General features: G+C 39.1%; 2 protein-coding genes across 2 annotated transcripts; both read left to right on the forward strand.

Annotated features, from left to right (window-relative positions):
* Positions 1–33804: 33804 nt before the first annotated feature.
* Positions 33805–88151, forward strand: DEFB125 (defensin beta 125; the record flags this gene model as incomplete). Its single annotated transcript, XM_082670724.1, has 4 exons — positions 33805–33862; positions 40910–41032; positions 87950–88003; positions 88120–88151. 4 exons carry the CDS (start codon positions 33805–33807, stop codon positions 88149–88151), a joined length of 267 nt encoding a protein of 88 aa, XP_082526850.1.
* Positions 88152–88275: 124 nt separating this feature from the next.
* Positions 88276–105979, forward strand: LOC309832748 (beta-defensin 36-like; the record flags this gene model as incomplete). Its single annotated transcript, XM_082670725.1, has 2 exons — positions 88276–88333; positions 105834–105979. The coding sequence occupies 2 exons, from the start codon at positions 88276–88278 to the stop codon at positions 105977–105979; spliced, it is 204 nt and encodes a 67-aa protein (XP_082526851.1).
* Between the last annotated feature and the right edge of the window lie 6702 nt (positions 105980–112681).

Here is a 112681-nt window from a genome sequence, read left to right on the forward strand (position 1 = left end):
TAAAAAAATTTATGAAGCTCTTCCTTCCTTCCTTCCTCCATCCTTCCTTCCTTCCTTCTTTCATTCCTTCCTTCCTCCTCCCTCCCTCTTCCTTCCTTCCTTCCTCTTTCTTTCTTTTCCTTCTTTCTTATTGAAGTATAATTGACTTACAATATTATATTAGTTTCAGGTGTACAACATAGTGATTTGATATTTTTGTACATTACAAAATGATCACTGTGATAAGTTTAGTTACTATTTGACACCAAAGTTATTACCATATTATTCTCTAGTCTGTACATTACATCCCTGTGACTTACTTATTTTATAATTGGAAGTTTGTACCTCTTTTTGTGTGTGTGTGGTACACGGGCCTCTCACTGCTGTGGCCTCTCCCGCTGCGGAGCACAGGCTCCGGACGTGCAGGCTCAGCGGCCATGGCTCACGGGCCCAGCCGCTCCGTGGCATGTGGGATCTTCCTGGACTGGGGCACGAATCTGCGTCCCCTGCATCGGCAGGCAGACTCTCAACCACTGCGCCACCAGGGAAGCCCGGAAGTTTGTACCTCTTAATCTCCCTCACCGATTTCACTAATCACCTCAACTCTCTCCCCCTCTGGCAACCAATAGTTTGTTCTTTGTATCTGAGTTTGTTTCTGTTTTGTTAGGTTTGTTCATTTGTTTTGTTTTTTAGATTCCACATATGAGCAAAATCATAGGTATTTGTCTTTCTCTGTCTGATTTATTTCACTTAGCATAATACCCTCTAGGCCCATCTGGCTTGTCGCAAATGGTAAGATTTCATTCCTTATTATGGCTGAGTAATATTCCTTTGTATAGATATAACACTTCTTCTTTATCCATCGATTTATTAATAAACACTTAAGTTGCTTCTATATCTTGGCTATTGTAAATAATTTTGCAAATAATGCTGTAAATAATGAAAATAGGGGTGCATATATCTTTTTGAATTAGTGTTTTTTTTCCTTTTAAAAATGCCCAGAAGTGGAATTGCTGGATTGTATGGTAGTTCTATTTTTAATTTTTGAGGAATCTCCATACTGTTTTCCATAGTGGCTACACAAATTTATATTCCCACCAATAGGAAACAAGGGTTCCCTGTACTCCATATCTTAGCCAACACTCATTATTATCTATTTGATAATACCCTTTCTGACATCTGGTGTCTTATTGTGGTTTCAGTTTGCATTTCCCTGATGATAGCATTGTTGAGCATCTTTTCCTGTGTCTGTTGGCCATCTGTATGTTTTCTTTGGGAAAGTGTCTATTCAGGTCCTCTGCTCAATTTTTAATCAGTTTTTTTTTTTTTTTTGGTTGAGTTGTATGAGTTCTTTATATATTTTGAAAGTTAATCCCTTATTGGATACATGATTTGTAAATATCTTATCCAATCGGTAGGTTGTCCTTTTGTTTTGTTGATAGTTTCCTTTGCAGTGCAGGAGATTTTTAGTTTGATGTAGTCCCATTTGTTTATTTTTACTTTTGTTTCCCTTGCCTGAGGAGACATATCCAGAAATTATTACTAAGACCAATGCCAAAGAGAGTACCGCCTATGTTTCTTCTATGAGTTTCATAGTTTCAGGTTTACATTCAAGCCTTCATTTTGAGTACATTTTTAAAATATGGTGTGAGATAGCGTTTCTATAGTTTCATTCTTTTATGACTGTCCAGTTTTTCAAACACCATTTATGAAGAGACTATTCTTGCTCCATGGTATGTTCTGTGCTCCTTTGTCATAAATAAATTGTCCATATATTTGTGGATTTATTTATGGGATAACAACTCAGTTCCATTGATCTAGGCATCTATATTTCTCTCTGCCAATACCATGCTGTTTTTTTTGTTTTTTTTTTTTTGCGGTACGCGGGCCTCTCACTGTTGTGGTCTCTCCTGTTGCAGAGCACAGGCTCCAGATGCGCAGGCTCAGTGGCCATGGCCCACGGGCCCAGCCACTCCGCGGCATGTAGGATCTTCCCAGACCAGGGCACAAACCCGCGTCCCCTGCATCAGCAGGCAGACTCTCAACCACTGCGCCACCAGGGAAGCTCTACCATGCTGTTTTGATTACTATAACTTTGTAATATAGGAGTTTTAAATCGGGAAGTGGAATACCTTCAGCTTTGTTCTTTTTTCTCAGGATTGCTTTGGCTTTGGGGGACTACTGTGGTTCCATATACATTCTAGAATTTTTTGTTCTATTTCTGTGAAAAAAGTCCTTGGGATTTTGATAGGGATTTCATTGAATCTGTAGATTGCTTTAGGTAATATGGACATTTTTATCCTGTTAACTCTTCCCATCCATGAGCATGGAATACATTTTCATTTATTTTTGCCCTCTTAATTTCTTTCAACAATATCTTTTCATTTATTTTTGTCCTCTTAATTTCTTTCAACAATATCTTTTTGTTTTAGGTTCCAATTTTGTTTTTATTTTTATTTTTTAAACATCTTTATTGGAATATAATTGGTTTACAATGGTGTGTTAGTTTCTACTGTATAACAAAGTGAATCAGCTATACATATACATATATTCCAATTTCTCCTCCCTCTTGCATCTCCCTCCCACCCTCCCTATCACACCCATCTAGGTGGACAAAAAGCACTGAGCTGATCTCCCTGTGCTATGCAGCTACTTCCCACTAGCTATCTATTTTACATTTGGTAGTGTATATATGTCCATGCCACTCTCTCACTTCGTCCCAGCTAACCCTTACCCCTCCCTGTGTCCTCAAGCCCATTCTTACATGTGCGTCTTTATTCCTGTCCTGCCCCTAGGTTCTTCATAAGCTTTTTATTTATTTTTTTAGATTCCATATATATATGTGTTAGCATATGGTATTTGTTTTTCTCTTTCTGACTTACTTCACTCTGTATGACAGACTCTAGGTCCATCCACCTCACTACAAATAATTCAATTTCATGTCTTTTAATGGCTGAGTAATATTCCATTGCATATATGTGCCACATCTTCTTTATCCATTCATCTGTTGATGGACACTTAGGTTGCTTCCATATCCTGGCTATTGTAAATAGAGCTGCAATGAATATTGTGGTACATGATTCTTTTTGAATTATGGTGTTCTCAGGGTATATGTCCAGTAGTGGGATTGCTGGATCATATGGTAATTCTATTTTTAGGTTTTTAAGGAACTTCCATACTGTTCTCCATAGTGGCTGTATAAATTGGCATTCCCACCAACAGTGCAAGAGCGTTCCCTTTTCTCCACACCCTCTCCAGCATTTATTGTTTGTAGATTTTAAAATTTATTTATTTTTGGCTGCATTGGGTCTTTGCTGCTGTATGCAGGCTCCCTCCAGTTGCAGCGAGCAGGGGCAGTGCAACAGGCTTCTCATTGCAGTGGCCTCTCCCACCGTAGAGCGTGGGCTCTAGGCATGCAGGCTCAGCAGTCATGGCCCACGGGCTCAGTAGTTGTGGCTCGCGGGCTCCAGAGTGCAGGCTCAGTAGCTGTGGTGCACGGGCCCAGCTGCTCTGCGGCCTGTGGGATCCTCCCGGACCAGGGCTTGAACCCATGTCCCCTGCACTGGCCAGGTGGATTCTTAACCACTGCGCCACCAGGGAAGCCCTGTAGATTTTTTGATGATGGCCATTCTGACTGGTGTGAGATGATATCTCATTGTAGTTTTGACTTGCTTTTCTATAATGATTAATGATGTTGAGCATTCTTTCATGTGTTTATTGGCAATCTGTATATCTTCTTTGGAGAAATGTCTATTTAGGTCTTCTGCCCATTTGTGGATTGGGTTGTTTGTTTTTTTGATATTGAGCTGTATGAGGTGCTTGTAAATTTTGGAGATTAATCCTTTGTCAGTTGCTTCATCTGCAAATATTTTCTCCCTTTCTGAGGATTGTCTTTTCGTCTTGTTTATGGCTTCCTTTCCTGTGCAAAAGCTTTTAAGTTTCATTAGGTCCCATTTGTTTATTTTTGTTTTTATTTCCATTTCTCTAGGAGGTGGGTCAAAAAGGATCTTGCTGTGATTTATGTCATAGAGTGTTCTGCCTATATTTTCCTCTAAGAGTTTTATAGTGTCTGACCTTACATTTAGGTTTTTAATCCATTTTGAATTTATTTTTGTGTACGGTGTTAGGGAGTATTCTAATTTCATTCTTTTACATGTAGCTGTCCAGTTTTCCCAGCACCACTTTTTGAAGAGGCTGTCTTTTTTCCATTGTATATGGTTGCTTCCTTTATGAAAAATAAGGTGACCGTATGTGCATGGGTTTATCTCTGGGCTTTCTAACCTGTTCCATTGATCTATATTTCTGTTTTTGTGCCAGTACCACACTGTCTTGATTACTGTAGCTTTGTAGTATTGTCTGAAGTCCAGGAGCCTGATTCCTCCAGATACATTTTTCTTTCTCAAGATTGCTTTGGCTATTCAGGGTCTTTTGTGTTTCCATACAAATTGTAAAATTTTTTTGTTCTAATTCTGTGAAAAATACAATTGGTAATTTGATAGGGATTGCATTGAATCTGTAGAATGCTTTGAATAGTATAGTCATTTTCACAATGTTGAATCCCCCAATCCAAGAACACTTTATATCTCTCCATCTGTTTGTATCATCTTTAATTTCTTTCATCAGTGTCTTATAGTTTTCTGAGTGCAGGTCTTTTACCTCCTTCGGTAGGTTTATTCCTAGGTATTTTATTCTTTTTGTTGCAATGGTAAATGGGAGTGTTTCCATAATTTCTCTTTCAGGCTTTTCATCATTAATGTATAGGAATGCAAAAGTTTTCTGTGCACTAATTTTGTATCCTCCTACTTTACCAAAGTAAAGTGTATGATCTTTTTTTTTTTTTTTTTTTTTTGTAGTACGTGGGCCTCTCACTGTTGTGGCCTCTTCCGTTGCAGAGCACAGGCTCGGGACGCTCAGGCTCAGTGGCCATGGCTCACAGGCCCAGCCGCTCTGCGGTATGTGTGATCTTCCCAGACCAGAGCACGAACCTGTGTCCCCTGCATCAGCAGGTGGACTCTCAACCAGTGCACCACCAGGGAAGCCCAGTGTGTGATCTTTTTAACATGTTGTTGGATTTGTTTTGCTAGTATTTTGTTGAAGATTTTTGCTTCTATTTTCATTAGTGATATTGGTCTGTAATTTTCTTTTTTTGTAGTGTCTTTGTCTGGTTTTGGTATCTGGGTGATGGTAGCCTCATAGAATGCACTTGGGAGTGTTCCTTCCTCTGCAATTTTTTGGAATAGTTTCAGAAGGATAGGTGTTAACTTTTTAAATGTTTGATAGAATTTGCCTGTGAAGCCATCTGTTCCTGGACTTTTGTTTGTTGGAAGTTTCTTAATTACAGTTTTAATTTCAGATCTTGTGATTGGTCTGTTCATATTTTCTATTTCTTCCCGGTTCAGTCTTGGAAGATTGTACCTTTCTAAGGATTTGTCCGTTTTCTAGGTGGTCCATTTTATTAGTGAATATTTGCTTGCAATAGTCTCTTATGGTCCATTGAATTTCTGTTTTGTCAGTTGTAACTTCTCCTTTTTCTTTTCTAATTTTATTGAATTGAGTTCTCTTCCTTTTTTTTCTTGATGAGTCTGGCTAAAGGTTTATCAATTTTGTTTATCTTCTCAAAGAACCAACTTTTAATTTCATTGTTTTTTGCTAATGCTTTCTTCATCTCTATTTCATTTATTTCTGCTCTGATCTTTATGATTTCTTTCCTTCTAATAACTTTGGGTTTTGTTTGTTTTTGTTTCTCTCATTGCTTTAGGTATAAGGTTAGGTTGTTTATTTGAAATTTTTCTTGTTTCCTGAGGCAAGATTTTATAGCTATAAACTTCCCTCTTAGAACTGCTTTTGTTGCATCCCATAGATTTTGGATCATTGTGTTCTCATTTTCGTTTGTCTCTATGTATTTTTTGATTTCTTCTGTGTTCCATTGGTTGTTTAGTAACATATTTTGTAGCCTCCATGTGTTTGTTTTTTCACATAGTTTTTTTCCTGTAATTGTTTTTTAATGTCATATCATTGTTGTTGGAAAAGATGTTTGATAGTATTTAAGTTTTCTTAAATTTACAAAGACTTGATTAGTGGCCCAAGATGTGATCTATTTTGGAGAATGTTCCATGCACACTTGAGAAGAATGTGTATTCTGCTGCTTTCAGAGGGAATGTCCTATAAATATCAATTAAGTCTATCTGGCTAATGTGTCATTTAAAACTTGTGTTTCCTTATTGCTTTTCTGTCTGGATGATCTGTCCATTGGTGTAACTGGGGGGGTTAAGGTCCCCCACTATTATTGTGTTACTGTCAATTTTCCCTTTATAGCAGTTAGCATCTAGTGTGTCAAAATTTAGTAAAATATCAAGTAATCGTACTTCACTTGTCTGTACATGTATTATACTTCAAAAAAGAATTAAAAGTGAGTGTGAATTCATGAATTTTTATATCAACAAAAAATGAGAGAATTCATTACCTGTGACCCTGCATAAAAAGAAATATTTAAGGGAATTCTTTAGGTAGTAAGAAACAGAGAACAAAGAGACATAGAAATGCAGGAAAGAATAAGAATACTGTGTTAATAAATATAGTATGTACAAGAATACTAGTGTTTAAGTATATTAAACTTACAATATAGAGTAACAATAAGACTACAATTAAGGTGTCCTAATGTTGTATTATATGGGAAGGTGTAAAGGTATTTTATCAGTTGCTTATAAGTCATGCATACATGTTATACTCACAGGGTAAATATTTAAAGAATACTAAAAGGTTATATAACTAATTAGTTAATACAAGGGAAAATGGAAAAATGTCTTAAAAGAGTAATCTAAAAGAAGTAAGAAGATAAGAGGAATAAAAACAAGTAAGTCAAATAGAAAAAACCAGTAGTATAGTAGTTATAAATCAACTGTATCAATTCTTACATCAAAGGTAAGTAGAATAAATATTCCTATAAAGAGGCTATGTCTATAAGGTTGAATAAAGACAAAACTCTATACTGCTTAAGAGACATACTTTAAAGAAAACTTTGAAAGTAAAACAAAAGAAAACAATACTCTGGTGTATCTATGTTAATGCCAGAACAAAGTACACTTTAAGCCACAAAACATTATTTGTGATAAAAAGAGGAAAAAAGCATTAATATAAATGGGGAAAATAAACTAGACTCTATCACAATTTAAAGTCCATATGTATCTAACAATATGGCTGTAAAATATCTATAGAAAACCCCACAAGAACCAAAAGGAGAAGTAGAAAATTCAAAATTATAATGAGTTTTTAGTACATCTCTCTACAGTTGATAGAATAATTAAGGTAGAAAAGCACAGTAGATCTGAACAATGTGATTAAGAAATTTTACCTAACCGGCATATAAAACACTCAGTAATGATACAATTAATCTTTTATTGAAGGACATATGGTACATTATCAAGTGACCATATGCTTGGCCATACATTAAGCCAATCTCAACAATTTCCAGTGATTAAAATTAAATAAAAAGCGGGCTTCCCTGGTGGCACAGTGGTTGAGAGTCCGCCTACCGATGCAGGGGACACCGGTTCGTGCCCCGGTCCGGGAAGATCCCACATGCTGTGGAGCGGCTAGGCTCGTGAGCCATGGCCACTGAGCCTGCACGTCTGGAGCCTGTGCTCCACAATGGGAGAGGCCACAACAGTGAGAGGCCCGTGTACCGCAAAAAAAAAAAAAAATTAAATAAAAAGCTAAGTGATTTAAAGGATGTACATCATCTGTGTATTCTCTGATCAAAATGGAATGATGTTTGAAATAAAAAATAAGAAAATAACTAGAAAATACCCAATTACCTGGAAATGAAAAATTTATTTCTACATAATTCATGTGCTAAAGAAGTTACAATTGATAAAAGAAACATTTTGTACTGAATACTAATGAATCCACAACACATAAAAACTTGCAGAACACAGCTAAAAGAGTACCTTAGAGGGAAATTAAAAGTTTTTATTAAATGCAAATCCTGGGGAAAAGGTGGAAAAATCAATAATCTGAGTTTCCTTTTCAAGGGGCCAGAAAAAAAAAAAAAAAAAAAAAACAACTGCAGCAAATTAAATTCACGAAATGTGGGGGGAAATAAAAGATAAAATTAGAAATGAAGAAATAGCAGAAACACAACTGAGAATAATCAATAAAGTCAAGTTTTTAAACAAAGAATAAAATTGATAGTTCCTTAGTAAGACTGATTATAAAACAGGGATAAAATTTCAAATAAGTATAATGAAAATTAGGGTCTCAGTAAAGATACTTCAAACATTTGAAGATTTAAAACAAATTTAAGAAAAATTTTACATTAAGAAACTGACAATTTAGATGAAATAGGTAATTTCTTCAAAAAAACAATTTAAGAAAACTGTGAGAAGGAAAATGTAAAATCTTAATACTCCAATGTATTTTAAATAAATTAAATGCATTATCGAGACCTTTTCCAAAGAGATAACCTAATCCAAGATGACCAGTTAATTTTTTATTTATTTTTATTATTTATTTATTTATTTATTTTTTGTGGTACGCGGGCCTCTCACTGTTGTGGCCTCTTCCGTTGCAGAGCACAGGCTCCGGACGCACAGGCTCAGCAGCCATGGCTCACGGGTCCAGCCACTCCGCGGCATGTGGGATCCTCCCGGACTGGGTCACGAACCCGTGTCCCCTGCATCGGCAGGCAGACTCTCAACCACTGTGCCACCAGGGAAGCCCGGCCAGTTAATTTTTTAAAACTCTTTAAGGAAGCAATATTGCTAATCTCACACAAAGAGTTTCACAGACTATGAAAAGAGGAAGTATTCTCTAACTTCTTTATGAGGACAGCATAATATTAATACTAAAACCTGTCAATAATATTATAAGAATAGGCCATTTAAAACTCATTTTTTATCAATCTAGGACCAAAGGTTGTAAACAAAATATTGACAAATCAAAACAACCTGTATATAAAAAGAATAATACATCATCATTAAAAAGGGCTTATTCCTTGAGTATATCACTTAATATTTAAAAATTAATTAATGCAATTCAATACTTTAAATTAAAAAAGAGAAAAATGTTGTGATTATCTCAAAAGATGTAGTTCAAGCATTAAAAAATTTCAATAGCAATTCATGATGAAATATCTCTTAAAGTAAGAATGGAAGGGGAACTTTTTAGTCTGGTAAGGAGTAGCTTAAAATAATGTAAGGCATAATACTTCATGGTTAACTACTCAAAGTTTTTCCTTGATATCAAGATCATTCAAGAATTATATTGGGGATACTATGTTATGTAATAATACAATAAAAATAATTTAAAAGCATATGTTTGGAAAGATAGAGACAAATCTTTCATAGTTTCTTTAACAACATGGTTATATATATAGAAAATACAAAAGAATTTGAAATTATTAGAACTTAAAAGTGAATTTTGTAAGGTTGCTAGATATAATATCATTATAAAATAATCAACCTGTTTTACGTATCAGCAACAAAAAATAGAAAATGAATTTTTTATAAAAACACAATTTATGACGGCTTCAAAACCATGAAATTCCCAAGAACAAATCTAACAAGATGTGTTCTAAATTTATATACTGAAAACAACAATTATTTTGAGAGGAATATAAAAAGACACCCCCAAATGGGGTATATAATTTGTTCATGAATTAAAGCATTCAGTATTGCAAAGATAAGTTATTCAAATGGACTTGTCTAATCGTGTGTGTGTATTTGTGTGTGTGTGTGCGTCCCTGTGTGTGTGTGTGTGTGTGTGTGAAAGACATTGCGGGGGGAGAGAGAGAGACAGAGGGAAAATGGTTGTTCAGGAATAAAGAGAAATAGAAAAATAAAAACCAAAACCCAATATTACACAAAAACAAATAGTAAGTGGTGACCATAATTTCAGTAATATTAATATTTACATTACATTTTAGTGGATTAAGCACTCCACCTGAAAAATAAATATTTGAATTTCATAAAAAGGCATGATCCTATTATGTACTGTCTAAAAGAACATAGATATATCTTATCAAGATAGAGAACAATTGGAGAGAAACAGTTTTGCATGGAAAAAGCTATACTATGCAAAGAGTAAGAATTAGAAAGCTGGAGTGGCTATATTAATATCAGACATAATCGACTCTAAGACAACGAGTGTTTACTAAAGATAATGAAAACCATTTACTAATGATGAAATCCATCAGACAGACATGAAGTAGCTGATAACAGATCCGAAAAATATATGAAGTAAAAATTGACAAAACTAAATTGAAAATAGACAAATCCAAGTTTATGGTTGGAAATTTTATCATTCACTGACAATTACTGATAGAATAATTAGACAAAAATTCAATAAGAACATAACAAATCTGAATAATACTATTAGCCACCTCAACTTAATTAATATTTATTGAACTTTACATCAAACAGCTGCAGAATACACATTCTTTTCACGTACACATGGAATCTTCACGGAGACAGACAGACGGTGATCCTTAAACTAAGTTCTTTAAGTGTAAAAATATTGAAATATTGCAATGTATTGCAGTAGAAATAAGTTAAAAATGTTATCCAGAAAAAATTTCATAATTAAGTTGGAAATCAATAAAAATAAGGTAAGAAAAACACAAAATATTTTGAAACAAAACAGCATACTTCTGGGCTTCCCTGGTGGCACAGTGGTTACGAATCCACCTGCCAATGCAGGGGACATGGGTTCGAGCCCTGGTCCGGGAAGATCCCACATGCTGCGAAGCAGCTAAGCCCGTGTGCCACAACTACTGAGCCTGTGCTGTAGAGCCCGCGTGCCACAGCTACTGAAGCCCGTGTGCCTAGAGCCCGTGCTCTGCAACAAGAGAAGTCATCGCAATGAGAAGCCCGTGCACTGCAACGAAGAGTAGCCTCCGCTCACTGCAACTAGAGAAAGCCCGTGCACAGCAACAAAAGACCCAACGCAGCCAAGATAAATAAACAAATAAATAATAAAAAACAAAACAAAACAAAAAAAACAAAATACTTCTAAGTAAGCCATGTGTTAAATATATCATAATAAATATAATATAAATATATTTTATAAATATATAAATATATAAATATAATATAAATTATCATAAGGGTAATTTATGTATGTTTTGAACTAAATGATAATGAAATATCAAACATAAACAACTTATTAAAATGTGTAGAATATAGCTATTACTGTGCTTAGAGGGAAATTTATAACTGTAGATGCATGTATCATCAAAGAACGGTTTAAAAACAAAGATCTAATTTTTCTACCTAAAGAATGAAGAAAAAAGACAACTAAATTACATTCAAGGTAAGTTGAAGGAAGGAACTAATAAATACATGGCCATAAATCAATGAAATAGAAAACAGAAAAATAAGAAAATTAGCAAAAGAGAAATTAAGAAAATTAAGCTTAATTTGCTCTGAGCAAATTAAGAAAATTAACATTGCCCTAGCAAGACTGATCAAGAAAAATTTCTTGTTTCAGGAATTAAAGAAGGGTTATTATTATAGATCATATCAACATTAAAAGGATACTGAAAGTATTATTAATCACTTTATGTCAATACATTTGACATGAGATGAAATGTCAAGTTGTTTGAAAGACAAATATGACCAGAAAAAAGATTAAATAGAAAATCAGAACAGTTCATATCTGTTTAAGAATATGAGTAAATTATCCAAAATCTCAAAAATAAAACTCTAGCCCCAGATAATTCAACTAGTGATTCATATCAAACATTTAAGGAAGACTTTCTCACGAAATTTTAAAGAAAAGATAAGAAGAGGAAACACTTCTTAACTTGTTTCATGTAGTCATCATAACATATACCAAAATTTGACAAAGACAACATGAAAACTACCGATAAATATCCCTTATAATCATAGACAGTCATCTTAAACTGGTATTAGTAAATAAATTCAAGCAATATGGAAATAATACAATGCACCAATGCTTAGTAGGTTTTTTGCTGGGAAGGAAAGGATATAGAATTGTTTATAGCATTTCCTTCTCATTTTCCTCTCTGCAGTTTCTACAGTGCTATCTCTTGTTCCATTCCTCATATTGAAAATTTGTGTTGAAATTGCTAGAAGTTTGCCGATTGCATTGATCTTTTCAAAAAAGCAGCTTTTTGTTCCATTGATTTTCTTTACAGTTTTTCTGTTTTCAATTTCATTGATTTCTACTCCTGTCTTTATTACACCCTTTATTCTCCTTGCTCTAGGTTTAATTTGCTCTACTTTTCCTAATCTCTTCAGATGAGAGAGTAGATGAATGATTTGACACGTTTCCTCTTTTGTAATATAAGCATTTCATACTCTAAATTTCCCCCTGAGCACCTATTTAGAACAAATTCTGAACAAGTTGAATTTTCATTTTTGTTCACTTAAGTGTGTATTTTATTTCCCTTGAGATTTTCTCTTTTCCTAGAAGTGTGTTGTGTAGTTTCTAAGTGTTTGGAGATTTTCCTGTTTTGTTTCTGTTATTGATTTCTAGTCAGATTCCATTATGGTCAATCATACACGGAATAAACTCTGTATGATTTTCAATTCTTTTGCTTGTTTTATAGCCTAGGATATAGTCTATCTTGATATAAGGTTCATGGGAACTTGAAAGAAATTCTTATTCTGCTGTAGTTGGGTAGAGTGCCCTATAAAGGCACTTGTAACTTTGTTGTTTGGAGCACACACATTAGGATTGCTCTGTCTTCTTGGTGTATTTGCCCTTTTATCATTAAATAATGACGTCTATAATCCTGATAATTTTCTTTGCTCTGAAGTCTACTTTATCTGATATTAATACAGGCACTCCTGCTATCTTTTTTTTTTTTTTCACTCCTGCTATCTTTTGATTAATGTCTGCATGGTATATTTTCCCCATTCTTTTACTTACAACCTACTTATATCATTATATTTAATGTGAGTATCTTGCAGACAACTTATATTTGGTGTTATTTTTAAATACTCTCTGACAATCTCCATTTCTGCGTATTTAGATCATTTAAATTTAAATATAATAATTTAAATGTAATTACTTATATGTTGAGGATTAAATATTTTTGTATTATTTTGTTTCCCTTTTTTCCTCTGTCTTCTTTTTCCTGTGGGTTACTTGGACATTATTTATAATATCATTTTGATATATCTAAAGTATTTTTTAGTGTACATCTTAACATAGGTTTTATAGGGTTTGCTCTCAGTATTACGTTTATATCCACAGTTTATCAGCCTACTGGTGCATCATTTTACCAGTTCAGGTGAATTTTAAAACATTATATCCCTTATGTCTCTTTGATCTTCCCCATTTAAAACAATCGACAAATACTTCTCTACATACATTGAGAACTACAATAGAGTATTAGAATTTTTGCTTCAACTCTCAAACATAATTAGGAAAATTGCAAAGTAGAAGGAAAGTCTATGGTATTTACCAATATTTTTGTTCTTTCTGTTCTATCTTCCTCACTGATATACCAAGATTTCCTTTTTTTACTTCCTTTCTGGGTGGAGAACTTCCTCTAGTCATTCTTTTAGGTTGGTCTACTTGTGATCATTTTTTTCTTCAACTGAGAATGTATTTATTTGCTCTTTATTCTTGAATGATATTTTCTTAGATATAGATATCTGGGTTGACAATGTTCTTTCAGCACTTTAAAAATGTTGCGTCACTTCCTTCTGGCCTCCGTAGTTTCATGTGAGAAATCTTCTGTCCTTTGAATTGCTTTTCTTCTTTCGGTATGAGTGTTTTCTCTCCAGCAGTTTTAAAGACTTTTTTCTTTGTTTTCAGTTTCAGAAAAGTTAATTTGATAAGTCTTGAGGTGCATATTTTTAAGATAACTAATTTAGTCATCTTCTTGAATCTGTAGGTTTATCTTTTTTCAAACTGGAAGACTTTTGACCATTTCCTTGAATCATTTTATAGCCCCACACTTTTCCACTTTTTTTTTTCTGGAATTTCCATGACACAAATGTTATATCTCTTGTTATAATCTCATAGGCTACTGAGGCTTAGTTCATTTATTTTTCAGTCTATTTTCTCTCTTTCTTCTGTTCTATCCTCAAGTTTATTGAGTTTTTCCTCTGTTCCCTTCATTCTGCTATTGAAACTGTCTATTGAGTTATTTATTTTGAATACATATTATTTTTTTCAGTTCTAAAATTTCCATTTGATTCTTTATACAGGCACACATAAAAGATATTCTGGGTTTGGATCCAGAACACTGCAATAAAATGAATATTGCAATAAAGTGAATCATACAATTTTTTTTGTTTCCCAGTATACATAAAAGTTATGTTTATACTATACTATAGTCTACTAAATGTTCAGTAGCATTACATTTAAAAAACAACATATGTACCTTAATTAAAAAATACTTTATTGCTAAAAAATGTTAACCCTCATCTGAGGCTTCAGCAAATCATGATCTTTTTGCTGGTTGAGAGTCTTGCCTCAGTGTTTATGGCTGCTGACTGAACAGGGTGGTGGTTGCTGAAGGTTGGGGTGGCTGTGGCGATTTTTAAAAATAAGACAACAATAAAGTTTGCGGCATTGATTGACACTTCTTTTCATTAGAACACTTAGAGTCCATTGTAAGGTGATCTGTTGGCCTAATTTCCATATTGTTGTGTCTCAGGGAGTAGGGAGGCCCAAGGAGAAGGAGAGAGATGGGGGAATGACCAATTAGTGAAGCAGTCAGAACATACACATAACATTTACTGATTAAATTTGCTGTCTTATATGGGCATGATTTTTAGTGCCCCCAAATAATGACAACAGTAACATCAATGATCACTGATCACAGATCACCATAACAAATATAATAATTATTAAAAGTTTGAAATATTATGAGAATTACCAAAATGTGATACAGAGATACAAAATGAACAAATGCTGTTGGAAAAAAATGGTGCCAATAGTCTTGTTTGATGCAGGGTTGATACAAACTTTTAAATTATAAAAAAAATTCAGTGTCTGGGCTTCCCTGGTGGCGCAGTGGTTGTGAGTCTGCCTGCCGATGCAGGGGACGTGGGTTCATGCCCCGGTGCAGGAAGATCCCACATGCCGCGGAGTGGCTAGGCCCGTGAGCCATGGCCGCTGAGCCTGTGCGTCCAGAGCCTGTGCTCCGCAATGGGAGAGACCACAACAGTGAGAGGCCCACATACCGGAAAAAAAAAAAAAAAAAAAAATTCAGTGTCTGTAAAATGCAATAAAGTGAACTGCAATAAAAAGTGGATTGCCTATATTTTCTATTTCTTTGCTGAAGCTTTCTATTTATTTACAGTCTTTCTTTCCTTTTAATGTGTTAATAATTGTATGTTGAAGCATTTTTATGATGGCTACTTTAAAATTCTTGTCAAATAATTCAAACATCTGTTCATCTCTGTGTTGGTATTCATTGATTCTATTTTCATTCAAGTTGAGATCTGCCTGATTATTAGTACTCTGAATAATTTTTTAGTTTGAAACTTGGACAATTTGGGTATTATATCATGAGGTCCTGGATCTTAATTATATCTTTTTTTCATATCAGGCCTCCTCTGGTACAACTGCATTGGCATAGTCTCATTTCTACCTGGTGGGGGTGGAAGTCCAGGTTCTTCACTTGGTCTCTGTCAACATGAAGGACAGGAGGAACTCCTCATTACTGTTGGGAAACAGAGGGATTTCAGGCTTCCCACAAAGCTTCCACTGATACAACTCTGGCTAAGAGGGGGACAAATATCTCATTACTTATTCAAACATGGCCTGATTTAACTGACTTTGACTCTGTGTGTGTGTTTGTCTGTGTGTGTTCATCTCATTACCCCTGAGTAGTGGTGAAAGTAATGACTAAAATTTTTTGACAGCAGTGGGTAGGAAGGGTGCCTCCTTACTGTCAGATAAGGGTGAAAGTTCAGGCTCTTAACATTGTCTACTGATACCATGGTGTGAGTGGTTTCATTATCACTGAGAGGTAGTGAAAGTCCTGATTTCCAATAGCCTTACTTTGTCACAAATCTCAGTATTTTACTGAGATAATTTCCTTCTATTTCTATTTTGCGGAGTGATTTTAATCATGAAAGTTTGTTGTATTTTGTTAGATGAATTTTATGCATCTAGAGATAGAATCATGCGATTTTTTTTTTTTTTTTTTTTTTTTGCCGTACGCGGGCCTCTCACCACCGTGGGCTCTCCCGCTGCGGAGCACAGGCTCTGGACGCGCAGGCTCAGCAGCCATGGCTCACGGGCCCAGCCGCTCTGCGGCACATGGGATCCTTCTGGACTGGGGCACAAACCCGTGTCCCCTGCATCGGCAGGCGGACTCTCAACCACTGTGCCACCAGGGAAGCCCCATGAATCATGTGATTTTATCTTTTATTTGTTAATGTGGTGTATCCCATTGATTGATTTTTGTATGTTGGGCCATCCTTGCATCTCAGTGATAAATTCCACTTTGTCATGTTGCACAACTCTTTATTGTGCTGTTGAACTTAGTTTGGCAGTATTGTTGAAGATCTCTGCATCCATGTTTGTTAGGGATATTGGCCTGTACTTTTTCTTTTACTGGCTTTGGTATCAAGGTAATGCTGGCCTTGTAAAATGAGTTTGGAATGGTTTCCTTTTCTTCAATTTTTTTGGAAGAGTTTGAGAATGATTAGTATTTATTCTTCTTGAAAATTTGGTAGACTTCACCAGTGAAGCCAGTTGGTCCTGAGCTTTTCTTTGTTAAGAGTTTTTCAGTTACTGAGTCAATCTCTACACAAGTTATAGGTCCACTCAGACTTTTTATTTTTTCATGATTCAATTTGTAGGTTTATGTTTCTAGGAATATTATCCATTTCCTCCAGGTTATTCGTTTACTGACATATGATTGTTCATAGTAGTCTCTTCTGATCACTTTTATTTCTCTGGCATCAGATGTAATCCCTTTTCTTTCATTTTAAAAAATATGAGTCTTTTCAAAAATCATCTCTTAATTTCATTGATTTTTAAATTGGTTTTTTTTTTCTGTTTTCTTGTTCATTTATTTCTGCTTGATCTTTGTTATTTCTTTCCTTCTGCTAAATTTGGGCTTAGTGTGTGCTTATTTTCTAGTTTCTTGAGGTGTAAAGTTAAGTGTTTATTTGAGACTTTTCTTCTTTTTAAATGTAAGTGTCTATTGTTCTAAACTCCTCTCTTAGTATGGCTTTAGCTATGTCTCATAAGTTTTGGTGTGTTGTGTTTTTGTTTTCATTTGCCTCAATATATTTTCTAATTTTTCTTTTGATTTCCTCTTTGACCCCTTGTTCAAGAGTGTGTTGTTTAATTTTCACAAATTCATGACTTTAACAATTTGCTTTCTGCCATTAATTTCTTTTTTTAACATCTTTATTGGAGTATAATTGCTTTACAATGGTGTGTCAGTTTCTGCTTTATAACAAAGTGAATCAGTTATACATATACATATGTATGTATGTATTGTACTGAAAGTAACAGAGACAGAAACAAATGAAAGAAGACCTTTGGACTCCCAAAATTCTATGGGCAGAGAACAAGGTGATAAAATTACTCAGCAGTAAATATATGCTATCACTCATGAAAAAGGAAAGATGGGTCTTATCGTGAAAATAATGGAGTGGGTAGTTCCAAGTGCCCATCCCTACATCGACACATTGAAAAATCAAGCAAAAAGTGTCAGAATTAACTTTGTCAGAACTCCGGAACATAGTCAAAGGTTAACAGCAACCAAGTGAACACTGAATCAAGAAAAAGGAAATGTTAACATATTAGGAAAACTTTGCAGCATTTTTACTTGTCTTTCCAGTAACTCCTTACTCAGCAGTGGTCTGAAAGATGGCAGCCTGGATTTGTAGTGTGTGAGCCAGTGTCTCGTTCCAGAGAGAGCAGGGCAGACCTCATTCTCAAAGCATTATGTTTATTTGTTCTAACCTATCAGGGGTATACCTCGACTGGCACAATGTATTCACCATTATTTTACTTAACTCAGAACCCACTCAAGGCAGAAACTGCCGGCACTCACTGAAAACTTTGAAAGGAAAATGAACAATTTGCTGCCTCCTGGTGGCAGAAGTTACAGTTGAGGCTACCTTTATTTAGGTGTTGAAAGCCTAGCAGGAAAAGTTGCTTTGACAAATTAAGGAGTTCAAAAATCCATGTGTATACTGGGAATTCAGGAAGCTACACACATGCAGAGGGAAGGACACATGCCCAGAAAAGTTCCTTTTCTTATTTTAATGTTGGAGTGACAACCTCCAAGCTCCTTTCATGTTAAGGCTGAAATAGGAAATCTGGCTTGGCATATAATAATTGGGTGCAACACTTCCTCACAGAAGTCTGTGTATTCTCCTATATTTTAGCTATAAGGTGTGAGATGTTGGTCTAATTACTTTTTTCCTTTGTTAATAATTTGTTTTTTCTAATTAGAGGCTTGGACGTTCTTCTCTTACCCTAGACTTCAGGAATTTTACCTGGATTTGCTTAGGAAAGTGACATATCATCAACCTATCCTGGATCCAATGACATTTAAATCTGCAGACTTAAGTCTTATTTTTAAATTTCGGAATTATTTTGTTAAAATTTTTTTCTCAATTTAATTTTTTATCCTTTATGCATTCTTCTGAAACTGTTGACGTTTTTTGGATGACTCCTCCAGGTTCTCATCTACTCCCTCATTATTTCCATCCTTTGGGTTTTGTTGATGCTTTAAGGCATTTTTAGCACTTTCTTATCCAGGTTACTAAATTGGGTCTGAGTAGTGGTCGTACATTTTTGCCTTGAATATTTCATTTGGGAAATCATGGTTTTAAAATTAAGTTAATCTTTTCTCTGCATGTGAATTTGAAGCAGCCCTTCTATTCCATTTGGCAATGTATGAGTAAAGTGTCTGCCCGTTTTTTGTGGATTTTTTTTTGTTGTGAGAAACCTTTACAGCTTACCTGAACCTATGCATTCTCAAGCTAAAATCAGGGAGAGGTCGGTATACTCATTCAACTCCTTTTTTAATTTCTTTGGTGGACATAAGCCTCATACACTCATGTGGGACCAAAGTTGACTCTCCACAGCCTTCACAGGTCTCTGAAAACTGGGAAATTCTTAAGGACTGCCAGGAATTTCTCTACCTCAGTCAAGGGAAAAAACCACACAGCATTTCTCTTTGCCTGTAGCCCAGTAGAGCTAAGTCTTTACCTGTGCACCTGCCCAGAAGTATTAACAGCTCCTTGACACAGGAGAATTAGATACATTGAAATTCAGAGTAGAGGAGCAAGGAATGAAAGTCAGGTCACCAACTTCCAAGAATCCCTTGAGACACGTCTTCTAACATTACAACAGAAATGACAGCCCTGACCATGTAAGCATAATGAATAATTGACAAAGTAGGTAGAGATGTTGGGTTGAGGAGATGAGGTGTATTTAACATCATGAGGAATCCAAAGTGACGTCTAAAGTTAATAGATGGTAATAAAATATTTGCATATCTAATTTCATATTATAAAGCTAACTAATAGGAGAACTAAAGAATAATATTACTAACAAAAAGTGGGGCTAAGTTAAAACCTCCTACATAAGTGAAAACAAGGAGCTCTAGGTACAATTTTAACTTCATAAGTAAAGAAAAGGTTTTATACTATTCAGACATGAAGAGAACCATTAGAATATCAAACTTTGGAAATCTTCCTTTTGAGGAATGTTTCAGCGGATTTTTACTTCATATTTTATTTCATTCAATAATATTTGAAAATGTTTCATCACGTACATCTATGGCTTAGAATTAATAACTCTTTGTGAAATAGTTACATCATGAAATGTAATGAGATAAAGTATTTTGCCAACACAGGCTCAGTTAAGACTAGATTGGATTTTGTTTACTTTTGATTACCGGTCTGTTTTTCTTTGAATGTGACACTGTAGCAAGACAGAGTGACATAAGGGATATTATATAACTTATAGTTTAGTTGAATAAAGACCATATATATATTCATGTATTTTTGTATACTTGTCCTGCTTTTCTATTAGCCATTGTGAATTAACTTGTGTATTGACCATTTTTTTGTCTCTGTAATTTCTGTTTGCTTAGATATTCTATTCTCGTCTCATCTCTTTCTTTTTAAAACTTTATCATTATTATTATTATTTTGGCTGTGTTGGGTCTTCATTGCTGCACTTGGGCTTTCTCTAGTTGCGGCAAGTGAGGGCTACTTTTCGTTGTAGTGCGTGGGCTTCTCATTGCGGTGGCTTCTCTGGTTGTGGAGCACAGGTTCTAGGTGCAAGGGCTTCAGTAGTTGCAACACGCAGCCTCAGTAGTTGCAGCACGCAGGCTCTAGGGCACGCGGGCTTCAGGAGTTGTGTAGCGTGGGCTCAGTAGTTGTGACACACAGGCTTAGTTGCTCTGTGGCATGTGGGATCTTCCCCGAACAGGGATCAAACCCATGTCCCCTGCATTGGCAGGCAGATTCTTAACCACTGCACCACGAGGGAAGTCCCTCATCTCTTTCTTAATAAAAAATTTGCTTTATTGAAAATTTGTGTTGTATTTTGATTTCTTCTCTTTATTTTTACTATTTATTTTATTTGCTGTATTTAAGTTTGATGTGCCAAATTTTCTCTACTCTTTCAATATGAATCTCTAAAAATTTATTTTAAACTTATGTCCTTGTCTAATATATGGATTGAATGGTATAAATTTTCCTCTAAGAACTCTAGCTGAGGGACTTCCCTGGTTGCGCAGTGGTTAAGAATCCACCTGCCAATGCAGCGGACACAGGTTCAAGCCCTGGTCTGGGAAGATCTCATGTGCCGTGGAGCAACTAAGCCACAACTACTGAGCCAGTGTGCCACAACTAGTAAAGACTGTATGCCACAACTAGTGAAGCCTGCACACCTAGAGCCTGTGCTCTGCAACAAGAGAAGCCACTGCAATGAGAAGCCCTCACATCGCAACAAAGAGTAGCCCCCGATTGCTGCAACTAGAGAAAGCCCACACACAGCAGCAAAAGACCCAACGCAGCCAAAAATTAATTAATTAATTAAAAAAGAACTCTAGTTGATATGTTATATCTCTAATATAATTTAGTTCAGAAGATTTTATCTTATCAGCTTTGTTGGGTATGATTGATAAATAAAAATTGCTCTTATTAAGGTATAAAACATGATGTTTTGATACATATATACACTGTGCAGTGATTACCAAAATCAAATTAATTAACAAACCCATCACTACACATACTTACCATCTGTGTGTGTGTGTCTGATGAGAACACTTGAGATCTACTCTATTAACAAGTTTCAAGTATAAAATGTACTATTATTAACTATAGTTATCATGCCATACATTAGGCCTCCAGAACTTATTAATCTTATAACAGAAGATTTGTACCCTTTGATTATTTTCCTTTCCCCCCACACCCAGCCTCTAGCAACCACTATTCTATTCTACAGCATTCAACTTCTTTTTTTTTTTTTAAGATTCCACATATAAGTGAGATCATGTGATATTTGCCTTTCTGTGTCTGGCTTATTTCACTTATCATAATGTCCTCCAGTTTCATTCAGATTGTTGTAAATGGCAGAATTTCCTTCTTTTTAAAGGTTGAATATTAGGTTCTTACTACTGCCCTTTTTGTTCATTGTTTTCTGGGTGTTTTGAAGATCTTTTGTTCCTTTTTTCCTCTTTCGTGATTTGATGATTTTCTCTAGTGGTATCCTTTGATTCCTTTCTCTTTATATTTTGTGTATTTTCTACTATAGGTTTTTGCTTTGTGGTTGTCATGAGGCTTGGAGTCAAACTTTTAAATATCATATTAGGATCAAATACCAATGAACACTGAAATTGAATTCTCATTTAATTTATTTAAGGCAAAAACTTATTCAAAGGCACTAGAGCCTGCATGCACACAGATATGAATGCCCATTTGCAGAGCTCATTCTTTTCTTCCTTTTTCCAAGTTTATTGCGATATAATTGACATATAACATTGTGTAAGTTTAAGTTGTACAATGTGATAATTTGATATATGCATATATTGCAAAAGAATTACCACAATAATGTTACTTACCACATCCATCACCTCACAGCTCCTTTTCTTTGTGGTGAGAACTTTTAATATTTACTTTCTTAGCAACTTTCAAGTGTACAGTACAGTATTCTTAACTAAAGTCACCATGCTGTACATTACATCCCCAGAACTTGTCCATCTTATAACTGGAAGTTTGTACCCTTCACCAACATTTCCCTATTCGACTCCTGCCCCCCCTCCCCATCCTCCCACCCTGGGTAACTGTCCTCTACTCTCTGTTTGCAGAGCTTATTCTTGAGGACTGTATGGCTATGCAAGATGAAAAGCTAACAGCTAGAAGTCAGCTTTGAAGATATCTTCAGGATTAGCATGAGATGAATTAGAGATATGTGGTCTTGGAGCAGGCAGAACCACTTCCCAAATGTGGTTGTCCCTTCTTGTTCAAAATCCTTTCCTCCACGAACTCAGATTTTAGATATTTTGAATGGTAATAACCTATACCTCACATACCTTTTTATTTTATTTTTTAGTTTTGACTGCGTTGGATCTTCGTTGCTGCGCACAGGCTTTCTCTAGTTGCGGAGAGCGGGGGCTACTCTTCATTGCGGTGTGTGAGCTTCTCGTTGCGGTGGCTTCTCCTGTTGTGGAGCACAGGCTCTAGGCGCTGGGCTTCAGTAGTTGTGGTTCATGGGCTTAGTTGCTCTGTGGCATGTGGGACCTTCCTGGCCCAGGGCTCGAACCCGTGTCCCCTGCATTGGCAGGTGGATTCTTAACTACTGCACCACCAAGGAAGTCCCTCACATACCTTTTTAAAGCCTACATTTCTTAGCGTTTCACAGGTGCCAGAGACTGTGCTCAGTGTTCAATGTGCCTTATTTTATTTAATTGTTAGAATCATTCTAGGAGGTATGTGTGTGATTATACCTTTTTCACCATTGAAGAAATTGCAGTAGAGACCACATCATAAGTAAAAGTAGTAGAGAGAGAACCTAGATATGTTTTGCCCAGTTTTGTCAGACTTAATCATGTGATCATAATTATTATATAAGGCTTTTGTATAAAGAGATTGTGCGTCAATTTGCTTGGCACATTGTGGGTTCTAATACAATGTAGTTTCCTTTTCTCCCCCAAACTGTAAATCAGGGAAACATTATTCCCACCTAAGTTCAAGGATGAGATGAAGAAGAATGGTACAAGACAAGAAGACAGGAGAGTAAAGATATAGCTCTAAGATTATATTCTTCTTCTATAATCTCAGTGATCATAGCTCTATGATGATTTCAAGGTAGTGATCAAGGTGATTACTGAGGAGAAAGCACAGTGAGTTCTACCAGGAACCTTTAAAACACCATCTGGCTGTTAGAGATCCTATGAGCCGAACCTCTGTCACACTCTTCTCTGCATAGTAATGAACTTTCCCACAGGTGAAAAATGGCTTATAATCACCCATAACCATGCAGAGCAAAGATGGGCAGGGCCCTCAGGAAACTTGCCTTTTTGCTTTTCATCCAGGAATCATCAACTTGTTACAGCCAAAATCCCTATAATGTGAGTAAATTTGAATATACTACCTTAGTATCTCAAAGTACCCTGAGTGGGAGTAAATGTTTTCTCTATTCTTCAAGTTCATAAACTTAGGCTCAAAGATGAGAAATCAATTGTCCATAGTTCAAGACTGAATACATGGTGAGACCATGAATAACCTCATATATGTCTGACCAAAAAGCTCATGGTTTTTTCTACTACCCTCCTTTGCTGAAATGACCTGCCTCTGTCCTCCCACCTTCCTGTGTGAGTTCAGGAGTTCTACCTACAGTGATAGACATGAGTATAAAAGACCATGATGTCCTACTAGTTGAGATAATCCATTCCTCAAATCTCTTCTACTAGATAATGATATATCATAGATGTATCTCTTGAAGGAGATGCATCAGAAACATCTGTAGGGCTTGTTTCCTGGTGAAGATAGAATAAATGAAGGTGATATTTCATTCTGATTACCTTCTCTGACTTATGTGGGGAGAGTTCTTACGAGAAAAGTCCTATGGTTTTTAAGTCACAGTACAGAACTCTTGATCTCCCTTCTATCCTCTTTAAGTTTGCAATTTATATGAATGTAGATTTCCAGGGAGGAAAGAGAATTGCATACTATCAAAGTGCTCTTAATCGTCAATTAAGTCTGTCTCAGTTCTAATAGCTAAAAATCAATATTTCTCTCCTCTGAAGTTGAGGTCCCAATATCTACATCGTAAGTTTGTTGTAGGAAATCCAATAAGAGAATGGATATGAAGGCACTCTGTAGAAATGCTTTTGTATTACTAGCCACTTCAAAAGTATGTAGCGAATGCCTTCAATCTGTAGGAGGAGACCTTCAATCATTCTATATTACAGATCAGTGGTTCTCAAAGTGTGGTCCTTTGACCAGCAACATCAGCATCACCTGGGAGCTAGTGAGTAATGCTAATTCTCAGGCTCCACCATGGAATCAGAAACTGGAAATGAAGACCAGAAATCTTTTTTTTACATTTATTTTAAAGCAGGCCCTGCAGATGTTTCTGATGCATTTTAAAGTTTGGTAATACTGCTAAGGCAGGTTGGGAGCCTATGGGCTGGGAACTGTTTTCAAGGTTGACACCATTTCTGTCCATTAGTCTTAATGAGTGTTTCGGATTAACCTTCACTTGTGCCTGGCCTCTATTTTATTTTCATCCCTACCCTGGAACTGCTGGTGCTGTGGAAATATGATGCTCTTCCAAACATTGTTGAATGGAGAGACAATGGGAAAGAGGTTATAGAGAGAAGACTGACCCCAGATTAAGTTCCTTTGCTTTAATGAACCAGGCATCCTAGGTATAAGCACTGATCATCGTTACTTTGGTTCATTTCCTAGTTGATAATTGATTCTAACAGTGGGGTAGATGTTTTATTACTGGAAGCTGAGGGTTTCAAGTTGTGGTTGATAGCCAGAACAGAGCTCACCTTCTGCTTGCCACATTTCCCTTTAAAATGATCTTTCTGAAACTCTCCACTTTTGCATTTCTTCTTGCAATATCTGATTTTGTTTTCACACTTTCTCAAAAGTAAATTCTCTGCATGAAGGAATTATATAAATCATTAAGCCAAAGATATTTCTCAAAATAAATTTAAAACAGCAAGCTTTTTTTTTTTTTGCGGTCCGCGGGCCTCTCACTGTTGTGGCCTTTCCCGTTGCGAAGCATAGGCTCCGCGGCCGTGGCTCACGGGCCTCTCCGCGGTATGTGGGATCTTCCCGGACCGGGGCACGAACCCGCGTCCCCTGCATCGGCAGGCGGACCCTCAACCACTGCACCACCAGGGAAGCCCAACAAGCTTTTCTGAGCATTGACTATTCAAGTCTTTACCAGTTGCTTTCTTATATTTATTCTAATAGTGAAAACCTCCTCTGAGGAATAAATGAGATTTCACCCACACATAAATATGTAGATATATGTATGGACTTACCACTCCTGAAATCAGAATTCTGCATGCCAGCTTTCACCAGAATCCTATTTCTCTCTCTTTTTTTTTTTTAACCACATGGGAAAAATATAACACATCATTACACATCAACACAAAATCCCCAACCAATTTCCTAAACTGTAACCAAAACACACTTATACATCTAGATAGAACTCACAAGCTATCATCTTAAAATATAAAATGTTTAAATTATTGTTGTAATGATTCTTAGCATTATCCAAAACACACATGGCTTATTTTGACACTTGGTGGGAGTTTCAAAAGGTCTTTACATGTTTGTGAGGTCTTACAAATTACATTTGGAATGTAACTCTATGCTTGCCTTATATATTATATTAAAATGTATTGAATGATAGACAAGTACATATAAACTTTTTATGTATAACCATGGATTATATATAATATTGAGATATATGCACATTTTTGGTAATTTTAGGAATAAAATATACAAGAGGCATTTTACTAGGAATATATTAATCAGAGAGACACTCTTCAGGGTGTGCCTGTAAATATATATATATACTATATACATATATAAAATCTCCCGTCACTTGGCTTGACATATAGAAGGGCTTCAAGAGATGTTGGAGCTCTTCTTGCCTTTCTCTATGTTGAGTCCATTTATTATTTTATTCAATATATATATATGAAATCAATCCCTACTGAGCAGGACAGACAAGGCCAGGCACTTACATTAGAAAGGAGGAGAAAGAAAATAAACGAGAAAATAAATAACTACAGATTGATATAAATATAATTATGGAAAGAAATAATGTGATGTAACACAGAGTAACTGAGTAGAGCTACTACTGACAGGGTGATATAGGAAATTATCCCTGAGGGAGTGACATTCAAGGTTAGACTTGAGAGATGAAAACGATCCAGCTATGTGAAGAGTTAGAAGAAAATTGTTAAAAACAAAGGGCTTTTGTATTTGCAAGGCCATGAGCTGGTGAAAAGCTTGATGTATCTGTTGAACTGTTGTTTTAATGACTCTTCTTCTTCCTCTTCATATTCTTCTGCACGCTTCAAGGCTCCCCACAGTGGTCCTTGGACTTAAAAGTTCCTTTCCAGCTGCTCCATCTATTATCCACTTTTTCCTCACTGTCACAAACATCTCTATGAATGTGACACTCAAATGTCTTTCCTCAGCTGGGAAATCTGGATGGAGATCTAAGATCAAGTCTATATTTTCTGTCTTTCCACTCCTAATGTTCCACATTTTTTTGGGTTTTGTTGAGTTTTTCTCTCCCATATATCCTTCCTAAGCATTCCATTTATTTTTCTTAAAAGGCTCATTTATTTATTTTAATATTTATTTATTTAGCTGTGCTGGGTCTTCTTTGCCGCATGCGGGAATCTTTGTTGTGGCATGTAGGATCTTTAGTTGTGGCAGGTGGGATCTTTTAGTTGCTGTATGTGGGATCTAGTTCCCTGACCAGGGATGAAACCCACACCCCTTGCATTGGGAGTGTTGAGTCTTAGCCACAGGACCACCAGGGAAGTCCCAGCATTCCATTTCTAACGCTACCAGATCTTGGATGGATTGGTTAATCTCAGAGAATAATTGTGAATTGCTTGTATTTGTCTAGTAAGGGAACCTGAGTGTTCTCAGGGCCTTCAGTTTAGAAGTAGAACACCCTGTGTGTATGTGATGTATGTCATCAATGTCCCAGAGGCAGAGAGAGAAATCATGTAATCTAAACTTATAGAATTTCAAAGATACTGTAGACCAGAAGCATATTCTGAGGCAACTTTCATACTATTATTAATTTTCTCTTATCCATCAATCTGAACAGTCTTCTATTATAAGAGAACAAAATCAATCTCTAGATGCAGGCTGTAGGTTATTGAACAGCTCTCTTTCTGTTAGGAAGGTCTTTCTCAAAATCTAGTTTGTCACTTTGTGCCAGGTATTTTTTATTTTAACATCTTTAATGGAGTATAATTGCTTTAAAATGTTGTTTTAGTTTCTACTGCATAACGAAGTGAACCAACTATATGTATACATCTATCTCCATATCCCCTCCCACTTGCGTCTCCCTCTCACCCTCCTATCCGACCCATCTAGGTGGTCACAAAGCACTGAGGTGATCTCCCTGTGCTATGCAGCTTCTTCCCACTAGCTACCTATTTTACATTTGGTAATATATATATGTCAATTCTACTCTCTCACTTCGTCCCAGTTTACCCTTCCCCCTCCTCGTGTCCTCAAGTCCATTCTCTATGTCTGTGTCTTTATTCCTGTCCTACCCCAAGATTCATCAGAACATTTTTTTTTGATTCCATATATATATGTTAGCATACGGTATTAGTTTTTCTCTTTATGACTTACTTATGACAGACTCTAAGTCCATCTAGCTCCCTATAAATAACTCAATTTCGTTTCTTTTTATGACTGATTAATATCCCATTGTATATATGTGCCACATCTTCTTTATCCATTCATCTCTCGATGGACACTTAGGTTGCTTCCATGTCCTGGCTACTGTAAATAGTGCTGCAGTGAACATTGTGATACATGTCTCTTTTTGAATTATGCTTTTCTCAGGGTATATGCCCCGTAGTGGGATTGCTGGTTCATATCGTAGTTCTATTTTTAGATTTTTAAGGGACCTCCATACTGTTCTCCATAGTTGCTGTATCAATTTACATTCCCACCAACAGTGCAGGAGGTTTCCCTTTTATCCACAACCTCTCCAGCATTTATTGTTTGCAGATTTTTTATGATGGCCATTCTCACCCGTGTGAGGTGATATCTCGTAGTTTTGATTTGCATTTCTCTTATGATTAGTGATGTTAAGCATCCTTTTATGTGTTTGTTGGCAATCTGTATATCTTCTATGGAGAGAAGTGTCTATTTAGCTCTTCTGCCGATTTTTTTTTTTTTTTTTTTTTTTTTTTTTGCGGTACGCGGGCCTCTCACTGTTGTGGCCTCTCCCGTTGCGGAGCACAGGCTCCGGACGCGCAGGCTCAGCGGCCATGGCTCACGGGCCTAGCCGCTCCGCGGCATGTGGGATCTTCCCGGAGCGGGGCATGAACCTGTGTCCCCTGCATTGGCAGGCGGACTCTCAACCACTGCGCCACCAGGAAAGCCCAATCTATATATATATAGATATAAAGATATATAAAGGAAGACAGCAACCAAATCAATAAACAAATCTACCAATGATAATAAGTTCTAAACATTAAACTAAGATAAACATAAAACCAGAAACAAATTAGATGCAGAAGGGATACCCCAAGTCTATAGTTGCTCCCAAAGCCCATCGCCTCAATTTTGGGATGATTCGTTGTCTATTCAGGCATTCCACAGTTGCAGGGCACATCAAGTTTATTGTGGAGATTTAATCCGCTGCTCCTGAAGCTCCGCAGAGAAATTTCCCTTTCTCTTCTTTGTTCGCACAGCTCCTGGGGCTCTGGTTTAGATTTGGCCCTGCCTCTGCGTGTAGGTCGCTTGATGGCATCTGTTCCCCGCCCAGACAGGACAGAGTCAAAGCAGCAGCTGATTAGGGGGTTCTGGCTGACTCAGGCTGGGGGAAGGGAGGGGTATGGAATGAATGGCGGTCACGCAGTGGCAGAGGCCGGCATGATAGTGCAACAGCCTAAGGTGCGCCATGTGTCCTTCTGGGGAAGTTGTCCCTGAATCACGGGACCCTGGCAGTGGCAGGCTGCACAGGCTCCTGGGAGGGGAGGTGTGGATAGTGACTTGCGCTTGTACACAGGCTTCTTGTTAGCTGCAGTACCAGCCTTAGTGTCTCATGCCCATCTCTGTTGTCCACACTGATAGCCGCTGCTAACGCCCATCTCTGGAGCTAGTTTAGGTGGTGCTCTGAATCCCCTCTCCTCGTGCACCCCAAAACAATGGTCTCTTGCCTCTTAGGCAGTTCCAGACTTTTTCATGGACTCCCTCCAAGCTATCTGTGATGCACTAGCTCCCTTTAGGCTGTGTTCACACAGTCGTCTCCCTGGGATCTGACCTCCAAAGACCGAGCTTCAGTTCACAGCCCCCACCCACCCCAGTGGGTGAGCAGACAAGCCTCTCAGGCTGGTGATTGCTGGTCGGCACTGATCGTCTTTGTGGGAATCTCTCCACTTTGCCCTCTGCATCTCTGTTGCTGTGCTCTCCTCCATGGTGCTGAAGCTTCCCCCCCCCCCACCCGACCCCCATCTCCACCAGTGAAGGGGCTTCTTAGTGTGTGGAAACTTTTCCTCCTTCACAGCTCCCTCCCTGAGGTGCAGGTCCCATCCTTATCCTTTTGTCTCTGTTTATTCTTTATTTAGTTTTTGCTCTACCTGGGTACGTGGGGAGTCTCTTGCCTTTGGGGAAGTCTGGGGTCTTCTGCCCGTGTTCAGTAGGTGTTCTGTAGGAGTTGTTCCGCATGTAGATGTCTTTCTGATGTATTTGTGGGAAGGAAGGTGATCTCCACGTGTTACTCCTCTGCCATCTTGAAGGTCCCCTCACCACCCCAGACTCTGGTGAGGCATGGTTGTTATATTAAGTCCAGAGGTTTTGGATGAAAGAGGGAGGAATGGGATACTCCAGCTTGGTTGAATTGGAAGTCAATATTATTTATTTATTTTTGTTTCACTTTTTCCTATCACACTCTTTGTGGTCACCTTCAATTACAGAACTCATTTCTCTGTATATATCTTTAAATTTCTCTCTCTCTCTGTTTTTTATTTTGTCCACTGATTTAGAACAATATACTGGCACTGGTCACCTGTCAACTGAGCTCTTCTATTTGCCCCATCTCTAGCCTGCTCCTTTCATAGGTTGTGGTCTGCACATGCAGTTCCTCCCCTGACCCTCTGTGATGTTCCACAAAACTCGTGGTATGCCTGCAAGCTATCAGCTCAATTAGATCTTGATGTTCGAAGAAAGGGATCATTAGTTTGGCCCTGCAGGTTGTGCCAACATTCTTGGAGAACTGAGTGTGCTACCTGAGATCTGATGAGGACTGAGTGTTCTCTGGGCATTTCCATTTATTTGCTCCTTATTACATCATATTGTGTCTGAATCATAGCTCAGTGCAACAATATGGCCACGTAAACTTCTTTTCCAACCTTTGCAAACACACGGCAGTGGAATGTGATGTGATTATGGCCAATGATATTAAGCAGAATATTTTTGGTGGAGTATCTGGTAAGATACTTTAAATGAGAGGGGGCAAAGATTCAAGTCATGTGTACCCATTAGCTTTTTAAAAATAGTTAATTAATTAATTGATTTTTAACATCCTTATTGAAGTATAATTACTTTACAAAGGTTTGTTAGTTTGTGCTTTATAACAAAGAGATTCAGCCATACATATACATACATCCCCATATATCGTCCCTCTTGACTCTCCCTCCCACCCTCCGTTTCCCAGCCCTCTAGGTGGTCACAAAGCACCAAGCTGATCTCCCTGTGCTATGTGGCTGCTTCCCACTAGCTATCTATTTTACATTTGGTAGTGTATATATGTCCACGCCACTCTCTCACTTCATCTCAGCTTTCCCTTCCACATCCCCGTGTCCTCAAGTACATTCTCTATGTCTGTGCCTTTATTCCTGTCCTGCCCCTAGGTTCTTCAGAACCGTTTTTTGTTTTTTTTTTAGATTCCATATGGTATTTGTTTTTCGCTATCTGACTTACTTCACTCTATATGACAGACTCTATGTCCATCCATCTCACTACAAATAATTCAATTTTGTTTCTCTTTATGGCTGAGTAATATTCCATTGTATAAATGTGCCTTTCTTCTTTATCCATTCATCTGTTGATGTACACTTGAGTTGCTTCCATGTCCTGGCTATTGTAAATAGTGCTGCAATGAACATTTGGGTACATGACACTTTTTGAATTATGGTTTTCTCAGGATATATGCCCAGTAGTGGGATTGTTGGGTCCTTTGGTAGTTCTGTTTTTAGCTTTTTAAGGAAGCTCCATACTGTTCTCCACAGTAGCTGTATCAATTTACATTCCCACCAACAGTGCAAGAGTGTTCCTTTTCTCCACACCCTCTCCAGCATTTATTGTTTCTAGATTTTTTGATGATGGTCATTCTCACCGGTGTGAGGTGATATCTCATTGTAGTTTTGACTTGCGTTTCTCTAATGATTACTCATGTTGTGCATCCTTTCATGTGTTTGTTGGCAATCTGAATATCTTCTTTGGAGAAACGTCTCTTTAGGTCTTCCACCCATTTTTGAATTAGGTTGTTTGTCTTTCTGATATTGAGCTGCATGTGCTGCTTGTAAATTTTGGAGACTAATGCTTTGTCAGTTGCTTCCTTTGCAAATATTTTCTACCATTCTGAGGCTTGTATTTTTATATTGTTTATGATTTCCTTTGCTGTGCAATACTTTTAAGTTTCATTAAGTCCCATGTGTTTATTTTTATTTCCACTTCTCTAAGAGGTGGGTCAAAAAGGATCTTGCTGTGATTTATGTCATAGAGTGCTCTGCCAATGTTTTCCTCTAAGAGTTTTATAGTTTCTGGTCTTACATCTAGCTCTTTAATCCATTTTGTTTTTATTTTTGTATATGTGTTAGTAAGTGTTCTAATTACATTCTGTTACATATAGCTGTCCAATTTTCCCAGGACCACTTATTGAAGAGGCTGTCTTTTCTCCACTGAATAGTCTTGCCTCCTTCATCAAAGATAAAGTGACCATATATGCATGAGTTTATCTCTGGGCTATCCATCCTGTTCCATTGATCTATATTTCTATTTTTGTGCCAGTAACATACTGTATTGATTATTGTAGCTTTGTAGTATAGTCTGAAGTCAGGGAGCCTGATTTCTCCAGCTCTTTTTTTCTTTCATGGACGCAACCTAAGTGTCCATTGAGAGATGAATGGATAAAGAAGATGTTGCACATATATACAGTGGAGTATTACTCAGCCATAAAAAAATGAAATTGAGTTATTTGTAGGGAGGTGGATGGACATAGACCCTGTCATACAGAGTGAAGTAAATCAGAAACAGAAAAAATAAATACTGTAGGCTAACACATATATATGGAATCTAAAAAAAAAAAAAAGTTCTGATGAACCCAGGGGCAGGATAGGAATAAAGATTCAGATGTAGAGAATGGACTTGAGGACCCAGGGAGGGGGAAGGGAAAGCTGAGATGAAGTGAGAGAGTGGCATGGACATATATACACTACCAAATGTAAAATAGATAGCTAGTGGAAAGCAGCTACATAGCACAGGGAGATGAGCTCGGTGCTTTGGGACCACCTAAAAGGGTGGGATAAGGAGAGTGGGAGGGGCCCGTGAGAGGGAAGGGATATGGGGATATATGTATATGTATAGCTCACTCACTTTGTTATACAGCAGAAACTAACACAACATTGTAAAGCAATTATACTCCATTAAAGATGTTAAAAAAAGAAAAAATACTTAAATGAAGTGACAGGGGCACACATGTCCATGGATAGGAAGACTCAACATAGTAAAGAAGTCATTTTTCTTCAAACTACAACACAGCTGTAACTCAATTGCTTTCATATTCCCAACAAGATCTTTTATAGATATACTCAAAACTATTCTAAAATTTTTATTGAAAGGCAGAGGAACTGGGGGAGTTACAACAATTTTCAGAAAGCAGAATAAAGCAGGAGGTATCCCTACACTATCTCAAGACATGTTATACAGCTACAGTAATCAAGAATGTGTTGTACTGGCAGAGTACATCCATGCAATAGAATAGAGCACCAAGTATGGCCAACTAATTTTTGACAAACCTGCCAAAGCAATTCAATGGAGGAAGGATAGTACTTCCAACAAATGGTTACTGCAAAAATTGGATATCCATAGCAAAAAAAAAAAAAAAAAAAAAAAAAAATCCATTCAAAGCAAACTTCACAACTTATAAAAAAATTAATACACAATGGATTGGGGCATCACTCAGATGGAGAAGGGGATAATCTACGGGGTATCATAAGCTTACTGGTCCGAAACAAATTGGATCATGATATAGCATTCTGCTATCATGGCTATATACACAGTGTTGCATACAGACAGAGGAGACGTAACTGGCTCCATGCAAGGTTAAGGAGGACTTTATTGGGGAGTTGTTTCTTTCCATCAGACCCTACACATCCTTAGGATTATACTTCATTTCATAAGGCCTCAGTTTCCTATAACAGTTTCTAGAACAGAGCATTATTTTGTCATGCACACTCAATGGTGCAAGTTAATCATCTGGTGTTCTGGGTGGCATAGCGTTCTCCTCCTCTCTGGTTCATCACCCATGATAGGCCAGTAAAGGTGACCACTCAGAGTCCTAACTGTGCAAAGTGTTCTTCATTCCTCAGGACACAGGGCTCCCTCTCTCCCAGAAGCCATGAATCTCCTGATGCTGACCTTCATGATATGTGGGTTACTAAATCTGGTGACCAAAGGTAATGGAACCCTACAATGGAGAGATGATGGAACTAGGATGAATTGTTGACCCTGGGCTCCCAGGTGTCTTGAGGGGGAAAGAGGTCCACAGGAAGAGCCTTGGGCCAATAAAGAGCAGCACAAATGCTCTTATGATGGCATGCTGGCAGCTCCATGTTCCTGCTCTCTAAGACTCTGTTAGAGGCACCTATGAAACTGGGGTGTCTTCTGAAACATTTCTCCAAAGGAAGAATTTCCTCAGTCTTCTGAGCAACTCTCTCTGTCTCTCTCTATAACTAACCACTGTTAACTCAGCCTGACTTTGCTTCTATTTTAACAATTTCATTGTTGCACCTGTTTTATTGTTGTGTCTCATTAGTCCAACTCTCACTACCATCTTGAATTCTCTTTTGTCGTGAAAGTGCTTTCAAAGGAGGTGTTCGTTTGTTTATGTTCTGAGGTATGGTGAACAAGTTCATCACACTTTTTGTAGGATCTGCAGAGCTGTCATCAGAAAGATAACACAAATTTAAGTTAGAAGTGGGGATAAGTTAAGACAGAGTAAAAAGGTAAGTGACCAATAGGGACCTTCTGCTAATAGATCAATAATGAATGAGCTTATTCCCTCTTTTTAATAATGTTACTTTGGAAACTTACCTACTTTTATTGGAAAGTAATACTTGCAATTGATTAAAAAGTATCAAGCAATCAATAGGTTTATATGAGTTTAAGGAAAAGGACTCTCCTACCCTGGAATAACAGTACTTCAGTCTTCTCTTTCAGAATCTCTGAATCATTCAATGAAGTAATCTTACCAATTAGTTGTATATCCGAGTAGATTCAAATATCTATATACCTTAGAATTTTAAAAACCCAATGTAAAGAGATATGGGAACATATGTATATGTATAACTGATTCACTTTGTTATAAAGCAGAAACTAACACACCATTGTAAAGCAATTATACTCCAATAAAGATGTTAAAAAAAAAAACCAATGTAAATTAATCATACAGATTCTTCTAAATGTAGTAGCACAATATCTCGGAGACTTCTTATCAGTGCCTGAACCTACTTCATTATTTTTAATGTATACGTAGAATATATGGGGGTGAGGTTGTGAATTTCCTTTCTTATTTTAATTGGTCTGCTAAGCAGGAAACTTTTAATTATCAGAAAAAATTCAGCTAGGAAAATTAGTAAACAAATGTATATCTTTCCCCTTATGCCCACACACACACACACACACACACACACACACACACACACACGCAAGATTGGCAAACAACTGACCGAATGGACTACAGTATGCGCACTCTTATCACTTGTGTGTGATAGTGTCAACTTCCCACACACTGATCACTCCATTTTTTTATCACATTCTTTCGTGTATTACATTTCAATGTGTGAAAATGTTGCCTCATCTTTGTTTGAATTCATCACGCTTCAATTATAAATGAGTTTGAACATCTATTCCATTGTATTTCTGAACTCTTTCTTATTGATTTTTAAGAGTTCTTTATGTACTAAGAAAATGGGCTCCAAACTTGGAGACGTTGTATCTTGCTTAGAAAGGTAATCACTACCGTGAGATGGACATACATGTGCCTATGTATCTATATCTTGATTCACATGGACACATGTAAGTGACGTAAAGAATTATCACCTACACTCAATTCTGATTATGAACTATTCACCGAAATTTTGGAAAGTTTTGAAATAATAAAGAAGTAACAATACGGTTTTGCTCTTTTGCTCTCCCTGAGATTCCTGGATAACATGTGGGGAAAAAATGTATATCCTCCTTTAAAATTTTCTAAAACATGATGAGTATTCTCCCACATATTAAATATTCTCCAAAAACTGAACTTTTAATTATTGCATAGAATTTCATGCAATGGGTGCTCTGTACCTTTTTAAAAATCAATTAATTTTAATTAATTTAATGGCTACGTTGAATCTTCATTCCTGCACGCGGGGTTTCTCTAGTTGCTCCGAGCGGGGGGCTACTCTTCGTTGCAGCGCGCGGGCTTCTCATTGTGGTGGCTTCTCTTGTTGTGGAGCATGGGCTCTGGGCGTGTGAGCTTCAGTAGTTGTGGTGTGCAGGCTCAGTAGTTCTGGCTCGCGGGCTCTAGAGTACAGGCTTGGTGGTGTGGCACACAGGCTTAGTTGCTCCATGGCATGTGGGATCTTTCCAGACCAGGGCTCGAAACCGTGTCCCCTGCACTGACAGGCGGATTCTTAACCACTGCACCACTAGGGAAGTCCCTCTGTACCTTTTTTATACAATTTCATATTTGGACATTTATGTGCTTATCATTTTTGCTAAGAAGTGTATTTATGTTTCATATACAAGTATATTCTATACAACCATTCATAGACATAAACCATTCAACATAAAATTCCTAGACATGCACCTTATTCCTGTCTGCTTAGTGCATTGTCAAATTCTGAATATTGCAAATGTTTAAAATGAAGGAACATACCTAAGTTTATAATATTTTCTATTTCTTTGACTATGGAGAAGTCAAACTTCAAATATATATTTATCATGTGTTTTGATTTTTCTATAAAGTGTGTGGTTCTGCTTATTTTCCTCTTTTATTGTGAGGGCGGTAGATTTGTTTCCTGCTGATTTATAAATTTTTGCTTATAGGTTCTATTTTGCAACTTAACTATTTAATGTTTTGAGTGTATTTTTCTGTTTTAAATTGAGATGGCACCTGAGGGTTTTGTAAAGAAACATTTTACCAAGCCAAACTGTCCATCAGTGGAGTGCTGTTAACAGCTGTATTTAAGTTGATGCTATCTGATTCCACATCTGTTTTCTTTCTTTTTCTTTTTTTTTTTCAGAGAGAATTCACACAAGGGTTAATATTTTGGCTAGATGGCTTATGTGCCTGAATTAATACCACTGTAATTCATATTTTTTAGATTTATGATTTTGAAATATTGGTGATGGAGGTCACAAGTCCTAATGACATAATAATTCCAGACTGAGGAGCTTTGAAATAAGTGATGGCTGTCATTCTAAAAACAAAAAATACATTAAGTTATAGATTATTCCCAGTCACCATCCTTGTATTGCTTAAGCCATATTCTTGGAACTATCTTTGATATTCTATGCTGTGATATCCATATCTACCAGGAAATCTCTTACATCTACCTGCAAATTATGTCTAGAACCAACTGATCTCACCGCCTCCATCCACTGCTACTGCTCTGATTCAAGTCACTATCATCTCTCACCTGTTACTGCTTCTTATAGCTTCCGCACAGGTCTCTGTCCTTCTACTCTTGCCTCCTGCTGTCTTCTGTCAAGATAGCATAGAGTGTGATCTGCTCACACTGGAAGTCAGACCATGTACCTCTTTTGCTCAAATCTTGGCAGTGGCCCCCTCTTCACTCAGAACAATAACCAGGGTCCTTACAGTGACCCACCAGGCCCTCCATGATCTGGTGCCTATGACCTCTCTCACCTCGTCTCCCACTACTCTAGTCCTCTAGTCCTTGCTCACTTTGCCAGAGCCACACTGGTAAAGTGTGGCTTTCCACAGTGCCCTTCCTCAAACATGCCAGGCTTGCTCAACCCACAAAGTTCTGTTTTTTCCTCTGCTTAGAATGCACTTGCCCTACATACTGGTGTGACTAATTCCTTCACCACCTTCAAGTCATCGTTTAATCGTCACCTTCTCTCAAGACCTCTGCTAACTGCTGTTTAAGAAACAGTCATCTGTCCCCATGACACACCAAAGAGATTCCACTTAAATCTATTCTCTCTTATTTCTGAAAACTACTTATCATCCTCTCACATACAGGATAATTCACTGGTTTTCTTTACTGTCTGTTTTCCCCTGCTAGAAAGTAAGCTCTATGCGATTTTGTCTGCTTAGTTCACAAATGTACCCCGAGCACCTAGAACAGAGTCTGTACCATAGTTAGGGGCTCAAACCTCTGTTGAGTGATGGGCTGTACCCGAAATTTTAACTCTGGCGGGAATAGTTGAAAAGGAGTAGTGAGGAATGCAAGTGAGAGGCAAGTTTAAAGAAGAATTGACAGAACAAGATGATTTAACGTGTTTGGGAATGGAAGAGAAATGCTGACAGGACTCAGATTTCGAGGATGGGTACCCTGGAGGAAAAAAAAAATACATAGAGAGGTAATCTTTGTAGAAGTTAGGAATGAGGAAGCAATGTTAGACTTTGTCCAGGATGAAAGATGTGGTACGGCTACCCTCAAAACTTACAGAAAATTCTACCAAGGGCAATAGAATTGGAGCCAGTAAAATAATAAGAGAACAATGAATCATTGGAGAAGTTAGGATAAAGCCAACATCCCCAGGGGAGGAAATAGGAGCCAAGTTTTCGTTGTGCTCTCTCTCTATCTCAACCCACGGAAGGTACTTTTCATACTTTATCAAGTTAAATGCAAAAAGGGTTGTTTTGAGAATTACTTGACCTTCTTCATACATCCTTGGCTTCCTCCAACATAGAGCCTTTGCACTAGCTGTTTCCTAGAATACACCAACCTTGGTACTTCTCGGGTGGTTTGCTGAGAAAGATGGTCATATAGTTGCTTGATAAATGATCATACAATGGAACAGACTAGTTTCACGGTAGATGCCTATCCTCCCTCCTCCAATGAATTAACACGCTGCTTCGTAATCCTACTGTATTTCTTGTGTGAGCTCATCTTTCCTCTTTCCTAGGCCACCTTTTTGCACTGACCTTTCTTTCTTTTCAATTCTCCTGCTCCACTCCTGTCTGTGATGTTCCCTCCCAGCTTAGGACTTTACCCCACATCTCAAGATTTCAAAAATTCAAATGGCACTTTTTACCGCTGCCAACACTCATACCAGTATGGCTTTTCACCCATCTTCTCTTTCCCTCTTGACATAGCTGAGGAAGTGTGCTTCTCCATATCACATACAGTCAGATGCTGTATGTGTTCTTAATCCTTGTCACCTAATCAAGGACTATGCCCTTCTTTTGCCTCATTTCCCTCTTCTACGTTAATCTCTCCCTTTCTACTTGTTCCTTCTTAATATTTGCAAACATGCTCTCTTATTTCGGAGCCTTCAAAACAAACCTGAAAAACCTTCCCTTGACTCCATATTGTCCTCCGAGCACTTCTCTATTTCTCTGCTCTTCCTCACAGCTAAACTTCCTAAGAGTTTTGTCTCCAGGTGCTATTTCCACTTCTCATTCACATGTCAACCACTTCACTTCTGTTTCTCCTCTTCTTACCACTCTGAAGATTACCAGTGACACTCATCATGTTAAATGCAGTGGAGGCTCCAGCTCCTGCGTTATCTCGCTCAACCTCACAGCAGTATTTGCCTACAAGTGTCCACGTGTTCCTTTAGGAAACGTTTTCCTCACTTGTGTAATCTAGTCATACCTGATACAACTTTCTTTGTATCCCTTTGGCATATGCCATTTTCATGCACACCAGCCTGACCCGCACCTGGCAGTATCCTCAAAGCATGGTCGATTGCTTGCAAATCAGTCCTGAACGCGGCAGTCTGGAAATGACAGGGAATTGTCAGCTCACTCTGGTATCATCTATCAACTACTGGATGGTGGAGAAATATTCCAGCTCCTCTGACCCTCAAGAAGGATAACTTGGACCTTTATCCTAGCCATACACTAGTTGCTGGATTTCCCCATGGGGTCATGCTCTAGTCAATCACAGTGGTAACTAACTGTATAACTCTCCTCTCTTTGGCTGTCTTATTTCCATAACTTCCCCATTTCCAAACTGATTTGGCGATGTGGGGAGTGCTGAATGCCCTCAACTCATTTATTATACAGTAGTCAAAATTTATCCCAAGGTCTGCTTTTGGGAAAACTAATCTAATTCTCTAGTGTCTCAGTCTCCTGTTTTGCTCTAAGTATCTGGCTGTTCCTTCTGAGCCTTCTCCTCCTATCTGAGCTCTCAATATTGACACTCCCCAGAATTTAACTATGGCCCCCTTTTATCTCACATTATTCCAACACTATATGTACTTTATCTATAACTGTAGTTTTAAATACTATCCATGGCAATGATTCCACAATTTACATCTACAGTCCAAACTTGTCTACCGAGTTGCTACAGCTATATCCTACTGCCCTCTGGACATCTGAGGTATATTGTGCTATATACCTCAAAACAAGTACTTGTAACCACCTTTTTCTCTTCCCTCCAAATCGTGTTCTTTCCTCTGTTTACTATTCTATGAATAGCAAGTATCACAAATCTCCCCTGTATCAGCTCAGAAATGTACTAATGTACTTGGATTTCTCCATCCTCCACTGACTTAAATCCAAACAATCGATGTCTTTAATCTGTTCTCTTCTTTACAACTCTCACAGCCCTGGTTCCAGCCATCTTCATGTTTTACTTGGCCAAAGCTTCTAACGTGTCTCCCAGATTCTATTCTTCCTTTTCCCTTATCTAATTTCCATGTGAAATCCCAGCTAACTGAAGTAAATTAACTCACATAATGGTTTGGAATAAATAAAAATGCTTAATAATGGCCAAATTGATTAGGCAATGGCATGGTTACTTCAAGCTCATTTTATCTCGTGCTCCTTTGTTCTTTGCACATTATACTTCAGACTCTTCAGCCTTCTCTTAATACCTTAAAGACATGATGCTGTTTCTCCACACTGGGACTGAGCATTTGATGGTCCTTTCCTGAAATAATCTTTGCCTCCTGTGTATCCTGTAGCCTCCTTTCATCCTTCTTGCCTTGCCATGGCTTAACTATTAGCTTTGCATATGTCTATCCTCTCTGTCTCATTTTCTTCCTCCTCCTCCTCTTTCCTTCTTCTCTGGTCTTTCTCCTGCCCCCTCCCCTCTCCTTCTCTCTCTCCTCTCCCCACCACCAGCAATTTCCTTGATAGCACATGTCACAGTTTTTAATATACAGTTTTAGTTTTCTTCTTTGTCTCTCCAAATGGCTTGTGGTATATGTTATCATATTACTTTAGATGGCAATAGTAGTAGTTGTCAAACTTTGGAATTAATGTTTGTTGTCTTGTGGCTAGAATTTAAAAATTGACTGCTTGTTTAACCCTGCAGCTGGCTGGTTTGTTGAAAGATGCTGGAAGAATGGTGTAGGACACTGCAGAAAACGATGTTTACATCTCGAAAGGTACAAACTTCTTTGTATGAACAAGCTGTCATGCTGCATTCCCCTAAGCAGTGACGATCCTTACACTCCATGGCCAATACATCCCACATTCGGTGAAGATGTAACTTTTGGATTTGGTACTCACGATGGCTTTCCTTTTTCTCCCGTATCTGGGTTTGATGATGAGGTAACAATTAAAACAACTAAGACTCAAGAAACCACAGTAACTGGAATGACTGCTTCCGAGAGAGATTCTACCCAGACTTTGACAACTATTCCTCAGAGCGTTGAGGGTACAACATTTTCTCATGAGCCTGAGACAGCAGATCTATATAAGCATTGGGACTAATATCCAGGGAGCCAATTCTACAGATGTTATTTCACCGGGGACAGTTCAATTGAGAATTGGATGACATAGAGGTGGACATAATGCTACTGCCAAGGCAAGAACTGAGAGAGTTACCTCACAATTAGAAATGTATAAAGAGAAGTGTATAGAAGATATAGGGATTCTTTATTTTGGGCTTAAATTTTTTCTTTGTTTTCCTCTGATATACTAATATACATGTGCTAATATTTGGCATCAGGTGATATTTGTGTGTGTATTTTTCCATAATAAACAAACAAACAAACACATAAATAAATACCACAGTTTGGAGTTGCCTGTATAGTTGAGACTGAAATTTTGATTTTAGTAATACCTGAAACACTTACCATCATATATGGAAGAACCTATGAAGGCACATAAAAAGTTCCAGACAAGTCCTCCCTTTCCTGTCCCTCTGTCCTCACCAACATTTATTGTAAGTGCTGACTTTAAATCCCTGTTTGTATCATGAGGTCAAATTTTGTTTAATACTTCAACCGGAAACAAACCCAGTTTTAGTTAGAAACTACCTCATTCACCACAAACACTGATTTAACTAGATAGAGGTGCACATGGGACTTGCCTTAAGAGTACATCATATTAAATTAAGAGCTACATCACAAATTCTACTTATCTTTCCAATGCTCTTTCCACTCAAAAGTCTACTCAAAACTTCCAACTGTGGCGGTCTCATTGTGTGCCTCTCCAGATGTTCATTTTGTCCACAAATACTAGTTGTGTGTAGGGGGTCTATGCTTTGTCTGCCTCTGTGCGTGTGAGTGCTGTTTGCACAGCAACTGGTGGATCAGCGACTTTACTCTCTGATATCACAGAGAAGTAGTTACTCACTCTAAGGTTGACTAATTGTTAATGTGCTGAACTAAGGCTGGTGTGCTACTGAGAGCCACAGTCCCAGATGCCTAAATGTCTCAGAATCAAGAAGGTTTATTCTCTAATTCTTTTTATTTTCTTAGGGTCAAGCTGCCAGTGACCCCAGCTGTAGATTTGATATTGGCCATCAGGCCACTGACCTTTAAGTAGGCATCATATTCCAATAGATCTTGGGCCTCTTGTTGGCTGACAAACTATCCTACTTTGCTTGGGACTGAGGGTCTTCCCAGAACATGGGAATTAGAGTGCCAAAACCAAGAAAGTCTTCAGCAAACCTGGACAAGGTGATGGCCTTCTTTCTAGTGTACCTTGGCCTAAATTGCTCTTCTCCATTTCTTTGTATGGCTGACACCTCTTCACAGAGACATTCTTTCACCATAAAGACATCCCTAGGCCACCAGTCTGCCTCAGCCTAGAGTACTCTTCTTGTATACCTTTGCCTTAAATGTCACCTCCTCAGAAATAATCCTTGGCCACAAGACCACTCCTCACACTACTCTGCATTATTTTCTTCCTATCATTTAAATTCTTTGAAATTATTTTGTAGATTTCTTTGCTCTCCTTCTAAATTATTTTATCATTTACTTACATATAGCCTGTCATCACTACTATAATGTACATAGGGTCCTTACACTGTGGTCCTGTTCATGGCTGCATCCCAAGCTGCTAGACCAGTGCCTTGCACATGGTGGATGCTCAATAAAAATTTTTGCACTTGTTCATGAAATCATCTCAATCAATATGAGAAGATCTGAAAATATAAAGTAGTAATCTTCGGGCTTCCCTGGTGGTGCAGTGGTTGAGAGTCTGTCTGCCCAATGCAGGGGACACAGGTTCATGCCCCGGTCTGGGAAGATCCCACATGTCGCGGAGTGGCTGGACCCGTGGGCCATGGCCACTGAGCCTGCGCGTCCGGAGCCTGTGTTCCACAACAGGAGAGGCCACTACAGTGAGAGGCCCACCTACCACAAAAATAAATAAATAAATAAATAAATAAATAAAGTGGTAATCTTCAAACTGGAATACTGGTTGCAACATTTTTTCCCAAGATATGCATGTTGATAATTTAAGGGAAATATTTTTTGACCCTTAATTTTTTAATATCTTGTGATACTCAGAGCATTCTTTTTTTTTAATTCGGTTATAGTTTCTTTACTATAGTAAAGTGTTTACTATAGCATAGTGTTGTGTTAGGTTCTGCTGTACACCGAAGTGAATCAGCTTTATGTATACATATATCCCCCCTTTTTTGGATTTCCTTCCCATTTAGGTCACCACAGAGCATCGAGACTAGTCCCTTGTGCTATATAGCAGGTTCTCTTTAGTTATCTGTTTATATATGGTAGCGTATGTATGTCAATCCCAATCTCCCAATTCATCCCAACCATCCCCTTTTCCCTGTTGGTGTTCATATGTTTGTTTTCTATGTCTGTGTCTCTATTATTGCTTTGCAAATTAATTCATCTGTACCATTTGTCTAGATTCCATATGTAAGCATTAATATATGATATTTGTTTTTCTCCTTCTGACTTACATTACTCTGTATGATAGTCTCTACATCCATCCACATCTCTAGAGATGACCCCATTTTGTTCTTTTTTATGGCTGAGTAATATTCCATTGTATATATGTACCACATCTTTTTTTTTTTTTTTTTTTTTTTTTTTTTTTTTTTTTTGCCGTACGCAGGCCTCTCACTGTTGTGGCCTCTCCCATTGCAGAGCACAGGCTCCATACGTGCAGGCTCAGCAGCCATGGCTCATGGGCCCAGCCACTCTGTGGCATGTGGGATCTTCCCAGACCGGGGCACGAATCTGTGTCCCCTGCATCGGCAGGCAGACTCTCAACCACTGCGCCACCAGGGAAGCCCATGTACCACATCTTTATCCATTCATCTGTTGATGGACATTTAGGTTGCTTCCATATCACTTAACAGGCTCTTCTGTCTCCACTTTGTAAATTTTTGTTCTTTAACTTTGAAAGAAAACTTACCTCTCACCTCTTCTTTTTCTGCCAATCATGGATTGCTCAGAGTGGAAAAAGGTCCACGTGTCAAACCAGTTGATAATTGAAAGATTGGTGCTGGTATTCAGAAAGTAAGTAATCATAGACTTTGGATAACAAATCCTTTAGAAATTCAAGTGACTTTGCATTTTTCATTTACCATAGCAATGACAGCAGGGCAAATCACCTGGTGGGTGATAGATCTTTGTAAATAAAATTTAGTGATAGCTTACTATGGGATTTGGGGCATATAAATTGCAAGGACTTAAAAGAACTGTGTACTCTCTCTCTCTCCCCATGTATCTATCATTTATCTATCTACCACCTAATCTTTAAACTTTCACATTTACCTTTTCGTGTGAATAAGATGTCTCAGTGATTACATTTAAAAAAATAAAAACTGGGAAGAAATTTGGTACTGACTCTCATCTCATCAGTAAAAAATAATATTCATCTACTACACATAAGCTAATTGAGAGAAAGCAATATGTATTTACTAAGAGGATGCATTTGTAGTACAAAAAATGTTATTCTTCATAAATAAATATTTTTTACATTTTATAATACATTTATGTGGTTTTAATCAATTTTGTTCCAAATATTGCAATAATGACTCAGTCTTGAATATGCTGTTAAATATTTAGAGCCTTATATTTACACAGATTTCACAATAAAAATTACAATATATATCCACATTTTTGCAGAGAAATATGATAGAATTATCAACAGTAGAGTTTCAAAGACTAAAATATATTACATTAAGGTCTAATTTTATGGGTATGTTGGAATAAAAACGAACAGCTGGAATAAAAGTTTAAAGAGAAAAAATGATGTAATATTGCTAATTGTTAAGGAAATGATTTCTTGCATATTTATTAAATGGATTACTGTCAATAACAAATTCTATGCATTCAGATTGAATTGAAAATTTAAATTGTAATTTTTTACATGTCAATTTTTATAATATACCAGTAATCACATCATCTTGTTATATAAATTTATAATGAAATATTTTATATCTCAATTTAAAATTGTGTAAGAAAAAACACACCCTCAAAATCCAAAAAATTCAGGTTCGGACTGATGATTGTTTTTCCAATACTCTGATCATTATGTTTTTTAAAAAAATTCCTGTATATTCCGTTTCCATGATTATAGGTTTCACCATCATGCAGCATGATAGCTTTTGCTTTCTTTTTTAAAATTATTTTTTAATAAATGTTTATTATACCTATGTGAACTGCTAATTTTTAATCAAAAGCTCAGAACAGAAGACACTTGTTCAGGACCTCATGGTTATAAAGGACAAGACAGAGAACAGAAGAAAAGGGAAAGCACGGGGAGGAAGAGCACATATGAAATTAAACAGATGTGACTTTGACTTTCAAGTCTACCACTTAGAAGTGACTTAATTTTGGGTGAGTTACACACCTATATGAGCCACAGTTTTCTCATCTCTAAAGTTGGAACAGTATCTACTTTTCAGGGGTCTTCTGAGGATTCAAAATTGTTCTTTTTCTTTTATTGGGGTATTGTTGTTTTAAAATGTGTTTGTTTCTACTGTATAGCGAAGTGGAGTTCCCTGTGTTATACAGCAAGTTCTCATTAGTTATCTATTTTATACATATTAGCGTATATATGTCAATCTCAATCTCCCAATTCATCCCACCCCCACCTTTCCCACCTTGGTGTCCATATGTTTGTTCTCTATGTCTGTGTCTCTATTTCTGCTTAGTAAACAGGTTCATCTGTACCATTTTTTTAGACTCCACATATATAAGTTAATTTATGATATTTATTTTCCTCTTTCTGACTTACTTCACTCTATATGACAGTCACTAGGTCCATCCACATCTCTATAAATGACCCAGTTTTGTTCCCTTTTATGGCTGAGTAATATTCTATTGAATATAGTGGTATCTGTACCACGTCTTCTTTACCCATTTGTCTGTCCGTGGGCATTTAGGTTGCTTCCATGACTTGGCTGTTGTAAATAGTGCTGCAATGAACACTGGGGTGAATGTGTATGTTTGAATTATGGTTCTCTCTGGGTATATGCCCAGTAGTGGGGTTGCTGGGTCATATGGTAAATCTATTTTAATTTTTTTTTGCTTTAGGATTTTTTCTTTCTTTCTTTTTTTTTGCAGTACACGGGCCTCTCACTGTTGTGGCCTCTCCCGTCGCGGAGCACAGGCTCCAGATGTGCAGGTTCAGTGGCCACGGCTTACGGGCCCAGCCGCTCCGCAGCAGGTGAGATCTTCCTGGACCGGGGCACGAACCCACGTCCCCTGCATCGGCAGGCGGACTCTCAACCACTGCGCCACCAGGGAAGCCCTCTTTTTCATTTTATTGATGATATCTTTTAATGTGTAAGTTTTAAATTTCTATGAACTTCCTTTTGTTGTCGCTTTTGCTTTTGGTATCATATCTAAAAAATCATTGCTTAATTCAAGATCATGAAGATTTACTCTTGTGTTTTCTTCTGAGAGTTTTAATTCTAACTCTTACATTTAGCTCTTTGATCCATTTTAATTTAATTTGTGTATGATATAACACAGGAGTCTTAATTTGTTCTTTTGTGTGTGGTTCTCCAGTTTTCTCAACTCTGTTCATTAAAAAGATGATTCTTCATTGAATTGTCTTGAAACTCTTATAGAAAATCAGTTGACGTTAAGTATTAAGATTCATTTCTAGACTCTCAATTCTATTCCATTGTTACATATGTCTAGCTATTTTGGAGTGTCCCCATCACCTCTCAGGTCTGATGATTCACCAGACCTAGATAAGCTCGTGTGTACAATTTATTACCTTTAAAGGATACAGACTGAAATCAGCAAAGGAAAAAGACATAGAAGGAGTCTAGAAGAAACCAAGTATAAGATTCCTAGTTGGGTCACATGGATCCAGCTTAATTCTCCCAGCCATGATGTGTGATAACATATGCACAGTGCTGCCAGCCAAGGAAGCTTACTGGACCCTTGGTGTCTAGGGTTTCTATTGGGGATCAATCATGTAGGCATGGAGCACTCACATACATGAAATTAACTACCCATCTTCAAATCCTGCTTCTAGAGTTCAAACTGATACAGCTTAGCCTAAAATCATATAAACCAGGTATTCACTGTATATCACATGGTTAGGACAAAATATCTGGCATGGTCCAAGTCAGGAATGCAAAGACACTTTCTCAGGTGGGATATTTTAAGGGTTCAGAGGTTATTTGCCAGATGCTGGTCATCGAACAATTCTGATGATTTTTGAAATGTGTAGATTTGGTCAGCCACAAGTCTGCTGTTAGTGATTTATTTCATAGTTTACACCCATGGCCTTTTGCCTAGGTTCTCTCAGAGAAAAATGATCCTGATTGAGCATTTACATTTAGTATAACATTTATGTAACATATATAGCAATAGTATCAGGGTGAATATGCATAACTTTTGGAGAAGCCAGTGTGCGGTAGGAATAGACTTCAAGAAAACTTATCTGCTATATAAAGCCATTATATACATTTTACATGTTTTTTTACATTATAATTTTTTTTTTAAAGAAGATGTTAGGGGTAGGAGTTTATTAATTAATTTATTTATTTTTGCTGTGTTGGGTCTTCGTTTCTGTGCTAGGGCTTTCTCTAGTTGTGGCAAGTGGGGGCCACTCTTCGTCGCGGTGCGCGGGCCTCTCACTGTCGCGGCCTCTCTTGTTGCGGAGCACAGGCTCCAGACGTGCAGGCTCAGTAGTTGTGGCTCACGGGCCCGGTTGCTCCGTGGTATGTGGGATCCTCCCAGACCAGGACTCAAACCCGTGTCCCCTGCATTAGCAGGCAGATTCTCAACCACTGCACCACCAGGGAAGCCCTACATTATAATTTGATTACTTGTTTCCCCCTTGATCTACCATTTTACCTTATGATAAGTGTGTGCAGAACTACTTAGTATAGAAATTAGTTTATTGTTGGGCAGAGCCACGAGCGACTATCTCATATACAATTATAACAAAGAGAATAAAATACTTAGGAATGAATTTAACCAAAGAGGTGAAAGACCTGTACCCTGAACACTATAAGACATTTTAAAAATTGAACTAGTTGATTCACAATGTGGTGTTATTTTCTGTTGTACAGCAAAGTGATTCAGTTATGTATGTTTGTTTTCTGTGTGTCTGTTTCTGTTTTGTAAATAAGTTCATTTGTATCATATTTTAGGTTCCATATATAAGTGACATCATATTGAGGCAGGAGATAGAAGGGTTCCAGGTTAAGCATGTACAACTGGCCTCCTGTTTACATTTCATGAGGTAGGAAAAGTGTGTGCTTCAGACTGGACACTTAAAACTAGCCTCCTGTTTGCATTGCCTGAGACAAGAGATCGGTGGGCTCCAGGTTAGGCATTTACAATCAGCCTCCTGTTTGCTCTCCGAAATGGAAGTAACAACAGAAACAGGGTAAATAGCCAGGTTTCATCTCCTATGGACACCTTAAGATAGCTGTCATGGCAGGAACAAAGAGGGGCTAAACCCTGCTTGAGTAAAGGATCAAGAGAACACATATTTCCCCTCCTTGGGGCAAGGGAGACACTACACATGCACAGAAAGCCTCCTTGCAGGTGAAAATTCAGGGGATGCCAGGCCATAATAAAAAAGTCCACCCGTGCATATTTCCTCATCTACTCTGCTTTTCCAATAAACATTTTACTTTTCTCTTTACCTTCTGCCTCCTCATCAGAATTTTTTCTTGTCAAGGTAAGCAAGGACTGGGGATTTAGGCCCTAGCTGCTGGCCCCTGTGGTCTAGTGATTAGGACTCCTGATCAGGAAACTAAGGTCTTGCTTCCAGATACTACTCACTGCTGCAAGCCTCCAAAATCAATATGATTTTTGTCTTTCACTGTCTTACTTACTTCACTTAGTATAATAATCTCTAGGTCCACCCATGTTGATGCAAATGGCATTATTTCATTCCTTCTTTATGGCTGAGTAGTATTTCATTGTATATATGAACCACAATTTCTTTATCCATTCATCTGTTGATGGACATTTAGGTTCCTTCCATGTCTTGGCTATTGTACATATTTCTGTCATGAACATTGGTGTGCATGTATCTTTTTGAATTAGAGTTTTCATCTTTTCTGGATATATGCCCAAGAGTGGGATTGCTGGATCATATGGTAACTCTATTTTTAGTTTTTTAAGGAACCTCCATATTGTTCTCCATAGTGGTTGCACAAATTTATATTCCCACCAACAGTGTAGAAGTGTTCCCTTTTCTCCACATCCTCTCCAGCATTTATTGTTCGTGGACTTTTTAATGACGGTCATTCTGACAGGTGTGAAGTGATACTTCATTGTAGTTTTGATTTGCATTTCTCTGATAATTAGCGATGTTGATCATCTTTTCATGTGCCTATTGGCCATCTTTATGTCTTCTTTGAAGAAATGTCTACTTAGGTCTTCTGCTCACTTCTTGATTGTTTTTTTTTTTTTTTGAGTTGTATGAGCTGTTTGTTTATTTTGCAAACTAAGCCCTTGTCAGTTGCATCATTTGCAAATATTTTCTCCCAGTCCATAGGTTGAATTTTTGTTTCATTTGTGGTTTTCTTTGCTGTGTGAAAGGCTATAAGTTTGATTAGATCCCCTTTGTTTGTTTTTTCTTTTATTTCTATTGCCTTGGGAGACTGACCTAAGAAAACATTGCTACAATTTATGTCAGAGAATATTTTTCCTGTAAAACACTGTGGAAAGAAATTGAAGACACAAATAAATAGAAAGATACTCTGTGTTCATTGATGGAAAGCAGTATTATTAAATATTGTACAGCCACTATGGAAAACAGTATGGAGTTTCCTCAAAAAATTAAAAATAGAACCACCATATGATCCAGGAATCCCGCTTATGGATGTAATAAAATCACTATCTTGAAGAGATATTTGCACTCTCATGTTCATTGCAGTATTTATCACAATAGTCAAGATATAGAAACAACCCAAATGTCTGTCGACAGGTGAATGGAAAGAGAAGATGCATATATGTATGTATACACACACACACACGCACACACACACACACACACCGTGGCATATTAATCAGCATTTTAAAAAGAAAGAAATCTGCCTTTTGTGACAACATATATGGACCTGAAAAACATTATGCTAACTTAAATAAGTCAGATGAAGAAAGAAAAACACTTTATGATTTCATTTGTATGTGGAATCTCCATATTTAAACTCATAGAAGCCGAGAGTAGATAGTGGTTACCAGGGTCTGTGTGGAGGGGGAAATGGGGAGATGTCAGCCAGTGTTACAAAGCTTCAGTTATGCGAGATGAATAAGTGCTGAAGATCTATTGTACAACAATGTTTCTATAGTTAACAATGTTGTATTCTTCAAATTTGCTAAAAGAGTAGATCTTGTTTTCACCACAAAAAAGAAACAAATAACTATGTGAGGCAATGAATTAAAAAAACATGAAATGGATTAAAAGAAAAAGCATAGACTGAGAGATATTATTTACAAAAAAATATCCAACAAAGAACTCATATATAGAGTTTATAACATTTAGAAAGTGGGGAAATGAAAAGACATTTCACCAAAGATGATATGTGGATGGCAAATAAGTACATGAAAAGATGTTTAACATCACTGGCAATTAGGGAAGTGCAATTTAAGAACAAGATGAGATAGTACTACATATCTATTGCAATAGCTAGAATTAAAAACCATGACAGTATCACACAGTGATGAGGAGAAACTGAATCTCTCACACATTGCTGGTGAGAATGTTGAGTGGTGCAGGCACTCTGAAAAATAGTTTGGCAGTCTTTTAAAAAGCTAAATTTACAACTATCATGGAATCCATCAATCAAACCCCTAGGCATTTATCCAGAGAAATTAAAACATATGTTCACAAACAAACCTGTATGCAAATGTTCATAGCAGCTTTATTTGTAATAACCAAAATCTGGAAACAACCAAAATGTTCTATAATATGTTAATGGTTAGATAAACTGCAGTACATCCATACTATGGAACACTATGCAGCAATAACAGGAACAAACTATCGATATACACAGTGATCTCAGAAGTCATATTCTGTATGATTCTATTTATATAACATTCTCAAAATGACAAAATTAGAAAGATGGAGAAAAAATAGTTTGTTGCCAGGGGTTAGGGATGCTAAGGAAGTAGGGGGTTGAGTGTTACTATAAAGGGGCAGCACAAAGAAAATCTTTGTGGTGATTGAGTAGTTTTGCATATTGATGCTTACACTAATCAACACCTGTGAAAAATGACATTGAAATATACATATATATTGTACCAATGTCAGTTTCCTTGTTTTGACATTGTACTATAGTTATTCAAAATGTAATATTTGGGGAAACTGGGTAAAATGTACACAGAATTTCTTTACTATCTTTGCAACTTCTTGTTAATCTATAACAATTCCAAAATTAATAAAATAAATAAATAAAGACATAATTACAGCCAGAAGACTTATGTGTTTGGTGAGACAATATTCTCTGTTGTAAGGAGCAATGGCTTTGGAGTCAGGTGGACTAAAGTCCCATTCCTGACTCCATGGCTTACCAGCTGTGTGGCCTTCAGAAAGTTGACTGACCTCTCTGGCCTTCAGTTTTCTCTTCCAAAGAATGGTCTTTTTCAATTTTGTAGCCCAAACTTTAGCCATTTATATATCATCTTACAATTTTTTTTGCATTATCATCTATAAGCTGTAGAATTATTTACTTAATATTTTTTATAGAAACCAACAGACTATTTTCTTAAATCTGTATTTGATCACATCCTAAGTGATGTTATCTGTAAAATCACCAGATCAAGGTCTAGTGATTTTTTTTCTCAAATAAGCATTAAAATAAAAGTTATGAAAAACACATACTGCCAGTGACATGGGCAGTGACACATTCCAGAAAACACTTGTTTAGCCCAAATACTGTACTTTCACAGATGGAGAAAGTGATGTCTTACAGGCAAAAAGACAAAAACAAACTTTCAGATTTAAATGATCTCTTAAAATGTAAGTCACAATTCCCTATCATATATCAAATAAATTACAAAGTACTTAATAGAGACCTACAAGATCTGACATACTATAGTTCTGCCTGCCTGTATGATTCTCGCTTCTTTTATTCATCCCCTCAACTCATTCTACTGCAGGTACACTTGACTTTTGCTCTTCCTAACACACCTAGCACTTTCTTTCCTTAGAGCCTTTGCTCTTGCTGTTCTCTCTGCCTGGAGATTCTAGATATCCATGTGTCTCACTTCCTCAGTACATGTAGTTTTCTACTCAATATCACTTCCTCAGAGAGTCCTTCCCTGCACAACCTGTTCAAAATACACACACACCCCATATATCATATTATTCTGTATCCCTTATCCTGCTTTATTTTTCTTTATAGTACTCGTCACCATCCGGCATCATATGTTTGTTGTCTCTCTCCCTAACCAGAGTGGCAGGACATTGCTCTCTTCTCCTTTTAGACCCAGTGCCTAGAACTGTGCCTAGTAAATAGATCCCTATCCAGCGAACACAGCAGTGCTTCCTACAGAATCTGAGAGAAGTGGTCACACAGACTCAGTTTGCAGCATTTGGACATTGGGAGCCACCACTTCTCCCAGACTGTCCAATTGTTTCTGGATGACTTCAATCATCAGAGGTCTTTCCAATTAGCTTAAACCTGCTCCCCACAGTTTCCACCCAGAACTTTTAGTTCTGCCCTCTAGGCTTGCACAGAACATGCCTTTTCAGAAGATAACAACTATAACTCTCTTCAGCCCATTACTGCTTTTCAGGTTAAATGGGCCTCTTCTTCCTTCATTACTCAGGCATTGATCCTCTGTGATGATAGAAAGAACATATGCTCTGGGGACAGGTAAACCAGATCTAAATCCATACTTCACTCTAAACACTATGTAACCCTGAGCATATCGCATCTACCTGTCAGGGGTCCTGTGAGGATTCTAAGGGGTCAAGTATGTAAAGTTTTTATCACAGTTACTGAGAGACAGTGAGATTCAGTGGGTGGCTCCATGCTCACTGCTTTCCTGGACAGCATGCTATCTAGATATCAAGGGAAAAAGACTTCATGAACCCCATCATGCTGCCCCTAACACCTGCCAACTTCACAAAGCAGAGACTATAATAGAAGAACACTGGACGTATTAAAAGATGTAAAGTAGCCATAAGACATACCAAGGAGTCAAAAAAGAAAATCCAGTGGGCTCACAGACAGACGTCCTGAAGGAGCCAAGGGAGTGCCCCCTTCTATACCGTCTCTGTTTCTCCCTTCTTCGGAGCCAGAGTCCAAGAAAGGCCTCAAAGCACTAATATCAAGGATTTGGAGTAGGTAATAAGGAGAAAAATGCAGTTAAAAAGAGCTGGACTACGAGTTGGGTTATGAGGGCTCTCAGTCTTTTCTTTCTTGCCCATAGTGTAACTCTAGACAATTCTCTTCCACTCTGTGGGCCTGCATTTTCTTAACTGAGAAATGCCGATTCTAAGATCTATGTGGCTATAAGGGAATACCATAATGCATTTATTCATTCATTGTTTTCAACAAGTGTTCACTGCACAGTCTGGACATAAAGAAATCACAGCCAGTCCCTACTTTCAGAGGTCTCGTGGTCTGTAAAAGTTGCCAGTGTCATCCAATAGAGGAGATAAATTAGAAAAATACTTAGTTCCAACTTATCATGATAAACATTATGATAGAAAAAAGGAAGCACAGAGGCTGTGAGAATATAAGGGAGGGGGCTCAACTGCCCAAGGAGAGGAGTGGGAAAGGTTTCTTGGAAAGTGGGTCCATTCTCTCCACAATGCCACAGACTTGCAGGACTTGTATGTCCTCTGCTAATGCCTTCCACCTTCCCAGATGATGTCAAGAGAAGGACTCTGAATACTGGATGATCAATTTACATTGCTGACCTATAGGTTGATGTCCTGGGTAGTGGAACATTCTGTCCTTCTCTGATTTATTGTCCGTGACTCAGCCCTACCCAAGTCAATAAAACACAGAGTGAAAACCTACCCTCCCTAGCACAATCAGTATGCTGCTGGATGGTTCCTCACCCCTCCCGGGATATAGCAAACTCTTGTTCCTGGCCTTAGCTGTCCTTGTGGTCCTGACTCAGGCTTCCCCAGGTAACAAGATCATGGAGAGGAGGCAAAAAGGAGTAACAATGGGGTTCAACTCATAGAATCATTGGAAAACTAAACATGAATGGGAATGAGAACAGCTCAGAGGGATGGTACGGATCTGGTGAAAAGCCTTATAATGAATATGCCCCATTGTAAAGGCAGACTGTAACCGTGACCATGATGGTGCTTCTCATAGGGGAACCTGGCAAACATCAACAGAGTCCAGGATTTCTTTTCTTTTTCTTTTTAATTGCAGTATAATTTCTTTACAATGTTGTGTTAGCTTCTGCTGTATAACAAAGTGAATCAGCTATGTATATACATATATCCCCATATCCCCTCCCTCTTGCATCTCCCTCCCACCTTCCCTATCCCACCGCTCTAGGTGGTCACAAAGCACCGAGCTGATCTCCCTGTGCTATGTGGCCGCTTCCCACTAGTTATCTATTTTACCTTTGGTATTGTACATACGTCAATGCCACTCTCTCACTTTATCCCAGCTTACCCTTCCCCCTCCCTTTGTCCTCAAGTCCATTCTCTACACCTGTGTCTTTATTCTTGTCTGGCCCCTAGGTTCTTCAGAACCATTTTGTTTTATTTAGATTCCATATGTATGTGTTAGCATATGATATTTGTTTTTCGCTTTCTGACTTACTTCACTCTGTATGACAGACTCTAGGTCCATCCACCTCACTACAAATAACTCAATTTCATTTCTTTTTATGGTTGAGTAATATTCCCTTGTATATATGTGCCACATCTTCTTTATCCATTCATGTGTCGATGGACACTTAGGTTACTTCCATGTCCTAGCTATTGCAAATAGTGCTGCAATGAACATTGTGGTACATGACTCATTTAGAATTATGGTTTTTTCAGGGTATATGCCCAAGAGTGGGATTGCTGGGTCATATGGTAGCTTTATTTTTAGATTTTTAAGTAACCTCCAAACTGTTCTCCATAGTGGCTGTATCAATTCACATTCCCACCAACAGTGCAAGAGGGTTCCCTTTTCCCCACACTCTCTACAGCATTTATTGTTTGTAGATTTTTTTAATGATGGCCATTCTGAGTGGTGTAAGGTGATACCTGATTGTACTTTTGATTTGCATTTCTCTAATGATTAGTGATGTTGAGCATCCTTTCATGTGTTTGTTGGCAATCTGTATATCTTCTTTGGAGAAATGTCTATTTAGGTCTTCTGCCCATTTTTGGATTGGGTTGTTGGTTTTTTGGTATTGAGCTGCGTGAGCTGCTTGTATAATTTGCAGATTAATCCTTTGTCAGTTGCTCCGTTTGGAAATATTTTCCCCATTTCTCAGGGTTGTCTTTTTGTCTTGTTTATGGTTTCCTTTGCTGTGCAAAAGCTTTTAAGTTTCATTAGGTCCCATTTGTTTGTTTTTATTTCCATTTCTCTAGGAGGTGGGTCAAAAAGAATCTTGCTGTGATTTACGTCATTGAGTATTCTGCCTATGTTTTCCTCTAAGAATTTGATAGTGTCTGGCCTTACATTTAGGTCTATAATCCATTTTGAGTTTATTTTTGTGTACAATATTAGGAAGTGTTCTAATTTCATTCTTTTACATGTAACTGTCCAGTTTTCCCAGGACCACTTATTGATGAGGCTGTCTTTTCTCCACTGTATATTCTTGCCTTCTTTATCAAAGATAAGATGGCCATATATGCGTGGGTTTATCTCTGGGCTTTCTATCCTGTTCCATTGATCTATCTTTCTGTTTTTGTGTCAGTACCATACTGTCTTGATTACTGTAGCTTTGTAGTATAGTCTGAAGTCAGGGAGCCTGATTCCTCCAGCTCCATTTTTCGTTCTCAAGATTGCTTTGGCTATTCGGGGTGTTTTGTGTTTCCATAGAAATTGTGAAATTTTTTGTTCTACTTCTGGGAAAAATGCCATTTGTAGTTTGATAAGGATTGCATTGAATCTGTAGATTGCTTTGGGTAGTAGAGTCATTTTCACAATGTTGATTCTACCAATCCAAGAACATGGTATATCTCTCCATCTATTTGCATCATCTTTAATTTCTTTCATCAGTGTCTTATAATTTTCTGCATACAGGCCTTTTGTCTCCTTAGGTATGTTTATTCCTAGATTTTTTATTCATTTTGTTGCAATGGTAAATAGGAGTGTTTTCTTAATTTCACTTTCAGATTTTTCATCATTAGTGTATAAGAATGCCAGAGATTTCTGTGCATTAATTTTGTATCCTACTACTTTACCAAATTCATTGATTAGCTCTATTAGTTTTCTGGTGGCATCTTTAGGATTCTCTATGTATAGTATCATGTCATCTGCAAACAGTGACAGCTTTTCTTCTTCTTTTCTGATTTGGATTCCTTTTATTTCTTTTTCTTCTCTGATTGCTGAGGCTAGAACTTCTAAAACTATGTTGAATAATAGTGGTACGAGTGGACAACCTTGTCTTGTTCCTGATCTTAGAGGAAATGATTTCAGTTTTTCACCATTGAGAACAATGTTGACTGTGGATTTGTCATATATGGCCTTTATTATGTTGAGGTAAGTTCCCTCTGTGCCTACTTTCTGGAGGGTTTTTATCATAAATCGGTGCTAAATTTTGTTGAAAGCTTTTTCTACATCTATTGAGATGATCATATGGTTTTTCTCCTTCAATTTGTTAATATGTTGTATCACATTGATTGATTTGCATATATTGAAGAATCTTTGCATCCCTGGAATAAACCCCACTTGATCATGGTGTATGATCCTTTTAATGTGCTGTTGTATTCTGTTTGCTAGTATTTTGATGAGGAATTTGCATCTATGTTTATCAGAGATATTGGCTTGTAGTTTTCTTTTTGTGACATGTTTGTCCTGTTTTGGTATCAGGGTGATGGTGGCCTTGTAAAATGAGTTTGGGAGTGTTCCTCCCTCTGCTACATTTTGGAAGAGTTTGAGAAGGATAGGTGTTAGGTCTTCTCTAAGTATTTGATAGAATTCACCTATGAAGCCATCTGGTCCTGGGCTTTTGTTTGTTGGAAGATTTTTAATCACAGTTTCAATTTCAGTGCTAGTGATTTGTCAGTTTATATTATGTATAACTTTCTGATTCAATCTCGGAAGGTTGTGCTTTTCTAAGAATTTGTTCATTTCTTCCAGGTTGTCCATTTTATTGGCATATAGTTGCTTGTAGTAATCTCTCATGGACTTTTGTATTCCTGCAGTGTCAGTTGTTACTTCTCATTTTTTATTTCTAATCCTCTCGATTTGAATCCTCTCCCTTTTTTTCTTGATGAGTCTGGCTAATGGTTTTTCAATTTTGTTTATCTTCTCAAAGACTCAGGTTTTAGATTTATTGATCTTTGCTATTGTTTTCTTCATTTCTTTTTCATTTATTTCTTATCTGATCTTTATGATTTCTTTTCCTTTGCTAACTTTGTTGTTGTTTTTTGTCTTTCTCTAATTGCTTTAGGTGTAAGATTAAGTTGTTTATTTGAGATTTTTCTTGTTTCTTGAGGTAGAATTGTATTGCTACAAAATTCCCTATTTCCTCTTCATTTGTTTGGTCTGGTGTGTTTTTACTTTGCTCCTTCATCTGCTGTGTATTTCTCTGTTTCCTCATTTTGCTTCACTTACTGTGTTTTGGGGTCTCCTTTTTGCCGTCTGCGGGGTTCGTAGTTCCCATTGTTTTTGGTGTCTGCCCCCAGTTGGTAAGGTTGGTTCAGTGGGTTTCGTAGGCTTCCTGGTGGAGAGGACAGGTGCCTGTGTTCTGATGTATGAGGCTGGATCTTGTCTTTCTGGTGGGCAGGACCACATCTGGTGGTGTGCTTTGGGGTGTCTGTGAACTTATTATGATTTTAGGCAGCCCCTCTGCTAATGGGTGGTGTTGTATTCCTGTCTTGCTAGTTATTTGGCATGTGGTGTCCAGCACTGGAGCCTGCTGGATGTTTAGTGAAGCTGGGTCTTAACGTTGAGACAGAGATCTCTGGGAGAGCTTACACCAATTGATATTACATGGGACCGGGTTGTCTCTGGTGGACCAATGTCCTGAACTCGGCTCTCCCACCTCAGAGACTCAGGCCTGACACCCAGCCGGAGCACTAAGACCCTGTCAGCCACATGGCTCAGAAGAAAAGTGAGAAGAGAAAGAAAGAAAGAAAGAAAATACAGTAAAATAAAGTTATTAAAATGAAAAAGAAGTTAAATTATTAAAATTTAAAAATTTAAAAAATAATTTAAAAAAAAGAGAGCAACCATACCAATAAACAAATCCACCAATGATAACAAGTGCTAAAAACTATACTAAGATAAACATAAAAATCAGAAACTGATCAGTCGTATACAACAAACCCCAAGTCTACAGTTGCTCCCAAAGTCCATCGCCTCAATTTTGGGATTATTAGTTGTCTATTCAGGTATTCCACAGATGCAAGGTACAGCAAGTTGATTGTGGAGACTTAATCTGCTGCTCCTGAGCCTGCATGGAGAAACTTCCCTTTCTTTTCTTTGTTCGCACAGCTCCTGGGTTCAGCTTTGGATTTGGCCCTGCCTCTGCATCTAGGTTACCCTATGGCGTCTGTTTTTGCCCAAACAGGAGGGGGTTAAAGGAGCAGCTGAGTAGGTGGTTCTGGCTCACTCAGGCTGGGGGGAGGGAGGGGTAAGGAACATGGAGAGAGCCTGCTGTGGCAGAGGCTGTTGTGTTGCAACAGCCTGAAACGTGCAATGTGTTCTCCTGGGGAAGTTGTCTCTTGATCAAGGGACCCTGGCAGTGGTGGGCTGCACAGGCTCCTGGGAGGGTTATGGTTAGTGACCTGTGCTTGCACACAGGTTTTATGGTGGCTGAAGCAGCAACCTTAGCATTTCATGCCAGTCTCTGGTATCCACGCTGATAGCCACGGCCCCCGTCCATCTTTGAAGCTCATTTAGGTGGTGTTCTGAAGCTTGTTTAGGTGGTATTCTGAATCCCCTCTCCTCGCCCACCCCAAATCAATGGTCTCTTGACTCTTAGGCAGTTCCAGACTTTTTCCTGGACTCCCTCCCAGTTAGCTTTGGTGCACTAGCCCCCTTCAGGCTGTGTTCACGAAGTCCTCTCCCTGGGATCTGAACTCCGAAGCCTGATCCTCAGCTCCCAGCCCCGACCCGCCCCAGCAGGTGAGCAAACAAGCCTCTCAGGCTGGTGATGCTGGGCGGCACTGATCCTCTGTGCAAGCATCTCTCCGCTTTGCCCTCTGCACCCCCGTTGCTACACTCTCCTCCATGGCTCTGAAGCTTCCCCTTCCCACCCACCCCCTGTTTCCACCAGTGAAGGGGCTTCCTAGTGTGTGGAAACTTTTCCTCCTTCACAGCTCCCTCCCACAGGTGTAGGTCTCATCCCTATTCTTTTGTCTCTGTTTTTTTTTTGTTTTTCTTTTGCCTTACCCAGGTATGTGGGGAGTTTCTTGCCTTTTGGGAAGTCTGAGGTCTTCTGCCAGTGTTCAGTAGGTGTTCTCTAGGAGTTGTTCCACATGTAGATGTATTTTTGATGTATTTGTGGGAAGGAAGGTGATCTCCACGTCTTACTCCTCTGCCATTTGAAGTTCCTTCAAAAATGATCTTCTAGGGCTTCCCTGGTGGCGCAGTGGTTGAGAGTCTGCCTGCCGATGCAGGGGACATGGGTTTGTGTCCCGGTCCGGAAGGATCCCACATGCCGTGGGGCGGCTGGGTCCATGAGCCATGGCTGCTGAGCCTGTGAATCTGGAGCCTGTGCTCCACAACGGGAGAGGCCACAACAGTGAGAGGCCCGCGTACCGCAAAAAAAAAAAAGAAAGAAAGAAAGAAAGATCTTCTACAGCAGGTTTATCAGGCAAAATAAAGAATCTGAGCACTTGAAAGTTGATCTCTTGATACTAGTTATGAAGGGATCTTTATAGTCCTTTATGGTGTCCAAGTTTTTCTGCTAGTTTTCAACTGGTGTTCTGTGAGAATTGTTGCATGTATAAATGTATTCCTGATGTATCTGTGGAGAGAGATGAACTCCATGTCCAACTACTCCCCTGCCATCTTGAATATCTCCAGTGTTTCTTGAATGAATCCCCTTCCATATGCAGAAGCAACCCCCAAATTCCTAGTGTCCTTAATATCCTGTCCCAAATGTCAACATGTTCTCATCCCAGGCATCTATCACTTCCAACTGATACCACTTCTGTACCACATCTTGCAGTAACCAGTCCCATTACTTTGCCTCTCCATTGTTGTTTGTCTTTGAATCCTCCTTTAAATCAATCAGAGGGGGCATCTTGCTCTTAGCATGTATAGTGAAAATTTTGTAGGTTGATGTTGGTTATCTACAGGTTTGTAAAACAGGCTCAAGGTGTGGAGCTTGGGCTACGACAGAAGATTCTGGATTCCAGATTGAACGTGGCCAAAGCACTGTAACAATACAACAGACTTCATGGCCAAGTGGTGAATAACTTTCTAACAAAAATGTTTTCCACTTGGGACTTCCCAGGGGTTCTAAAATTTATGATTTCTAATTCCATGATTTCCCTTTGGGTCATTGCTGTGGGAAGTTGCATCCTCTCTTGATTCACCTTTTCAAACTGAAAGTATTTGTTAATCACTCATTTGTTCTAGAAGCAAAAGAAGATAATCATGGGCTAATCCTGAGTTGGCTTCAGCCTGCCTTAAACTACAGTGAGGGCAATTGGAATAGCTGAGGGAGTGCAGTCATCCTGACTCTGATTTTTTTCCAGTCCAGATATCCTAGTGAGAAAGAAACAATTGGGAGTTATCTCCCAGGAGGGGAGTTTGGAGGAAAAAACAAGTAAAGGTAATCATAATTTAAACCAAGATATTATGGTCTCTCAACTGAACTTAATGTGCTGAGGAAGCTGGGTCTATACTCTGTGTTCTATTGACCTATGTAGAGCTTAGAACATCTGCCTGCTGATCAGCAATACAAATTGATCACTCAGTGTTCAAAGTACTGCTCCAGACATCATCTGGGGCATGCACCTAGAACAGTGCCTGGCACATGGTAGGTGCTCAAAAAATCACTGTTGAGTGAATAGTGAATGCAGAGGGAAAAAACAGGTAATTGAAGGCATAGTCTCATTCCTTGGCAAGCATGTAGATTTGGGAACAAGGAGGAACCAGTGTTGGTGAGACTGAAAATTGACGGAGATGGAAATATCCTAAGCATAAAAATAAAGTCCAATTAGATCTGGTTGGAGGAAGGGCAATAACTACTCATATCTAATACATATCAAGACCAGCAGTAAGCATTCTACACGCACAGCTTTATTTGTTATTCCCAAGAATGCCATTACACTTCAGTAGCTTGTTCTAACCATTATTACTACAATTACCAATGTCTTTAGTATAATTGTCTTTACTTTTTCATGTATTTGTTTATTTTGATAGATGGATGGACCAGAAAGTGTGGTTATGGAACTGGCAGGTGCAGGAAGCATTGCAAAGAAAATGAGAAGAAGAAAGAAAAATGTGGGTTAAGAAAGCTTTGTTGCATCCCTGCAAAGCATAAACCATCAGAACCTGCCAAGAAAGAAGAGATGACCTACAGGGCTATGGCAAGTACAGCTAAGTATCAACTTAAGACTTCTGACAAGAGAGTTTTGGCAGTTACTGTAATGAGTCAGTAAGGTGGCCATCCAGGTCACCTGCATGGTCCTTAGATCTTTAGTATCTAAGGATACTGGGTCCTTACATGATCCATTAAAAAATATATGCTCGGGCTTCCCTGTTGGCGCAGTGGTTGAGAATCTGCCTGCTAATGCAGGGGACATGGGTTCGAGCCCTGGTCTGGGAGGATCCCACATGCCACAGAGCAACTAGGCCCATGAGCCACAACTACTGAGCCTGCGCATCTGGAGCCTGTGCTCCGCAAAAAGAGAGGCCATGATAGTGAGAGGCCCGCGTACTGTGATGAAGAGTGGTCCCCGCTTGCCACAACAAGAGAAAGCCCTCGCACAGAAATGAAGACCCAACACAGCAAAAATAAATAAATTAATTAATAAACTCCTACCCCCAACATCTTCTTAAAAAAAAAATATATATATATATATATATATATATATATATATATATATATATATATATATATATGCTCATTCCAGCTATCATTCTTTCTTGTCTCTCCAGTCCTCTATAGCTTAACATCCCTAGGTTGTCCCATGGTATGACGGGGATATCAGTTCTCATGGTAAACCAGTTTTATAGAATCTGAATCCTGAATTCCTAAGCCTCTAACTAGATGCTGTAGGTCTCTGAATGTGGAAGTTTTCCAGGCTATTGCAAATTCCACCGTGGTCACACATTCTTATCTAATGTCTCATCCTGGATTGTTGAGACAGGCCAGTGTGATCCAGAAATCTTTTTTTGCCTCTTTGGCTCAAGGTTTACCCCAAGGTTCTGCCTTATTTTCTCACGCTTGGAATCTGCCCCTTACCCCAACCCCTTAATCACACTTGGCTGTTAAAAGATTGGCATGCCTTCTGACCAGGAGACAACAATTACCTGTCCCAAACGAGTGGAAGGGGAAAATAGTAAAACAAGAAAACTAACTAACTAAACAACAAAAACCCCTCAAATTTTACTGAGAACTTACTGTGTGCAAGGCCTTGTCTTAAGCACTTTACATATATAAGTTCATTTTGCCCTAACAATAGCTCCATGAGGTAGGAAATAGTATTGTGTCCTTTGGTCAGAAGAGGAAACTAAGTCACAGAGAGTTTAAGTGACTTGCCCCAAATGGTACAAATATCTAGCTCAGTAGCAGGACTTTGAACCCATGATGCCTGAACTCAGACATTATTCTTCCTTAAGGTGGAAAAATGATTGCTGCAGTAATAAAAGCTTCCCTTTTCTCTTCCCACCCAGGATCTACTTCCTTAATGTGGAAGGTGTAGTGAAAGGGAAAGTTTTGTGAGCCTCCTTGTGGTTAAAATGTGTAACAAACCCAGCACTAAATGGTATATCCAGGCACAAATAAAAATTATCCCCAGTCGCAGTTAAGGAGGAAGTTGTTCCCATTTAGCAGACAGTCTTGGTTTAGAGGCCAATGCCAGTCAGGTCTAAAGTTGAATATTAGCCCTAGCCTCTGTTGACATAATAACTGGAGAATGTACACTGAAGACAAGGTACATAAATCATCAAATAATGGCAATTTCTAACCCTTCAACTCATTTCTCAAAGTACTTTCACTTCAGTTCTCTAGTTTTTTCCCACTGTGATAATGTGCAGTAACATTCATGTCCCAAACCTTAAAGGATGTCCTTGGGATATCTGGGGAGTGGCTTAGAGACTGGATCTCAGATTACCTAGGCACAGTGATTCCGATTAACACTTCAATTCCAACCCAGACTACACCAATGACTGCAGATAATACCTACAAGCCTACCTGTTCTTGAACTAAGTGTTTTAATGTATTTTTTGGCTAGAGGAATTATGCCCACAAGTAGACCCAGGAGTCTTAGAGAGTTTCATAAACATGACTCCATGTCCACAGTCCCAAAGAAGTGAAAAGGATGCAGGGGAAATACAGATGTTAATAGGAAGGGACTAGGTCACCTTACTACTTACTTTGTCCAGCCCCAAAATGGAAGTATTAGATTATAAAATCCATATGCCTTTCAACTCTTAAAGCCATTTTCACTCTTTAAATTATGGTGAAGATCCATTCTTTACCTATGACTTCAGAAGATGCCATCTTAGATAGCAAAGGCATGAAGAATGAAAAGAGACTGAGAAACAGGAGAGTGCTCTCAACATAAATACTCAAACCGTAATCCTAAAATACATCCTAGATACCTTCTTCTTCCTCACTGCTCCCTGCCCCCACTCATCATGTCAGCCACAAAGAGCTTCCAAGTCTGCCTCCATAGCACCTATTCTCCATCCCTACCTCTACTATTCTAATTCAGCCATCATCTTTCCTTGAACATTGTTATGGGCTGAATTGTGTCCCCTCAAAATTCATATGTTGAAGTCCTAATCCCCGGTACCTCAGAATGGGGCTGCATTTGGAGATAGGATAAACAGGTAATTTAAAGAGGTAATTAAGTTAAAATGAGATCATTAGGGTGAGTCCTAATCCAAATGACTGACATTTTTATAAGAAGAGATTAGGAAACAGACACACCACAGAAGGAAATCCATGAGAAGACACAGAGGAGATGGACATCTACAAATCAAGGAGAGAGACCTCAGAAGAAATCAATCTCACCAGCACCTTGACTTCTAGTTTCCAGAATTGTGAGAAAATTAAGCTCTGCTGTTTAAACCACCCAGTCTGTGGTACTTTATTATGGCAACCCTATCAGATTAATGCACACATACTACAACATTTGCATCCTATTGACCTCTTTGTCTCTGTTTATGCCTTTGACTCACTCCAATCTTTCCATACAGTTGCCAGGGAATCATTTCTAAAACCCAAATCTGACATTTTTGTTTTTCCTCCCAAACCCTTCAAAAGCTGTACAGTGATTACAGGAATCAATTCTAAACTCCCTTTATGATAATCCCCTTCTCACTTCAGTAGTGTCCCTTTCAATGCCCACCATGGACCTCACAAGCAACTTGTGTTCTTGGGAATTAATATATTTCTTGCCCTTTTTTATACATGTCCCCTTTTGCTGAGAAGGTTCTTCTTGCAAACCAGACTTATGCTTCTCTGTAAGCAACACCTGAACAGTTCTTCTGCCTTCCCTAAGCCGTATATATTCATTCCTTTTTTTCCTCAGGAGGAATCTTTATTTACATTTTTACAAATAAAAATTGTATATATATTTAAGATAACATCATGATGATTTGATATATGTATACATAATCGACTTAATTAACACAGCCACCACCTCATATTGTTGCCCTTTAAAATTTTTTTTTCTTGAGGTATAGTTGATTTACAACATTGTGTTAGTTTCTGGTGTATAGTGAAGTGATTCAGTTATACATATATATATTCTTTTTTATATTCTTTTCCATTATAGTTTATTACAGGATATTGAATAGAGTGCCCTGTGTTATACAGTAGGGCTTTGTTCTTTATCTATTTTATACATAGTAGAGTGTATCTGCTAATCCCAAATTCCTAATTTATCCCTCCCCCACCCTCTTTCTCCTTGGTAACTATAAGTTTGTTTTCTATGTCTGTGAGTCTGTTTCTGTTTTGCAAATAAGTTCACTTGTATCATGTTTTAGATTCCACGTATAACTGATATCATATGTTATTTGTCTTTCTTTTTCTGACTTACTTCACTTAGTTTCTCTAGGTCCACCCATGTTGCTGCAAATGGCAATATTTCATTCTTTTTTTATGAGTAACATTCCATTATACACATAGCACAGGTTTCCACTAGCTATCTATTTTACACATGGTAGTGTATATATGTCATCCTAATCTCCCAATTCATCCCACACCCCTTCCCCACCATGTCCACATGTCCATTCTTTACATCTGCATCTCTATTCTTGCCCTGCAAATGGGTCCAGCTGTACCATTTTTCTTTTGATTTGCATTTCTCTGATAATTAGTGATGTTGAGCATCTTTTCATGTGCCTTTTGGTCATTTGTATGACTTTTTTGGAAAAAGGTCTATTTAGGTCTTCTGCCCATTTTTTTGATTGTCTTGTTTGTTTTTTGATATTGAGTTGTATGAGTTTTTTATACATTTTGGATATTAACTACTTATCAGTTGTATGGTTTTCAAATATTTCTGGAGATTGCCTTTTAACTTGGTTGATTGTTTCCTTAATTTGATGTAGTCACATGTTTAATTTTGCATTAGTTGCCTGTACTTTTAGAGTCAAATTTAAAAAAAAACATTACAGGACTAATTTCTCATAGCTTTCTACTATGTTTTCTTCTAAGAGTTTTATGGTTTCAGGTCTTACATTTAAGTCATTAATCAGTTTTGAGTTGATTTTGTGTATGGTGTAATATGTCTTTTTTTCCCCCCTTGGTTAAGTTTAGCTAAAGCTTTGTTATTTTGTTTATGTTTTTAAAAAATCAACTCAGTTTTGTTGACGTTTTCTATTGTCTTGCTAGTCTCTTTTTATTTCTGCTGTAATCTTTATTATTTCCTTCTTTCTGATAACTTGGAGCTTAGTTTGTTCTTTTCCCAGTTCCATGAGCCATAAAGTAGGTTATTGATTTGAGATCTGTCTTTTTTCTTAATATAAATAGTTGGCACTAAAAACTTCCATCTTAGAACTGCTTTTGCTGCATCCCAAGACTTTGAGTATGTTTAGTTTTCATTTTTGGTTGTCTCAAGTACTTTTCAATTTTCCTTTTGGTTTCTTCTTTGATCCATTGGTTCTTCTGGAATGTGTATTTAATTTCCACATATTTGTGGATTTTATAGTTTTTTTTCCTGTTACTTATTTCTAGTTTTATTCAATTGTTTTCAGGAAAGCTACATGATATAATTTCTATCTTCTTGAATTTGTTGAGCCTTGTTTTGTGGCCCAACATATAATTGATCTGTCATGGGAAATTTCCACACGTACTTTAAAAGAATATTTATTTTGTTGCTGTTGAGTGGAATGTTCTATTAATGTCTGTTAGGTCCATCTGGTCTATCATATTATTAAAATCCAGTTTTCTTACTGATTTTCCATCTGCATGATCCATCTATTTTTAAAAGTGAGGTATTTAAGATCTCTACTATTATTGTATTGCTGTATATTTCTCCTTCAATCGTGATAGTATTTGCTTTATATATTTGTGTAATACAATTTTAGGTGTATATATTTATAATTGTTATATCCCTTTAATTGATCCCTTATCATTATGTAGTGACTACCTTTTATTCGTTTGACTAATTTTTACTAAAAGTCTAATTTTTCTGATATAAATAGAGCCAGCTCTACTCTCTTTGGCTACCACTTGCATAAAATATCTTTTTCCGTCCTTTCACTTTCAGTCTATGTATGTTCTTAAAGCTAAAGTGAGCCTCTTATAGACAGCATTTAGTTGGATCTTGTTTTTTCAATCCACTCAGCCAGTCTGTGTGTGTGTGTGTGTGTGTGTGTGTGTGTGTGTGTGTTTGAGAATTTAATCCATTCACATTTAATGTAATTACTGATAGAGAAGGTGTGCCCAAGATGGGAGAGTAGGAAGACCCTGAGCTCACCTCTTCCAGTGGGCACATCAGAATCACAACTGTTTACAGAATAATCATCTATGAGACAGACCTGGAGACTAGCAGAAAAGATTTTCCACAACTAAAGATTTAAAAAGGGAACCACAGCAAGATGAGTGGAAGGGCAGGGATACAGTATAGTCAAGATGCCTGATCCCAGGTAGATGACCCACAAAAATGGGAGTATAATCACAATTGCAGAGGTATTCCCAAGGAGTGAAGGGTCCAAGCCTTATATCAGGCTCCTCAGCCTGGGGTTCCTGCACTGGCAAGATGAGCCCCTAGAATATCCAGTTTTGAAAGCCAGTGGGGCTTGCATATGGGAGAACTGGATAGCTGTAAGAAACAAATACTACGCTTTTAAAGGGCACAGACAAAATCTCACAGACTCCAAGTCCTGGCACAGAGGAAAGAATTTGAATGGAGCCTGGGTCAGACCCACTTGGAGAACCTCCCAGAGGGGCAGGAGGCAACTTGGACTCCCCCTGGGGACACAGATGGTGGTGGCAGCCATTTTGGGAAGTCATTTTACCACAGAGACACTGGTTCTAGCATCACCATTTTTGAGTCTCCCTCCTAACCTATTAGTGCTGGGGGGCTTACCTGCCCACTATTGGGCCAGCTTCAGCCACAGGACTCACTGGCCTCTGTTCAGCACCCCTAGGCTTCTCACTGTTTTCATCCATTTTTATCCTGAGTTCATTGAGCATCTTTATGATCATTACCTTGAACTCTATCAGGTAGACTGCTTATCTCCATAAAGTTCTTATTCTGAGGTTTTTGTCTTGTTTTTTCTTATGGAAAATAGTTCTCTGTCTCCTCATTTTGCTTAATTCTCTGTCTCCTCATTTTGCTTAATTCTCTGTTTTTATTTCTATGTATTAAGTAGGTCAGTTACATTTCCTGAATTTGGAGAAGTGGCCCTGTGTAAGAGATATCCTATGGGACTCAGCAGCACATTTTCCTCTGGTTAACAGTGGTATATGCTCTAGGGGTGCCTTCTATGTGGGCTGCATTGGCCATTCTGCTGCAGGAGGGCTGACTACTGTGGGCATGATGGTAGGCCCTTGGCCTGGTTGGCTGTCATGCTTTGTCTCATGTGGAGGCTGCCAGTCCACTGATGCATGGGGTCAACTCCTGGTTTAACTGGCTCTGTGGCTTGGGGTGACCAGGGTTGTTGCTGGCCTACTGGTATGTGGGGCTTGGTCCCAGCACAGCTGGAGTATCTGAAGCTGGTGCTCGCCCACTAGTGAGTGGGAACAAGTCCTAGTGTGGCTGGCTGCCTTGCCCTTGGGGCCCATGGCTGGTGCTAGCCTGCTGGTGGGTGGAGATGGGCCCGAGTACAGCTTGTTTGGGGGGCCAGGGACACCTGGGGCTGTTGCCAACCCACTGGTTGGTGGAGCCAGGTCCCAGGGTAGCAGGCTGTAAGGCAATTTACATTCCCACCAACAGTGTACGAGGGTTCTCTTTTCTCCACATCCTTGCCAACATTTGTTGTTTGTGTTCTTTTTAATGTAGCCATTCTGACAATTGTGAAGTGATATTGTGGTTTTGATTTGCATTTCCCTGATGATTAGCAATGTTGAGCACCTTTTCATATGCCTCTTGGCCATCTGCGTTACCTCTTTGGAAAAAATGTCTTTTCAGTTTTTCTGCCCATTTTTCAACTTGGTTGTTTGTTTTTTTGATGTTGAGTTGTATGAGCTATTTATATATGTTTGTTTTTATTATTAATTCATTTCTGGTAATGAGAAGAGAGAGAGAAATGGTACTTCTATGTTCCTTGGGGTCTTTCCAGCAATAGGACATCTTAGGATGTCCCATATGTTAGTGGTTCATTTTAAGGACACTGAAAGAAGGGCAGAAGCAGAAGGAAATACCTTGATAGCTCCATGGCCGTCACCACTGGAAACTAAAATGTCAACATTTGTGAAGTGGGATAAGCAGGAAGATCACAGACCTTACTTTTAACAGCACAAGTTTAATAAGAACAAGTAGCATCCTTGTAGGTAGCAGAGAAGAGCCATTTACCACTATTGTGGTATTTCTTATAATGTATTGCAGATTGCATTATTGACCCCAATCCTTCACCCCTACTTGAATCCACACTTTTGTCAAGGTCTCATCCTAAAAGGAAGGTACTCCCTGTCCCTTCATTTTTATCCTGGCTCTGTGACTTGCTTTAGTCGATGATGTACGGGCAGAAGTGACAGTGTGCCAGTTCTGAGCCCAGGCTTTAAGAGGTGATGAATGTTTTCACTTGCCCTTTCGTGCCTCTGCCATCACCATGAGAAGAATATGCATTGATGGTGTAAAGACAGTGAGAGATACATGGAGCAGAGAGCAGAGGCATTCCAGATGACCCACAGATCTACAGTGAGAAATAGAGCTGCCCCTGTCACTCCAGCCTCAAGCAGAGTAATCCAGCCAAACTCCAGCTAGCTGCTGACATATGAGCAATAATAAAGGATCGCTGTTTTAAGCCAAAGTTTTGGGGTAGAGTGTTACATAGAAATGGCTTCCTAATCCATAAGGTCAGCAGTTAGATCAGAAAAGAGCCAAATGCTTTTTAGCACAATTATGGCAGGGTCTATCATTTCAAAATGGGTAGAAACAAAGACAAACTAACAAACTATATCAGAAACTATTCCTTCCGATATAGAATAGGACTGTCGTCTCCAAGAAAAATTAATGCTCTAGACTAGGGGTCTTCAGACATTTTCTGTCAAGGCCCAGGTAGTAAATATTTTAGAGTTTATAGGGCACACAGTCTGTCACAACTACTCGACTCTGCATTTATAGCACAAAAGCAACCATACACAGTATGTAAATAAATGGGTGTGGCTCTGTTCCAATCAGACTTTATTTATAGACACTGAAATTTGAATTTCACATAATTTTCATGTCAAAAATTATTATTCTTTTGATTTTTATTCAACTACTTACAAATGTAAAAACCAGTCCTAGTTCATGGGCCATGCAAAATCAGGCAGCCAGCTAGATGTCGACTGGCAAACATTAGAAAGATGAATAATGCCAAATAATGTCAGGGACATGGGATAGAGGAATACTCACATGCTGCTGATGGGATGTAGATCAGAGACAAAACAACTGTGAAGGTTTAGGGCCCCTCACTTGCTTGGACCCATGTGAGTGATGGGAATTCTAAAATATTCTAAGTAAAGAAGGAAAACCAGGTTGCAATCAGGAAACATCGGTAAGTAAGCATTTCAGGTAAATTATCTTAAGAGATCCCAATAATCTATTGTAATTTCTTAGCTTCTTCTAAATAAATATTAACTTTTGGACCTAACTTAGAATTTTTAATTTTGTGTTCTTCTTAAAAAGAATCCCCAAATTGTAAAGGTATAAGGCCCCACAAAACCTAGATCTTCCTCTGAGATAGAGGCAGCCATTCTGGGTAGGAATCTAATGACCTTCAGTCCAATTAAGTGTAAGCATTTGTTCTAACCTAAAAATTCTACTCCTGGGTACATGTCCCAAAGAAGGTTACACACATGTCCATAAGAGAATATGCACAGGACTTCTGTTAAAGAAAGGTTCATGGTGACAGAGATTTGTAGATAATCTGGACTCCATCACTGGGAGAGTTGAAAGGTAAAACGTGATGGACACACTCCATAGAGTGTTATGTAGCAGTCGTAAGTTAGAGAATTGGGTGTATACAAATAAGTATGGATGGATGTTTAAAACTAGTGCTGACTGTAATGGCATCGCCACTTGGAACACAGTTTGACAATTTCTTATAAAGTTAAACATACACTTATCATAAACCCAGCAATTCGTTCCTAGGTATTTATTCCAGATAAATCAAGTCATGTGTCCCAGACACATGAATTTTCATAGCAGCTTTATCCATCATAAGTAGAAACAACCTAAATATTCATCAAGTAGTAAACAATAAATGATGCTATAACCATACAATAGAATACTACTCAGCAATAAAGAAGAATTAACTGCTGCTACACACGATCTAGAGGAATCTAAAAAGCATTTGACTGAGTAAAAGAAGCCAGATGAAAAGGGAATTCAGTAAGTCCCCTACATATGAACATTCAAGTTGCAAACATTCAAAGATGCGAACGTGCGTTGGCATGTCCAATCACGTAAGTTAGTTCATGTGTCTGCCGTATGTTGTCACGTGAGTGCACCCTCTACAAGTGGTTGTGCTTTAGTGTACTTTACTGTACAGTACTGTATAGAGTGCAGTATCTTTATTTCAAGCCCAGGATGTCCGGAAGCAAGCTTAAGAGCAGTGGTGATGTAGCAGGTACTGCTAAGAAGCGCCAAGTGATAACGATGGAAACAAAAGTGAAAATAACTGAGAAAGTGGAGCAAGGTGAAAAGATGGTAGACATTGCTTGTTCTTATAACATGAATCATTAAACCATCAGCACAATTCTAAAGAACAGGACAAGATCACGGAACACGTGAAGTCTGCTGTGCGATGACGTCGACAATAATATCGAAGAAGCATGGAAAAGTGATGGAGGAGATGGAGAAACTTCTCAGTGTGTGGATATAGGATCAGCATCAGTGTCGAGTCCCGCTCAGCTTAATGCTGATTCAAGAGAAAACTAAAAGCCCTTATGAAGACTTGAAGAAGAAACACGGTGAAGAATCAGAGGGCACATCTCTTAATGCCAACCATGGCTGGTTTCATAGGTTCAAGGCTAGAACCAACTCTCACAATGTAAAATAAGTGGCGAGGCAGTGAGTGCAGATATGGTAGCTGCCCAGGAATTTCCTGAAACACTTCAAGAAATTATTGATGAAGGTACTTATTTACCCGAGCAGGTTTTTAATGTGGATGAGATAGGACTGTACTAGAGAAGGATGCCAGACCAAAGTTACATCAGTAAGGAGGAAAAGTTGACGCCAGGCTACCAAGCAGCAAAGGATAGGCTAACTGTGTTGTTTGGTGGCAATGCTCCCAGCAATATGAAGCTGAAGGCACTCTTAGTTTCTCATTCAGAGACCCAAGAATCCTTAAAATCATAGCCAAGGGCTCTCTTCCCGTTGTGTGGAAGAGTAACCGCAAAGCCTGGGTTACACAGGCCGTTCTCCAGGACTGATTTTTCCACCACTTTATCCCGGAGGTAGAGAAATATTGCTTGGAGATGGACATCCGATTCAACGTTCTTTTGCTGCTCGACAGTTCTCTGGGCCACCCTCCATTCATGGACAACTTTCATCCCAACATCAAAGTAGTGCATCTGCCACTATATACTACATCACTCATCCAAATTATGGACCAGGGAGTTATAGCGACTTTCAAGAAATATTATTTACATCACACTTTTTGTCAGGCAGTAAAGGTGAGTGACGAATCAGGAAAAACCTTGCGACAATTTTGGAAGGACTATAACATCTACAAGGCCATAAAAAACATTGACTTTGGGTTTCCCTGGTGGCGCAGTGGTTGAGAGTCCGCCTGCTGATGCAGGGGACATGGGATCGTGCACCGGTCCGGGAAGATCCCACATGCCGCAGAGCGGCTGGGCCCATGAGCCGTGGCCGCTGAGCCTGCGCGTCCGGAGCCTGTGCTCCACAACGGGAGAGACCACAACAGTGAGAGGCCCGCGTACCGCAAAACAAACAAACAAACAAACAAAAAACACATTGACTTTGTTAGGCGTGAGGGTTACGGTCGTCACTATGAATGGGGTTTGGAAGAACATTTGTCCACATTCAAGATTTTCATGGATTTGAGAAGGTGGATGAGGAGTTCAAAGAGGTCTTCAGCAACTTACTGACCCTCAGCAAGAAGCTGGAGCTAGATCTGCAGGAGGACGACTTCACTGAACTCCTTGCTGTGCAACACGATGGGCTTGCTAATGAAGACCTGATGGAATTGGAGGCTCAGAGAAAGGACAAAGAGAGACAAGAGAAGAAGAAGTAACTGAAGAACCGAAGAGATTCACCATGCAGGAAATGACAAGAGGATTTTCTATATTTGAGGAGGGATTGTTAGTTTTTGAGGCACAGAACCCAAACATAGAACGGTACACAAAGGTTGCAGCTGCTGTTCAGAATGCAATCCAGTGTTACCATGTCATCTATGACGAGAAAAAAAGAGCTACTACCCAGATATCGCTGGATCATTTTTTCAAGAACATAGATAGAATTGAATCCAGCAAGGAACCAGAAACTGTACCATCAGTGTCAGATGTGAGTGAAATTGCAGCTCGCCCTCCGTCTCTTACTGCTGACGATCCTTCAGCTCTACCATCTCCCACCTCCTCTCCCTCCTCCAGTAGGTGACTCTTCTTGCCTTTTCACTAGATGCCAGCCCCTGTATGCCAGCTGTTGTACTGTACTACTGTACTTTTCAAGGTACTGGACCGTAACATTTAAAATATTTTCTTTATTTTTGTGGTTGTTTTTTATGTACTATTTGTGTAAAGTATTATAAACCTATTACAATAGCCAATTGTGTGAGTTGGGTACCTAGGCTAACTTTGTTGGACTTACGAACAAATTGGACTTACAAACATACTCTCAGAACGGAACTCGTTCATATGTAGGGGACTTGCTGTATACTGAATAAGTCCATTTGTGTAAAACTCTAGAAAAGACAAATCTAATCTACAGTTATAAAAAAATGTATCAGTGGTTGCCTGGAGCTGGTGAGAGGAGATGGACATTGAGTAGGATGGGTTTTGAGAGAGCTTATCTTTTTCAGTTTTATTGAGGTATAATTGACAAATAAAACTGTCCATTTTTATTCAAAGTATACACAGTGATGATTTGATATACATATACCTTATGAAAGAATTCCTACAATCCAGTTAATTAACACAGCCACCCATCATCTCACATCTCAACACCTCACATCTTTACCATTTCTTTTTTTTTGGTACAAACATTTAAGTTTTACTCTCTTAGCAAATTTCAATTTTACAATGCAGTATTATCAACTATAGCCACCATGTTACACATTAGCTCTTCAGGCCTTATTTATCTTATAACTGAAATGTGTCCCTTTTACCAACTTCTCTTGATTTGACCCACCACCCCGTCCCCAGCCCTTGGCAATCACCATTCTATTCCCTGTTTCTATGAGTTGGACTTTAAAAAAAAAAAAAATTTTCAGATTCCACATATAAGTGATATCATGCAGTATTTGTCTTTCTGTGTCTGGTTCCCCAAATCTTTTTTGTGAGGTAACATTGGTTTATAACACTACATAAGTTTTACGTGTATTTAAACTTCTGTATACACTACACCGTGCTTACCACCAAAAGTTTTGTTTCCATCATCACCATACAGTTGACCCACTTTACACATTTTGCCCTCCCCTCCACATTTTGCCTCTTCCCTTTTGGTAACTACTAAGCCGTTATGAGAGAACTTTTAGGATGATGAAAATGTTCTAAACACAGGTGTCAAAACTCATCAAACTTTACACTTAAAATGGGGGTGTGTCTGTTGGTGGGAATGTAAATTGATACAGCCACTGTGGAGAACAGTATGGAGGTTCCTTAAAAAACTACAAATAGAACTACCATATGACCCAGCAATCCCACTACTGGGCATATACCCTGAGAAAACCATAATTCAAAAAGAGTCATGTACCAAAATGTTCATTGCAGCTCTATTTACAATAGCCCGGAGATGGAAACAACCTAAGGTCCACCATCGGAGGAATGGATAAAGAAGATGTGGCACATATATATAATGGAATATTACTCAGCCATAAAAAGAAACGAAATTGAGCTATTTGTAATGAGGTGGATAGACCTAGAGTCTGTCATACAGAGTGAAGTAAGTCAGAAAGAGAGAGACAAATACCGTATGCTAACACATATATATGGAATTTAAGAAAAAAAAAATGTCATGAAGAACCTAGGGGTGAAACAGGAATAAAGACACAGACTTACTAGAGAATGGACTTGAGGATATGGGGAGGGGGAAGGGTAAACTGTGACAAAGCGAGAGAGTGGCATGGACATATATACACTACCAAACGTAAGGTAGATAGCTAGTGGGAAGCAGCCGCATAGCACAGGGAGATCAGCTTGGTGCTTTGTGACCGCCTGGAGGGGTGCGATAGGGAGGGTGGGAGGGAGGGAGACGCAAGAGGGAAGAGATATGGGAACATAAGTATATACATAACTGATTCATTTTGTTGTGAAGTTGAAACTAACATACCATTGTAAAGCAATTATACTCCAATAAAGATGCTAAAATGAAAAAAAAACAAACAAAAAAAAACCTGCTAATGAATATTAAAAGACAACATAATAAAATAAAATAAAAATAATAAAATGGGGGTGTGTGTTTTATTTTATGTAAATTATACCTCAGTAAAGTTGACTTCTTTAAAAACTAGAGCTGGTTTTTTAAAAAATAAGCAATTAAAAAAAAATAAGAATGAGATATATGACAGAAAACCACACATGCAAAATAAAGAGATATACACACTAAAATATACATAATAAAACATAGGAAGAGATGCCTACACAGAACATGGGTGGGAGTTGATTATAGGGGTAGAAATCAATAAATCAGTGAAATAAAACAAGAGAAAGGCTTTGTATAAGACCAATGATGACAGATTTGCCATAATAATTAACTCAACCCTTGGGAAAAGAGGACTAAAAGAAAGGAGAAAAAGCTCTATTGACAAGGGGCTTACTTCTAAGGATTAGTAGTGAGGAAATCAGCCCTGGAACTCATCTCCTCCCATTCCAGAAAGGGCTGTAGAAAAGAAACCTGAGGTGCCATTTGAGTTTACAACAAAGGGCACAGATTCCTCCATTCTTGAGGAACGAAGTTGTTTCTAGTTAGACGGGTAGGGTACCCAGCTGAGAGTCTTGAAGGACTGGAAAGAGAGAAGAGGGGAAACTCACGGGGGTACCATTCTTACAGAAGCTTTAGTCTAGAAAGAACTTCCTTTGTACATCCAAAGAACCCTTAGTGGCACAGAGTTTCCCCTAACACTGAACCACTGTTTTGAGATCTACTTCTCCTCCGGTAAAGAACTCCATCATAGCCTTGAATGTTTGTTCTTGTGATCGCTGATTAGCAGAATAAGGTGGCCTAATGAAGGGATGACCTGAATCCATTATGTGCATTATTTAACAGAACCAACACTGGTTTTCAGCAATAGAGGAGACTCTTATAAGAAACCCTTCCCCATCTGGAGAAAGGTACTGCAAGACAAAATCCCTGATTTCTCCACAGGCTATAAAGGGACTCCCCCACACCTGAGCTATATTCATCTCCGTCTCTGGGGTGTCCAGCATTCTTAATCTTCAGCATCTCCACTTCCTCATTTCTACCGATAACCAACTATTTTGCCATGGCTCTCATTCAAAGCTCTCCAAGAAAATAATCTGACTGGCTAAAAAGAATCTGATTTATTAGCTAATAGAGATAAACTATTGCGAAAGGACAGAAAATAATAGAACTGCCTCCCTTACTGATATCTGCAAATCTGAGCTTTTCTTTTTTTGGCAAACATGAAGTCATATGTACTTGATGAGTGAGGTGAATGCTTGTCAGTAAGAAAAGAAAAGGAGCAACGAAAATTATGGAAGCAGAGTGAAAAAAAGAGAGAGAAATGAATAAAGATTAGAGGTAATCTTTGTGAGAATGTGTGCTTTCCAGATAAAATTATGGAATTAGAAAGAAGGAGTCTAGGAAATTCCCTGGCTGTCCAGTGGTTAGGACTCCATGCTTTCAGTGCTGAGGGACTGGGTTCAATCCCTGGTCAGGGAACTAAGATCTCACAGACCATGCGGCACAGCCAAAAAAAATGAGTCTGTAAATGGTCCATCGAGAAGATTATCTGAGGATGTGGAAAAGTAGGAGGCATTCAGCAGGAAGGGGTTCACGCTGATGAGTGGACTTTGCTATGAAATGTTCAGGAGCCCAAAGTCCCCATACTGAAGGTGTAGTCAGAAACCTGGCCCTGAGGCCAGTTGAACGTGCTTGACCTCTTTAAATATGCTCCTGCAGTGCTGTGGCCTTTACTCAACACGATTTACCTCTTCCTGAGCCTTAAGTGGGTACTGTTGCCACCTCTGGCCTAGTGCAAGATAAGGTGGTGTCTGAGATTCAGAAAACTCTGCATCTGTTCCCTGCCTGGCCATCGACTCTTGCTTTGGCCCAGCATAAACCATAAGCCTCCCTAGTTGGAGTGGGCCTAGCCTAGAAAATGAACTTTCTTATGTTTCCAGTGGATTCATCACATCTTGCCCAGGACCCTTCCACTCCTTTCTCAGATTTCTGCCACCAGCCCCTGGTTTTTCCCGCTTCTATCACTGCATCGAAGGGAAGTAAATAATTTACATTTCACTTCTTTAGTTTTTAGGGGTGGGGGATATTGGAGGGGAGTGATGAAAGAAAATGAAACTAACTGGTCCAAATAAGGCTTAGAAATTTTCTCACTTTCTATTACATTCCAACTCTCTGACTCCTGGTACTAAATGTAATTAGCAATGGCAATAGATAGGCTGGGGTTGGGGATGGGCGTGGTTCATGTTACTTGAAATGATGTTTGACGGTCTATCACCAGAGGCTGTGCGGGGTAATGAAAATAACATGAGCTTTGGAGACAGACAAGTTTGGGTTCAAATTCTCACTTTGCCACTTATTAGCCATGGGATGCTGAACAAGCCAATTAGTGTATCTGAACCTCAGTTTTGTCATCTCTGGTAAGGAGACAATATTACTGACCTCAGGAGGTTTGCTGTGAAGATTAAGAGGTCATGTCTGTAAAGCACACAGAGCAGTACCTGGTAGACAGGAAGCCCTCAATGTTATTCACTATGAATGTTCACCTTTCTTGAAGCATCTGACTTGACTTCTTTCCTCCCTGAAGCTCCCCTGGTTCTCCTTCTTGAGAACATAGTCAATATTCAATAAAAGGGACAAGGATTGTCAGTGATTCAGAGACCTCTCTGCTCACTGTGCTTTTCCAAATCAAGGTTGAAATTATCAAAACTCTGGGTCTCAAGTCTAAGTGATTACTTAGAATCCAAGCTCAAGGACAGATCTCTCCTCTGTGTCTGGAGTGTATACGATGTAACTCTGTTTGAGCTCTAGTGAAAGATGATAAGGAAGGGTCCCAACATTTTATCAGAGAGTGTTTCCAAGCTTATCCCTGTTCCAGCTCTCCTTGTTCCTCCCAGGATGTCTTCCCTGGTTTCTTATCTTTATTGTTGCCTAAACTTTTCTAGAAGTTGCTCTTTCCCTCAATACTTCATTTCACTGTCTTCTTTCCCAGGAACCATACACTGATCTCTCCATGTCAGGTCATATTTTCATCCCTCCTAGAATGTCTTTCTTTAACTTCACCCCATCCAAAACTCCCCAGGCCATTTTGAGTTTCTTGTGGACTAAGGACTAAGGCGCTGGGGAGGTGATGGAAGAAGAACTGTCTAAGAGGGTTCCTGTCCTTAAAATGCTTACAGCTTTTTTAGGAAGAGGAAAGCAAACATTTTTAAATGAACTTCATATCCTTTCGAAAACGTTCAAGAAATGTTTGCCAAATAAATTGAATCTCGATTAAGCATATACTAGGTATTAGGGTCCTCTATTAAGCACCAGAAATACAGAGCTGTATAGGTTAGTGTCCCCTAATATCCAATATATTAGGATAAACTAGGTTATGATGCAGTAACCGAAAAAAGAATCTTGGTGGCTTATAGGAACAAAGGTTTAATTTTCACTCATGCTGCATATCCATTGCAGGTTTGCTAGTGACACTTCTCCATATCTTCTCACTCTGAAACCCAAACTGATTGAATAGCCACTCAAGTGTTGCTGATCACCATGGCAGATGGAAAGAGAGTTCTGGAGGGCCTTGCACTGGCCGTTATAGGCCCTGACCTTGGAAGTAATGCATAGTTCATAACTCACTGCCTACAACAGTGACATGGCCCCATACAACCACAAGAGGGCCAAGAAGTGAATCCTACCATGAGCCTAGAATGCCGAAAGCCAGACATTTTTTGAGGTACGCGGGCCTATCACTGTTGTGGTCTCTCCCGTTGCAGAGCACAGGCTCCGGACGCGCAGGCTCAGCGGCCATGGCTCATGGGCCCAGCCGCTCTGTGGCATGTGGAATCTTCCTGGACTGGGGCATGAACCGTGTCCCCTGCAATGGCAGGCAGACTCTCAACAACTGCGCCACCAGGGAAGCCCTGGAATCTTCTTTAAATTAATTTTTATTGGAATACAGTTTACAATGTTGCATTAGTTTCTCCTGTGCAGCAAAGTGAATCAGTTATACTTATACATATAACCAATCTTTTTTAGATTTCCTTCCCATTTAGGTCACCACAAAGCATTGAGTTGAGTTCCCTGTGCTATGCAGTAGGTTCTCACTAGTTATCTATTTTATACATAGTAGTGTATATATGTCAATCCCAATCTCCCAAGTCATTGGAATCTTGATAGAGACTGCATTGACTCTACAGATGGCTTTGGGTAGTATGAACACTGTTATGATATTTATTCCTCTGATCATGAACAAAAGATATCTTTCCATTTGTTTGTATCTTCTTCAACTTCTTTTATCAAAGTCTTGTAGTTTTCAGTATACAGATCTTTCACATCCTTTGTTAAATTTATTCTTAAGTATTTTATTGCTTTTGATACTATTGTAAATGGAATTATTTTTCTTTATTTTTTTTCAGATAATTCGTTCTTAATGTATAGAAACACAACCAATTTTTGTATATTGGTTTTGTATCCTGCAGTTTTGCTCAAATCATTTATTAGTTTTAACAGTTTTTTGGTGGCATCTTTAGGATTTGCTATAGATCATGTCATCTGCAGACAGAGAAAATTTTACTTCTTTCTAACTTGGACCCCTTTTATTTCTTGTTCTCATCCGGTGGCTCTGGCTAAGACTTCCAGGACTATGTCGAATAGAAGTGGTGAAGGTGGGCACCCTTTTATTGTTCCTGATCTTAGAGGAAAAGCTTTCAACTTTTAACAACTGAGTGTGACATGTTCTGTGGTTGGAGGGATGGAGGGATTGCATCAGGCTAGACTCCATGGTTGGATGGACCTGCTGGCTAGGCTCTGCATTCAAGCAGGGCTGATGGCTGTGCTCTGTGGTAAGGTGAGACCACTGGAAGGGCTCTGCAATCACTTCTGGTTGTGCAAGTTTTCATGCTGTGTTCCCTGGCAGGGAGGTGTCACGGGTTGTACTCCACAATTGGGAATGGCTACAGACTAGGCTCCACAATTCCTCCTGGTCAGGTGGGGTCTCAAGCTGGGGTCCTCAACCAGATGGTGTCACTGGCTGGACTCTGTGTTCAGGTGGGGTTACAGGCAGAGCTTTGCCATCCAAGGAGGCCTCAGGCTGTGCTCTGCAGTCAGGTAAGTCTATAAGCTGTGTCCCAAAGTTAAGCAGGGCCACAGGCCTGGGCTTCACAGTCAGGTAAGCCACAGGCTGTGCTCTGCTGTTGGGGCCTACAGATGTATCCCACAGTTGGATGAGATTACAGGCAGTGCTCCTTGGTTGGGTGGAGCTACATGCTATGCTCCATGATTGGGTGGTGTCACTGGTTAGATTCCCTGCCTGGGTTAGATTCCCCAGGCTGTGTTCAGCAATTGGGTAAGGCCATAGGCTGGGCTGGGCTGCAGGGCAGAGCTGTAGGCTAGACTCTGCCCTAAGTTGAATTCCAAGGCTGCCCAGGGTCACTGTTCAGGCTCCCTTGTTATATGGGCCCAGAGGCTATGCTTAACAGTTGGGCAGAGCTGCTGGCTTGGCTCCCTGCCCTAGCGTGACTGTAGAATGGGCTCTGTGGCTTCCCAGGATCTCTGGCCAAGCTTCCTGATCAGGGGGACTGGAGGCTGCACTCAGCAGTTGGGCAGGGGTGTGAATTTGCTTCCTTGCCTGGGTGGTAATAGAATGAGCTCACGGCTGTTATGGCTAATTGGCTGGGGACCCAAATCAGGCAGAACTGGCAACTGAGCTCCCTGGCCACATGGGGTCACATGCTTGGCTCTGCAGATGAGCAAATCTGCTGGCTGGGATCCCTGCCCAGCCTCTGCTGCAAGCAAGAATGTGGTCCACCAAGATCTGAGCACTGGTTGCTGTAAGCCCTGCCTCCCTTCTCCATCCCTATCTGATCCCCTGTAGGCAAGCTCTGCAGATTACCTCGGTGATCTGCTTATCTCTGCTGGGATAGTAGAGTGATGACTATCCCTCTACTATCCCAGCAGAAAACTAGAGTGTTACTGTCTGAGGAGGCTAATACAAAGAGTGTCTGGTTAGAGGCACAGGGGACACAATGCCAGTTGAGAGCAAGGGTATCATACTGAACCCAGGAGAGTCAAGTAAAATTTTATATATAAAGTTAAAACCCAGCTTTCTTCTCCATCTCAACCTTGAGGATAGTGACAGGCAAACGTATACCTTCTGAGCAGGATTGTGGAGGATTCTTCCCAGGGAAATTGGCACAATCTCAGAGAAAAAACCTGAAGACACAGATACCGTGTTTCTTAATCTGTTCAGGCTGCTATAACAAACTACCACAGACTGGGAGGTTTAAACAATAAACATTTATTTCTCACAGTTCTGGAGCCTGGGAGGTCCAGGATCAATGTATCAGCAGATTCAGCATCTGGTTCATAGGTGGCCTTCTCACAGTGTCTTCACTTGGCAGAAGGGGCAAGAGAGCTCTCTAGGGTCTCTTTTAAAAGAGTACTAACCTCATTCATAAGGGATCTACCCTCATGACCTAATCACCTCCCTAAAGGCCCTGCCCCCTAATACTATCACACTGGAGGTTGGGACTTCAATATATGAATTTAGAGGGGGACACATTCAATGTATCAGGATTGTAGAGGATTCTTCCCAGGGAAATCTGGCCAGTACAAGAGAGAAACCATGAAACAAGAACAGGATGCTACTTTTTAAAGAAGAAAAAAGAAGGAATGAGAGGGCTTCCCTGGTGGCACAGTGGTTGAGAGTCCGCCTGCCGATGCAGGGGACACGGGTTCGTGCCCCGGTCCGGGAAGATCCCACATGCCGCGGTGCAGCTGGGCCCGTGAACCATGGCCACTGAGCCTGCGTGTCCGGAGCCTGTGCTCCGCAACGGGAGAGGTCACAACAGTGAGAGGCCCGCATACCGCAAAAAAAGCAAAAAAGAAAGAATGAGAAAAAAACTTTAGAGAATCAACATACAAAGACAACATACAAAGAAATGTCTAGAGATAAGAATAAAGTGGCAGAGAAAAAAGCAATGGAGAAAAATATAAGAAAATTAGAGAATCAGGGAATTGTACATTTGAAAAATAACAATTCCAGAATAGGGAGCAGGAAAACAAAGGGTGGGAAATCATCAAAGAAATAAGGCAAGGAAAACAATGTCCTAGAATTCAAGTTCATGAGTTTCCAGATTGACAGGGCCCATTGAGTACTCAGCAGAAAGCGAGTGGAGCAATGCCTTCAAAATTCAGAGAGAAAAACACTTCCAATATGAAATGAGCAACCAAACTAACTAACCAAATGTGAGATTAGTACATGAAGTCAGACATTTTCAGGAAGCTACCAGGAGATGCTCTACCAAAATAAAGGAGTAGAACAAGGAAGACCGTGGATCCAAAAAGCAGGGCATTCATCCATGGGTTCTCAAAGAGAACCCCAGGATGATATAAATGGAGATCCAGGATGGCAGCAGGTCACCAGATATAGAATCAATCCATTCAGAGAAGAGCAGGTCCAAGTGCCCAGGGAGAGAGGCTGCCAGGAAGATAAAATTGATGAAATAAATAACTAATGATTCTGAAAGTATTCAAAAGAGATGAAAGACAGCTAAATTCTCATCTTTCATAGCAGGAATTCAATGGATAATACCTGAAACTGAAAAAAGAAATAATAAGTAGCAATACAGGTAAGCATATTACTTATAAATATGGAAATAGAATCCAAAGAAACAAACAAAAGATGTGAAAGTGGTTTTCTTTGGAGAGCAAGAAATGGAGAAAGAGAAATGTGTGACTTCTATATTTTATTATAATTTCTTATTCAAAGTTGACTCAAAATCACGTGGATGAATGGTTTTGGTTTTGTTTTTAGTTTAAATAAATGGAATTTTTAAAATCATGTGGATGTATGACTTTGATGAAGATTTAAACTAAATATAAAAAAGAGAGAAACAATGGAGTGAGAATTCGGCCTGGGGATTAATTTTCCTGCTTAACAGTTTCTTTAACAATCCCAGAAAATAGGACCCCATTATAATGCTGTCTACCCCCAGTTTTCTATTAGAGAGATTCAAATAAATACAATATGCATTTGCATTAATATTCATGATTGTCCAGGAGGCAGGGAGTTATTTGCAAGCCTATATTCAGGCTAGTATGTAATCCCATCACCTCCTCATGTTAGTTATGTAACTGGCATTGGGTAAATCACTTCAACAGCCTGAGCCTCAGTTTCCCCAACCATAACCTGAAAACTCCAAAAGTTGTCCTGATAGCCTTAAGCTCTTCTCCAGTCTCTTTTGACTCATAATGTTTCTAACTTGACATGTCCACTTGAAAGTCTAACGTGCATAAGTTGCTTTTAAAATATAATTGAAAGTTTTTTGAAATGCCTCCCATCAAGAGAAGAAATTTCCATCTCCTTGAATCTGGACATATATATAGTTCTGCAAAAGTGATGCTTCCAAGACTCAGTTATAAAAGGCCATAAAACCTACTGCCAGTTTGCTGGAGCATTTACTCTTGGAACCCTGAGGTCCCATGTAGGACTTCAGTGAAGTCCAATCATATGGAATGATCACATAGATGCTTTGGTTGACATTCCCAGGTGAGCCTAGCCTTCAGGTGCCAGATGTGAGTGGAAAAGCTTCGAGTCTTTCCAGATGAAGCCCCAGGCATTTTTATTAGATGTTGTTTTCTCTACAGTTTGGGATTAATTAAGTGATTATGATATGTGATATTATGGTCATTAACAATTACTGAGAAATTACTCTTTTTCAAGTATTGTCCTAAGAACTTTATGTATTTAATCGTTTAATCTTTTTAACAATTCAGTGAGCTAGATAACATTAAGATCTCTTTTTATCTGTGAAAACCTTAAGCCCATAGAGGTTAAGTTATTTATACAATATCAGAAAGCTTACAATTTGAAGGTCAGGGACTCAACCTAAGTCTATCGGACTTAAAAGTTCATGATCCTGGGCTTCCCTGGTGGTGCAGTGGTTGAGAGTCCGCCTGCCGATGCAGGGGACACAGGTTCGTGCCCCGGTCCGGGAAGATCCCACATGTCATGGAGCGGTTAAGCCCGTGAGCCATGGCCGCTGAGCCTGCGCGTCCGGAGCCTGTGCTCCGCAACGGGAGAGGCCACAACAGTGAGAGGCCCGCGTACCGCAAAATAAATAAATAAATAAATAAATTTAAAAAGTTCATGATCCTGGACAAGTATACAGTAGGGGCTCGATAAATTCAAAATAGAGTGACATGAGTGGAACAGAGGAGCCAATCACAAGAAAATCAGGAAGAATATTTCAGCTGAAGGGAATAGCAAGCACAAACAGGTTTAGTGTGTTCAATGGAAAGAATAAAGGCCAGCATGGCTGAAGAGTAGGGAGTGAGTGGGAATTTGTATGAGATAAACCCAGAGAGGTACACAGCAGCTGTATCAGGTAGGCCAGCGAGAAGAATTTGAATTTCATCCTAAATTACAAAGGATAGTCATCAGATAAACCAACATTATCTAATTTATATTTTTAAATGATGATTCTGATCAGTGGAGAACGGAATGTCCAAAAGCAAGGTTAGAAGCCCTGTCTGAATATGAGAGTGAAGGAGAGGTGGTTCCCTAAAGGAAAATCAAGGGGCTGTGACTAGAAGAAAGGGACCTCACTGCTGAGCATGCAGATGGCCACTACACAGGCCGGGAAGTGAAGGTGCTGGAGTGCAGGGCATGCACATTTTAAGGATTTTGGTATTGGCAAACACGCTTCCAAAAAAGTTGTACCAGTTTGCATTTTCATGATCAAGATATTACTCTTTCCCTATATCATAGAAAATTCTGGAATTGTTAATAAAATTGAATTCTTGCCAATTTGGAGAAATGATACCTCACTGTCATTTGAATTTGTTTTTCTTCGATTCCTGGTTAGAATGGGAAGTTGGTCTTCCTGACTCACCACGGACAGGTTATGATGTCAGAGGTGTGCCTAGGGGAACACACGTGGTAGAGCCTTCCCCTCCTCCCTTGTCCTCTGTGACTAAGATGCTCACTGTGGTTACACATATTTTGGCGTCCTCAGGAGGCTAACAAAGGCTTCAAAACCAGAGCTAAAGTAGTACATTGACTATGCAAGAAGCAGGCCCAGAGGCAGACTGTGGTTTTTGCAAGAGCCACACGGTGTATTTGGGAGTTGGGGTCAAGGGAAAAGACCTCTGACCTAACTGTTTCAGAGACTTGGAGACTGAAGGCAACCCAGACTACCCTCAGGTGCAAACCCAATTACCTTGCCCTGTTTGGGTGTTTAAAACATAGATTCCCGCATTCTCTTACTTTTTATGTCATTTCAGGATCTAGAGAAGTATACATGATGATTCCCTACTGCAGATCTGCCCCAAATACCTGACCGAAGAGACTGAGGCCCAGAAAAAAAAGTGATTCTCCCAAGATGACACAGAAAGTTAGTCACAGAGTCAGGACTGTATATTTTCATCTCTGCCTTCCCCACCCTCCACACCAAAATCCTATATATATCCAGGCTTTTTTTTTTAATGCTTATTTTATGTATTTATTTAGTTTGGCTGCACCGGGTCTTAGTTGAGGCATGTGGCATCTTTTAGTTGTGGTATGTGGGCTCATAGCTGCAGCACGCCAACTCTTAGTTGCAGCATGTGGGATCTAGTTCCCCGACCAGGGATCAAACCTAGGGCCCCTGCACTGGGATCACGGAGTCTTACCCACTGGACCACCAGGAAAGTCCACTATCCAGACATTTTAGACAGTAGAGTCTCTTCTCTCAGGGAGGAAAGATTCCAACAGATACATTTCTGCCCCATTCCCTAGCCACCAGAATAGAAAATTGCATTTTGCAATTTTTTTATAGCTTTGTTGAGTAGACAAAAAACTGCATATATTGAATGTATACAATTCAATGAGTTTGAACATATGCATTTGGTGATGTTTCTGTAGCACAGCCTGACGGGTACTCAGACAGCCCAAGCTAGGATGAAATTACATTTTACAATTCCTTTCCCTGTATGGAATTGAGTTAAGCTTTGCCACAAACTCTTTTCTTTTTCTTTCTTTCTTTTTTTTTTTTTTTTGCAAGAGATTGGGGAGGTGGACACGAAGCAGCATCCTTGTACTCTGAAGGTTGTCATTGGTTAGAGGTGGTGAGGGGTGTCTACGGGTTTCAGTCTATCCTTGCCGTTCTCTGCTGCGTGTCTACTCTCCTTCCCAACTGTCAGCCCTGTTGACCAAGCGACCAGGGCCCAGACCCTCCACTAACCACTTCTCTATGAACTCAAACAGGCAGTAGTTTTGAAGAGCAAACAACCTTTCACGGACTTCTACACCAGCTCCTTCAGTGACCCCACTACCACCCAGAAAGATCTTTACTTTCCCAGCTCCTCCCACAATTGAATAGAATCTCATCCTTATAATAAATTCCTTGTTCCATAATGCTGATAGCAGTTCTGCTGCTCCCCTGATTGAGCCTTAATTATGTTTGAAAAAATGAGCCTCCTTAACAGAAGTGAACGACAGTCATGGATTTCCAGGCCTTAGGCACTGAGTCCCTTCCTAGCTACTGTCTCCTCTTCATTGTAAAGCTTTTAGAAAGAGTTGTTTACACTTCTCTCTTTCACTTACCTTTCAGTCTTCAACCTCCTCAATCTGTTTTCTGCCCTTACAGAAATGGTTTTCAATGTTATTTTGTCTTGTAAGCCCTATATATGATTTTATACCCTTGACCTCTGTATCAAATAGGGTCCAATCAGGAAACGGAAGCCACGTAGGATATTTAATATAGGGAATTGGTGACACTGTTGTCGGAAGGCAGAAACAGCAAAAAGAGGACCCTGAGGAAACAGATATTAGTAACCACAGAATGCAGCTAGCACCCTCAGGCTGCAGGAATTGAGGGAAGAGAACGGATTTTCAAAACCTAAGAGTTCAGAGGAGGGACCCCCCCCCCAATAGCTGGTTCTTGGACCTCCGAGGAAGGGGCACAGCCTGGCGTCCAGAAGGCCTGACCCCATGGGTAGCCCTCAGATGACAGGGGGCTGTGGCTGCTAGTACTTCTGAGACGGCACAGCCAGGCTGGTCAGGGGAGCTTCATCTCTTACTACCGTTCTCCTGCCGGTTTTCGCCCCAGTTACATCATACTTCTCATATTCAACACCAGCAGAAGCCTTTGTACAGACTTTCCTTTGCCTGGAACACCATTTAGGCTCATCTGCCTGGCGTTTTTGTATTTATTCCTCAAAGCGCGGTTCAGTGCCACCTTCTCGGCGAAGTTTTTCCGAACCTTCCGGACTCCGTGTGCGTGGCGCCCCCTTGTGGTCCCTTGGTTGGAGGTCGGACCTTGTTGCTTGACCTAAATGAAGAAAAGAAAGCGTGCCACTTCAGGACGTGTGGCTGCACTCTGTGGGGCTCAGGGGGCGCGGGGGCTGTACCCACGGGCGGCTGAGGGCACGTGCGGGTGACATCTGTTCCGGTTGGACCAAGGGAACGGGAGCCAGAGAGGCCAGAGCTCTCCCCCATTAGCTTTGCCATCGCATCGGACTTGCAGCTTCACTAGGCCACTTCCAGCCATGAAGCTCCTTTTGCTGACTCTGGCCGCACTGCTCCTCTTGTCCCAGCTCACTCCAGGTAACCTGGACCTCTTCAGGGGAGGGGGAGGTGTGGAGAGTGAGACCTGGTCACGGAATCCCACGGGCAGGGGGGATGAAATAGCATTTACAACCCAGAGTGCCGTGAGCTGTGATAGAGGGGATCTAGGGTCCTGGGGTGCACATGGGAGGGACCAGCCCTGGCTGAGGGCCAAGAGAGTCCTCCCGGAGGGATACTCTTGAGTCCTGAAAAGTGGTTAGAAATTAGAAGGGGAAGGAGAAGAGGTGGAAGTAGGAAGGGTGTCCCGGGCAGAAATCCTCTAATGCAAAAGTCCGGATGTGGGAGAGAGCATTGTGCCTTCAGTGAGCTGGCACAGAACGGAGGGGTGGGTTAAGGGTGCAGCAAGGGGTAAGGCTGAGGAAGCACTCAATGTCCAGGTCTTGATGAGCCTTGAATGCCAGGTGGGGGAGCCATGGGAAGGCTGTAGCAGAGGGGGGCCATGGTCAGACTTGCCCATTCCACCAACTCTAGCATACCTACCTGGCCCCTCTTGCTCACCTGGCAGAAATTTCTGCCCAGCCAAAGCTTTGAGCTCACCTGTCCACAGGATCGGAAGGTGTGTATTTCCTCACCTCAGCCCTTGTATTTTGCCTGTGGCAAATGCCTGAAACACCACTCAGCTGGGGATAGACAGGAAAGCCTTAGAACCCAGGTTAGAAACTGCTCAACCATTTTCTAACTCTGTGACCTCCAGCAAGCAGCTCAGCGGCTCAGAACTGCAATTTCCTCACTTCTCAGTCTGCTGCAGCAAAGGCGTGTGTATAGTAATATCAGTTTGGGGGCACAACATTGAACACACTGAAATTTGGGTATGCAAAAACAAGTGTAACTTCTTCATTTTATATAACTCATCTAAATTTTCCCAGGAACTTCCATCCGGCTGATGGGACAGTTTAGGGGGAGGGGTGGTGGAGGGCACTTAGGGACTGTGCCTAACCTCAGCAGTTAAATAAATATTCATCAGTCCTGGTTTAAAACCATTTCAAGTTAATTCAGTCTCTTTTGAATAAATACTCAGTCTTTGAGCAGTTCTCCTTCTGCTCCCCTGCTCCTTCCCAGGATAGCCCCTGGGTTCAGGAGAAGGTAACTTGATACGTCATGATTTAATTTATTGGTTCATTCAGTAAACATGATTGAATGGATTTCATGTTCTAGGCACTCTGATAGGTGCAGGAGGTAGCACAGTGAACATATCAGAACAAAACAAGGTAAGCAAAGTCTTCAGCCTCTCGGAGTTTACATTCTACTGAGAGAAACAGAAAAAATTTTTTAAATAACTGAAACATACAAAATGTCAGGTGGTGAGTATAATGAGCAGCATAGGTGAGAAAGGGGATAGCAAATACCAGGGGGATGTGGATTTGCTGTTTTAAAGGGGTGCTCATGGAATGGGTCACTGTGACCTGAGGGAGAATAAGGGGTGATCCATGTGGATTTGTGGAGAAGAACATTCAAGCTGGAGGGAACATGAAGTGCAAAGATCCTGGGGCAGGAGCGTGAGGAGGTAGGGCTCGGCGCTGGACCTTCACTGACTTCTAGGACGATGTCCCTCATTGTGTGTGATCCCGTGACTGATGAAACCTCTTGGTCCTGTCGAGCGCCCCACTGACTCAGCCCTTCATCTCAGCCAAATCTTCCATCGGATCCCTAGGTTTAGGCTGTTCACACACAGCCCCTCCCACTGCCTTCTGCATAGGGATCTACTCCTGACGGGTCTCTCGGGCTCGCAGCTCATCACTGGTTTTCCTGTCTTCACTAGAGACACAAGGGAACTTGGGGACCTTCTGGGTCTATTTTATGCCACAGGAGAGGAGAGGGAGAAGCTCAGCCACTTCCCTCAGCCATTTCTAAAACCCCCTCCAGGTGGCACCATAATGTGCTGTGCCGATGCTGTTAGCAATTTTCCTGGGCTACAGTCTGAGGGCAAAAAGTAAATGCCCTCTTCTCTGGCAGTTTCTCCAGACCAATCTGGGTGTATGTAGCAAGAGATTCTCTTGCCCCTGTCCTTCTCATATTACTTATCTCTACTTCCTAGATGTTCAGGTCGACCAGCAGGCCTTAGTGGGGGAGGGGAGGAAGGCCTCTGTCTCTAGCTTGCTGGTGGGTCCATCATCATCCTGGCTGGCAGAGGCAAGGTGTGGGCTCTGGTGGAGCTCTAAGGCCTCCTTCTGCTGCTGCTGCAGGAAGTGGATTTAAGCACTCCAGTTTCCCCTAGGGAGAGTATTTCCCTCTACTTCCTATTGGGTATGGTGATGGTAAAGGATATTAAATGGAAGTTTCTTTGGCCGGACCCTCAAGCCTTTGCCTCCTGTGGCTTATGGTGAGGTGATATTATCTGAATCCACCAGGCTCAGCTAATAATATATAAAGGAGCTCTTTGAAATTTGGAAATCCCTGACCTTTCTAGATAAATTTCGGTTCTTAAAAGTATTATCTTGTGGGCTTCCCTGGTGGCACAGTGGTTGAGAGTCCACCTGCCGATGCAGGGGACACGGGTTCGTGCCCCGGTCCGGGAAGATCCCACATGCCGTGGAGCGGCTGGGCCCGTGAGCCATGGCCGCTGAGCCTGCGCGTCCGGAGCCTGTGCTCCGCAGCGGGAGAGGCCACAACAGTGAGAGACCTTCGTACCGCAAAAAAAAAAAAAAAAAAAATTGAGATTTCATTGTTAAATGGTGGGGACTTTTTTCTTACCTTTTTTGTAAAATAAAACACAATTACAGATACTGAAAACCACATAAAACAAATGTGCAGCTTAATGAACTGTTATAAAGCGCACACCCTTGTAACACCATCCAGGTCAATAAACAGAACGTTGACAGTCACCTCAAAAACCCCTCCACCTATGCCCCATCACAACTGTCTCTCTCCCCAAATTAAGTACTATCCTGACTTTTATAGCGATCAACTATTTGCGCATCTAAAATTTCATTGCCAGGGCTGCATCCCTAGAAACCCTATTTTTGCCATGCCCACTTTTAAAATCTAACATTTCTTAAGATTTTTAGCTTTTTAATTTACTGGTTATATCTTCTTCCCTTTCTTGTCTCTATAATTTATCTGTTGGGTCATTTGACCCATAGTTTCCCACAGTACAGATTTTGCTAACCGCATATTCAAAGTGAATTCAACGTGTTCCTCGGACCTCTGTATTTCCTGCAAATTGGTGACTGGATCCAGAGGTTTGATCAGGCTCAAGTTCTAGGCTTTTTGGCAAAACGTTGGGGGATGGTATTTGCCTTTTTCATCAGAAGGCAAATAATATGTTTGTTATCTCTCTTTTAGTGACAAATTAATGCTCAAAGCTGAGATGCGTTAATTCTTTGCCTATTGCAAAACGGTGATATTCTATTATGTGATTTTCACTAGTTAGCTGGAATACTAATATAATAAAGACACTCCTCATCATCTACTATTTGGTTACGCAGCAGTACAGTTCATGTAAGAAAGACAGAATAAATGCTTGGTGATTTTTCTTTACATATGAATCTGCAAGATAATGATTTCTTTTCCTATCATCCACCAAATGTGACAAAATAGTTTTTAATATCATCATAAACTCATAGATTTAAATATATTTGATGACTTTTCATTCATTGCAGTCTTTTTTTCATAAGTTTTTTATTTTATTTTATTTTTGGCTGATTTGGGTCTTCATTGCTAAACGCGGGCTTTTTCTAGTTGCGGCGAGCGGGAGCCACTGTGTTGTGGTTCGTGGACTTCTCGTTGCGGTGGCTTCTCTTGTTGCGAAGCACGGGCTCTAGGTACGTGGGCTTCAGTAGTTGTGGCATGCAGGCTCAGTAGTTCTGGCGCACGGGCTTATTTGTCTTCCCGGACCAGGGATCGAACCGTGTCCCCTGCATTGGCAGGCAGATTCTTAACCTCTGCGCCCCCAGGGAAGTCCCCACTGCAGTCTTTATTCTTACTGAGACTCAGCCAGTGGAAGCCTAAGCCTTATTTTACGTATCCCTGTTAGTCTTTGGTAGTTTCCTTGTGATAAAGTCCATCTTATAAACACCACGAGGGACACACCTGCGGTCTGACAAAGTTAAGCATATTAACTTACTGAAGCAAAGGAAGATACACACCAAAGGAACTGTGGAACATCTCACCAAATGAAGGAACAAATAAGGTTATTATAGGACTAAGGAGAATAGCAGAGTTTTAGATAAAATGTAAATGAAGCAGAGTTTGATAGACTTCAAGGGCCACAGGATGGTGTGTAAAGAGGTTAACATCTGTTCTAGGTCCCATTTCCATGGGAAGTACAAAATTAAGAGAGATGTGGAATTTTATATCCCCAAACTCTTTCTCTGACACTCTGTCCCTGGCTCTGAAATCAAGGTTGTTCTTCTGTATAAAAAGACTTGATTCCTCAGGGAAAAATGTAACGTTCCAGCCTTGCCGATATGGTTTCAGATACAAAGATTCTGATAAGTGTGATTTGAGAAAACAGGGTTTCTTAGCACTTCGTCCTTTTATTAATTTACAAAAGCAGTTTCACTGGTACACAACTGGTTATCTAGTGTGACAAGATATTCTGGGCTTATCTTGTACAACTCCTGCACCAGACCTTGAATTAGCCATTTCTTCAAAAGGCCCTAATTTTTTAAGTAGGAAAATGGTATTTAAAAACTGTGATCTAGATGCTAGAGACATTAATGCTACTAAATTAGCCCTTCTTTCTATATCTTTTCAGAGCAGGTGAGAAAATCAACACATTGAATATATGTGAAATACCTCATGATTTCATATTGATAACTCCTATTCAAAGTGAGGACATCAGGATTTGTACTTAAATATTCCATATTACTTCTGTATGTTCTTTCTTCCGCACCAATATTCTCAGATATACTGTGTACTTCTTCGGAATTTTCAAGTCATCTTTTATTTGAAGAAGGTTTTCTTGAATTATAGTTTGTAGTATTTTTTCTGACATCTTGCTCTGATTTTCTTTCTCAAGGCCTCACCTTGTCTCTGTTGAATCTCCTTTTCCTATCCTCAGTATTTGTCACCTTCTATCGATTTTTCTCACCTTCTATCGAATTTTTTCCTTAACATTTCTTTTTCAACAGTTTTATTGAGTTATCATTTACATAAGATTAAATGTCCACATTTTTAAAAGTTTATTTATTTTATTTATTTATTTTTGGCTGCGCGCGCGCTTTTCCTAGTTGCGGCGAGCGGGGGCTGCTCTGTTGTGGGGCGTGGGCTTCTCATTGTGGCGGCCTCTCTTGTTGGAGCACGGACTCTATGCACACAGGCTTCAGTAGTTGTGGCTCGTGGGCTCTAGAGCGCAGGCTCGGTAGTTGTGGCGCACGGGCTTAGTAGCTCCGCGTCATGTGGGATCTTCCCGGACCAGGGCTTGACCCCATGTCCCCTGCATTGGCAGGCAGATTCTCAACAACTGCACCACCAGGGAAGCCCTAAATGTCCACATTTTAAGTATACAACATGAGTTTCAACAAATGTATACATCCATGTAGCCACTACCACAGTTGTAGTATAATACACTTCCGTTACCCCAAAAAGATCTCTCATGCCCCTTTGCAGTCGCCTCCCCGGTCCCCCAGCCACCAGCTATGACTAATCTACATTGTGTCACTTTAGTTTGGCTTCTTAGAATTAAACAACAGGATGGCTTTTGTGCCTGGATTCTTTAACTTAGCATAATGCTTTTGCAATTCATCCATGTTGTTCATGTATAGATATCTTGTTACCCTATGTTGCTGAGTAGTATTCTATTGTATGAATACATACCACAATTTGTTTATCAATTAACTAGCTGTTAGATATTTGAGCAGTTTCCAGTTTTTAGCTATTATAAATAGAGCTACTATGAATGGTCCAATGAAGTTTTCATTTCTCTAGAGTAAATACCTAAGGGTGGAGTTGCTGGGTTGTATGATAAGTCTATGATAAAATTTATAAAAAATTGCAAACTGTTTTCCAAAGTGGCTATACTATTTTGCATTCCCATTTGCAATAAGAGATTTACAGTTGCTTCACATCATTGTCAACACATGGTATTATCTGTCTTTTAATTTTAGCCATTCTAGTGGGTATGTAGTTTTAACTGTTGTTTTACTGATGGCTAAAATACTTAATGACTAATCATATTAAACACACTTTGATGTGCTTATTTGCCATGTATATGTCTTCTTTGTTGTAGTGCCCACTTTTAATCAGGTTTTTTGTTGCGTTGTGTGTTCTACATATTCTAGATAAACATTTTTTAAAAGATGTATGCTTTGTAAATATTTTCTTCCAGACTGTAAATTACCTTTTGATTTACTTAACAGTGTCTTTTGAAAGGTAAGAACTTTTAGTTTTGAAGAAGTCCAATGTGTTCATTTTTTCTTTTGTGGCTCATGTTTTTGTATCTTATCTAAAAAAAATCTTGCTTGACACAAGGTCAGAAACATTTTCTCCTATGGTTTCTTCCAGGTGTTCTATTGTTTTAGCTCTTACATTTTAGGTCCATGATTCATTTTGTGTACAGTGTGGGGTAAGGGTTGAGTTTCACTTATTTACATATGGATGTGTAGCATCATTTAATGAAAAGAATTTCCTTTTCCCCCTTTGAATTACCTTGGCACCTTTGTTGAAAATCAGTTGACCATATAGGTTGGGATTTGTTTGTGGACTCTCTCTGCCATTCCACTGACCTACATGTCTATTCTTATGCCAATACCACATTGTCTTGGTTACTATGACTTTGCAGTAAACCTTAAAATCAGGTACTGTGAGTCTTCCAACTTCATTCTTTTTCAGATTGTTTTATCTGTTTTAGGTCAATTGCATTTTCATATAAATTTTAGAATCAGCTTTTCAATTCTACAAAATAGCCTGCTGGAAATATTCTTGGGACTGCATTGATCAATTTAAGGAGAATTGAGATCTTATCAAAATTAAGTCTTTGAATCCATGAACATGGTATCTCTCTCGATTTCTTTATGTCTTCCTTTCTTTCTCTGAAATGTTTTGTGGTTTTTATATTTTGCATATTGTAGTAGGCTGAATAATGACTCCCCAGAGATGTCCAAGTCCTAATCCCCAAAACCCATGAATATGTTACCTTACATGGTAAAAGAGATTTTGCATGTGTCTTGAGATGGGGAGATTATCTTGGGTTTTCTGGGTGGACTCAATGTAATCACAAGAGACCTAATAAGAGGGCAGCAGGAGACCAGATTGTGGAGGAGAAGATAAGAAAATGATTGTAGTAATGTAAGGAAGTGGTTATAAGCAAAGAATTACAGGTAGTTGTTAGAAAGTGAAAAGGGGAAGAAAATAGCTTCTGCCCTGAGAGTCTCCAGAAGGAACCAGCCCTGCTGGCACCTTGACTTTAGCCCAGTGAAACAATAAATTTGTGTTGTTTTAAGGCACTAAGTTTGTGGTAATTTTGCTACAGCAGCAATACGATATGAAACTAATACACATATATTTTGTTAAATTCATCACTGTTATGTATTTTTAAGCTGTTGTAAATGATATTTTTAAAGGTTCAGTTGTTTGTTGCTAGTGTATTGAAATACAGTCTTTTTTATTGAAGTAGAGTTGATTTACAATGTTGTGCCAATCTCTGCTCTACAGGAAAGTGACTCAGTTATACACATACAGACATTCTTTTTTTATATTCTTTCCCATTATTGTTTATCACAGGATATTGAATATAGTTCCCAGTGCTATACAGTAGGACCTTGTTGTTTATCCATACTGTATATAATAGTTTGCATCTACTAATCCCACACTCCTAGTCCATCCCTCCCCCACCACCCCCTCCCTTGACAACCACAAGTCTGTTCTCTATGTCTATGAGTCTGTTTCTGTTTTGTAGATTGGTTCATTTGTGCCATATTTTAGATTCCACATATAAGTGATATCATATGGTATTTGTCTTTCTCTTTCTGACTCACTTCACTTAGTATGATAATCTCTAGTTGTATCCATGTTGATGCAAATGGCATTACTTCATTCTTTTTTATGGCTGAGTAGTATTCCACTGTATATATGTAGCACATTTTCTTTATCCATTCATCTGTTGATGGACATTTAGGTTGTTTCCATGTTTTGGCTATTGTGAATAGTGCTGCTATGAACAGAGGGGTGCATGTATCTTTTTGAATTATAGTTTTGTCTGGGTATATGCCCAATAAAAAAATGGGCATAAGACCTTAACAGACAATTCTCCAAAGAAGACATACAGATGGCCAGTAGGGACATGAAAAGATGCTCAACATCACTAATTATTAGAGAAATGCAAATCAAAACTCTAACGAGGTACCACCTCAAACTGGTCAGAATTACCATCATTAAAAAGTCTAGAAATAATAAATGCTAGAGAGGGTGTGGAGAAAAGGGAACACTCCTACACTGTTGGTGGGAATGTAAATTGATATAGCCACTATGGAGAACAGTATGGACATTCCTTAAAAAACTAAAAAAGAACTACCATACAACCCAGCAATCCCACTACTTGGCATATACCCTGAGAAAACCATAATTCAAGAAGAGTCATGTACCAAAGTGTTCATTGCAGCTCTATTTACAATAGCCAGAACATGGAATCAACCTAAATGTCCATCGACAGATGAATGGATAAGGAAGATGTGGCACATATATGCAATGGAATATTACTCAGCCATAAAAAGAAATGAAATTGAGATATTTGTAGTGAGGTGGATGGGCCTAGAGTCTGTCATACAGAGTGAAGTAAGTCAGAAAGAGAAAAACCAATACCATATGCTAACACATATACATGGAATTTAAGGGAAAAAAATGTCATGAAGAACCTAGGGGTAAGACAGGAATAAAGACACAGACCTACTAGAGAATGGACTTGAGGATATGGGGAGGGGGAAGGGTAATCTGTGACAAAGTGAGAGAGTGGCATGGACATATATACACTACCAAACGTAAAATAGATAGCTAGTGGGAAGCAGCCGCATAGCACAGGGAGATAAGCTTGGTGGTTTGTGACCACGTAGGTGGGTGGGATAGGGAGGGTGGGAGGGAGAGAGACGCAAGAGGGAAGAGATATGGGAACATATGTTTATGTATAACTGATTCACTTTGTTATAAAGCAGAAACTAACACACCATTGTAAAGCAATTATACTCCAATAAAGATGTAAAAAAAAAAAAAAACTACAATGAGGTATCACTTGCTCTTATTTTTCTCACTTCTTAAGATATAAGTATTGATCATTGATTTAAGACCATTCTATCTAAAATACGCTTTTTAAAGTATAACTCTCCCTCTAATTACTACTTTATCTTGGTTCCACAAATATTTTTATGTATTGTACTTTTAATTTTAGTCAATTCAAACTTCTCGAATTTCTCTTCTGATTTCTCTTTTATCCATTAGTTATTTACCAGTACATTGTTCAATTTTCTAGTATTTAGGGATTTTCCAGGTGCATATCTATTATTAATTTTTAGTTTAACTCTATTGTGGACAGACATCACCTTTGTAAGACTTCAATCCTTCCATTTTTATTGAGATCCTGTATTACCCAGAATACATGGTATATCTTGGTATATCTTGAGATATACCACCAATAATATATCTTGGTATATCTTGAGATATACCACCAATGGTATATCTTGGTGAATATTCTGTGAGCACTTGGAGTGTTCTGTAAATATCTATTAAGTTAGTTGATAAACTCATTAGTTCAAGTATTCTATATCTTCTATTAACTTGTTCTATCAATTGTTGAGAAAGGAATGTTGAAATCTGAAATTATAATTGTGAATTTGTCTATTTCTCCTTTCAGTTCTTTCAGCTTTTTGTTTCATGTATTTTCAAGCTCTGTTTTTTGGTGTATTTGATTTAGGATTAATATGTCTTTTTGATAAATTGAGACTGTCATCATGAAATGACCTGTTTATACTTAGTAATTTAGTTGGTTCTGAAATCTACTTTTTAAATATTAGCATAGCTAATATGTTAATAATACTGCAGCTTTCCTTTGATTAGTGATTTCATGGTATTTTTTTATCTTTTTACTTTTAATATAGCTATGTCTCTACATTTAGAATGAATTTCTTATAGACAGCATGTGATTAGGTCTTGCTTTTTCATCCAATCTGACAATTTCTGCCTTTTAATTGAGATGTGCAGATCATTTATGCTTAATATAATTATCAATATGGTTGCATTTAACCTACCGTCTATTTGTTTTCTATCTGCCTATCCTTTCTTTGTTCACTTTATCTTCTTTGCTTCCCCTCTTTCAGATTACTTGACTCTTTTTATGATTCCAATCTGTATCCAGTATTGCCTTAATAGTTATACCTCTTTTTTTTTAATGGTTGCTCTAAGTTTTATATCTTCATGTTTGGATGGTTGCCAAATTGGTGTTTTTGTAGGAGGAGAGTAGTAATGTTGCTGACATTACTCTTCAAATCTTCTTAGTTTTTAAAAATCTGAAAGTCTATTTCTCCATTTGGGGAGGACTTTTGCTGTGTAAAGAATTCTGGATTGTCTTTTTTCCTTTTGTTGTTTTAAAGATATCTTTCTACTGTCTTCTTGTGTATGGTTTCTGATAAGAAGTCTTCTATTATTGTTACCGTTTTTCCCACGTACTTAATGTGTCTTTTCCTCTAGCTGGTTTTAAGATTTTTAATGTGATTTTCAAAAGTTTGATTATGTTATGGCTTTGCATAGCTTTCTTTCTTTTCTTTTTTTTTTTTTTTAATGCGGTACGCGGGCCTCCCACTGCTGTGGCCTCTCCCGTCGCGGAGCACAGGCTCCGGACGCGCAGGCTCAGCGGCCATGACTCACGGGCCCAGCTGCTCCGCGGCATGTGGGATCTTCCCAGACCAGGGCACGAACCCGTGTCCCCTGCATCGGCAGGCGGACTCCCAATCACTGCGCCACCAGGGAAGCCCGCATAGTTTTCTTTAGATTTTATTCTGCTTGGGGTTCACTGAGGTTCTGGATTCTATGGGTTTATAATTTTCATCAAACTTGAAACTTTTCAACCAGTATTTCTTTAAAAACTGTTTCTGCCTCAGAATGGGAGAAAATATTTGCAAACCAATCAACAGACAAAGGATTAATCTCCAAAATATATAAACAGCTCATGCAGCTCACTATTAAAAAAACAAACAACCCAATCCAAAAATGGGCAGAAAACCTAAATAGACATTTCTCCAAAGAAGACACACAGATGGCCAAGAAGCACATGAAAAGCTGCTCAACATCACTAATTAGTAGAGAAATGCAAATCAAAACTACAATGAGGTACCACCTCACACCAGTTAGAATGGGCATCATCAAAATCTACAAACAACAAATGCTGGAGAGGGTGTGGAGAAAAGGGAACCCTCTTGCACTGTCAGTGGGAATGTAAATTGATACAGCCACTATGCAGAACAGTATGGAGGTTCCTTAAAAAACTAAAAATAAAATTACCATATGATCCAGCAATGCCACTACTGGGCATATACCCAGAGAAAACCATAATTCAAAAAGACACATGCAGGGCTTCCCTGGTGGCGCAGTGGTTGGGAGTCCGCCTGCCAATGCAAGGGACACGGATTCGTGCCCTGGTCTAGGAAGATCCCACATGCCGCAGAGCGGCTGGGCCTATGAGCCATGACCACTGAGCCTGCGCGTCCAGAGCCTGTGCTCCGCAATGGGAGAGGCCACAACAGTGAGAGGCCTACGTACCACACACACACAAAAAAAACCCAAAAAGACACATGCACCCCAATGTTCATTGCAGCACTATTTACAGTAGCCAGGACATGGAAGCAGCCTAAATGCCATTGACAGACTAATGGATAAAGAAAATGTGGTACATATATACAATGGAATATCACTCAGCCATAAAAAGGAATGAAATTGGGTCGTTTGTAGAGACGTGGTTGGATCTAGAGACTGTCATACAGAGTGAAGTAAGTCAGAAAGAGAAAAACAAATATTGTATATTAACTCACATATGTGGAACCTAGAAAAATGGTACAGATGAACCGGTTTGCAGGGCAGAAATTGAGACACAGATATAGAGAACAAACGTATGGACACCAAGCAGGGAAAGTGGCAGAGGGCTGGGGGTGGTGGTGTGATGAATTGGGCAATTGGGATTGACATGTATACACTGATGTGTATAAAATTGATGACTAATAAGAACCTGCTGTATAAAAACATGAATAAAATAAAATTCAAAAATTTAAAAAAAAAAAGAAAAGTTTCTGTCCCTCCCCTTTCCTCTCCTTTTGGTAATCTGATTGTATGTAAATTATACTGCTTATTATTGTCCCATGGGTTACTGATGTTCTGTTTTGGGGTTTTTTTTCTCAATATTTTTTCTCTCTACTTCCTTTTGGATAGTTTCTGTTGCTATGTCTTCAAGTTCATTTATCTTTACTTCTGCAGTGTGTACTCTATTGTTAACATCACTAAGTATGTTTTTCATTTAATATTTAATGTTTCATCTCAAGTTTTTTTAATCATTTAGGGGTTTATTTCAGTTTTGTGTGTCTGATTTTTACTACTTACAGGTATCATTTGAACAAATTTACCATTGGATAAACTAGAAAAGTTTTCTTCTTTTTTTTCCAATATTTTTTATTGAAGTATAGTTGATTTGCAATGCTTCAAGTGTACAGCAAAGTGATTCGGTTTTATATATATGACTATATATGTAACTTTTCAGATTGTTTCCATTATAGGTTATTACAAGATATTGAATATAATTCCCTGTGCTGTACAGTAGGTTCTTGTTGTTTACCTAGTTTACATACAGTAGTATATATCTGCCAAACATTTTCATGTGAAGTTTTTACATCTTTATTTCTCTCCTCATAATGTCATGTTTTCCTCAATCTTCTTGAGCTTATGGAGTGTATTTATAATAGTCGTTTCATCATTCTTGTCTGCTAGTTCCATAATCTTTGTCATTTCTGGGTCTGTTGATTGATTTTATCCTGGTTGTCGTTCATACTTTCCTGCTTTTTTTTTTTTAATGCCTGGAAAATTATTTGGACTCTTTGCACTGTGGATTTTATACTTTTGGTTACTGGAATTTTTTTTTTCCTTTAAAGAGTATTGGTTTTTGTTCTGGTATGCAGTAAGTTAGCTGGAATCAGATGAATCCTTTCAAGATTGGCATTTAATCTTTTTAGGATGGGTATGGGACATCCTTTAACCTAGGGGTAATTTAGCCCCACCGTGCTGAAGATTTTACAAGGTCTTTCCACTCAGGCAGGTGGGGACACAAGATATTCCCAGCCCTGTGTGTCGCTGGGAATTGTTTTGCCTACTTCTTTTTGGTGGTTCTTTCCTAGGCCTTTGGTAGTTTCCTCTTACACTTGCACAGATAATACCTAAAGACTAGAGGAGTGCTCTGCAGAGCTCTGTAGTACGCCCCCTTTGTGTGTGTGTCTCTCTCTGTCTGTGTATAGCCCCCTCTTCTTTGATTCTGTGACCCACAGATTCTAGCTGACTTGACCTCCTTGAACTCCTCGAACCTCAATTTCTATATCCTCCATTCAGTAAGATCACCAGAGCTTGTTTGAATTCCTCTTCCTGCACTACAGCCCAGAAACTGCTTCTAGTCCGTAAACTGGTGCAACCAGAGGGCTCATCTTGTTTGTTTCCCTTCTCTCATTGTTTCCTATACATTTTGTCCAATTATCTTGTTGTTTAAAGCAGGAAAATCAATATGACTCCTGTCACTCCATCTCAGCCTGAAGAAGATATCCCATTGCTTTTTTAAAATTTTTACATTTTTTCTCTTTTTTCTCTTCTATTTCTCTTAAAATATTATCCGTTGAGATTATTTGCTTTTGTATCCCTTTCAAGTTAGACTTTTTTCTGAAAAGAATTTTCTTTAATTCCTAATTATATCTGTCACTGCACTTCTGAAATCTTTAATGCTAGCGGATTTTATAATATCTTATTTACTACATACAGCTCTCTAAGATCGGTGCTATTATGTCTTTTGTTTTCAAAAGAGAGAAATGAAGCTCTGTGAAGGGAAGTCACTTGCTCAATATCTCCCAGTTTACATGTGGTGGAGCTTTCAAATCCAGACTTTGGGGGTTTCAATAGGTGGGACAGTTCCTGGAGCAATCCCCACTGTCAAATTAAAAGTTCCATACCTATATTGTCTTAGAATAGCTTTTAAGTTTTAAAGGAACTTAAAGAGTGTGATGGGTCAAATTCTTTACCAAGCTTCGTTTCAGGCAGTTGAGAAATACCCCACAGCCATCTTAGTGTCTCCATAATCCATCTGACTGAAATAAAACCCCAGATTTCTCTCAGTTTATTTTTTCAGGATCTGGTGCTTGTGATGACAGTTTGCTCAAGGTTCCAGAGAAGTTGTAAAAGATAATTTTTTAAAGTAAACTAATGATTCTCATACAGATATAAAAATGAACACATGTTAGAGATTTTATTTAACTCATAATGAGAGAACAAGGCAGATTTTGTAACTGGTTTAAAGCATAAAGGTACACACACACTACTATATATAATAGATAACCAACAAGGACCTACTGTATAGCACAGGGAACTCTACTCAGTATTCTATGATAACCTATATGAGAAAAGAATCCGAAAAAGAATGAATATATGTATAGGTATAACTGAATCACTTTACTGTACACCTGAAACTAACACAACATTATAACTCAACTATACTCTAATAAAATATTTTTTAGAAAAATTTTAAAAAGCATAAAGGTATTAGTGGAGTAAGGGATTCTTGAAATGAATTTACAAGACAGAAACTGGTTCTTTTTTCCCCCATGGGGCAGGGGAAGGGAGGGAGTCAATTGAACCCCTCTGGAACAGAATTTACTTGAATATATAGGAAATAATTATTTTTGCATTACAATCATGAATCAAGAGCTCATACAGATGTAAAACTCCCACATAAACAGAATCAGATAACTCTGAAGTCTGTGACCTGTCTAGACCAGGGACTTCTGACACGATTGGCAATGATTGACATTTTGGCACTGTTGGCATTTGGGGCTAGACAGTTCTTTATTGTGGCTGTCCTGTGCATTGCAAGATATTTAGCAGAACCTTCGGCCTCATTAATCGCCAGTAGCATCCCACACCAGTTGTGACAACTAAAAACGTCTCCGAACATTTCATTGACAAACATCCCCTGGCGAGCAAAATTTCCCTATTTGAGCCAAGTTTTCCTCTAAAGCACGAATTTTCCCTAGTCTCCCCCATACTGGTCAAAAAAATAATCTCAAAGGAAACTTATTCCTAATCACAAAATAAACTTGGTCTAAACCTACAACAGAAAGAAGGAAATAATAAACACAAAATGAATGAAATAAAGAATAGTCACGGCACCAAACTGCCTAAAGAAAGTAGTTTCACTGACACAGATAGAGGTTACAGACTTTATTCAGCTCATGGACATCAGGGAGCAGCTGAAGACCCAAGTCAGGGCAGCTTGGAGTTTTGATAGAATAAAGAGAAGAGAGGGCTGCATGTTCTTGTTTGGGTCAAGTAGCAGATTTCATCTTTAACTGCTGCAAAACTTGTGTTTGGAATAATGAGAAACTTCCAGATTTTTGTGCCTCTTGGTTGAGGCCATTGGTGCAATCCCATCCCCAAAACTGTCAGAGCAGTTCTTTTGAGAGCTGTTTTTGCAAGTCTTGAGTTTGTCAGTTAGTCAAGATTCTGGGGCAGGAAAGGTATCAAAAACAATATGGGGGCTTCCCTGGTGGCGCAGTGGTTGAGAGTCCGCCTGCCGATGCAGGGGACATGGGTTCCTGCCCTGGTCCGGGAAGATCCCACATGCCGCGGAGCGGCTGGACCCGTGAGCCATGGCCGCTGAGCCTGCGCATCCGGAGCCTGTGCTCCGCAACGGGAGAGGCCACAACAGTGAGAGGCCCGCTTACCGCAAAAAAAAAAAAAAAAAAAAAAAAAATATGGATGGCTGTTGCCAGGGGCTAGGAGGAGGGGAGAATGGGGAGTTATTGTTTAATGGGAATAGAATTTCAGTTTTACAAGATGAAAAGAGTTATGGGAATGGATGGTGGTGATGGTTGCACAACAATATGAACATATTTAATACCACGGAACTGTGCACTTTAAGATAGTTAACATAAATTTTATGTCATGTGTATTTTACCGCCATTTGAAAAAACGTAAGTACAGCCACCTTCTTGATGATAGGCCTTGGCAAAGACAAAACAAAACAAAAATAAGGATATGAAGAAACTGATGGAATTTCAGTCAAATATATATATATGTATAGTGTGTGTGTGTATATATATACATACACAATGAAATACTACTAAGCCATAAAAAAGAATGAAATAATTCCATCTGCAGCAACATGGATGGACCTGGAGATGATCATACTAAGTGAAGCCATATAGGGAAAGACAAATATCATATAATATCACTTATACGTGGAATCTAAAATATGATACAAATGAACTTATTTACAAAACAGAAACAGACTCACAGACTTCCAAAAAAAACTTATGGTTACCAAAGGGGAAAGGAGAGTGGGGAGAGACATAAATTAGGAGGTTGGGAATAACATATATGCTCTACTATATATAAAAAGAGATAACCAACAAGGACCTACAGTATAGCACAGGGAACTATACTCTCTCTCTCTCTCTCTCTCTCTCTCTCTCTCTATATATATATATATATATATTTTTTTTTTTGCGGTACGCGGGCCTCTCACTGTTGTGGCCTCTCCCGTTGCGGAGCACAGGCTCCAGACGCGCAGGCTCAGCAGCCGTGGCTCACGGGCCTAGCCGCTCCGCGGCATGTGGGATCTTCCCGGACCGGGGCATGAACCCGCATCCCCTGCATCGGCAGGCGGACTCTCAACCACTGTGCCACCAGGGAAGCCCTATACTCAATATTTTGTAATAACCTATAAGGGAAAAGAATCTGAAAAGAATATCTAGCACTGTGCTGTACACCTGAAACTAACACAATATTGTAAATCAACTATGCTTCAATTTTTTTAATTATAAAAACAGTACAGATGAATGCTGAAAATATTATGCTAAGTAAAAAGAAGCCAGGCCCCAAATGCTGCACATTATATGATTCCATTGGCATAAAATATCTAGATTAGGCAAGTCTATAGCAAGGAGGGCATATTGGTGGTTGCTCAGGGATGAGGAGAGGAGAAATGAAAATGCTTAATGGGTGCAGGGTTTCTGTTTGGGATGATTAAAAAGTTCTGGAACTAGACGGTGATGATGGTTGCACAACATTGTGAGTGTAATTAATGCCGCTGGACTGTACGCTTTAAAATACTTAAACTGATAAACTTTATGTTATTTGTATTTTACCACAATTTTTCGAAAGGGAGAAGAAGGGAATAAAAGAGAGGACCAGGGTCAGAGTCAAAGGAAACTGAGCACCCTCTATCACATCTGTTCTAATCCTTTTACAGACATTTCAAATCCAGAATCTACCTCTTCTTAGGACTGACACTGTCTCTGTTCTTCTTTCTTTTCAGGTAGCACTCGAAAATGCTGGAATCGTCATGGCAAATGCCGCCAGAAATGTTTCAGGAAGGAAAGGGTCTATGTTTACTGCACAAATAATAAAATGTGCTGTGTGAAGCCCAAGTACCAGCCAAAAAACCTTCCATGGAAAGCTTAAGTTCCTTGAAACCTGAAGTCATCAAAAGGCAGGTGAACCTACGCTGAGTCTGACCACAGTGGATTCTCAATCTCTGTCAATAAACACTTCTGGCTGACCCCTATGTTTGCCTGTTAGTCTATCCAGCGGTTCTCAGGAAGTCCTCTTATAGATGGTCCATTAAGTCAAAACTATTTTCATTATAATAATAAGACATTACTTGCCATTTTATCTCACTTTCTCACAAGTGTGAAATTTTCTGGAATCTACATGACACACAATAACATCATCATTCTGGCAGCTAATGAAAGGTGTGCGTATGGATCCTTACGTTTTTAGAATTTTTTAAGATAGAACCTTAAGGTATAAATGTGTTCATTTTCAGAGATTCACTCAGGTTGTTCTCAGTAATTCTATGGTACTCTTATTAGCTATCTTTAGCTATATTATTAATCTCTGGAACCTCGTTATCATCTAATAAATCACTGCTTTGAAATTCCAAAATTTTCCTTTTACCTATGTGGAAACACAACAAAAACTAAAAACATTTTGTTGTCTGCAGGATCTGGGAGTCCCAGGGCTGGGATCCTAGGGTTAGTGCCCACCCACTGGTGAGTGGAGCAGGATCCCAGGGTCTCTGGCCGCAGGGCTCTTGGGGTCCTAGGGTTAGTGCTAGTGCACTGGTGTGCAGGGTTGGGTCCATGGACACAGCCATGTCCCAAGGCAGCTGTGGGCTCAGGGAGCCTTAGGGCAGTTAGGCCTGCTGGGGTGGGGCTGTGTCCCTGCCCAGCCAGTTGCGTGACCTGAGGTGTCCCAGTACTAGTGCCAAAAGGCTAGTAGGTGGAGCCAGGTCTCCAAGAACTAATGAGCTAGAAGGAGGATTCCAAAATGACACTTGCCAGCACCAGTGTCCACATGCTAGGATTAACTCACAAAAATGGCTGCCACCAGTGTCTGTGTCCCAGGGTGAGCTCCAGGAGGCTCTCTCAGATCAGCAGGTGGGTCTGACCCAGGCTCCTTTCAAATTACTGCTTCTGCCACAGGTCCCAGAGTGTGTGAGATTTTGTGTGTACACTTTAAGACTGGAGTCTCTATTTCCCACAGTGCTCTGGCTGTCCCAAAAGTAAACCCCACTGGCCTTCAAAGCCAAACATTCTGGGGGCTCATGTTCCTGATGAAGGACTGCTGGGCTGGGGAACCTGATGCGAGACTCAGATCCCTTGCTCCTTGGGGAGAACCTTGCAGTGGTAATTACCCTCCTATTGGTGGATCGCCCACCCCAGGGGCTATGGGTCTTGACTCCACCCCTCCTACCCATCTCATTGTGTTTCCTTCTTTATATCTTTAGTTGTAGAAGCAACAGACAACCTTTAAATAACCATTATAAATATTTCAAGGAAATTAGAGGAGAAGATTGACTGAAAGGATAATTTAAACCAATACACAGAAAAATAGTGTGTCAGTTTTCTATCAGTGCATTACAAAGCACTCTAAAACTCAGTGGATTAAAATAACAACCATTCATTATTTCTCAGAATTATGTGTGTTAATTAAGTGGTTCTTCTGATATTCTAATCTGGGGTCACTGATGTAACTACATCTCTCTCCATGTGGCGTGGCCTCCGCATTTCAAGGAAGTTAACCTTGGCTTCTAACATGATGGCTAGGTCTAAGAGGGTAAGCCCCAATATGCATCATTTATCAAACTTCTGTTATTATGTTTTCTTATAAGTCATGTGACCCAGGGTCAATATGGAAAAAAACTGCACAGGGACATGAATACTGCAGGCATGATTCACTGGGGACCATTGGTGTATCAGTCTATCACAAATGGAATCTCTAAGAATAAACTGGGCATTTTAAACTGAAAAATACAAAATCTAAAATTGCGGATTTATTGGTTACGCTTGACAGCAGACTGAACATAGTAGAAGAAAGAATCAGTAACTCAAAGACAGATCAATAGGAAATACAGTCAAAGCACAGAGAGAAAAAAGAAATGCAGACTAGAACAGAGCATGAGAAACTTATGGGACAATATCAAATGGTCTAACATATATATAGTTGGAGTCTCAGAACAAAAAGAAAGAGAGAATGGGGAAGAAATATTTTTTAAAGATAATGGCTGAAAATTTTCCAAAATTGTCGAAAGACATTAATCCACAGACTCAAGAAACTTAGGGAACTCCAAGCAGGATAGACACAAAGAAAATCAAAATAGCATAGCATAATCAAACTGTTAACAACCAAAAGAAAAAGTACTTCCTGATAACTGTGAATGTTTCAAACAAAACATGTTCAGGAATTTAATGGAGAAAATTAGAAGCCCTTATTGAAAGACACTATAAAAAACCTAAATTAATAGAGACATAATATTTCACAACTTAGATAACTCAGTATCTTAAAGATGTCAATTCTACACTAATTATTTCCTAAATTCATTGAAATTCCAGTCAAAAAACTAACAAAATTTTTTCCAGAATCTGTTCAAAATTGTGCACATATAAACAAATATTTTATTAGGGACATAGACGTAGATGACAAAAATATCAATAAAGCACAAATATAGGATAATGGTTACTCTAAGAATATAGGAATTGCAAAAGGTAATGCTAATATTCTATTTTTTTATCTGGATGGTAGTTATAGAGATGTTTGTTGTCTTATTGCTTTTTATACTTTTATATATTTTTAAAATATTATTTTGCTTTCTCAATATATAATAAAATCAAGCTTTTTAAAAAGGAGATAAAAGTTATCTCCTTTTAAAGAAAAAGGAGATTTTTCTGTAAAAGGAGATTTTACAGAAAAAAATGCAAAAACTAAATCAGCTAAAAATCCTAGAAAGTAAAATATTTGAAAATTACATATCCTATAAAATATTTTTTCAGAATACGTAAAGAACTCTCAAAACTCAATAAAAAGAAACAAAACAACCTGATAACAAAATGAGCAAAAGATTTGAACTGACACTTCACCAAAAAAGTTACACATGTAACAAATAGGCACAAGAAAATAGATAGATATTAGAGAAATGCACATTAAAATCACAATAAAATACTGCTACACACATATCAGAGTGTCTAAAACGATTGACCGTAATGATTGCTGATGAGGAACAAGGGTTGGCAGCTGAAGCTATTGTACACTGCTGGTGGGAATGTAAAATGGTAATACAACCCCTTTGGAAACAATTGGGCAGTTTCTCAAAAAGTTTAATACACCACAGGATCCAACCACTCCACACCTAGGTATTTACCTAGAAGAAATGAAAACATGTCTACACGAGGACTTATAAGTAAATGTTCACAGCAGCTTTATTTGTGGTAGCCAAAAACTGGAAAAAATCCAAACGTCCATTGACAAGTGAATGGATAAACAAATTGTGGTGTATCCATATAGTGGAATACTACTCAGCAATAAAAGCGATTAACTATTGAAACTCTGAAAAACATGAATGATTATGGATGATTCTCCAAATAATTATGCCAAGTGAAAGAAAACAGACAAAAATGAACATATATTGTATTATTCCATTTGTAAAAAACTCTAGAAACTGTTAATATGTAGTGAAAGTACATCAGTACTAGAACAGGGCAAGAGGAGGAGAAACAGGGAGTGGTATTAAGAGGGGATTACAAAGATGCACAAGGAACCTTTTGGGGATGATGGATATGTCCATTATCTTGATTTTGGTGATAGTTTCATATGGGTGCACATGTATGGTAAAACATCAAATTGCACACTTTAAATTAGTACATTTTATTATATGTCAGTTATACCTCAATAAAGTAAATAAACAAACAATGTTTTTTAGGAGAAAAAAAAGGCTAAAGGAAAATAGATATTTTTAAAAAGAGATAGAGTAACTGAACTGTATGTGATGAAACCAAAGAGGTGGACAAGGGCTAGATCTTAGAGGACTTCCCAAGTTAAAAATTATTTTGCAAATATAGATACAAATGGCAGACAACCCATTTCAGGCAACAGATCAACCCCAAATCTTCGGTGTTCCTTCAGCCCAATCTTCCCTGATAGCTATTGCCCATTTGGTAATTGGGCACCATCTAACTGGAAGACTCCTGGAATCACTGCTGATATCCTGGAAGGTTCACCCAGTTCTTCCCTTTCACTCCCCCCACTCCCCCGCTGCCCTCACTCAGGATCCTCACCATCAATATTTAAACTGAAGCCACACCGCCTCATGATGGCTTGATATGCCAGCTATCACAAAGACAAATTTGGACCTCACACACAGGACGAGAACTCCAGCCTGCTAGCTGCACAGGCACTCCTCATTTCAATGATGAGACCCGTATTTTACCTGATGACATTTATGGAACCCCACTTGTCACATTATAGCAGTTTACTGCACATCCAGTCTTCAACCATTTCTCACCACTTCCATTGCTACTACCCTGGTCCAAACCACCATCATTTCTGACCCGGATTGTTACATTGGCCTCCAACTGATTTCCCTCCTTCTGCCTTTATCCACGTTCAGTCTATTCTCAATAGAGCAACCAGAGTGATTCTGGCTCTCCTCTCCTCAAAACCCTCCTGTGATTTCTCATCTCACACAGAGTATAGCCAGAGCCCTTACAATAGCCTACAAGGCACCCCCGCAGTCTGGACTCCATTATTTCTCTGACCTCATCTTCGATTACTCTTCCACTGGTTCACTCCACTCAAGCCATCCTGGCCTCTTTGCTATTCCTCGGACGCACCAGGCATCGTCCAAATGTAACCATAAGTGGGGTCCGGCTGCTCGCCGCTCAAAAGCCAATAAAGCTAATAAAGAGCAAGCTTGGAGGAAAGGAAAGTTTATTTTATTTCAGATGCTGGCAACAGGGGGGTTTCAGTATTTTCAAGATAGCTCACAGGATATGGCTCAGAATATTATCTACAGCCCTTGAGGAGGAACTAAAGGTCCTTGACGATGCTTAATGATGAAACTATTATTATCTAGCCTTGTTGGACTGTTTCTGCATTTTCTCACTTCTCTGATTAAGCTTATCCTTTGGCTAAAGTTTTTCCACAGACAAAAGACAGGTTGAGGACATGGGGGGCAAGGACCATATGGTCCTGCTCCATTTCACCAACTCACAGCCTTTGCAGTTGCTGTTCCCTCTCACTGGCACTCTCATCCCCAATCCTCTGAATGACTCTTTCTAACATCTTTTGGGTCTCTGTTCAAATATCACCTTCTCACTGCAGCCTTCTCCTAAATACCTTATTTTAAATTTTTCTTCAAAAACTGCTCTCCCTTGCTTCTTTTGGGCTTGAATTTCTCCACAGTATGTGTCAGTAGTTACCATACTTTTTTCTTTATTGTGTTTATTACCCCCCATGAGAATGTGATAAACGTACACTGAATATACGTTACGGTTATCTGTCAAAGATCCGAGCATTAAAATAAATATTTTATTTTACCTAAAGATAGGGTACAGTCAGGAAAACAAAAAACAGAGTAGGTATTTCCAAAAAAGGGATTTAATACAGGAAATTGGTCACACATTTGTTGGAACACTTGAAGCCAAAAATGAAGTTGAAGTTATCCAGGTGTTAGTAACTACAGGAAGGGGCCACAACTCCTAAGGCCGGGAGACCCTTCCCTCTGCCCTCCAGTTCTTCCAGTTCCATTCCCCACCTTTCTCCACCCACCTATCTGACCCCCTGGAAGGACTGCATGAATAGGATCTCCTGCCTCTGGCCTCCCATTTGGTTTAAGGAGTGGGGTGATCTCAGCAAGATTTTTGGAGGAGAGAGTGAAGTCCGGGTATTTACCACTTCTGTCTCTGCAGAGTTGCCATCTGAATTAGTTAACTATCATCCTTGCAGTGTGACTCTTTTCTACTCCTGTGCTGTATTGAAGTGATGAGGACTGAGCTATGTTGCAAATAAATCATTTTTTGTTTAGATAGATAGATAAATGATAGACAGGTAGATGATAGGTAGATAGATCTAGATATCTAGATATAGACAGATATATAGATATGTTTCACAGTCATTTTCTGAGCTCCATCTACCTTCTGCACAGGGCAAATGGGAAAAATAAAATGTGAATGTGATAAGAATCAATACCCTTGCATCTTCAAGTGTTTGATGGTGGCTCTAATCTCTGCAATTCCGCAGGGAAACAATATTGCTGTTGGTTCTCTACTATAGTATGTAGGGAAAGTTTCAGTGGCTTCCACTTGTCCATTTCTACAATAGTAGCCCTCACTCCATAGGTCAGGGAGCCAATGTGAAATTCTGCCAACTACAAAATATGTCTGTTCTAATTATACATTCAGAAATGGAGTGGACTCACCGAAGGGTTCAGGGGCATTCAATGGTTCAATTGTGAGATATTCTTGGTCCAAAAATGTATGTATCATCTGACCTCCATACATCCTCCAATTTTGACACGTGGCATTTTGGGTCCCTAGTTATTAGTGTCAACTCAGAAACAGCACTGCCTTTCCAAGGTATAAAATCACCCTGGTAGATGGCCACAGGTGCTTTAGCCTGAAGGAAGATTTTCAGTATATACTTGTAGCATTGTTACAGAGTCCTTCCTTCCTCTAAGGGACCAGTCTCCACTTCGGCCAAGGGCCTCTTGGTTTGTGAATTTAAGGGAGAAGCCATGATTCTCTATTGAGGCAAATCAGTAAGGGATTTTTCCCATAAGAGCAGAAATTTGTCTGTTTTGTCCACTGCTGAATCCTCAGTAGCTAGAAT

The sequence above is a fragment of the Grampus griseus genome (assembly GCF_964374135.1).
Source record: "Grampus griseus genome assembly, chromosome: 14".
Classification (NCBI taxonomy): Eukaryota; Metazoa; Chordata; class Mammalia; order Artiodactyla; family Delphinidae; genus Grampus; species Grampus griseus.